The sequence below is a fragment of the Diospyros lotus genome, chromosome 1, assembly GCF_014633365.1.
Source record: "Diospyros lotus cultivar Yz01 chromosome 1, ASM1463336v1, whole genome shotgun sequence".
Taxonomy (NCBI): domain Eukaryota; kingdom Viridiplantae; phylum Streptophyta; class Magnoliopsida; order Ericales; family Ebenaceae; genus Diospyros; species Diospyros lotus.
The window spans coordinates 10,194,811-10,338,989 of record NC_068338.1 but is presented as its reverse complement, the minus strand read 5'-3'; the positions used below and the strand labels follow the sequence as shown (position 1 = coordinate 10,338,989).

The following is a 144,179-nucleotide window of genomic DNA, read 5'->3' as shown; positions in this document are numbered from 1 at the left end:
GGGATCGTTTCAATATTTTCCGGATCCTTGAGTGGAGCGAAGGAAGGACAAAACCTAGTTCCCACCTAGGTCGTTTCTCATTAAAACGTAGCCGTCTCTTCATCTTTGCCCTAGTGTGTGAATAGTAAGCTGACTATTTGTGAGTAACACCCGTAGGTGGGAGCGGGGTGTTACAAAAACTCACATTTTCTCAAAAATCAAGACACCTTTAAAAAATGTGTATTGCCTCGATATGCGTGCTTAACCTTGATTTTTGTGCCAACTCTCGAAAGTCGCACATATCACACCTCCTCGATCACCTCAATCATAAAAATGATATTTATTACTGAATATCTCAATATTCCATTTTCTTCTTATTTTCCTTCATTTTTCCTTCTAAAAATTTCAATAAATACCATCGGGACTATTTTCTCAAATCTAACTCTACAACAATTCATAATATACTGTGAACTTAAAGGGAAAAATACTGGACTTACCCGGATGGTGCGTTTTCATGCAAAATGAGGCTCTTTGATGCTAAAACCGAGACATCGGGAAGCTCAAACCCAGATATTTTTGCACGGACATCCATAAAACATTTTTCTGGATTTTTCAAGATTTTCCTCGGATTTTTAGGCCAACCCACGCGCTCGCACGTGCCTAGGGCGAGTGGTGGCGCGTGGAGACTCGCGCGTGAAGGCCACGCACCGACCTTCTTCTAGGGCGACGGCACACTGGAAAACTTGGAAACCGATGCCATCGTCTTCCTCTCCTTGAATCGATCCAGATGACATGATTTTCAGGCTGAAAGGAGTTTGGGAAGACCTCCGTTTGGCTGGTCAAACTCTTGGATCGGCCGCCTGCCTCCATCTTCGGCGAAGCCTCGAAACCTCTCCAAAACGTAACCAAAACGCCTGAAAATCTCCAGAATGGATCTTTAGCCTATGGGCAACAAAAGCCCGTTATTTTGAAGGCTTAATTCGTTCGATTTTGGCCTTAATTTGAAGCTTCTTCTTCCCCCTTTTTGGCCATCTATGAACGCCTATTTATAAGCATTTTCGAGCGACCAAATGCCCAAGATCGGCCAACCCATTGCCTTAGGAGCTAAAACCTACCTTAGATCGACCTTTCCTTACCACAAAAGCGAGTTGCAGGCTCGCGATAACCCGATCGAATTTTTGGTCGATTTTCTTGCTTTTTCTGGAAACCCATGGGCCGTTGTAGGCCAAGCTTTTACAAAAGATGCTCCCTGACCATCCCTGTGGCCGAAATCAGCCATGGTTGACCGGCCATGTGCTGGTCAGATTTACCCATGCTGTCATGTTTGAGTTTTTGCACTTTTACCCCACTGATTTTGGTTTTCTCATTTTGGCCCTTTTTCGCCAAGCCCCTTGACTTTTGATAATTGCCTATAAGTCCCTCAAGTCCTAAAACGTCCATTTGAGCCCTGAGAATTCTGAAAAACCCTTGTTTCGGCCTCCCTTTAGCAATTTTAGAAAACTGTGCTTAGGCCCGAATCTTCATTTTGACCCTCAACCTTTTCGTTTCTTCCTAAAATCACTGAAGGGTTGTTCCTTATGAAAAACTGAAGCCCCCTCAAGCTTCTGTTAACTTCCGGGAAGTCTCCTATAACGATTTGATTTTACAGCCTAATTGGCAGCTGCCATTTTGCTGTACCAAAAATTGTTCCCGATTTGACTTCTTTCGGCACCATAAATCCTATCTCGGGGTGCTTGTTAATGCCACATCATTTTCCTTTGACATCTCGGCTCCAGGACACTCCCCGTAGTTGATTCGGTTATCTATACTGTAATAAATTACTGTTATACCCTTCATTTATCCTTAAATTCCATTTTTGCCCCAAGACAATTTACCCTTGTAACATCCTGCATCGAGCGATAAGAAGGACCGAAATAACTTACCCTGATGGACCTACACAAACTTCCCAGGGGGGTCACCCATCCTTGGATTACCCAGGTCAAGCACGCTTAACTCGGGAGTTCTTTGCCAACATTCAGCCCAAAAGGTATCCAGCTGGTGTTGTTTCCTTCATTACTTATCCTCAATATATACTATTCTCCTCTGGGCTCCCGGGGTATTACATTCTCCCCCCCTTGAGCACATGACGTCCTTGTCATGCGACCTTACAACTGGTCCCAGACCTTCTCCCCTTTGGAGGCTGCCATCCTAGAAGCCTGCCAGGAGCTACTCCTTGATTAGGCCTCGTGCCCCAACGCCACTCCCCGCCCTTATTGGACCGCCTTCTCCAAGGGTCGGCTCTGATACCATCTTGTGACGCCCCGCCCCCATTACCGGGTGTCACCGTAACGTTAGGGATATGTCAGTAGGTCCCACTCCAGAGGTCGGCTATGCCCTAACAACAGGGGGATAAAATGACGTGGGCGCCTTGGGTGGGGTCTAGGCTTCACCGCCCCTGGACATCGAGAACTCGAGATCTAGGACTCATTTGCAGCGGAAGGACAATCGAGTCTCGAATCTGACTTGTGCCTTATGAGCAAATTATTAAATTGCAATTAGGGTATAACATAGTTTGCTCACATAAAGTACTCATTAAAAGTAATAAGTCCAAGTTGAAAATACAAGCAGCGTTCAGCACATCCACAAAATAATTACATGATAGACACAAGTTACTAGGTCGCATTCCCGTCATGGGTTGCCATTCCCATCATTCAACTGGTCTTCGACATACACCGCATTCCCTTTACTGGACCCCGAACTATCTGTGTGGTTAGTGGGAAGGGTAAGTCCTAGGACTCAGTAAAGGTAATATGCAATGCAGTAAATTATTCAGCATGACATCATAGATAAATATGAAGTGCAACATGCATGCAAGTCTGTCCATCGCACCTATCTCAGGCTTTAGGTGGCCCCTAGTGGTTCCAACTATGACCCCGTCCTAGGACCCTCACAGGTCAATAATCCACTGCGCCATGCCTAGTCACTTCCTCAATATCTTATGCAAGTCATGACAAAAGAAATTTATGCACAAAGCATATTAAACCCTTACCTCGAGATACGTGTCGTCTGATAATTTGTTAGACGAACCGTCAATGTAGCCAAAATCCCTTAACAAAAATATTTGGCAGAGTAAGGTCAGGAACTAATTTAGGAACTCATAATTAATTTGATTACCGAGTCTACTGAATTAGCCAATTCTTTAATCGATTAATTTCTTAAATTAGCTAATCTAAACATCAACCACCAAATTAATTAGCTTATAGCTTAACTAATTGCTAATTAACTAATTTAGGCAAATTATTTACCTTAAGCTGATAAATTCCTTACACCTCTTCTCTGCCTTGCATCTTCTTGCCTCCCCGCTCAAAGCCAAAATTCCTTCTCCTCAAGCTCCACTTCTTCCAAAATTCTCTTTATCTCAATTCCATAGCTGCCTACCTTTATTTATAGGCAAATTTTCCTTGGCCATCAAGCTTTAGCCCACAGTTTTCTCAAATTTACCACAGATTTAAGGCCCCTGGTTTCCTTCCTAATCATGACATTCATGTGCAGCCCACACTTTAAATATTCTTCCAAACACATTTGCTCACCTAGCACACATACACATATATATTATAATATTTAAATATTCTTCCACTTTTCTATTCATGTGCTTACACTATGATTAAATGTGCACCCACTGATTTCATGCCCACCACTTCACTTCACACCCACAACTTGTATACATGCACATATATATATATATATTTACACTTATAATTTATTATATAATTAGAATTATAAATTCATGAATTATATTCTTAATCTCACTTCAACCTTTTTACTTTATAATTACATCCTCAATATTAATTTATTTAGATTAAAATATCAAAATTTCAAGATTAATAATTCAAGGTTTACTCAATAAAGGCCGATTTCGTTCGTGCACCTACACAGGATCTTTATTCCACCCGAAAATACTTCAAGGTTACCTTATTGGCAAAATCGAACCACCCCTAGGGTCCCCTTAGCTTCCCGGAGGCCCATCCTACTACCATTCGGTACCAACATCCATTCGGGTTTGTACATAAATTATTTATTTTCGGTTTGACTATTTCTAGCATCATTAGCCTCATCTCGAGATGTTCACCAATCTCATGCCCTCTTCCTTGAACATCCAAGTCCCAAGGCATTTCCTGCCATCGATTCAACAATTTATAAATTTCCTCAAAATCTCACCTTAAAATCCATATACTAATTATTTCCAAAATCAGGGATGTTACAGTCTCCCCTCCTTATAAAATTTCGTCCTCGAAATTTTTGAGTAATCATGTTTATCACATATACATTCCTAAAATCAGCATGTCCCTTGAACAAATGTCATACATAAATTTATGTCAATCATTTATAAATTCTCAAAATACATGCCCTACAATCCTCGAATAAATAAGGAAATTCCTTTTGCATAGTCTTTCAAAAGAAAGACACAAATCAATTTCCTTCATCAAACTCAACATTCATTGAAATCTCACATAATCATTTAATCTCCCGAATATAAAATGGAGCAAATTATTCAGTGTTTATGGCTCTTCCAGAAGATAAGATATGCGCTGATATCATCAATTAATCCACAATCGCCCAAATAATATAAATTTTCTTTGGGATTCTGGGTAATCCCATGATAAAGTTTATTGCCACATGTACTTATTCCCATTCAGGAATCTTCGAATGTCATAATCTCCTCAATGATTATCATATCTTCCTTCAAATTCAATTTCACTTTTCCATTAATAAGTCATAAATAGATTAACACGAATACACAAGTCCTCGATACCTATATTTTTCCTTCATTCCCAACCACCATTATAGGGTTTCAGGGTGTACCATACACAGGGTTCGGTGCACCTTAATTAGAATTTCCCGTTATAGCTCACCATAGTCATATATATCCTTTCGCAGCGCACTCAAATAGTTTATGCGCCTCCACGATGTTTAAATTCAAGTTACTTGCATTGTCCATTCTTCTTCACCAATTTCTCTTGACTACCCTCTTGAGCCATAGCTCGCTTAATTTCTTCCCACAAGTTAACCTGCAAGTGATCTACACCACAACTGCAGTGTCACTACATGGCTCTACCTTGAGAGCTAATTTTACAAATCTCCAATTAAGGTCCGCAAATGAGTGATCAAATAAACTCCCGGGTGCACTATACATGGAGTCATGTGAGCCTTATCTAGAATCATTTGTCTCAATTCTCAAAGGTTAGGCACATATATTTCCCTCAAAACTTGAGAATGCCACATCGCATCTAAAAAAATCAGAATCCTTGGGCTGGTCACGTTCATCTATCCATAGACAAATACTTGTCACCCACGTACGCCTCTCGTATTTAGTTCACCAGATCCAGCTAAACAACCAGGCTAGCCCTAAAAATAGACGATCCCTTTGGCACTACACTCATAGTTAGTAGGCTAAAAGCCTCCAACAATTGCTACTCATGGCTATCCACCCAGTTACAGTAGGCACACTCCTACTCAAAGCGTCAGGCACCTCACTGCCACGCCTCGGGTGATACGAAGTAGTGTAGTCGTAATCCTCAAGGAACTCCATCTATCTTTGCTGCCTCATGTACAGCTCCTTCTGCGAGAACACATACCTTATGCTCTTCATGGTTTGCGTTGTGCCTTGGTGTAATCCACACATAATCATTCGTTTATGTTGCACTATCACGCAATCTGATCCTTTGAGCTATCACAAGCTCTCACTGTGTCTGGCAGATCATCATTCTCATTAGGCTCTTCATACGAGTCTTATTACGGACATAACTATTCCAAAATGTCCCATCACTACTCTTTGATAACAATTTGCCAAAACATCTTATTTTGAAACATTTTAGCATTCTATTTCAAAATCTAATTTCCAAAAATTTTATTTTGAACCCCATGTTACTCCATGTTTCGAAATATAGGGTCAGGATTATAAATATCTGAAAAGCCCCGAACTCAACTTTCACGAGTCTGGATAATTTTCTTCCTCTTGCCAGAATCTCTGAAATAATAAAACACGTTTTTCCCATAAAGAAGAGAAAATTATTTTTCTTCTCTTTTTTTTTTCCTTTTTCTTTTTCTTCCTTATTTTTTATTTCTTCTTCTTCTTTCTTCCTTATTTTTTATTTCTTCTTCTTCTTCTTTCTTCTCTTTCTTCTTCTTCTTATTCCTTCCTCTACCGACCCTACGCGTGAACAGCCACCGGCCGCTGCTACCTTCCAGCGTTGCCACCACCTCTGACGACCGCCACTATCCCCTCTGCAACTGCCTCCAGCGCCTGCTCCACCATCGGTCGAGAGCCACCGTGCGGCTTCTCTGAGCCCCAGTCGCCGATCATATCTTTTCCCAGCTATCATCGCTGGCCCAATCGGCTCTCGTGTTGACCAGATCTGACCCCCCGCTGCTGCCGCTTGCTCCATCACACTGCCTTCGGCCATCAGCCATCACCCAGCTTCTCTCGGCTGCTACCGCGCCATCGCCGTCCTTGCCACTACTGCCAGATCTAGGTTGATCCGACCAGACTCGGCCCGACCTGACTCGATCTGCTTCAGGTTTGACCTATTCCTGATTCGACTCATTAGATCTGACCCATATCTATTTTGACGCATCCATTTAGATCCGACCTATATTTGATTTATTTAGATTTAGCCAGATCTAGATCTATCATGTCAAGGTGCAACATGCCATGGGGTAACATACCAAGGCCCCGGTCACGATGCGGTGCCTGCGTAGTCTTAAATAGAGGATGCAATTCACAGTGCATCTTTGCTCCTTACTTCCATTGTGAGGATGGTATTGCTCATTTTGTCGCCATTCGCGATGTTTTTACTGTCAAGAATGTCGTCAACATCCTAGCTCCGCTTTCAGTCAGTGATCGATTTTGGGCTTCCGATACACTCCTATTTGAAGCTCAAGCCCGACTTTAAGATCCCGTCTATGGCTGTGTATCTCACATTCTTGCCCTTCAATAGCAGGTTAGTGAGTTGCAAGCTTATCGAGCTTATTTGCAAATTTCACTATTCGCATATTATTCTTCGTATCCCCAACCTATTCCTCAACCTGATCAAAACTCGAGCTGGAATTTCGATCTTCCTATCATCCCAGAGGATGTCCCTTATCCTAGTTTCTCAGAGGCTACTCTTCCACCTTACCCGGGCGAGACTAGCAGTAGCCAGATGCCACTCCCAGATGACATCGATGAGCAGGGACCTGTCGTGTTTGGCAACCGTCGTCCTCACTAAGCATTGGCATCATCATCAGTTTTATGGTTTGCTCTTTTTTCCTTTGAGTAATTGTACGGTTTGATTTCCTGTAATTGTTTGAACATATGGAATGAATATTATGCTTTGGATGCTTTAATGTTCCATTCTCTTATCTTACCCTTGATTGCATATGGATCATAAAATATCTCAGCCTCTTGCAGCTGTTTAATAATTCATTAAATCGAGATAAAAATATCAGCTCTTAATTATCACATGATAATTCAAGTCACACATAGCTAAGCATCCAATTACCTCAAGCTATCATTAGCAATTTTATCACTAAGAAATAATCTTGTTAAATCTTCCGAGAATATATCCTAGTACTTTCCATTTTTCTTATGGCTTTTTACTGACCGCAAGTGCCTATACCTCATATCAATAAGCTCCTTATTTTCATAACTTGCTGACATCATTTTAGTGATCGTCCAGCTACACATCTCACAGTTTGCCTACCAGGCTACCTAGATTAACCGTCTAGCCGTACGAGAGTTCCATTCTCCAAAATCAAAAAATCTCGGATCCTTATTCAATTTGGGTCTGCAGCTTCTCCTACTGCGACCCGTCATCCTGGCACACCTGCCATCACTTGATTCTCTCGATCCCATCATCCAATCCTTACTGGATTTCTTCATGAAACTCTAAAGTTCCATCACGAATCCCTAGATCCTCAATAAGTTCTTTTAAGAAATTCCTCAAGAATCTCAAATCGTTTTATCTCTGAAAAATCCAAAATCAGATTACGATATCTAGTTCTAATCATTTTTGTGAACTAAATTTCTTTGCATCTATGGCTCTCAATCTACCATTTATCATGGCGCTTTCGAGTTCTCTTCGTCAGATTGACCACCAATAACTTTACTTGATTCCGTAAGTCCAATTGGCACCCTGAACCGTAGTCACAACTCCTGTTGACTCGGTCTCATCATCATCCTTTTTTCGGTCGATACGACCTATCAATTCTTTCCATTTGGGTACCCGATCTCTTCCTTGAGTTGAGGCTTCCATCTCACAACTCATCGTTAAGGTTTTAAACTAGCCATGCTCCACTACCTGAAATCTCATTTACCGAGAATCAACTAACTCTCGTATTTCGTTCTTCAGATCCAGTTGACTATCGGCACACGACCATTAAATTAGTTCTTCCTAAGCACTACACTTACCGTCGACCAGCACACAAGCTGTCATCATCACCCCTATCACATGGTAGGCTTACACCTACATCATATGTTGGCCCTCACATGGTTACGTATTTGGTGAAAACTGCACGGTCTCATCTTAGTCCTTTGATAGAGCGCATATTTTCATATTATTTAGCCCTCATATTTAGTCTTTTTGCACGTTAGTTGTGTCATTTTATTCATCTTGATTTTGTTTTATTTTATTTTATAGTAATTGGGCTTCACATTATTTTATTTTATTTTGGACAGATTAGGGCTTCCTGGGTCATAAGGAATTTTGATGGCAAGAAGGGAAACAAGGAGATTGGAGACAAAGAAGTAAAAGTGTGCTGACAGATTTGACCTTCTGTGCTTCTTTCAAATTTTTGGCCAAGTTATAATCCCAGAACGTGAATGATCAGAGATATTGTAGATAACTTCTTAGTCTTTCTGGAATGGTATGGTTTGTCCAAATCCGAGTTCTTTTGGGCCTCCAAACATCGCTTCAAAGTCGGGACCAGATAGCTGGGTTAAATTAGGAAAGCTACACTGAACACTGATTTTTTAAAAGGCCATAACTTGGGCGTCCGATATCCAAATCAAGTGATTAAAAATCCCAAATTCATCTACTCTTCCTGATCTACAATTTTTATGAAGGGGCCCGAAGCCCATAACGCACTTTATCCTATTCGAAATCGGCTGTGAAGTTGCGGTAACCTAGGGTTTCCTCCTTAAGCTCTATTTAAGCACCTTAGGAGGCCATTAGGTGGGGAGATATATATATATATATTTTGTCTCATGAACAGTAGCCGTTTTTTCTCTATTTTTGTTTTCTTCTCCATGGAGGGCTAAACACTTGTAATTAGTTGCAAATCCAAACTTATTCCATGATTTGAATCCCGAAAGCTTCTACGAAATCTAGTTTGAATTTCAATTATATTTGTTTTAAGTTTTCTCTACTTCTTTTCCGCTTATTCTAGTGCATGTTCAAGACGGTTGTATGAACATATACGGGGTTGATTTCTCTTTTCTATATTGCGGTTCAATGTTATAGTCGGTTGATACAACACACGAAGGAAAGAAGCAGAAACAAATAACTTGGTATGGATGGTTATGGATACTAGGTTCTGGAATCTGTGTGAATGAAGATTAAAATTGGTAAACTGATTGAAGGAGGTTTTCTTTGATTTTTATATTAGCTTTGATTTGATCTCTAGATGGTTGTTGGAGATTTATTTATGCAGATTTTGGGTGTTGAAACTCGGCTAGATCTAATCTATAAGAAGGGATGATGAAAACCTGGTTTAAGGGAAAGATTTGTAACTGGTTGCGTTTGGATCCATAGACAGTTTCGTTTTTATATTTTTACTCAATCTTCATACTTTCTTTTTCATCAAAAAACCTCCCTCGTTCAGTTCTTGTCATGACAGATTTGTATTGAGGTTCCTTTGAGAGACAACTTTGGGGTCGCACCCTTACTGCAAATCCGAAATATATTTTTTTTTACAATCATCGAGGTTCGACAGTCTCAGGTCATCCTTCAAGAACTATCATTCGTTGTCGCTGCCACAAGTCCAACTCCTTCTGCAATAACATTCATTCTAGGCCCTTGAGCCTCCCACTACTCATCGTGTCACCTATTCCAAAGATGACCATGAACCCCGATACAATTCTTTTAATAGGATACACGGTCCATCTCATTTCGGGTTGACTCCCTAAGCTTCCAATCTCTTTCAACCAGCTAGTGGCACACCTCTCACTTAGACCACTAGGACTTGGACCTTCCCTACAAGGTACAGACCCTACCGGGTTATCCCAGATCTTTATCATCTGATCATCTCCGTGGCAGTTCACTAAGCAAATTAGACTTTGGGTCCCAGACCCATACCGCGAGACAACCTACAAGCTTCTCCGGTACGTTAGTCACAAGCTCATTGCAAGTCTTCTGCCTTGGTCCCTAGATCCAGATCTATCACTGCGAACACCGAACCAGTAGTGTCATCACGATACTAGGGTTCCTTATCCCGTCTCTACGAGTCTCATCAGTTGCACCACTATCGCCTCATCAATTGATGTTACTCACGCGCCACCACTTGGCCATCTTCGACCTCTCATTTGACCCAATCCATTGATTCCTGATCTATACATCTTATTTCTAAGATACTAAATGATCCTTGAAAAATACTTATCATTTGATCCTTAACTCATCAGGTAGGCCATGCCACATCAAACTAACCATTCATAATTAGATTATCCTAGATAACCACCAGTTATCCTATCATTTCTCGCAATGATTTAGACTAATGACCTCAAGTCAATAGTCTCCAAATCTCTCGGATCATGGTTACCGAGTCAACCTTACACCCGAATCACATCATCGGATTCTAACTTCAATAGCTAGATCATTCCGCTTGTATTAGCTTTCATCAGGCTTCCACTATTCACTATGAATAGTAACCATATACTGGAATAGTGTATGTATGTGAATAGTACACCAGGTAAGTTCCCAAGAAAGAGAGGTGGGTCACAAACGGACACACTTAAATACTAAGTCTTTCCTTAGCCAGAACTTTCTTAGATATGCACTTCCACTACACCACACTTAAATCCAGTAACCTTTCAGACTTCAACTAACAATCCCCAACTCTCTAAGTAGGGATTTCGTCCTATGAGCCATTAGTCTCTTTTCCCCTAAGCCTTCACTTGGGGTTCCTATTAATTGGCTCTAACAATATCAGATTCTTATAAGTCTCCAAGTTGCTTTTCCCTAAATCTCTAAATAGGATTAAGCTCTGATACCACCTATAACATTCCGCATCGAGCAATAAGAAGGACCGGAACAACTTACCCTGATAGACCTACACAAACTTCCTAAGGGGGTCACCCATCCTTGGATTACCCCAGGTCAAGTACACTTAACTTGGGAGTTCTTTGCCAACATTCAGCCCAAAAGGTATCTAGCTGGTGTTGTTTCCTTCATTACTTATCCTCGATATATACTATTCTCCTCTGGGCTCCCGGGGTATTACAACCCTTGAGTCCTTTAGAATTTCTCGGATATTACATTCACCCCTCCTTAAAGAAATTTCGGCCTCAAAATTTTCATCTAACCGTTAAGGTAACTAAGACAATACATAGCTCATTACCTGAACACTTCAGATCAAATATCCATTTGGTCCTTGACAAACACTTCAGTTTGCATTCCTCACACGTCCGATGCCTGCAAGCATGCCATGTTATTTACATAATTTCTTGTTGTGTCTCTTTACAGACGACCACATATCTTCCAACATCCTAGGCACGCACATCCTACCCCCAAACTTTTAGGAATGCCATCTTGCATCTCAAAAATCATAACCCTTGGGCTGACCGCAATCATCAATTATAGACAATAACACTCATCAATCACACATGCTTTTCGTATCTCATTTACCAGATCCAGCTAAACTGTTAGGCTGGCGATAAAGACAAATGATCCATTTGGTACTACGCTCATAGCCAACAGGCGAACAAGCCTCTAACATCTGACACTCACAGCTATCCACCCAGGTCATGCGTCGGCACCTCACAGCCACGCCCCAGGTGATACGAAGTAGTGCAGCCGTAATCCTCAAGGAACTATATCCACCATCGCTACCATTCATTTAGCTCCTTCTGCGAGAACTTGTATCTCAAGCTCCTCGTAGTTTGTAAGCACATCAAATGTCTCATCATTTTGGTAGTGTCTCCATAACCTTAAGAGCACATACCCTAGTTGTCAATTCCAAGTCATATATCGGGTAGTTTTCTTTGTGCCTTGGTGTAATCCACACGTAATCATTTGGTCATGTTGCAGTAACACGCAATCCAATCTTTTGAGCTATCATAAACTCTCATTGCACCCGACAGATTATTCTTGTTTAGACTCTTCACGAGTCATATTATGGACATAACTATTCTAGAGTGTCCCGTCACTACCTTCTGACAACAGCTTACCGAAACATCTTATTTCGAAGCATCTTAGTATTCTATTTCGAAACCTGATTCCCAAAAATTTCATTTTGAACCCTACGTTGCTCCATGTTTCGAAACATTGGGTAGGGACTATAAATACCTAAAAAGCCCCGAACTCAACTTTCGTGTGTCCGGATAATATTTTTTCTTCTTGCCAAAATCTCTAGAATAATAAAACACTTTTTTCCATAAAATTCTACATTTTCATTTCTTTTCTTTTCTTTCCCTTTTACTTTTTACTTTTTATTTTTATTTTTCTTTTTCTTTTCTTCCTTATTTCTTCTTTCTTCTTCTTCTTCTTCCTTCCTTCATCTGCTAACCCTACACGCGAACAGCCACTGGCTGCTGCTGCCCTCCAGCGTCGCCACCACCTCCGACGGTTGCTGTTGCCCCCTTTGTAACTGTCTCCAGCACCTGCTCCGCCACCAGTCGCATACCACCGTGCAGCTTCTCCACGCCCCCAGTCGTCGATCACCATCTCCGACGGCCCAAATGGCCCTCTGTCAGCCAAGTCCTACCGCCGCCACCGTTGCCAGCTACCTCGCGTAGCCACTGGGCACCGCCCAGCTTCCCTCGGCCGCCACCGCGACCGTCGCCATCTTTGCCGCTGCTGCTAAATTTGGGTCGATCTGACTCGACTCGATTCGCTTCAGGTTTGACCCATTAGATCTTACCCATTTTTGATTTGCTTAGATTTATCCAGAACTCAGATCTATCATGCCAAGGCGCAACATACCAAGACCCTGATCTTGATGTGGTGCTTGCGTAGTCTTGAATAGAGGATGCAATCCACAGTGCATCTTTACTCCTTACTTCCGTTGTGAGGATGGTATTACTCGCTTTGTGGCCATCCGTGATGTTTTTACTATTAGAAATGTAGTCAGCCTACTAGCTCCGCTTCCGGTTAGCGACCGATTTTGGGCTGCCAATACACTCTTCTTTGAAGTTCAAGCCCGGCTTCAGGATCCCGTCTATGGTTGTGTATCCCACATTCTTACCCTTCAGCAACAGGTTAGTGATTTGCAAGCTTATCAAGCTTATTTGCAAGATTCACTATTCGTATATTATTCTTCGCATCCCCAACCTGTTCCTTAACCTGATCAAAACCCAAGCTGGAATTCCGATCTTCCTATTATCCTAGAGGATGTCCCTCATCCTAGTTTCTCATAGGCTACTCTTCCACCTCTTCCATCAGCATGCTATCGGTTTTATGGTTTGCCTTTTTCTTTTGAATAATTGTATGGCTTGATCTCCTGTTATTGTTTGAGCATATGGAATGAATATTATGCTTTTGGGTACTTTAACGTTTCATTCCCTTGTCTTACCTTCGATTGTATATTAATCATGAAATACCTTAGCCTCTTGTAGTTGTTTTAATAATTCATCATATTGAGATAAAAACATCGGCTCTTAATTATCACCTAATAATTCACATCTTTAATCAAGTCACACATAGCTAAGCATCCAAGCTATCATTGGCAATTTCATCATTAAGAAATAATCCCGTTAAATCTTCTGAAAATATATCCTGGTTTTTTTTCATTTTTCTTACTGCTTTTCACTGACCGCAAGTGCCTACACCTCATAACAATAGGCCCCTTATTTTTATAACTTGCTGACATTATTTTAATGATTGTCCAACTATATATCTCTCAATTTGCCTATCAGGGTTACCTAGACTAACCGTCTAACCATATGAGAGTTTCATTCTCCAAAATTTTGAAAATATCGGATCTCTTGTAACACCCGGTGTAACCGGTGTTAAGAGAATGAGAATGGAAGTGAGAAAATTCTAAAAATTCCCTTGAGAATGTGAAAGATTTTGAGATTAAGAGAACCCTTTGAGAGGGGTATTTTGGTAATTTGGATAGAAAAGTCCAAAAAGGAGTATTTTGATAAATTAAAAATAATTCTGTTGTGCCATAGAAAAAATAAAAAGAAAATCAAAAATAAAAATAAAAATAAAAGAAAAAAGATGGCGGCAAATTGCCGCCAGCCTCGCAGCTTAGGCCAGCCGCAAGACCAGCCTTACGGCAGCCTGCTGCGAGGCCAGCCTTGAAGCTGCTCACGAGCTGCAGCCTCGCGGCTGCATGTTGCGAGGGCCGCTGCCCCCGTAGTGATTGGCCGCAAGGCTCAAAGCCTTGCGGCCCCAAAATCATTGGCCGCAAGGCTTCAGCCTTGCGGCCACTTGGTTGCTGGCCGCAAGGCTGAGCCTTGCGGCCACTCAGCCTTGCGGCCACTTGATTGGCTGGCCGCGAGGGCCAACCTCGTGGCACCCTGCCGCAAGTTGCCTCACGGCGGGTTCGTGGTGATCCCCCTTCTTCGTTGAAGTTGTCCACATTAAGTAAACGCCACGTGTCAACACCAACCACCCTTGAAAATCGTGACCTATAAATACCCAGCTATAGGACATTAATGAAGACCTCCAACTTCGGTAAATCTTATCACTTTGAATATACTTTGACTATTTTTTCGTGAATATTCATCGGGATTCGGGACTGACTTTGGCATCGGAGGGCCTTCGCGGGGAAGATTCCCGCGAGCCTTCTAACCTATTTTCTCAGCATTAAAAGGGCCGAATCCTTGTGGCGAACCTAGCGGCAAAGCTCATGGCGAAGCTTGTGGCGAACCTTGCGGCGAAACTAACGACAAAGCTTGTGGCGAAGCTAGTGGCAAAGCCTTGTGGCGAAGCCTAGTGGCAAAGCTAGTGGCAAGACCTTGTGGCGAAGCTAGTGGCAAAGCTAGTGGCAAGACCTAGTGGCAAAACTAGTGGCAAGACCTTGTGTCGAACCTCGTGGCGAAGCTAGCGGCAAAGCTTGTGGCGAAGCTAGCGGCGAAGCCTTGTGGCGAACCTTGTGGCGAAGCCTAGTGGCAAAGCTAGCGGCAAGACCTTGTGGCGAAGCTTGTGGCAAAGCTCGTGGCGAAGCTTGTGGCGAACCTCGTGGCGAAGCTAGCGGCAAAGCTTGTGGCGAAGCTAGCGGCGAAGCTTGTGGCGAAGCCTCGTGGCGAAGCTAGCGGCAAAGTTTGTGGCAAAGCCTTGTGGCGAAGCTAGTGGCGAGACCTCGTGGCGAAAGCTAGTGACGAGAGGTAGTGGCGAAAGCTAGTGGCGAGCATCCTAATGGCAACCTCCCTTGAAGCAACATCTCTTACGGCAACCTAACTTCACCCTACACCGAGCTCGAGTGGACCCTACATCACAAAATTTTAATTGTTGTATTTTGGCAACAACAATTTGGCGCTGTCTGTGGGAAACGCAACAAATAGCCAATTTCAGCACAAAATGTCGAGAGGGATAAGATCAGCCAGTTGGACGAGCCCGCCTGACCCCACCTGAAGGAGCGCTTATACTAGGACGGGAGCCACGAAAAGCTCCCACCAGGCGAACTCTACAGTACCAGAATTTTCAGTAGATCACCCTAACAATGAAGTGCATTCCGAGAACTTTCCTGTGCTCGAATGCAACCATACCGCCGGACTGGGGGGCATGGAGCGTTTGGAGCAAGAAGAAGCACACGTAGACGGATACGCGACAGGGCGAGGGGAACAAGTCCCACATACAGCGCCCGCTAACCAGGAACAACACTCATTTGGATAGTCTTCAATTCCAAATAGAAACATCGTGGGAACTTCAAGAATAGCTCCACCCACAGTCTTACTCTCAGATTATGAACTATTGCGGAAGAACTTTGAGGAGCTGAAGCAGCAGAATAATGAGCTCAGGGTGAACAATGAGGAGAATATGAGAAGTCTACAGGAGGTCACTGCTTTGTTACGTGAACTAGGGCCGGACATTCATATTCTCCGCATGGGATAAATCAATACAAGGGTAGAACATTGGAGATTCTAGGACAACCCTTCAAGAACCCCTCGGCAGGGGACAAGAATCAGAACTCCAGGGCTGAATAGTAAAGTTTCGAAAGTAACGAACTCGAGAAGGAAAAATTGCAGGAGGGTGAGAAAAGCTCCCAAGTATAGAGAGATAGCATAAAACACCTACTCGGGAGTGCCCCAAGACCCATCTATTTGCCAAAATAAAAAGAAGCAAGAAACACTTAGCGTGTTCGATATTAAATGCCTCATAGAAGAGGTGCTAGAACAGAAACAAGTAATGATGATACCAAAAGTAACTCCCTCGAAAGGGTTCCCTCTATCTGAGGAACTCCAAAGGCGACCAGTGCAACTAGGGTTTGAACTACCACAACTCTCGGTATACTCAGGAAGGGAGGACCCCGAAAAACACTTACAACATTTTGTCACAGTGGCCGTGTTACATGGATGGAATGAGGTCACTAGGTGCAGGGCTTTCCCACTCTCCCTGGCAGGACAAGCTCAGCAGTGGTTCACTGAATTACCGGCAGGACATATACGATCATTCGAACAGTTGAAGAAAGAATTTCTAGATGCATTCTTTGTCTCTTCCAAAGAAAAGAGTGCAATATATCTAATGAGTTTACAGCAGAAGTGGGGCGAATCCCTAAAGCAATACATCGAGCGGTTTAGAGTTGCAACACAAGAAGTAAGGGATCTCCCAATCGGATTGGCAGTGTCAGCCTTGCTAAACAGAACTACCTACGCCCCACTTAGAAGATCCTTAGCCTTCTCCGAGCCAAATTCAGTGACTGAGTTGTTCGACCGAGCAGAACAATTTGTCATCCAAATAAAAATTTTGGACGCAGGGGAAGGTAATAGAAGAGGAAGGGAAACCCAGCCCGAAGTGCGAAGGACCTTACGAAATCCAGAAGATGGTAGACATCAATAGGTACACACTACCGACACCACAAAGCAAGGCGATAGAAAAAGTTCGGAACACCGTGCACCTCGAGAGGTACTTCTCGGCTTTAGCCCTAGGGGAAAGGACGAAGCACGAGACATAGAGTCAAGCCTATCGTCAAAAGCGTTCCTCGACTCGGTTAGAGGCCAAAATTATCTTTGAATTTTCCATTGTAATGACATCCCCCGATAAATAAAAGAATATATCCCATGTATTCCCGTGGAGTAGGCAAAACTATAAGCCGAACCACGTAAAATCTATAGGAGCCCAGATTATTTGTATGTGTCTTGCAGGTATAGCGGCTCAAGCACAGCTCGCTTCCAATAGGTCAAGTCACCTAGCTGCAATCTGGTGCCGATGACCACGGGATGGCCCGAGATTACCAGAACATCCGACGCCTATGCCCGCAGACTCACCCAGATCCCTCGTTTAAGTTCGGTGCTATGCCTTTTTGGCTACACTCGACTCTTTGGTAGATCTGGCGCCTAGGTCTCCTGGCAAACTCGGATGTCTGATAGGAATCCCGTGCTGGACCGCTGGCCAAACCCAGATTCCCTGAGGTAGACTGGCCCTAGGAAGGCGAAAAAGAAGTGAAGTGATCACCTGATAGCTCCAGCATAAGACCGCTCCCGCAGGTCAAGTCGCTTAGTGGCAATCTGGTGCCGATGACCACGAGCTGGCCCGGGATCACTAGAGGATCCGATGCCTATGCCCGCAGACTCACCCGGATCCCTCGTTTGAGTTCGGTGCTATGCCTTTTTGGCTAGACCTGACTCCTTGGTTGATCTGGCGCCTAAGTCTCCCGATAAACTCGGATACCTAGTAGGAATCCTGTGCCTGGCCACTGGCCAAACCCAGATCCCCTGAGGTAGACTGGCCCAAGGAAGGCATGAAAAGAAAACAACTCTGTAACGACCCCGCTTATCAGGGTTGAGCCACCTAGGTGGAATCTGGTGCCTATGACCACGAGTTGGCCCGGGATCACTAGGATATCCAATGCCTATGCCCGCAGACTCACCTAGATCCCTCGCTTGAGTTAGGTGCTATGCCTTTTTGGCTATACCTAACTCGTTGGTAGATCTGGTGCCTAGGTCTCCGGCAAACTTGGATGTCTGGCCGGAATCTCGCGCCGAACAACTGGCCAAACCCGGATTCCTTGAAATAGGCTAACCATGAAAGACGGACATGGAGAGCACAATAGCCAGAGTGTTATGACCCATCATGGTATCATCGGATGCTCCGGAGACTATGCTCGTGGGCTCGTCGGGATCCATTGACTGAGTCCGGTGCTATGCTCCTGAGCTAGACTCGACTCCTTAGTTGATCCGACGCCTAGACCTCTCGGCAAGCTCGGACACCCGACTAGAATTCCATAGTGAAGTCTATCTATCAGGGGTATGATTACCCAGAAATAATTTGGTACTTCAACCCCTGATCGAGGTAAGATCTTTTTGGGCATTCTGAAACACTTGATTGAGTCAAGGTGCTAGACCCGACTCCTTGGCTAAATATTTTACACTTTAATTTTGTCTAAAGACAAAACAAAAGAGTAGGGGGCAATTGTTGTGCCATAGAAAAAATAAAGAGAAAATCAAAAAGAAAAATAAAAGAAAAAAGCTGGCGGCAAATTGCCGCTAGCCTTGCGGTAGCCTGTCGTGAGGATGGGCCTCGCGGCATGGGCTAGCCGCGAGGCCAGCCTTGCGGATGCTCACGAGCGGCAGCCTCGCGGCTGCATGCCGCGAGGGCCGCGGCTGCATGCTACGAGGGCCGAGGCCCCCGTAGTGATTGGCCGCAAGGCTCAAAGCCTTGCGGCCCCAAAATCATTGGCCGCTGGCCGCAAGGCTGAGCCTTGCGGCCACTCAGCCTTGCGGCCACTTGATTGGCTGGCCGCGAGGGCCAACCTCGCGGCACCCTTCCGCAAGTTGCCTCGCGGAGGGTTCGTGGTGATCCCCCTTCTTCGTTGAAGTTGTCCACATTGAGGAAACGCCACGTGTCAACACCAACCACCCTTGAAAATCGTGACCTATAAATACCCAGCTACAGGACATTAATGAGGACCTCCAACTTCGGTAAATCTTATCACTTTGAATATACTTTGACTATTTTTTCGTGAATATTCATCGGGATTCGGGACTGACTTTGGCATCGGAGGGCCTTCGCGGGGAAGATTCCCGCGAGCCTTCTAACCTATTTTCTCAGCATTAACAGGGCCGAATCCTTGTGGCGAACCTAGCGGCAAAGCTCGTGGTGAAGCTTGTGGCGAACCTTGCGGCGAAGCTAGCGGCAAAGCTTGTGGCGAAGCTAGCGGCGAAGCCTTGTGGCGAAGCTAGCGGCGAAGCCTTGTGGCGAACCTAGCGGCGAAGCCTTGTGGCGAACCTTGTGGCGAAGCCTAGTGGCAAAGCTAGTGGCAAGACCTTGTGGCAAAACTAGTGGCAAGACCTTGTGTCAAACCTCGTGGCGAAGCTAGCGGCAAAGCTTGTGGCGAAGCTAGCGGCGAAGCTTGCGGCAAAGCTTGTGGCGAACCTTGTGGCTAAGCCTAGTGGCAAAGCTAGCGGCAAGACCTTATGGCGAAGCTCGTGGCGAAGCTTGTGGCGAAGCTTGTGGCGAACCTCGTGGCGAAGCTAGTGGCAAAGCTAGCGGCGAAGCTTGTGGCGAAGCCTCGTGGCGAAGCTAGCGGCAAAGTTTGTGGCGAAGCTAGTGGCGAGACCTCGTGGCGAAAGCTAGTGACGAGAGGTAGTGGCGAAAGCTAGTGGCGAGCATCCTAACGGCAACCTCCCTTGAAGCAACATCTCTTACGGCAACCTAACTTCACCCGACACCAAGCTCGAGTAGACCCCACATCACAAAATTTTAATTATTGTATTTTGGCAACAACAAATTCCTATGTGGAATTAGGTGTGTAAGTGAATAAAATCCCAATTTGGTATTTATGTGGAGATATATGGGATTAATAAATTCACAAAGGGTATTTTGGGAATTTTGGAATTTAATTGCATAGAGGAAATTAATTATGGAAAATAGGGAAAATGGAGAATATGAAATTATTGGAGGAAATAATTATTTTTCCTAAATTGGTGAATAAATGTGGTAATGCCACATGGATGGAGGAGATTAGAACTTGGAAGCCAATGTTAGTGTCTTGTAATGACACTTGGCATTTTGTGGTCCAAGTTAAATGGAGAGATTAAATTAAATGCTAAAAGAAATTCTAATTAGTCTTTCAAGCATTTAATGTAGAGTATGATTATGGAGAATTAAATAAATCCAAAGAAAAATGGGAAATTAGTCTCCCATTAATGATGGAAAATTGTGGGATTTATTAAATGGGAAATAAATGTTTTATGTCTCTCAAATGTGGTGGGGTGAAAATAGTCCCATTAATTTAAGTGGGAAAGAAATGAAAAATTGGAAGGATGAGATTGATTCTTGGAATTGGAAATGATCTAAGGGCCACCCTTTAGTCTTGAAAGTTGGCAAGGATTGCCAACATATTAATGATTTAATTTAAAGACTAATTTTGGAGGGATAAGATTAATTCTTTGAAAGGCACATGGATTGTGCTTCCTTCTAAGGGTGGAGATTAAGTCTTGTAAAGGCAAAATAATTCAATGGTTAAAATTTAAAGAAAGGAAATGGCATGGATTGTGTTTTTTCCAAGAGAGATGTATTTAATCCAAAGAGATGGATGGTTGGGATTTTCTCTCAAAAAGCAATTGGAAATCAAAGGCTAAGATGAAGTCTTGAAATTGAGATTTCAAGACAAGAGTAGTATTTAAAGGGAAAGTAAACCCTTGTCTCAAATTTTTCCATTTCAAAGAGAGAAAGAAAGTGAGAGGAAGGAAAGAGTTATCTTCCAAGGAGAAGAAAAGAGAAGAAAAGAGAGAAAAAGATGAAGGAATCAAAATAAGTTTATTTCTTCCTTCTCTTTACTTTAATATGTTAGTATGTAAAGTAAGTGGTATGTTGGAATGTCATCCTAGATGGGAGAAGAGGATGGGGGAGCTCTCTTGAGAAGAGGATTTAAAGCTTCAAAGAGAAGATTGTTAAGGTAAGGGATGACCCCATGTGGTGGAGGCCTTGCATTGCATTGTAAGTAGGTTGCATAAATTTTTATGTATCTCTTTGCATGCTTTACTTGTACATGAGACCTATGGCCATGGGGGTGGGAAAGAAGTGGTAGGTTGATGCCTCAAACCATGTTGGGTTGTGAGGATGGAATAACCTAACGATGCTTGCATGCATTTGCCATTACATAGACTTGTTATGCTTGTATTTACTTTGCATATGCACCCTTACTGAGTTTTTGAGCTCATGAGGTTTTATCCTCCCCTTGTAGGTTGTTCTTATGTCAAAGGAAAAAATGGAAAGTGCAAGCTTGTGGTTGGAAGCTCTTGGTGTATATTTCTTTTGTTTGATGTAATTTATGGCTTAAAGAAGCCTAGACTTGTGGTATTTAATTTGTGGCATTATGGCTTAGGAAAGCCCATTTTTTGTATTTGATTATGTGTGGTATTTATACTTGGAGGTTGTTATGTGAGCAACAATAGGTGGTGTAAGGCTCATGTGTGAAATGGAAGGAAATTTGATGTATGTTGTGTAATATTCAAAGAGGTGGTTTAGGCCTTAATTTTGGAAAAATAAAGGCAAAAATGGAAGGAATGTGAAGCATATTTATTAGTTTTAATTTCTGGAAAATATGGGTTTAAAAGCCCAAAGAAAAAAAAAAAAAGGGAAGATGCAGCAATTGCAGCAGCAGGGGGGCAGCAGCCCCGCGCGCGGCATGCGCAGCCAGCGCCAGCGGGGCCCTATGTAGGCCCCGGGGTGCGTCGTGGGCCCCGTTGGCCACATTTTTTTAAAAATTTAGATTTTTTGGGCCATTTCTTAATTGATTTTGGGCCCCGGAGAAATTTTCAAAATAAAGGGATATTTCAGACATTTTTGAGAATAATGCCGAAATTTTGAAAAATTGAAAATTATGAGTTTTTCCTCCTAAATTGGTAATCAATCAATAGATTGATTTAAATGGTGATTTTTATGGAGCCCGGTAAAATTCTTGGTCGGAAAAAGAATTTAAAATAATTGAGAAAATGGCGGTTGGGCGTCTTCATGAGTTTTCTTTTCAACCGAATGCGGTGTGGTTGAAGCCCAATTCTGCTAGGGAATCCTGGGGTTTGAGGAAAGGGAAGGACGAGCCTAGTTCCCACCTAGGGCGTTTCGTCTTGAAACATGGTCCACCCTTCACCAAAGGCCGGGCAGGTGGACAATTCGGGTATTTGTTCACGAGTAACACCCGTAAATGGGAGCGGGGCGTTACATCTCTTAATCGATTTAGGTCTGCAGCTTCCCCTATTGTGACCCGTCATCCTGGCACATCTGCCATCACTTGATTTCCTAGATCTCGTCATCCAATCCTTACTAGATTTCTTCATGAAACTCTAAAGTTCCATCACGAATCCCTAGATCCTCAATTAGTTCTTTCAAGAAATTTCTCAAGAATCTCAAATCATTTTATCTCTGAAAATCCCGAATCAGATTACGATATCTAGGTTCTAATCACTTTTCGTGAACTCGATTTCTTTGCAACTATAGCTCTCAATCTACCGTTTATCATGGCGCTTTCGAGTTCTCTTCGTCGGATCGACCACCGACAACTTTACTTGATTTCGCAGGTCCATTTGGCACCCTGAACCATAGTCACAACTCCTGTTGACTAGGTCTCATCATCATTCTTTTTTCGGTCAATACGACCTATCAATTCTTTCCTTTTTGGTACCCAATCTCTACCTTGAGTTGAGGCTTCCATCTCACAACTCATCGTCAAGATTTTAGACTAGCCATGCTCCACTACCTAAAATCTCATTTACCGAGAATCCACTAACTCTCGTATTTTGTTCTTTAGATCCAGTTGACTATCGGCACACGACCATTAAATTAGTTCTTCCTAGGCACTACACTTACCATCAGCCAGCACACAAGTTGTCATCATCACCCCGATCACATAGTAGGCTTACTCCGACATCATACGTTAACCCTCACATGGGTTCGTCCCAAGTGAAAACTGCACGATATTGTCGTAGTTCTCCCAGAACTATCATTCCTTGTCGCTGCCATGAGTCTAACTCTTTCTGCAAGAACATTCATTCTAGGCCCTCAAGCCTCCCACTGCTCGTCATGTCACCAATCCCAAAGATGACCATGAACCTCTATGCAATTCTTTAAATAGGACACACGGTCCACATTTAATCCATCTTACTTTAGGTTGATTCCCTAGGCTTCTAGCCTCAATCAACAATAACTAGCGGCACAACTCGCATCCTAGACCATTGGAACTTGGAATTCTCTATAAGGTATAGACCCTACTGTGTTGCCCCATATTTTCAGCATCTAATCGTCTCCTCGGCAGTTCACTAAGCAACTTAGACCCTGGGTCCTAGACCCATACCGCAAGACAATTTACAAGCTTCCCCAGTACGTTGATCATAAGCTCATTACAAGCCTTCTGCCTTGGTCCCTAGATCTAGATCTGTCACTATGAACATTGACCAGTAGTGTCGTCATGCTGCTAGGGTTCCTTTATCCCGTCTTTGCGAGTCACATTGGTTCCACCACTTTCAGCTCATAAATTGACGCACTCACACGCCATCATTTGGCCATCTTTGGCCTCTCGTTCGATTGAACCCGATGGATCCCTTATCTTTACATCATATTTTCGAGATACTAAATGATTCTCGAAAATCCTTATCTTTCAATCCTTAACTTGACAGCTAGGCCATCAGACTAATCTACGGTAACTTCTATCAGGCATTCTACTATTCACTGGGAATAGTAATCGTCTACTAAAATAGTGTCTGCTCGTGAATAGTACACCAGATAAGTTCCCAGGAAAGAGAGGTGGGTCACAATGGACACACTTAAATACCAAGTTTTTCCTTAACCAGAACTTTCCTAGACATGCACTTCCACTACCCCACACTTATCCAATAACCGTCAATACCCAAATCTTACAATGATTTGCTTATCTAGCCACACGCGCCATTTTCCTTAGGTTCACTCTAATATCGACTATACTAGAGTCACCTAAGGCTCAAACATTTCCTATGTCTTTAACAATTCTGCTCTGATACCAATTGTAACACCCCGCTTTTCTCCTACTGAGCGTGTCACTATGCTGGGCCAAAATATACGTAAATTATTTCTTATTTCTTTCTCGGTACATAATTTAAATCTTAAGTACCGAATTCCAAACAAAATCCCTAGCAAATCATTCACAATTCGAAAGCGATAATCGAAACCTGATATAGTACATACCTGAATTCCCTTATATTATATCATAAAGAATATGTACCATATATTACATCATATTCTCAAATATAAAATACATGGAGATTTCATAAACATTTTAACAAGACTAATCATCAATAAAGCATAAGCTAAAACATATTCGAATCAGCTCGCTGAATCTATCGTCCATGCCATCACGTGCCGTCTCACTTCAACCTGCTCCTTGCCTAAGCTGTAAGTCTAAACTAGAACGGTTAATGTTCTAGGGGCATAACCCATTAGAAGATGAAACTTCTAGTGAGGGTCCAAAATATATATATAGGAATGCATGATGCATAACATGATCAACATGTGCCCTTAATGTAACTTTCCAGACCCACCAGCCTGGTGCGGAATCCTAGGCAAATCCTGAACCTCTACAGGATAAGCCTAATGTTATTCCATCATTGCCCTAGGGGAATTACGGCTACACTCTGGGGGCGACATCTCATTCCCATGCACAAACATCAATATGACAATAACATTATGTCATGCAATTATCACGACTTTCCATGCAATATGACAAAATGAATATTGCATTCATAACAACATGCATATATAACAAACATATCATGAATATAAGTTATTGTGAGAAAACCATAGTTAGGATAGGAAAACTCACATTTGCCCAAAGATCAAGACACCTCGAAAAGCGTGCATCGCCTCGATATGCGTGCCTGACCTTAATTTTTTTGCCAACTCTCAAAAGTCGCACCCATCACATCTCCTCGATCACCTCAATCATAAAAATGATATTTTATTACTAAATATCTCAATATTCCATTTTTTTCCTATTTTCCTTTTAAAAATTTCAGTAAATACCATCGAGACTATTTTCTCAAATCTAACTCTACAACAATTCATAATATACTCTGAACTTCAAGGAAAAAATAATGGACTTACCCGGATGATGCGTTTTCAAGCAAAATGAGGCTCTTTAATGCTAAAACCGAGACATCGGGAAGCTTAAACCTAGATATTTTTGCACAGACCTCCATAAAACATTTTTTTGGATTTTTTCTGAATTTTTAGGCCAACCCACACCCCTGTATGCGCCTAGGGCGAGTGGTGGTGCGTGGAGACCCGCGTGTGAAGGCAGTGCGTGAAGGCCATGCACCGGCATTCTTCTCAGGCGACGGCACACCGAAAAACTTGGAAACCGATGCCATCGTCCTTTTCTCCTTGAATCGATCCAAATGGCATGATTTTTAGGCTGAAAGGAGTTCGGGAAGACCTCTGTTTGGTCGGTCAAACTCTCGGATCGGCTGCCCGCCTCCATCTCTGGTGAAGCCTTGAAACCTCTCCAAAACGAACCAAAATGCCTGAAAATCTCCAGAATGGATCTTTAGGCTATGGGAAAAAAACCCCCTTATTTTGAAAGCTCAATTTGTTCGATTTTGGCCTTAATTTGAAGCTTCTTCTTCCCCCTTTTCGGCTATCTATGAACGCCTATTTATAGGCTTTTTCGAGCGACCAAATGCCCGAGATCGGCTAACCCATTGCCTTAGGAGCTAAGACCTACGTTAGATCGACCTCCAATCGACCTTTCCTGACCAAAAAAGCGAGTTGCAGGCTCGCGATAACCCGACCAAAATTTTGGTCAATTTTCTTGCTTTTTCTGGCAACCTATGGGCCGTTGTCGGCCAAGCTTTTACAAAATATGCTCCTTGACCATCCCTCGTGCCATCCCTGTGGCTGAAATTGGCCATGTGCTGGTCAGATTTGCCCACGCTGCCATTTTTGAGTTTTTGCACTTTTACCCCACTGATTTTGGTTTTCTCATTTTGACCTTCTTTCACCAAGCCCCTCGACTTTTGATAATTGCCTATAAGTCCATCAAGTCCTAAAACGTCCATTTGACCCCTGAAGATTCCAAAAAATCCTTGTTTCGGCCTCTTTCTAACAATTTTAGAAAACTACACTTAGGCCCAAATCTTTGTTTTAGCCCTCAACCTTTTCGTTTCTTCCTAAAACCACTGAAGGGTTGTTCCTTATGAAAAACCGAAGCCCCCTCAATCTTCTGTTGACCTCCAGGAAGTCTCCTATAACGATTCGATTTTGCAGCCTAATTGGCAGCTACCATTTTGCTGTACCGAAAACTGTTCTCAATCCGACTTCTTTCGGCACCATAAATCCCATCTCGGGGTGCTTGTTAATGCCACATCATTTTTCTTTGGCATCTCGGCTCCAGGACACTCCCGGCAGTTGATTTGGTCATTTATATGGTAATAAATTACCGTTATACCGTTCATTTATCCTTAAATTCCATTTTTTCCCCCAAGACAATTTACCCTTGAGTCCTTTGGAATTTCTCGGGTATTACATGCATGTCCTAATTTCTTATGCCATAACCAAGACAAGTTTGAATTTGATGCAATAAGGCAATTTTCATGTTTTAGCACAACATCATCAAGCCATATAACATATACATTACCATGTCTATTTCAAAAAAAAATAAGTTCATTTGATTTCAAATCATAGACTTTGCATTTGCTTGATTTAAAAGTGTCCCTATGTCCTTTATCACATAATTGGCTTATACTCAGCAGGTTGTGTTTTAAACCTTCAACTAGGCATACATTTTCAACTTTTATTCTACATTAACCAATTGTGCCATAGCCAAGGATTTTACCTTTAGAGTTGTCTTCATAGACAATATTACCTCCTTCTTTATAGGTGAGAGAGACGAATTGATCCTTGTCTCCTGTCATGTGCTTGGTGCATCTACTATCAAGGTACCATTTCTTCGTTCCTTCTTTGGATGCAAAGCTTACCTATAAGAAACACATCATATTAATACTTTTGGTACCCAAGTCTTTTTGGGTCCATCAATGTTAGTAAACATATCATTGTTAACTTTTGGAATCGAATTCAAATTTAATCTATGATCATTTTTTCTATAAAAACATTACTTGATATGGTGTCCTTTCTTCTTACAATAATGACAAGTTAAACTTATTTTTCTATAGAAACCTTGATTATGTTGAACAACTTGTTTTCTAAATGAGTGGAGTTTGTTCAAAACCATTTCTTTAACAAACTTAGTTGTTGAGGTAGATGGTACATCGTCTATATTGTTGGAAATGTATGCCCTAAAGACACGTTTTGTTTAATTTATGGTAATGATGTTTCTTTTAGTCAGTTTATGGCACATATATTATTTGCATTTAATTGTTGGAAAAGTGTCCATGCTATTAAGTAAGTGATTCATGTGATGGGTCGTTCTTCACAGTTAGGCATGAATCATGGGTACTTAGTAAGCAAGAAAATATTACTCTTGATCTTTTGATAGAACTGGGCATTCTATCATGATAAGATCATTGTGCAATAGATCCTAATGGAGGATGGCTTGCCTTAGCCAGTAAACAGTCCGTTTACTCTAATTGTACAAGCGCATTTGGAATGCGTAGAGTGGACCTGTGATAGAAGCTAATGACAAAGTACTAATTATCATGGAGCTAGTCTATCACTGCTACTACGTGGGCGAGTACTCTAATACTTGAGTATTAGTTGGTGGTCTAGTGAACCTAGAGCTATATTCTTAGATTCACTGTAGGTGAGGTCTATCAAAGATCAATAACCTTTTGAGTTGGGAGTATGGTTTCTAATTAGCTAAGACAGACTAATACAAGATAGTTTCTGTGATTCACCCCCTTGTGATTGTCCAAGAATAATCAAATAATCTAAGGCCCTGGGAACGTGACTTAAGAGTGTGTGCTTCTGGGTAGCTCCCAGTGATAAGCAAGTACATTCGAGTAGTCACGGATTATTGGACTAGTGATCTAAGGATGGTAGAAATCATTTAGAGAGGTATTAGTACATTATTCCTTTCTAAATGATGGGTGTTACACAAAGGGGTATTTTCGTCATTACACTAGTAGGTCAAAGACATGGCATATGCAAAATTATTCGTGGGGTCAGTGTTACCATATGGTGATAGTTGGAACACTTAGAATGACAAAATATAGCTACTAGGTAACAGGGATATTTTGGTCATTTTAGTAGCCGTGAATAATTTGTCTTTTGGTCCCCGGGGTAGCTCGATATAACTCATGTATTATTTAATACATTTGGCTTGTTGGGTGAATTACATTGAGAGAGAATTATTTTATTCAGAATGGTCCATAATTAATTGGGCTAGAATAAAATAATAGTTCATTAGTTCTTTAATTAATTAATTGGGCTAACCCAATTAGAAAATTAATTAAATGAACTTGGCCCACTAGGGTTTTAACCCTAGGGTTCTCCCTATATATATTATCTCCTTGGTTGTTTTTCATCTAAGGGTTTGTTTTTTACTCTTCTTCACCAAAGAGAGGCCACGAGTTTGAGTCATACCTTTGGAAGATCAAGAGAACGTTCAAGTTCTGATGCGAAGGAGCCGAAGGATTGCAGGACAACAGTCATCTCCACCACGAGAAGAAGCTCCCGCCCATCCTCCTCCTATCGCTTCATTCCGTCCGGTAATCCGAAGGAAAAGTAAGTTTCCTAGATTTTAATCAATACGAGGAAAGTTTTTATTTAAAAACGCTTCCGTTGCATGCTATGTATCCTCGTGATGATCCTTCATATATATCCAAGACCTCTTTTATCACCAAATGGTTTTTGATTTCCCAAAATTATTTCTAGCTTTTTCTTTCCTTCTAGCAATTTTTCAAATGAGTCTAATAAGTCATTGTTTTTCTTTTCTAATTCTAAAAGTTTAATCTTTAATTTTGCATTTTTATTTTTCTTTTGTTCAATAATTTGCTCTACATCATCATAAGAAATCTTAAGATCATTGCATTCTTTTTCTTTGATTATTAAGACATTTTTCAGAACTTTGTTTTTAGCCAACACTTTGTTATATGTTTCTAAAAGTAAGTTGTAGTAATCTTGTAAGGAGTTAAATGAAATAGGGTTGCTACTAGATGAACATGAAATTACCTCATTTTCTTCTTGTGCCATAAGACAAAAATTTGCAACCTCTTCTTGTTGACTTGAATCGGAGGAGAAGCAGTCTTCTTCATTTAATGTGGCTAATGACTTCTTCTTCTTGTTATTTTTCAGCTTTTTGTATTAAGGACAATCTGCCTTGATATGTCCTAGTTTCTTACACTCAAAACATTTTAATTCATAAGGAGTGTCCTTAGAAAATTTCTTATTTTCATATGGTTTTCTCTTGGAAAATTTTCCTTTTCTCATAAACTTGTTAAAACGTTTTGTGAGTAGAGTAAGTTCTTCATCTTCATCACTTGTTTCACTTTCATCTTCTTCTTTAGCCTTGAATGCTAAGGATTTCATTTTGAGCTAATTTGATTCTTTTCTATTTAACTTAATCTCATGAGTCAATAATGAGCCTAATAAATCATCCATTGTAAGTGTAGATATGTCTCTAGCTTCTTCTATGGTAGTGACTTTAGGTTCCCAACTAGATGGTAAGCTTCCTAAGATCTTATGAACCTTTTCTTCGGTTGTTATTGTTTTTCCTAAAGCTTGCAAGTTCGCTACAATGTCATTAAACCTTGTGAACATCTCCTTAATGGATTCACTAGCATTCATTATAAAATTTTGATATTCACTAATAAGAATTGGGATTTGGATAAATTTTCTATAACTTAAAAAACTTTGGCTTGTAGGATACTATGTTTCGAAACTTGAGGGAATATGTTTCGAAATTAACCTCTTTGTTAAGTATGTTTCGAAATATAGATGTGTATGTTTCGAAATCAAACTTACTGGAAGGTATGTTTCGAAACCTACTATGGTATGTTTCGAAACCTTACTCACTAATTTGCAAATTTTGAAACTCCTTTAGATTTTCAAAAATGATTCTTTTTAAAGGCATGAACAATGATAACAACAAGTAGGAATGAGAAATCAAATACACACAAGATTTATAGTGGTTCGGCACTTGCCTACTCCACTACCTTCAAGTTTACCCACTTGAAGGATTTGCAAACCACAATTACTTTCACTAGCGATCGACGACACTAAGGGTTTTATCACGGATCACCCTAAAACCTTACACAATGAGTTTTTACGAGCTTAACTCAAACCTTACAACAAGATAAATAACACTTATCTTTTACAAGCCAACAATTTGAATGTAATTAAAATACCTTACCAAATAGTTATTACAAACCTATTGGTATGGAGTGAGGAGAGCTTGAAAGAATGAGAGTTTTGGTTTTAGCTTCCTTCTCCTTTTTAAACCATAATGCACACCAATGAATGATTGAAATGATCTTCTTTGAGAGCTTGTTAAAAGAGCTTTGTTTGCTTGTGCTTGTGGAAAAAATCTCTTGTAAATGTGTAAACTTGTGTATGCTTGTTAGAGAGGTACTTCTTGTCTTCAAAGAACTGATATATATATATATCAAGAGATAGATTTTTGGCTAATTATAACCGTTAGAAACAAGATAATAAAGTATGTTTCGAAACACATATTTTAGGTTTCGAAACAACACATTTTTACACAGATATTTCGAAACATACATACCATTTTTCGAAACACACAACCTTTACAGCTGAATATGCACCAAGAGACAAAATGAGTGAAGGACAACTTTTTTTAAAAACAAAATTATTTGGTTTTATTCTCCACTTATAACATATCTGAAATTTGAACATCAGGGTATGGGGATTATTTTAAAAATAAGCTTTTGAAATAAAGAGCACAAGCATGACAGATTTTAAGATATTCTTCTGACAGAGTTAGATGTTTCGAAACATAAAAAAGAAAGTTTCGAAATATACTTCGAAAACATATTTTAAAACATGCTAAACAAGGATTTGAAAACATTGTTGACAAAGGTTTCAAAACATACTATATAGGTTTCGAAACATAAACTTAGTTTTCAAATAGGTTTCGAAATATAGCAAATAGATTTAACAAAATGTGAAACCTTATCAATATTCATTTTGAAACATGAAAAAGAAACATAACAGGCAGATGTTTCGAAACATGGAAACATTGTTTCGAAACATGATGCATAAAAAATTGAATTTATTCAAACATATCATGGAGCATTTTGAATATGTATAGACATAATAGAACTATGTTTCGAAACATTGAAACAAAGTTTCGAAACATGATACATACAAATTGGATTTTTTAAACACTAGTCATGCATGTTTCAAAATATGAAAAATTTATTTTGAAATATGAGATTTTCATCAAATACATTTTAACATATATCAAAAAATATGATACAACAGTTATGAGATGAGAGATTGTATGTATGAGAGTGTGAATTGTATATTATTTTTGTAGGGGGGAAGAAAAATGTATTATGATATTTTTTTGTGTATGTGAGGAAATAATACATCTGAGAGATAAGACATTAAGCAGACGCAATCAAGACAATCAGATTTGACAATCAGGTTTGGTCTTTAAAATTCTTAAAAATTATTTTATCTATTAAGTTATATCCAAAATATTTTTATACTATTAGTATTTTTAAAAGGGGGAGTTCAATTTTTTTTTATCACATTAATCATCTCATAAATCATCTTTTTGTCATCATCAAAAAGGGGGAGAATGTTGAGCAAACTTGCTCATATTAATTAAGTTTTAATAATTAACAAAAATATTTTTATGATATAAATGTATTTATTTCTCATATAAAAAAATAAATTTATTTTGAATTAAAAGTAGGTACAGAGAGTAAATTTATTTTGAAATAAAGGTGGATTGTTTTTAAATATTTTTCCTTCTTTTGATCATTTATGTCTCAAAAATTTATGTTTGAATTTTTATTTATTGATAAATATTTTTATTACTTATGTAAAAAGTATATTTATTTTGAATTAAAAGAGAATTACTTTTAGACATGTTTTCTCTTTCTCATACAAAAAGTAAATTTATTTTAAATTAAAGAGAATTAGTTTTAAACATGTTTTCTCTTACTCATACAAAAAGTAAATTTATTTTGAATTAAAGGAGATTGCTTTTAGACATTTTTTTTTTGTTTTAATCATTTATATCTCAAAAGTTTATATTTGAATTTTCAAATCTTAATTTCCCATATGAAAAGTAAATTTATTTTGAATTAAAGGTGAGACATGTTTTCTTATTGTTTGAAAAAGTTTAAACTTTTTTTGAATTTCAAACTTCATATTAATCTTTTCTTTAGTGGCTAAAATTCTTATAAATACCTCCATCGAACTCATTTTTTGAGTATCCATTGCACATATTATACATCTAAAACTCTCAAAAGCTCTCAAGCTAATTTTCAAGCATTCCAAGCCTCTCAAAGATTCATTGTTCATCCACCGAAGAGCCACAAGACAAGAGGAGAAAAAGAGATCGCAAAGCCGAATCCGATCTTCTCCATTCAAACTAAGGTCACTGTTTATTTATTTATTTATTTAAATATTATTGCCTTGTATAATTTGTTCTTAATTACTTATTTGTGTTCAAGTGTGGAAAAATTATTTGTAACATTTAAATTATTATTGAGTATTGTATAGGTTTCCTGGATCTGTTAAAATCTAGGTGAATCTAGTTTCCAAGATAAGGTAAGGAGAAAACCTTAGTGTAGTGGTTGCCTAGAACCCATTGTAATCTAGATGTGTATCTAGTTTACAAAGTGAGTTAGTGTGGAAACCTTGGTAAAATTATTTTAGTGGAACCCCAAGGGTGGTTAGACCTTGGGAGAATAGATTAGGTGTGTGTGAAAACACCGAACTACTATAAATTGTGTTGTGCCTCATATTATTTATTTTTCTTATATCTTGTGACTTACATTTATTATTAATCTTAAACATAATTTATTATATTTATCAAGTATATTTTTCAATAAAATCTTTAATCAATAATATTTATTAAAATTGAGAAAAATTATAATCACTCAATTCACCCCCCTCTTGAGTGGCCATACCATAAAGGACCAACAATTGGTATCAGAAAAGCTGAAACGACCACCCCAACCGGCAAGTCCTATACTCCTATCATTGCATTTCGAAAGCGATCAATATATTATCTTAGTGTTTCCTTAGAACCTTGTCAAACATTGAGGAGCTAAGTGGGGGCCTTTTTTCTTGAGGCATGGGTGGCGAAGGTTGCAATGAACTCTACTTGCAACTACTCGTAAAAAGTAATGTATTCAGAGGACAACTCACTAAACCAAGCATGCACATACTTTGTTAATGATTGTGGGAAGACCAAACACATGGTAGCGTCACCCCACTTGTAGAGATATGCCAAAGACTCAAATCACCGCACAAGAAGAATGGGATCTTCCCTCCTGCTATACTCAGGTAGATGCAAAAGTTTACACTTGGGAGGAAGCACATGGCTGAGTACATCCTAGGAAAAGGATACGTGTAGTGGATGCGCATCATCAGAAATTGCTCTAGCGACCTTCTTTTCAAAAAGCTCTTTAATTAGTTTCTTAACCCCCCCTGGGCACAAGGTCGGAAAGGATCTGGGATGAATATTCATTTCAAGCTTGTGGGCCTCTTTAGCAAAAGCTGTGCATACCACTGTTTCTTCTCGCATAGGACCTTTCCCGACGCTCTTTCATCGTTCTTCGTATTAGGTCCTTGAGGCGGGGTTTAGTTGCTGTGACTTTGATTGGGCCAATGGCGGTTGCTAAGGAGGCCCCAAGGCACTAATGTGAACACCACCCGAAGAAGTCTAAACTTCTGGAGACGATAGGAACATGCAACTAAACCCCGCTATAGGGCTTCAAGAGACTTAATAGTCTCCCAGCCTTGGGCCACCAAGCAATCTTTGAGAGAACATAGGTTTTTCGGCCTTTGGTTGCGGGGAGACCTTGGTCTCCCAGCTTAAGATCTATGGGATACCACAAGTTTAAGATCTTTGGAAAACCACAAATTAATCTCCCAATTTAAGATTTTCAAGAGGCTTGTGCTCTCCCAGTTTAAGATCTTATGGTCTCCCAATTTAAGATTTTTGGGAGACCGCAAGTTTAAGATCTCCAGTCTCCCGGTCTTCAATTCTTTGAGCATGGCCTTTTTCTTTTATGTTTATCGACATTTGCATCAAATCGCAATAGCGTTATTGTAGTAATTCCATGATATGCATTTCTCTAGCCTTGATATAGAGCGCAGTATTGTTATAAATATATATATATATATATATATATGATTCATAAGGAATTTTACTATAAAGTTGAAAATTTTTAAAAACGTCAAAAATGATTTCTTTTTAATATATAGCATAAAGTTGAAAAATTAATTTTTTTTATATAATTATTCAATAAACAAAATTTAGAAGTGGGCATAGACTTACGCATAGGTTCAATGAATTGATGAGCGCACACAGTAAAAAATGATACCTCAGTTGTTGGTAAAGTTATTGAATAATTGAATGCAGTAGCGGACATAACACGATGGAAACCCAACAATGCAAAGATGGGACATTGCTTGCTGTGAACAAAGTAAAGCACGTACAAGTAGCAGCAACAGTAGCAGTTGCAGACGCAAGCAAAAATCAGATGTTTTTATTACTTCCTCCACTACTAAGGGTTTCCTTTTCTTTTTCCTAAAGTGTTCTTTCCCAGCACTAACCAACCATACAAAAATCCCAAAATGCGCCTTCCAATTCCAACCCACCCTCAATTAGAGAGCCTTTCTTTCTCTCCGCGTCTCCACTGCACCGCAGCGTTAAAGCCTTCATTCCACATTTTGTGAAGAATCTTACTACTAAGTTAAAAGCTAGAGCTCCACTGACACCCCCAAACCAAAAAAAAAATGTCTATAATTGCAGCTCCCAACGCTGAGTCCCATTTCTCAAATAACCTGCAACAGTGCTGCTTCTCAACTTTCCCAAAGAAACTAACCATTCTACCCCCAAAAGGTAATGAAAAATACAAAGCATATAGTGAGAGAAATGAACTAAAGGAATCAACCTCCTGCCCCGCTGCTTCCATGTTAAATCTTATCTCGATAATTTAAAGTTCATCATGACCCTGCGGTTGCTCCTTATTCATCATGTCTAGTTTCTCTTGCAGTTCCTGTCACGAGTTCATCACCAGTACCCAGTAACATTTAAAGTTCCATAGCAGCAGGAAATAATAGGTTGGAAAGTTCAGTGTGTTTATACAAGTACCTTCAGCTTTTCTTCCACACAAAGAGCTGGGGTAGATAGCAAGGCCACATATCTGCCACGCCAAACTTCGATTTAGATTCAATTGCAATGGACCCCACACACCCACCCAACCCAACTCACACATAGTTACTTACTCGCAACGGCTAGGTTCATCCACATCAGTTACCTCATTCTTCAATCCACACCTTAACTTAACCTGTATGATTAGAAAGAAAGCAATTGAAAAGATAGGAAGGATATCCTGATATTACAAAACAAAGGAGATGAGTTGTTTAAAGAGTTCAGAGATGACAGAAACAATCATACTATCAGCAGAATAGTCACTTGTCAGTATATATTAATTGACCATTTAAAAGTAGGAAGGATATCAGTCAATTACATAGTGTTTTAAAGATAAGTAGTTTTACCAATGTCATATTAAAACAATATCTGACAGTGAAATAAGATGAAAATCCATACCCTCATACTTCTATCAGGTCCATTCCAGCATTTATCCCCACTTGCAAATTGCATAACTTTGTAGGAGTCATCAAACTTGTCCCACTTTCTACATTCAGGAAAAGAAAAGAACATACTTAAGCCAGCTAATGAAATGGAAAAAGAAAAGGCAGTTCTGTCAAGGACATTTCATATGGTAGCACCACAAGAAAAAGCAGGAACAGTTTATATCCATAAATCGCTTGTTGGGTGCTTAGAATCAATATGGTATTGGCTATCACCCAAGTAATAGTCAACTAACAAGGTAAAACAGAAGAATAGCATAAAAATTAAGATATGAAGTTAACATGCAGTCTAAATTAGATCATATTGCCCTCAGGAGCTCAACCATGTTATCAATCATCACTGTTTGATGTTTACAGCAGCAAGGACAACAATATAGAAACACTTTAAGATTTCCTGGATAGCCAAGGAATTCCTCAACTTCAATCTAGACCAGTATATCCCAAGCCAAAGACATGGAAACGATTACCATCACAAGGCAAATCAGACTGGTAGCATGCAAAATACTTGGTACACCACAAAGTTTTCACGTTCATTGACAAAGAACTTCGAAGGTTATTATTTAAGGGGCAAAAAGGATGGATATAGGTGCCTACCCCAAGCAAGTTCTACTGTAGCCCTCCTCCTGTGTAGCCTGTTTGAATGGGCAAATTTTGTAAACATACCTGAAGCAATATTTTCAATCCCCAAGAATAATAAATAAATGAGAATAATGTTTGAAAGTAGAAACCAAATAGAAGAAAAGTGGAAAAGAAGATGTCTATAACTTGTTCTCCTTGATCTCAAAGCATTTATCATAGAATGAATAGAACTCCTTGTCTGGACCTGTAACAAGAAGAAGCCAAGCTAATAAACATTAAAAAAACTCAACTAAAACTACACGAACAAGAATTAGTTCAAGCAACTGTGATACACTTCAACTTACCAAAATCATGTCTTAGCTTTTTTGTCAAACTTGATATTCTTGATTGTATATTAGATAATTTGGCACTGGATTCATCATATTCTTTGCGTATACGAGCAGCCTCTACAAAAGCCGCATGGAGAAGAAAACCCATACATGCAAGCTGTCATTTTAGTTTGTAAGGATTAAAAATAAACATAATCTCAAAGTGCTACCTGACAAATCAATAGGAGTCTGGAAGAAATTAACAGCTTTTAGGATGCTTCGCACAGTTTGCTGTATCTTCTCCAACCAGGATGGGTTGCTTGGGGTCATTATGTCTGGATATGTGACAAGATGATTTAAGGTAACAAAAATGCCATACAGGTCACTGAACTTCACCATGGCTACAGAACTAAACTTAGAAGACAGCATCACATTTTGATAGAATACTGAAGTTTGAAAAGGCTAGCTTACCCGACAAGTCTAACTCATCATCGGACATGTATTTGTATGAAGAACTTGTATCATCATTATCCTCTACAGATTCATCCATATTGTCGTCGTCTTCTTGGTCATCCATATATTTTTGGTAGTCTTCATCCATTTCTGAATCATACCCTTCATATTCCTCGTGATGTGCATTCTCCAATGTCTCCTCAGAGCTTTCAAGGTTATCTTTCACAGCATCAACATCCCTACTTTGCTGCCCTGTACTTTCTCCAGTCCAACGGGAAGCAACAAGACGACCAAGCTCCTCCTTTGATAGAGATTCAGCATTCTCTGATGCAGCATTTTCCTAAACCACCAGACAAGACAAATATCCATCTCCACAATTTCAGTTAAAAGGCACTCAGTCTTGGCATCGTCAAAATGTAATGTCAAGCTACTGTATCTTTTAATAAAGTACAATAAGTTAAAATCCCAACAAAATGTCAACTTTCAGAAAGCATTTCCTGTTAAATATCAAGTCAAGAGATCGTCACTCAAGGAGAAAATATCACAAATTTCAAATCACTTAATATTTCAAAATGTACAAGTTATCATTACAGACATCCTTCTCACTTCTTAGCATGCAGTTATACGAAATAATACATTTTCAATTTAATGTACTTGGGAAACAGTTAGGGCTGTTTAGTTGTGGAAAACAACCCAAGTTTTCTGGAAAAATTACTCCATGGAAAGCAGAAAATCAGAAACCTTGTTCAAATACAAAAATTTTCCAAATAGAAAAGGAGATTTGAAAGACAATTTTTCAAAATTGAACTAAATTTTGAAAACACCTAAAATGAGTTTTCTAGGTTTTCCTTATTAATTTGGAGATTTGGGAAACGCGGCTTTCTAAATCATCTCCATCTCCTTTAAAACAGGTTACACAAAGGAAATTAAAGCATCTCTCTCTTTTTGGAGCATATGTTCCAAAATTTCTAGATTGAAAATTAGTTTTCTATATTTCTAAAATTTGAATGCATTTTTTAAAATTTTCCATAAAAATAAAAACTAGAAATTTTATAAAAAACTTGAGATCATTTTCTATAACTAACAGCCCCTTAGTTCTTGCCCTAGCTTCCATCAAATCCCTCTTAATTTCATTTGTGCAGTTTGGCTTATAATTAAATCAATCACAGGAAAATACCAACATTTCAAGCCTTAATCCCACTAGGCATGGTTGTTTACATGAATTCTAGCTCGTTGATCATTTGTATCTATGGTCATACTTCTATAAAGCCGTTATAACTCATCATACAAAAGAGTCTTCCACCAAGTTTTTCTTGAACATCCTCTGCCTATTTTTGCTGAAGATTTGTTCCAATACATCCACCTGAACAGAGAATTATTGGAAGAGAAATTCTCTGATAATATTATTCAGCAATATCAGTCAAATATATACAGCAGAACTTCCTATATTTAGTCTACTAAATCATAGGACTAATTGATATAATTGATATATACAGTTGTACTATCTGTAGTTAGACTACTTAATTATAGGACCGATTTGGAAAATCATAAAAGAACAGTTAACAATCATAAACAAGGCAACTTTCCAAAATAGGACTATCCTATTAGGATTTCTATGAAATCAGCTGGATTTTTTGCTGAAATCCAACGCTCCTTCTCAAGTTGGTGAATAGATATCTATTATTCCCGACTTGCTTATAATTGATTCGAATCTTGGTCTTGACATAGCTTTCGTAAGAACATCTGCTTCTTGAGACTTTGTAGGAACATAGGAGAGACTGATACCTCCATTTTTGATCTCTTGCTTGATGAAATTTTGGTCGATCCTTACATGTTTCATTTGGTCATATTGAAATGGATTATTTACAATACTAATGGCTGACTTATTATCACTATATAGCTTCATTGGAGCAGATACAGATATTTCGAGGTCCTTCATTAATCTCTGAAGCCAAATTACCCCACATATTCCTTGAGCAATAGCTCAATATTCTACTTCTGCACCACTACAAGCTATCACAGATTGTTTCTTGCTTCTCCATGTAACTAGATTACCTCATAACTTTGTGCAATAACTGGAGGTAAACCTGCTATCTTCAATGGAACCAGTGCAATCTGCATCTGCAAATCCCACAATTCCTCTGGCTTCACTTTTTTTTAATAATAGACCTTGCTTGATGTCCTCTTAAAATACCTAAGAATATGATATGCAGCACTAAGATGTCTTTGAGTAGGAGAATGTATAAACTGACTTACCACACTCACAACATATGCAATATCAGGACAAGTGAGGGGTAGATAGATTAGTTTCCTAATTAAACATTGATTATCTCCCTTTGTCCACTAGGGGTTCACTCCTGCCTTTTCTTTCCACTTCCAATTTTTTTTTCTAATGGAGTGTTGGTCGGTCTACTCCCAAGTTTGTCTATCTCCTTCAGAATATCTAGTGTGTGATTCTTTGAGAAATAAAGATACCCTCTTTACTTTTAGCCACCTTCATCCCTAGGAAATATCTTAGTTTCCCTAGATCTTTAACCTCAAAGTCAACCCTAAACTGCCTCTTGAGATTCTCTATTTCTTGAATATCATCTCTTGTGATGATAACGTCATCTACATGCACAATCAAGATTGTCTTCTTCCCATCTACTACATGCTTTGTAAATAATGTGTGATCACCTTGTCTTTGTTTGTAGCCAAGCCAATTCAAAGTGGTGCTAAATCTCTTGAACCATGCCCTCGGGGGGACTGTTTAATGCCATATAGGGATTTCTTCAACTTAAACACCTTTCCCTTCTTGTCCTTTGTCTCAAACCCAAGAGATATTCTCATGTAGATTTCCTATTCTAGTTCATCGTTTGGAAACGCATCCTTAACATCTAGTTGGTAGAGTTCCTAGTCCAAATTAGTAGAGCGAGTGATAGCAAGACTCGTATAGAATTTAACTTGGCAACTGGAGTAAAAGTCTCCTCATAGACCACATAAGTCTGTGTGAAGCCTTGGACTACTACTAGGGAGATCCAAACCCTTAGGAGAAGACTGCTCTTGTGAGGGGATGGCCCCTCCCTCTACAGGAACACGGGCTACAGGAGGGGCTGGGGGCTGCTGAGGTGACGTAGACGGCCCCTCGCACCACAATGGTTCTCCTGCGTGGAGTGCCCAGCCAGCCCTCCTTAACCTGTCCTCGGATAGAAGGTCCAAGAGGTTCACTGGACCTCCATGCAAGAGTTTGGCCCATTCATCTTTGAACTGCTCCCAAAGCTCTTGGACTAGCTTGCTGATCTCTGGCTTTGCCACCCTACAAATTTCTATGCAACAGTTCCGAGGCGCAAACCACGCTTCAGGCGGAGGATTCACCCCAAAGCATCTAGAGTCGAAGTAATCCACCTTAGGTGGAGAGCCTACAAAAAGGTGGTCCTCCATATGAGTCTAATGGAAGGTGTACAAATGGTGCCGATCCCTTCCCAGTCGGAAGTGAAAAAAAAAGAAAAAGAAATCAACTGAAAGGGTTACGTCTCTCTCTACGAAGAAGCTCGCTAGCTAGGCCCCAACCATTAGGATGTAGCTGGGTTAAGGCCATCCCACTTCTACAAAGGAATCCTAAGCTGAATGAATGAAGCGGGAAATTAAACCCTAGGCGAAGGCTAGCTTCATGTACCACGAATTCCCCCTCTCGCTCAGACATAACACACTTCTCATCCTGTCTGGGGACCTTCGTGCTTATGATGCCATAGTTTCGAGATAACTGGGTAACATCATCCTCAGATAAGTTTAAGCGTTTACCCATCAAAAATCGGCAGGAGCTACCATCAGGAGCATATGCGTGGAAGTAGACTTTACCACTTGCCATGGCTAAAATGGTAAAGGCTGAACGAGAAGAAAAAGAAAAAAAAAAAAAAAAAGAGGGGAAGAGACTAGATAATTTATCAAAGAAGAAACTGGGAGTTCTTCTAGGGAGGCGAGAGGGCTTACCCGAGAAGACAGAAGTTCTTTCGGGGAGGCAAGAGGCCTACCCGAGAAGACAAAAATTATTCCAGAGAGGCAAAAAGGCTCACCTGGGAAGACAAAGGCTCTTCCGGGAAGGTGAGAAAATCCTTCCGGGAAGAAGGTTGTTTCTCCCCGAAACAAAGGGTTGTCTCCCAGAAAGACAAATGTTCTTCCAAGAAGAAATAATTTCTTCTTGGAAGATAAATGCAATGGAAAGAACAAATAAATTGGATCAGAATGCAAAAACCTGGCATTCGGGTACGAAAGTATCTACTTCCAAGAACAAGGGAGAATGAGCACAAGAATTCCAGGAACAAAGCATAGTAACTCAAAGTGAAAGCGTGAAAATGACCACCGTAAAACCTGGTATTTATAGACGGGTTCTTTCCAGAAGGCAGACAATCGTGAAGAAGCCCTTCTTGATGAGACATCCTTCCTAGGCAAGATCAATTCTTCCCGGTGAGATGCTCTTCCTAGGCAAAGACAATCCTTCCTGAAGAGATGTTCTTTCTGGGCGTGGGCCCGTCTTTCCAAAAATATTTTTTCTTGAGAAAAGGGCGAGACAATGGTTTCTTCCCAGGTGTACGACAAAATAAGAAGAAGGAAATTACTCTTCTATTTCACCTAAAGGGTAAAACAGAGGGGGGGGGGGGGGGGGGCAATTGTTGTACCACTCAGAATAGAAAGGGGAATAGAAAATTTTCTTCCCGTGCAAGGTTAATTCTTCCCGGTGAGACGTTCTTCTTGGGCAAAGTTAATTCTTCCTAATGGGACGTTCTTCCCAAGCAAGGTTAACTCTTCCCGGTGAGATGTTCTTCCTAGGCAAGGTTCACTCTTCCCGATGAGATGTTCTTCCCAAAGCAAAGTCTCCTTCCCAAGCAAGCTAATTCTTCCTATAGAAAGCTCCATCCCAAGCAAGCGGTTTCTACTTGGAGAGGGCACCTTCCTGAGCAAGGCTATTCTTCCTAGGCGAGGGCACCTCCCTGAGCATGTTCATTCTTTCTGGGCAAGGGCTCCTTCCCGGGAGAGACCCTTCTTCTCGGGAGGATCGACATTTGGCCCTCCAAGTTACAGCATATACAAGACACGTGGCCCTCCGAAGTCTAGGGGATGCGACACATGTGTCCCTCTGAGATCCTCAAGAATCACGCCCTATAAATATCCACCTACAGGACACAGAAAGGAACTTCTACATTTGCTAACATCCATACACACTAACTACATCTTTACTGCATTTCATTTGTAATTGTCTATGTTCGGCACTAACTTAAGCATTGGAGGGTCCCAGGTGAGGAATCCTCCCGAACCTTCTAACTATTGGTTGTGATCACAATTATTAGGAGAGAACCAGCTCTCTTCCCCGGAACACAAAGAATCATCCTTCCCAGAAGCCAAGCATCTAGTGCAAATCATACTTGGAGAGACATCCTTCCTGAAGTCAAGTCCTTCCCAAGCAAGTCTTCTTCTCGGGCCTTCATCGTTCCCGGGGTCGTCCTCTTCTCGAGAAAGCCTTTCTCCCCGGGCTCTTCTCATTCCCGGGCAATCTTTTTTCTCTTTGGAGACACGTCCTCCCACCGGAAGCCCTCTTCCCCAAGCCAGTTTTCCTCCTGGAGCCGATTATCCTACCCTCCTGACAAGCGTCATTATCCGAAGCTGACCACAAGCATCCAGCAACCGTTCCCACGTTACGAAATCTCAATTGTTGTATTTTGGCAACAACACCCTGGGAACCTTGATCTCATCAATGCTAGCAAGTGAATACCCTAAATTGTGAAGACAATTTCGAATATATCAAGTGATTAGAAATAGGATACTAAGCACATAATCTCACCCCTTTTCAAACAGCTATTGGTATGTCCAAATCATCAATCTCCATGGGTACCTCTTCCACAATGTCATTCAATAGAATTGGTTTCAAATCCGATAATTGACCTTGATGAGAATCACTAGGCCTTCTAGAGTAACACAAGATTGGTTTTCCAAGAACCTGTTATCCCCCTTAATTGGTCACAGGGGTTTGGGTAGGGATGGTGGTTGTTTCAGTTTCGGGCTCAACTTGCCAACGAGATAAGATGTAACGAATCATTAGAGGGTTTAGATTTTATTTAGAAATTATTGAATTTCTTAATTATTTTTTTTGTTTGAAGGATTTTAGCCAATTAACTATTTAATGTGACTATTTAGATTTTTAAATGAGATAATAGCATTTAAAGAGCATTTAATTCTATTTATCCATTTAGTGTGGAAATTAAATGCAAGGACTTGAGGGTCATTTAAGGATTTGTTATTAAGATTTAATTATTAAATAGAGTTATTATTATTAAGATATTGATGATTCCATCTGTGAGAGGATTGAGATTAAAGTCTCCTAGATATAGTAGGAGAAGGAGAGGGCATTAGGGCTTCCTATAGGCATATGTATATATGTATAGCCACATTAGCCTTTTCTTCACGTCGTGTGAAGAACAAAAGAAAGAAGAGGTTGCAACAGTGTCTTGGCATAAGGAGATATTCGTTGAAAGCGTCAATTCGATCAATATCATGGCAAGTTCTTCTCCCTATAAACCTTTCTTATAGGATCATATTTAGCATTCGATCATCAGTTTCAGCAACTCTTTAATTAAGTTTCAGATTTATGTTACAGTCAGTGTATATATATATATGCACGAGCAGTGAGTATGTATATCAGATCATGCATGATTTCGTCCAGCGATTCTTATCAATATTATTGTCGAATCATTCGTAAGTTTGTTCAAATAAATTGGGATTCGATTTCCCAAGTTTCCTTTCGGAATGGTGTAGTTTATTTAAGTTTGAGTCAAGAACAGAGTCTTTGTGAGCGTTCGTCTTTGAGTTTAAAAGTTGCAGACATCCAAATAGGTTCCCTTATATCCGGATAGATTTTTTAGAGCATGTGAGTAGCATCCGGATAGGTTAGAGGCTATCCGGATGGGTCAAAAAGTTTTATGTGAGTGACATCCGGATAGCTCTTGTTTATATTCGGATGGTCCAGTGATATCCGGATGCTTCGTTTTCATATCCAGATGTGTCCAGCGGTGATTGTGACTAGTATCCGGATGCTTTGTGTCGTATCCGGATGAGTCTAAGGCTTTTTGAGAGTGATATCCAGATACCTTGTGTTGTATCCGGATGTGTCCAAATATGTTTGTGTCTCGTATCCGGATGAGACTTTGCTCATCCTGAATGTCTCTCACAACTTATCCAAAGCTCATGTGTCTTGTATCCAGATGAGACCTTACTCATCCGGATGTCTCTCACAATTCAATTCAAACTCATGTGTCTTGTATCTGAATGTGTGAAATTCATATCCCAATGGGCCTAGGGTGTATAACACTCGCACCGAAATTCCATCTTTTGTCATATTGGTTCCAATATCTTTAAAAACCCCAAAGTTAAGCGTGCTCGGGTGGGGGTAATTCTATGATGGGTGACCCTCCTGGGAAGTCTTCATGTTGCAATAAATAAATCATTAAATAATTAAATAAATGTCAAAAAATATTGCAATTCAAGGGAAAATACGAGTAAATCTTTATATTCCAATATATTATATCAAATTACATGTTTAGCATTTATTTTGACATGATCAGCATTATTTTGTGAGATTATGTACATATATCTTGGTATAAGCATTGAGCATGACTTTCTATGGAGCACTACATATCGTGTGCTAGCATGTATGTGAGCATTACATTATGCGTGCCAGGCGGCTAGTCCACGAGGATCCCACCAATTTCAGTTTCAGTTTCAATTTGTGTGTTGCTCGCCTGATGTCGACCAGGGAGCTAGGGGCATGCCCACAGTATGTGCTTACAGCTTTTATGTTTGCAGGATTCAGATCAGTCCAGTATATATTACAGTTATGTGAGCCTACGTGCCAAAGTTGCATACTTGCATTTAGTTTACAGTTTATGTGCATTACATCTTGTAAATGTCATCCAGTGATTATTATATCTCTCAGTACAAGTTCAGTAAGTATTTTATCAGTATCGATATTCTTCGATTCAGCTTCAGTTATTCTTTCTAACTTATTCCTTGCTGAGCTTTGTAGCTCATCTTGTACTCTTACCATTCTAGGTCCTAATGAGGGAGTACCAGATGTGGGGCCTAGTAGCAGTGTCCAATAGTGTGTACGTGAAGCCGTTCAAGACAAAAGATGTCTGGGAGTTGTTAGTTTTATAGTGATTGTCAATGTAGTATTAGTTTATTTTTCAGTCGAGGGATTTTCCCTTAGACGGAGTCTATGATTTTTAGTTTTGTTGACTCGGAGTTTTATTTCAATTGATTGAGATATTCATTATGGTATCAGATTTCAGTTTATCAGTTAGTTTTATTTTATTTTCCGTAGCACCTCTTCTCAAGCAGTTCTAGGAGAGGGGGTGTTACATAAGAAGTAGGAAGTGATATGGGAAGAGAGATAGCGGAATTCCAATTCTTCTCTTCACTAGATGTCTCCCCTGGAAAAGAAATATTGGAATAGAAAGGTTGATGTTAAAAGGAATGAGACATCACATGAAATAAGGAATTTCCAAGAGAAAGGACAATAACACTTGAATCCTAGTTGGGTAGGTGAATAGCAAACAAACATACATTTGAAGGCTTTAGGCTCAAGTTTGGTGTGGGTAGGATGACGATGTCATGATCCTAGGAGCAATAGAGGGGTAATATTGTAATAGGGTTACAATAGTTTGTTAAGAGATATTTTGTAATCTATTAGGAGCACATGGGTGCTGTTATGAATTCAGTTAGCAACCAGCTATGCCTATAAAGGGGATACTTGTAAGAGGATGGGATGTTATGTGAAATGAGATTGAAATTCTTTCCTTCTAATTCTCTCTATCCCTCTCGCGATTCTCTCTTATTTCTCCCTCATTTTCTCCCTCCTTTCAATTCTCTCGTTCTAATTTACCCCTAATTCCAGTCTCAATCCTAGGTAACCCTAGGAATGTGACAATTGGTATCAGAGCCAATTGTTCCTCGATTGTAAATTCGATCATTCTCAGGAAGTTGTAATTGAGTTGGTTGATTTTTCAACTGTTAATTTCTAAACAAAATAGGATAATCCTAAGTATAAAACCTTAGGTATGAACTGAGTTTAGAGAAACAATCAAACTCATAGTTTACATTGATTGTAGAACCTGTATTTATACAAGTATGATGCTACATTGTAGATTCTAATCTGCAGGGGATATAATCCAAATTTGAATAGGTTTACAAAGATAGATAGGATATGGTACAAACTTTAAAAACTAAGATAACATGTCTCCTATTATTTTTCCTAAATTTTTGGAACCTCTTCTTCCTTATCTTCTCAAGATTTTAGCACTGCTTATCTTCATCTTTATTCAAACAGAACCATATCTATCACCGTGTCTATCATTAGCTAACTGAATACTCGGATTCTCCAACACCCCTCCCCCTCAAGCTGGTGAATGGATGTCTCTCAGTCCCAATTTGCTAATGAGTGATTCAAACCTAGTCTTGACATGACCTTTATAAACACATCTGCCTCTTGACTACCTGTAGGAAGATAGGTTAGTTTTATTCCTCCTCCTTTAATTTCCCTTTGCATAAAACTTCTATCAGTCTTGACATGTTTCATCCTATCATGCTGTATGAGATTATTAACAATGCTTATAGCTGACTTAATATCATTATAAAGCTTTGTTGGTAAGGTCAAAGGCATTTATAGGTCTTCCATCAGCCTAGCTAAAAAAATTAACTCACAAATGCATTGAGCAATTGCCCTAAATTCTGCTTCTGCACTACTTCATACCACAGCTGATTGTTTCTTACTACTCCAAGTGACTAGGTTCCCCCATAGTTTGGTACAAAAACCTGATGTTGATCGATTATCCATCACAGATCCTTGCCCAATCAGCATTAGCAAGTCCTTCAGCCCCTCTAGCATCACTCTTTTGGAATAATAATCCTTTCTCTGGTGTTCCCTTTAGGTATCTCAAAATGTGATAGACTGCACCTAAATGTTGTTGAGTAGGTGAGTGCATGAATTGGCTCACGATACTCACAGCATAGGCAATATTTGGGTGAGTGCAAAAAAGATAAATCAACTTCCCAACTAACCTTTGATACCTCCCTTATCAATAGGAGGATCACTATCTGGTATTTCCAGTTCCTCTCTAGAATGTATACATTGGCTTACAACCCAGCATTCCTATATCTTTTAGAAGATCAAGAGTATTTTCTTTTAGAAATTAGAATACCTTGTTTGCTCCTAGCAACTTCCATTCCCAGAAAGTACTTCATGGTCCCAAAGTCTTTAACCTCAAATTCATCTTTTAATCTCCATTTTAGTGCTGCAATTTCCTGAATATCATCACTGGTGATAATTATATCATTTACATATACAATCAGAAGAGATCTCTTGCCATTAGTTGCATGCTTAGTAAACAGTGTATGGTCAACTACACCTTCTTTGTACCCAAACTTTACAAGTGTAAAGTTGAATTTCTTAATCCATACTCTTGGAGATTGTTTTAACCCATAAAGAGATAGATACAGTTGGCATACCTTGACAACTCTTTCTCCTTTATCAAATCCGGGTGAAATCTTCATATACACTTCTTCTTCCAATTCCCCATTTAGAAAGGCGTTTTTGATATCAAACTGAAATAATTCCCAATCCAAATTCACAACAAGAGACAGCAACACCTTATGGAATTCAATTTTGCGACAGGAGCCAAAAGACTCCTCATAGTCTATCCCATAGGTTTGAGAATATTCTTGGGCCACCAATCTTGCTTTTTACCTATCTATTCTCCCATCTGACTTGTATTTGACAATAAAAATCCATTTGCAGCCTAGAATTTTCTTGTCCTTCGGAGGTTCTACAATATCCCATGTATGGTTGCCAATAAGAGCTTTCATTTCTTCCATAATAGCTTCCTTCCACTTAAGATCATTCAAAGCCTCCTAAATATTTTTAGGGGCAGCCACTCCATCAACTGTTATGGTAAAGGCCTTGAATTGTGAAGACAATCTACAATATGTTAAGTAATTAGAGATGGGATACTTAACACAAGAACTTACCCCTTTTTGAATAGCAATAGGAATGTCCAGATCATTGTTGGCTTCAATGTGTTCCTCACTTGTTGGACCATTCTCTGGTTCTAACAATTGGTTGAGTTGAGAAGCAGGACATTTGGGTCTCCTCGAGTAAACCTTTGTGGGTTTTTCTGAATATAATCCTCCTCCAGGACTAGTCATCACTGGCTCAGCTGGTTGGATGGGTTGGTGTACTGGTAAAGGGTTCGAAAAGGTAGTGGAGTCAATGTTAGTTGATTCAAAGGTTGTTGGTTGGGAATGATCAGCTGCAGCTGTTTGGATCAAATCAGTATTTGAAGGGGATGAGACAATAGGAAGAGAAATAGGTATTGATACTGTGGGATCCCAGTGGCTTTCTTCCCTTTGTAAAGAGGTACTTGGATAATAGAATTCATCTTCAACAAATGTTACATCACAAGAAACAAAAACCTTTTGTGATAGAGAACAATAACATTTATATCATTTTTGGGTAGGGGAATAGCCAATAAAGATGCACTTGAGGGCTTTTGGTTCAAGTTTGTGTCGGTTAGGACTGGTTTGATGAATATATGCAATGCAGCCAAAACCTCTAGGGGAGAGAGAGCTTAGGATTCAGACATGAGGGAAAATGGTAATGAGATTGGGCAAGGGAATCTGATAGTTGAGGACTTTGGAAGGCAACCGATTTATCAAGTAAGAGGCCGTTAGAACAACTTCTCCCCAATACCTATTAGGAGTGGAACTGGTGAACATTAAGCTCTTCTTCCTTATTTTTCCTAAATTTTGGAAACCTTTTCTTCCTTATCTTCTCAAGATTTAAGCACCGCTTATCTTCATCTTTATTCATTAGCTAGTTGAATACTCAAATTCTCCAACAATTTCCATCGTTGTTACAACAAAGCAGAGTTCGGCGACATCTGTTAACTGCAACAGAGCCAATCAAAGAAGAATCGGGACTTGACAATTGGTCTCGGTGGCAAAGCAAGTGATTTGGAGCAGTTACGTCGATCAGATTTTGAAGACATAAAAAACCGACTGTAAAGACGAAGCGAAGCAACGTAGTTCTCGGCTTGAATTTTGAAGGCAAACTCAGAGGTGGAACTACGATGATCATTGATCATTGGTGATTGATGTTTCTAGGCAAATTCAATCAGTAGGTTGCCGAAGTGGAAGCATGGTGGGCCCATAACCCACAAGACCTAGGATCAGAGTTGATCTCAGAAGCAGAGGAGCGAAGCAAAGCCATTGGTTCTCAAAAGCTCTTCGCTTGCCAATTTCTAGAAGCTGATTATAGACTAGTGATTTTCAGAATTGTAATAAGCCAACAATTATTAGAAGCTAGTTTCAAAGTTGCAAAGCAGAGCGAGGCAATTCTGGGCATGTCGACGGCAGTTGCGACGTTGGGGTGAAGCAATTCCGAGCGATCAGATTTATCATGATTGCTATTGGACTATGGGTGATCAACAATTGGATTCAGTAGCAATAGGTCAGAATCTTGAAGGAGAATCCCAATTGTGATCTAGAGTGACAGTCCTTGATTACGAAATTGAGGTCGGGTGAGGAAGGAGCTGTCGGACGCAGATCTAGACTCGATTGTGATTGAAACAAAATCAAGACCACTAACTTCTGATCTAGGCCATGACACAACATCTAGGCCATTATCAAGAAGCGTCAGAGTTGATGTAGGCTCAGAAATGAAGACGAAGTAGGCCAAACACCCCTAGGGTTGAATTGCGAAGACGAAGTAGGAGGAATTCTTGGCCATTTAACTCGGGCGACTACTGTGAGGTGATCGATTCTCTTAGGTAACTATTGTGAAGTGATCAACCATCCAACGAATCTAGGTTGCTGGACATGAGGCGAGTTCAGACAGAATTCTAGTAACTTTGGAAGCTGAGAGTAGGCGATCCTCAGGAGACCATAACAGGGTTGATCGAGTATAGACAGTGAACTAAAACGCGGCCTAGGCAGCTGCCTAGGCAGAGTTGAGGCACTAGGCGGACACTGGCTGCTGCAACTGTGGCAAAATCGTCCCCCTTGGGCGCCGGCCCGGCTAATCAATACCGGGCAGCACCTAGGCGGCCAAGGCAGACGCCTAGCCGCGTGAACTGCCTAGCCAATTAGGGCCTAATCGGCTGCCTGGGCAGTGTGAATCGCCTGGGCCACGTGAATCGATTTAGTATAAATTTATTAGGGTTTTTGTTTCCCTTTAACAATTTCCATCGCTGATACAACAATTTATTGTTCAGCTACGATAATCCAACTCTAGCCCTTCAAATCAAAGCTGAGAAATCGTTTATCAACACCCAAATCCCTTTGCTGAAATTAATTTCAGCAGCCTAAAAATCGAATTGGAATCGTATTTCTGCTTCATTCTCAATTGCATATGCCTCTTTGCCTTCTGAACTTTATCGTTCCTGCCACTGGATCACCACCGTAAGCCACCGCTAGAGATTAATTCTGCCAGAAACGTTCCAGCCTCAATTGCCTATTTTCGCAGTCGACCCAGCCTCAATTGCCTTCCAATTTCTCGTCCTACAGTGCCTTCTTTGAGCGATTGTGATGCACCCAATAAAATCCTCTGCTCTCAACCTATTATGTGTTCAGTTTTGGTTCCAAAATCAGACGAATTAACTACCAGTCCACTCGCCACAACCTAGATTGATCGTGTAACTGATTTGCATGCACACCCTCCAAAATGAACTCGCTACCCACCGAAATCGCTGCCTAATCACCCACAATTTACCACTGAAACATTGATCGTGAAGTGATTTACAAGCAGTAACATACCTCTACTTCTCGTCTAATTCCAGCCGCTCCATTGCACCTCCAAAATCCGAGCCTGACCATTACGAAATTGTCGGAATCGCAATCAGAATCACCAGACCACCTTCGCCTTCAAAATTTGTACAAGAGCTTGCTGCTGAGATCGCTTGGCTCGTCTTGTTCGAAAATAGTCGGAATTTGATGGTCCACTGTGACCTATCGCGAGATCACAATCGCTATCTGATTTCCGACCCAATCGATCTGTCCTGCTGAAATTGCCACAACGCCTCTGACAGCGATTCTATACCTCGCCTTCGACAACCTAATTTGGCCTCCGAGATTCACTCGTCTCGCCTTCTAGATCGACTACAGCAACTCGGAAAACAGCAGCAAATCACCCTGTTGTTCCATCCTCATTGTCGCTCCGTTTCAAATCCCATACCTGCTGCGCTACTCTGATTTGGACTTCAAATTCAACTCGGTATCACCGTCAGCCTCTCCTTCGCACGCCAATTCCGAGCAAGACTTATTAAAATTCGCTGTCGTTCGTCAACATCTTGCCTCGCCCATTCCGAATTTGTTGCTAGATCACCTTCGACGGACTCCGACACCAATCACGAAGGCTCCTCAGTTCGCGTTGCCATCTTCAGCGGATCTCCCGTACCAGTCGTTCGCTCTAATCACAAATCCTCCTGGCTTGCTTGTCTTTGATTCCGATCAAGATTACTGGAGTCTTAGCCGCGACACCAATCACCCAATCGCTTCCTGTAACTCGACCGGCTCCGCGAACTGTCCTCCAAAGTAGCCTCAATCAGTTCCGAGGGACGCCTCGCTTGGTGATGATTTGTCCTTGTTCCTTAGGAATCGAATCGAAATTGTTGGCTGATCGATTCTGTTGAAGCTCTTTGATAGTTCGCCTATATCACTATATTTGTCTCAATTTCATCTAGAATAGATTGGAATCACAGCCGAGGAACATGCTCTGATACCAATTTGTCATGATCCTAGAGCTTAACCTAGGATCAGTTTGGGAATCAGAAGAATCCGATTCAGCTAAAGCCAAGAATAAAAGGAAATTAAGGAGGAAATTGGAAGAATGAGGGAGAGATTAGAAGAAGTGTTAGGGGGATTGGAAGAACAGAAAAGAGGGAGATGAAAATCAAGAAAGGGGAGAGAATTTGAAAGAGGAGAAAAACAGATTCAATTCATTAATTTCTTAGATAACAAAACAAACCATTATAGCAATCTTTTATAGGCATATTTGCCTTCTAACAGCCTAGCACATGCTCTCATGTGTTTCTAACCACTTGCTAAAATATCCCTACCAAACTATTCTATCTTATTACAATAATACCCTTTTATTTCTCATAGGGTCATGACAATTCCCCCCTCCTTAAGAGAGTTCTTGTCCCCAAGAACTTGCCGCGAGTAACCGTTGCTCTTCATCCAATTTCACGGAACACCCGTGAAGACCACTGCTCCTAGCTCGGATTGAATTAGGAGGGGGGTTCAACTAACACAAAACGGAATAGAGCAAGGGAGGGAGAGAACGAGAATGTAGAAATGGGAGAGAGAGTTAAGAATGAGAGAGGAGAAACAATTCTAATATTTTCATTCATACCTCTTACTCCAACCAGCTGGGAATATATAGCACTCGACGGTGGGGAGCTGCTACAGCAGATTCCTTCCTCCATACGGTTATAACCGCTTCTTGTCCTATTCTAATTCCCTCCACGTGAGGAATCTTCCAGCTAATATAACTAAGGCAATTACAGCAAGGAAATTAACAGAATTACAGCAATTTGAAATAACGAAAGTAAGCAAAAAATAAACCAAGATTCGCAGCTACAAATTGTATCCGTCCTGGGTCCTCTTCTGTGACAATTCCCTCCTCCTTAGGACTTTCTTGTCCTCAAGAAATGTTGAGGAGATTGGCAGTTCTGGGAAATCGTGTGAGCAAGCTAGGCAGGTATTCCCAAGTCTTGCTTCTTGCTGCACCCCCCTGCCATTTCACCAATACTTGAATGAGCGAAACCCCTTGATTGTGAATTACTCGCCTGTCTAAAATAGCTTCCGGTTCTTCCAGGCTATCCTCTTCCTCAGAGAGAGCGGGCATCACGGGATTCACTTGCTCAGTCCTGACTGCTGCCTTTAACAAGGAGACATGGAAAACTGGGTGGATTCGAGTTCCCTCTGGAAGTTGCAGTCGATAGGCCACCTTTCCTATCCTTTCCAATATGGGAAAAGGCCCAAAATATCTAGGGGTAAGCTTTGAGACCCGCCTTTTAGTGATAGCTTTTAAGTGGTGCTTCCTTAACCTCGAGTAGACTTTTTCCCCGACCTCAAATTCCATATCACTTCTCTTCTTATCTGCAACTTGCTTCATTCTGTTCTGAGCCGCAGCTAGTTCTTGTTTGAGCTGCCGCAATACCTCCCTTCTCTCCTACAAATACTCTTCCATTGAGGCCGCGGTGGAATGTTCTCCTAAAGTCGGTAGTAAGGGGGGCTTATAACCGAAGAGAGCCTCGAAGGGAGACACCTTTAGGGACGAGTGTTGGCTGGAATTGTACCACCATTGGGCTAAAGACAGCCACATGTGCCAACTCTTGGGTTGCAAAATGCAGATGCACCTCAAATAATTCTCTAAACCTTGGTTGACCCGTTCAGTGTTGCCATCCATCTGAGGATGATAGGCTGAACACATGTTTAGCTTAACACCCAATGCCTTCATAAGTTCTTTCCATAGGGCGCTTGTAAAAACCTTGTCTCGATCGGAGATAATAGTAGTAGGAACCCCATGCAAGGCTGCCACCTGATCCATGAAAATTCTGGCTACTTCTTGGGCTGTGTACGGGTGGGCCAACCCTATAAAATGAGCAAATTTTGTGAATCGATAAACCACCACCATGATACTATCTTTCCCTTTAAACCTGGGCAGGCCTTCAACGAAATCCATGGAAATGCTAGACCAAGCTTGCTCGGGCACTGGCAGTGGCTGTAACAGCCTCGGATAGGCCACATTCTCAGCCTTACACCTCCTACAAATGTCACAACCCAACACAAACCTCCTTACCTCAGCTCTCAGCCCGAGCCAATGGAAGAGTTGTTTCACCCAGAGGTAAGTATTTTGGATGCCCGAGTGCCCTCCCAAAGGAGATTCATGTAATGATTGTAGGATTTTCTTCTTGAGATCTTCTTTGTTTCCAATGACAATCCTGCCCTTATGCCTTAACATTCCATCCACCAGCATATATCCCTCAACTCCCTCTGATTCTATGGCCATCTTTTCCAGCAACTCCTTCACTGCCGTATCCCCTTCGTAGCTCTCGATCACCTGTTGACACCATTCTGGGACCACAGTAGTTATAGCTGCCATACTCCCCTCCCCATGACGCCTTGATAATGCATCAGCAACCACATTTTCTTTCCCTTTCCGATATTGTATCAAGTAGTCCAATCCCATCAACTTGGCCATGCCCTTCCTTTGCAACTGTGTTTGTAGTTTTTGTTGTAGTAAAAACTTCAAACTCTCATGATCCGTTTTAATCGTGAACCTCCCGGCTTCCAAGTAGTGCCTCCACTTGTCCACAACCATTAGCACCGCAATGAACTCTTTCTCATATATACTCAGCCCCACATGTTGCGGACCCAAATCTTGGCTCAAGAACGCCAAGGGCCTCCCTTCTTGCACTAGGACTGCCCCCACACCCGTTCCACACGCGTCAGTCTCCAAGACAAAGGACTTGCTAAAATCAGGTAACCCCAACACCTGCACTCTACTCATGGCTTTCTTAAGCTCCTCAAAAGCCCTCTCCGCCTCTACCCCCCAGCTGAAATTTCCCTTTTTAAGCAGTTCGGTTAGTGGTTTGCTAATAATCCCATAATTTTTAACAAACTGCCGGTAATACCCAGTTAGGCCGAGGAATCCCCTCAAAGCTCTCATGAACTGAGGCCTCGGCCAGGACACCATTGCCTCCACCTTCTTTGGATCTGTACTAACCCCCCCCCCCCGGATATAATGTGCCCTAAGTACTCTACTTGCCCTTGACCAAATGCACACTTAGATTTTTTAATGACAAGCTGGTTAGACTTGAGGATTTCCAAGGTAATTTTGAAGTGAATTAGGTGCTGGCTAAGGGAATGACTGTAAACTAATATGTCGTCAAAGAACACAAGAATAAATTTCCAAAGATAAGGTTCAAATATCCGGTTCATTAGGGACTGAAAGGTGGCTGGGGCGTTGGTAAGCCCAAATGGCATTACCAAGAACTCAAAGTGTCCGTGATGGGTCCTAAAGGTTGTCTTATGTACATCGTTCGGTTTCATCCTAATTTGGTGATACCTCGAACGCAAATCAAGCTTTAAAAAGATTTTGGTGTGGTGAAGTTCATCTAAGAGGTCTTCCACCAAGGGTATAGGAAACTTATCTTTAATGGTTATGACATTAAGTTGGCGATAGTCCACACAAAATCACCATGACCCATCTTTCTTTTTGACTAATAAGACGGGTGAAGCAAAGGAGCTTTGGTTGGGCCTGATAAGGGACTGTTGAAGCATTTCCCGAACCATTTTCTCTATTTCAGTCTTTTGGAGAGCTGGGTACCGATAGGATCTTACATTAATGGGTTCAATATTCGGCTTTAGGTGAATGGTATGGTCATAAGGTCTGGCGGGAGGTAGGGAATTAGGTTCCTTGCACAGGTCCTCATAATCTGCCAACAATTCATTAATGCAATCTAAGTGATTTACCTGGTCAAAGGGCTCCCCAATCGAGCTGATCGTTAGGTAGGCCTTCCCATGCCCTCCTGGAACTTCCTCCGAAGCTATGATGGAGAAGAGATTGGCAGGCTGACTCCATTTTCCCTTGAGCACCTTCTGTAACCTCCTTCCTATCATCATTTTGCATGCTCCAGTTTCCTTGCCTCCTGCCAGTATCATTTTCCTTCCCTCCTTTTCAAATGACACCTCCATTCGATTGAAGTCAAAACTGATCGGGCATACTCCCTTCACCCAATCCACCCCCAGCACCACGTCACATCCCCCCAGTTGTAACAATCCGAGGTCTGCTTCGAAGGGTTCGCCCTACATCTCCCAGCGAAATCCATTGCACGCTGATGTACTTATCACTTGCTGGCCATTGGCCACAGTCACACTCAAAGGAGGCGTCCCAGTGAGCTGACACCCCAGCTTATTGGCCGTGCCCTCATCTAAAAAACTGTGGGTACTCCCACTGTCAATTAAGACCATCAGACCTTTTCTCTCAACTCGACCTTCTACCTTCATTATTTTACTGTTAGGTACCCCCTTCAAGGCATGGATGGATATCTCCCCGTTATCTTCTTGGGCCTCCTCCTCTTCTTCCTCCGTTACTGCTTGTTCAGACTCCTCATTACCTGCCAACAAAAGTATCTGCCTCTTGCACTGATGGCCCACATGATATTTATCTCCACACCAGAAGCACAATCCCGCCAACCTTCTCTACTCCCTTAGTTGTTCTCCAAAAGAAGTTGGGTTGGAGCCTACCACCCCTCTCACCCCACTACTTCCTCTCATCTGATCCCGGTTGGAGTGTCTTCCTGCAGCATTAGATGGCACTCCAACTACGCCCCTCGTTTGCTGTCTCTGCTTTCTCATTAAGGCTTCCACCACCATCTCCTGCAGCCTGGCGTTTTCGGAGGCTTGCTCGACTGATCGGGGTCTCAACACCTTCACCATTGGTCTGAGCTCGTCAATAAGGCCACTTAAATAGATTGACACAAAGTAAGCTTCCGAGAACTGAGGATTGTGTTGGATCATGAAAGATCTCAATTCCTCAAAGCGCTTTTGATAGCTCTCCACACTTTCGATTTGCCTCAGTTTATTAAACTCCTCCACAACATTCTCCATACTTCTTTTCCCGAATCTCTCGCATACCTTCTCCGAGAATTTCCCCCCAAGTGTAGATCCTACCCTGCCGAAGGCTTCCTTGATACCAGGCATCTACCATTTCACTGAAATGAGCCGTAGCTAGGGGTACTCTCTGCCCCTCAGGGATGTCATACCACTCAAACATCCTTTTGCACTTCCTTAGCCACCACCGAGGATTAATTCCCTCGAAGGTGGGAATATCCATCGAGGCATCGGAAATCCTGTGTGAGGATTAACAGGCCTGTCCCGGGCCCTGTCCATCAATCCAACCAGCTCCTCTTTTGGGTCCGCTCCAATCTCCGAGGTGCCACGTTCCCCGTTAGTTTCATTCCTCTGTAGGATTGGTTCTGTGTGCTCTCAAAGTGGAAAATCAGGAGATAGCCTAACTGGGTTCTGGCAGGCGAACATAACCATGAATTGTTGCATTTGAGCACTCAATTCATATCGCACCTGGGTGATGGACCCTTCCAGCCTCCGCTCCATTCCATCCATGGAATTCTCCATTCATCTGTCCAACGCCATGATAGCCTCATGGCTACGGGTAGCTCCTAACTCCAGCTGGTCGATCCGATTTTGACAGTCGGTCGTGGCCAAGCTAGTCTGCTGTAGTTGTGATTTCAGATTCTTCATGCGAGTACCTTTTGCCGTTACCGACCTCCTTCTCGGTTGTCCAAGGAAAGGTGGCTCTGATACCAAATTGTCACGGCACGCCCGTGAAGACTGCTGCTCCTAGCTCGGATTGAATTAGGAGTGAGGTTCGACTAACACAAAACGGAACAGAGCAAGGGAGGGAGAGAACGAGAATGTAGAAATAGGAGAGAGAGTTAAGAATGAGAGAGGAGAAACAATTCTGATATTTTCATTCATACCTCTTACTCCAACCAGCTGGGAATGTATAGCACTCGACGATGGGGAGCTGCTACAACAGATTCCCTCCTCCATGCGGTTATAACCACTTCTTGTCCTATTCTAATTCCCTCCACGTGGGGAATCTTCCAGCTAATATAACTAATGCAATTACAACAAGGAAATTAACAGAATTACAACAATTGGAAATAACGAAAGTAAGCAAAAAATAAACCAAGATTCGCAGCTACAAATTGTATCCGTCCTAGGTCCTCTTCCGTGACATTTATTAGGGTTTTTGTTTCTCCTTACCCGTTACCCCTTCTCTCTCGCGCACACCCCCACCAACTGTCTATTGCAGAGTCGCCGTTGCCTCTCTCATGCTTGCACGCCGCCACTGTCTCTTGTAGTTGCAAAGTCGTCGTCACCGCTTTCCATTCTTGTTAGCCTTCTCGTCGCACGCCGCCGCCACTGACCTTCATTCCACTCTGGTTTGCTCTTGCAGTTTCATCTTCCTCACTCACCCTCCGCCTCCTCCGGTAAGCAGTGCCTCTTTTCTTTTTGTTTCTTTGTTATTTAATTTATTATTTATGTTAATATTTGATTATTTCTTATTCACTTATTTGAATATTTATTAATATTTTAAAAATTTTAATATTTGTAACTTGCAAGCAAGCAACAAACAAAGCCAACAAGTAGCATGCAGCAAGCTACCTTTGTTGCTATTGCTTGTTGCAGACTTGCAGTGGTGCTGCTTGTTGCTATTGTTAGCTCATTGGCTTTGTTTGTTAGTTAGTTGTCTATTTTAATTCAATCATTCAATGTCAATTTACTCAGGAAGAAAAAGAAGAAAAAAGAAAGTCATGTCAGATGGAATTGAGAGTATGGAAGCATCGTCCGATGTCGCCTCAGATCTTAAAAGGAAATCAAATGATGTCGGATGGGAGTATGGAATGTTAATTAATCTGAAGAATATGGATAAAGTTAAACGCAAGTTGTGTGGTAAAGTTATGTCTGGAGAAGTTTACAGAGTCAAAGAACACATCGGCCACATTTTTGGAAATGCTTTTGCATGTCCAAAATCCTCTCTGGATGATAAAGCTAAATGCAAGAGTGCTATTGCCGAGGCAAAGAGTAAGAAGAAGAATAAGAAGTAGGAAGAAGACTTGATGAGATCCTCTGTTAATATTTCTGAAAAAGGGAAAGGAGTGGATGATGAAGATGAATTAGAAGAGTTAGGGAGGAAAAAAATGCCTCGTACTCTTGGCCCTATAGATAAGTTTGCAAGCTCCATTAGTCCTGAAATTTGTTTGAGTTCGAGAATGACGCAAAGGTAGCAAAATATTAATGAAGCACTGTTTAAAGAGAGAACACAGACATAGGGATATTGTGCTAAATGGGTGTACGAAGCTGGTATACCTTTCAATGCTATTAGTCATGATAGTTTCAAATTGTTTGTTGAGGCAGTTGGTCAATTTGGGTCGATCTTCAAACCTCCTAGTCAATACCAGTTGAGCGAACCGTTATTATAGGAGAGGTTGACAGAATGAAAGAGTTATTGAAGAAGCATGAAGAAGAATGGGCACAAAATAGGTGCTCTATTATGACAGATGCTTGGATAGACAGAAAAAGAAGGAGCATCATGAACCTATGTGTTAATTCTAGCATGGGCACTGCTTTTCTTTCTTCAAAAGAATCATCAGACGAAACACATACAAGTGAACTCATATTTGAGTATGTGGACAAGTGCATTGAGCAAGTTGGGCCACAAAATGTCGTCCAAGTAATAACTGACAATGCTGCCAACAATATGGGAGCGGCAAAATTATTGAAGCTGAAGAGGCCAAATATCTTTTGAGCATCATGTGCTACTCACACCATCAATTTGATGCTTGAAAGTATTAGAAAAATGCCGAGATATAAGAAAGTCATTGATCAGGTAAAGAGTTTGACAATCTTCATTTATGCACACCATAAGACCTTGTCCTTAATGAGGTCATTTACGAAGAAGAGGGATATAGTGAGACCGGGAGTCATTAGATTTGCTTCTTCTTTCCTTACTTTGCAGAGTTGGATGGAGAAAAAGGCCCAATTGAGGACAATGTTTACCAGCTCTGAATGGGAGGAGTGTAAATGGTCAAAAACTGTTAAAAGGAAAGCAACATATGCTATTGTGATGAGCATTGCTTTCTGGAATGGTGTAACTTTATGCCTTAAGGTTTTTGCACCTTTGGTGAAGGTGCTTCGAATTGTTGATGTAGATAAAAAGCCTTCTATGGGCTTTTTATATCGAGAGATTAAGCAGGCAAAGGAAGATATTAAGAAGGCCCTAAATAATCTTGAGAAAAACTATCAGGCTGTTATAGAGATTATTGAAACAAGGGTGAAAGATAGGCTAGATAGTCAATTGCATTTGACGGCTTACCTTTTGAATCCCTACTACCTTTTCAAGAATAAGAATATATATCTTGATAATGAAGTGATGGATGGGCTTTTTAATTGTGTGAAGATGTTTCATCATAGTGATGATCATTTTGAATTACAAGGTCATGTCATAAATGTTGAGTTGCCAAAGTATACTCGTAAATAGGGAGCTTTTGGAAAAGTGTGGACAGCTCAAGGGTATGCAAAAAATGATGACAATTATAATCCAGGTATAAAATTCTTTTAATCATTTTCTTAGTTCCTAATGTGTATTAGGGAATAAATTTATTTACTTTATACTTGTTAACTTATGTAGTTACATGGTGGATGACTTATGGAAATCAAACTCCAAACTTGCAACGAATGGCAACAAGGATCCTCTCGTTAACCATTAGTTCATCCGATTGTGAAAGAAATTGGAGCACTTTTGAAGGGGTTAGTGCATATTTTAAAACATTTTTAATATTTTAATTTCATTATCCCTACGAAAATATGAACTATATTTCTTTAATATCAATTACTTATCTATCATTTAAATTGATATTACTTTTATTTTATTTATGTAGATACATACGAAGAAAAGAAATAGACTGGAAGTGCATCGATTGAACAATCTTGTCTATGTCCAATTTAATGCAAAACTGATGAATAAGCAAAAGAGGGAGAAGGAAATGAATGTTGATGTATTACTTGCTAGTGATGCCAGCAATGCACAAGGATGGATTGTTGAAGGAGGAGATGATGAAGAAATTGAACTTGGTACGAGGCTTACAAGGGAAGTGATTGGGGAAGCATCCAGAGCAAATGAGATACTTCAACCTCGAAGAAGTTCTAGGATGACAGAGCTTCATGAAGATGATTTCCAATCAGAAGAAGAAGAAGATGAGCAAGAGCTCAATGAATTTGATTTTGAGTCTGATGAAGATCATGTGTTGGAAGAATATGGAGAGGAAGAAGTCTAATTAGATAGTTAGATATTTAGATTCTTCAAGTATGGTTTATGTTGCATTATTGTTGCTTTTGTCTTATTGAATCTAGAACTAATCTACAACAATTTGTTTTCTCATGCTTCATTCTATATTTCATTTGTCATTCCATTATTGTTGTATTATTGGTTTATGTTGCATTATTGATGCTTTTCAACTTTAATTTAATTGAAAATAACATCAAATTACATCACAAAATTAAAAAATAAAAAAAAAAAACAGCAATTTTCCTAGGCCCCGCCTAGGCGCCCTAAGCGCTAGGCCTTTGCCTGGCGCCCGACTAGCACCTAGCGCCTTTTAGAATACTGAATATAGATCCAGGCAATTTCTGATCAATTCTTGGCAGCAACAAAAACCGATCATACTCTCATAAAGATTGTATCGGAATAGGTTGATTTACGGAAGTTAATTTTCAAGGATTGAATCTATCGAGATGGCCAAAGGACTTCCTGAAAGTGCCCTGCCATTTGGGAAAACATTCAAGAAAGAATGTGATGCAACGAGGAAAGTAATCAAGGATGTCGGTAGAAAGTTAGGCGACCTTTTGATTCTATTTTCACATAAATTTCATGTTAAGTATTCCAACTGAATGTTTTTCTAAGGAATATTCTGCTTCCTTAAATCAAATGGGAGATGAGAGTGGCAACGAAGAATTCAATAACCTAAAACAAGAAGGATCTATAATGAATTACAAGGTCAGATTTGAGAGGAATTGAAAAAGTTGATGCTCAAGTCACACCCGACCTTGAAGGAATCTTCTTTGTGTTGAAATTCATTGATGGTCTTAAAGATGCATTGAGACCTATTGTGGAAATAATGTATCTTGCCATGGTAGAACAAGCAGCTGAGAGGGTGAGATTGCACAAAACGGCATTGGAAGCCATTTCTAGAAAGCACAAACGACAACCTAACAATTATACTAAGAGCAGCCAACAGATTGGAAGTATTCATAAGACTGTTAAAGCGCTAAGATTAGGATTGGTTGTTGCAAGAAGTGAGGTGTTGAATCTAGGACCGATTATCACACAAGAAACCCCACTCTCTCACAGCCAAATCTCACCTAATAGGAACAGAAATAGACTAATAGATATTAGAGTAAATCAAAAACAATAACAAAAAGTAAAAGAGATAAGAACTTATCCTAGTTCAGGCATAAAATGCCCTACATCCAGAGAGACGATGCTTGACAAAATCCACTAGAAAGCAATAGGATACAGCACTCCTCGCACACTCTTGGCTATGAACAATAGCCCTCCCTCTTGGAGAATACAAGGACCTAGTGAAACTCTCTCTCAATTCTCTCTAGAGCCCGTGCAAGATAAAAACAGAAAGAATGAATGCTAAATGCCCTGTCCGAGGACCTATCTGCCTCTATTTATAAGAGATAAAGGCGGTTACAAACAAGGACTAAAATGTAATTAACGAAATAATAGGGACTACCGGTACTAACTTTTAAAAGTTAGTTTCTGTTATGTTTTAAATACATAAAATATAAACATACAAAATTATTCCCAACTACATTCTAAGGCCCTCTCCCAAGATTAGAATGTTTAACTAATGCAAATCCTAACATGAGGAAAGACCTAAAATGGAACAGGCCATTCAAGATGACAATGGAGGAAGGGCAGCTACTAGAGGAATTATTGAGGCTCCACTGGAGGAGAAATCCGTTGAAATGAATCCTATTACAATTGCCAAGAAATCTAAAGGACAGCCAATAAGTCATGATGAAGTCGCATGGGAACAAAACATTGATTCATTGGTGATGTCGACTAATAGTCAGGCCGAAGATGAGGTGAACCAAGATCCAGATCCTACAGAAATGGGAGGAGTTTCCTTAGATCATATTGACCAAGTTAGTACCTATTTTTTCTCTACACCAGAAATTGACGAAAAGTGGCCAAAGATTGATGAAAAGGCTGACAGGTACAACTTAAGGGTTGTCCTCCTTGAGCTATGGCCCCTAATTTTATCTACTATGGAAAGGCATATTGTTCTTTTTGATCTTAAACAGAAGGGGGAACTTCCTCCAACATAGGTTGCTGAATTTCCAGATCCGGTATCCTTGTTACAATACTTGATGTCCCCAAGTCCTACAGATCTTCCACCTGCCGTTGAATTACTCCAACATGCTTTGCCTCTGCGAATGGAATATGAATTGTTAGACAATAAGCCGCAAACAATGCATAATTCAGAAGATCCCAGTGATTATGACAAAGTTGTGAATGATATATTCAATGAGGAGATTCTAAGCACCAAACACCGCCATGACAGTGTCAGAAGATTAGTTTTGGCTAGAAAGGATACTTTCCCTATCCAGTATGCAAATTTTGACACTGAAGTCCAGGCCTAGGTTGTCGCAGTAGCAGTGGAAGTAGTCAAACAACATTCCACTAAGCATTTGGTGATAATACCTATGAGGTTGATGGGAGATTCTCCACAACTAAATAGGAGTGTGTCACATTCCTAGAGTTTCCTAGAGTTGTGATTGGAATTAGGGAAGAAATCAGAATAATAGCATTGGAGGAGAAAGAGAAATTAGCAGAAAGGGAGAGAAAATTAGAGAGAACCGAGAGAGAGATAGAGAGAATTAAGAAGGAAGGATTTCAATCTCATTTCACTTGATTTGCCATCCACTTACAAGTAGCCTTTTTATAGGCATAGCTAGCTGCTAAGTGAATTCCTAACAGAAACCATGTGCTCCTAACAAATTGCAAAATATCTCCTAATAAAAAATTATAACTCTATTATAATAATGCCCCTCTATTGCTTCTAAGGTCATGACAGAGTGTAGTCAAACTTTTGATTCATGGGGGAGACAAGATTGAGCTTGGCCATGGGCTGCAATTAACCTTTGTGAATTGGGTTGTTGCAGTTGGGAAGATGTTGAAAGAAAAGGTGGTTGTTGAACTACTAATTGCTTCCATGCACCGGCATAGTTCATGTATGAAGATCCAAGACATTGTTGGGACTTACAAATCAATGGGAAAAGAGAGCCTTCGCATGGAGATCTACAAAGACAACCTTTTACTAGTGCAGGAAAAGCAAAAGAAAAGGAACATAAAAGCAAAGAGGAATGGGCCTAGAAGGCGAAAGAGAAAAAGAGAGATTAAACAGACAGTGAAAATGGAAATTGGATGAAGAAATAGCAACTCAACGATAATAAGTTTCTTAGGGACAAGAAACCTCTTAAGGAAGGGGGAATTGTCATGACCTTAGAAGCAATAGAGGGGCAATATTGTAATAGGGTTGCAATAGTTTGTTAGGAGATATTTTGTAATTTGTTAGAAGTACATGGGTGCTGTTCTGAATTCAGTTAGAAGCCAACTATGCCTATAAAAGGGCTACTTGGAAGAGGATGCAATGTATTGTGAAAAAAGATTGAAATCATTTCCTTCTAATTCTCTCTATCCCTCTCTCGGTTCTCTCTGATTTCTCTCTCCTTTTCTCTTAATTTCTTTCCCTCCTTTCAATTCTCTCATTCCAATTTTCCCTAAATTCTAGTCTCAACCCTAGGAATGTGACATATGACTACGGACAAAAATAGTACAAACAAAGATTTTTGGTGGAAGAGAATTAAGGATCCTAGTGCGAGGGAAAAAATCAAGGTACTCAAAGGAGTTCAAAATGCAAGAACCTTTGAAGGAAGGCGATAATGAGATAGGAGTCTGTAAGTATTGCTTCCCCCCAATACAAGCTCGGAACAGAACTCGCGAATATCATGGAGCGAGCAATTTCAAGAAGATGGCAATTTTTCCGTTTTACCACCCTATTTTGTGGAGGGGTGTAAGGATAAGAACTTTGGTGAAGTATTCCTTGTTCGGCTAGATCATGGTTGACTGCATTTGAGAAATACTCTTGGCCATTGTCTAAACAAAGAACATGGATTGAGGATTGAAACACATTGAGAACCATTTTATGGAATTTTTTGAAAACAACACTAGCTTGAGATTTTTCTTTCATGAGGAATACCCGACAAGCCCTTGTACGATCATCTATGAAGGTGATAAACCAACGAGTGCTTGTTAGGCTATGTGTTCTGTCACGACCCAAGGGAAAACAAGGGGTATAATTATAATAAGTAGGCTGGGGGTAAGGCTGTAATTAGATGAATACATGTAATAAGCTACAATAGTACTTTGCGGTTATAGCAATGGGCCGCTTGTACATGGACGGTTATAATTGAAGGCAGCCTATAAAAGGAATCAGGCGCCAAGGATGGGAATTATGAATGAATTGGACATAATTCTTTCCCTCTCAAATTCTTTTCCCTCTAATCTCTCTCTCAATTCTCCCTCCCATTTCTAATTCTCTCTTCGTCCCTCAATTCAAATTCCTACAACTACTATATTTATCGCATTGTTAAAGCCTCTCATCCAAGGCTTAACATTTTGGTATCAAAGTCGGTCGTCCTCGAAGATCGAAGGCGGAACCAATTTGAGTGGGATCAATGGCAAAAGGCACGCGCATGAAGCAGTTGGAGATGCACATGGAGGCGTTGGAGTTCGAAATGAACTAGACTCACGAAGCAATTGCTCAAGGTGGAGAAGATCAAGCCAATGCCAGAGAAGTTATGCAACGGGAATTAGAGAAACATTGGGAGATTATCGACCAATACGGGCAGAGAATTCACAGCATATTCAATATGCTCTCTGCCCTTCCACAATTCAAGCTACCGCCTGAATTTCTACCACGGTCGACGACGAATCCCAATCAATTCAGCCATGGGATACTTCCATGACCAAACAGATTAGCAGAACCAAGTGAACCATCAGAGGCGGACACAAGACCGTCAGTAAGAGGCCTGAATTCTCATGTTACTGTCCACACACCTATGCCTCGTTTAGAGATTCCCCTGTTTGACAGATCCAAGCCTAGGCGGTGGATTCGTCGATGCGAGAGATTTTTTCAATTGTATAATGTCCCAAAGGTGCAGAGGATCACCATGGCATCGGCGTATCTCAATGATACTACCAACGCCTAGTACCAGGGTTGGACCAAGGCAAGAGAAGTGAAGGCTGGATGGAATGATTTTGCAGAAGAGTTGTGTGTGAGGTTTGAGGAGAAGAACATGTCTGATGTGGTTGAAGAATTCAAGATGTTGAAGCAGACAAGGTTGGTGGTTGAATACTTGGATAAGTTTGAAGAATTGAGGGCCTTAATGTGGAATGCACAACCACATCTCACGGAACAATACTTCATATCTAATTTCGTGAGTGGCTTGAGAGGAGAACTACAATCAATGGCCATGATGATGATGCCTACCACCATTAGGTAAGAGGCGAAGAAGGCCAGGTTACAGGAATTGACGCTAGAAGCCATTTTTGGTAAAGGCAAGGCATGGTTTAGTAGTGGCATGAACCCTCCACAGCCTATGGGGATGAATTCAAGGGGGATGAATGTTGGATTAGCATTGGGACCCCCTAGGACCAATTATAATGGGGTGAAAGGGGCTACAATGGAACAAAGAAGGTAGTTGGGACTCTGCTACAAATGTGGTGATAAGTATGGTCCCAATCACCAGTGCAAACGACAGCTACTGAAGATGGAAGGTAAAGAAGAAGGGGAGGATAATGATGAAGGGGAAGACAATGAAGGGGTTGTAGAAATAGTGGAGGAAGTAGAAGTAGAAGATAAGGAAGGGGAGATATCTTTCCATGCTCTAAAGGGGAACCCACGGGGAAGATCATTAAAGTTAGGGGACAAGCAAGAAAAAGGAGGCTAATGGTCCTTATAGACAATGATAGCACACACAGCTTCATAAATAAGGCCACTACCACTGCCCTGAAGTGTGAATTGAGGGTCACTACCCCATTGTCGGTCACTGTAGCCAATGGTAACCGAATGTACAGCCACTACAGGTGTGTTGACTTCAGGTGGTTCATGCAAGGGAAAGAGTTCTCAATGGATCTAAGGGTCCTAGAATTGGGAGGATGTGATATTGTCTTGGGGTTTGATTGGATGAGGACGATTAGTCCTCTGACATTTGATTTCAACAACTTGGAAGTTACAGTAGATGTGGATGGTGAAAAACTAACCCTGGCGAGGAGTCTAGAAACTAGGGAATGCAAGCTTATTTCGGGGAAACGGCTACAAAAGTTGTGGAAGACGAGGAAGGTTCAAATCTCCCAGCTATTCTCTATTCAAGCCATGGAGATAGAAGAAGAAGAGTGCCCCAAGATGAGGTAACTACACTAGACTCCCTCCATGTACTCTCGACTCGATTTAAGGATCTATTTGCTAAGCCTACCTCACTCACTCCTAAGCGAACCTTAGACCACTCCATTACCCTTAAACCCAATTCTGAACCAGTTAATGTCAAGCCATACCGTTATTCACCTGTGCAAAAATCTGAGATCGAAAAACAAGTGCAACAAATGCTCTCAACTTCCATGATTCAACCTAGCCAGAGTCCATTCGCCTCCCCAGTCCTATTAGTAAAGAAAAAGGATGGGACCTAGCGGTTTTGTGTGGATTACCGCCAGTTAAATGACATCACCATCAAGAATAAATTCTCTATACCTATCATAGAAGACTTGATGGATGAGTTACATGGAGCAACCATTTTTTCTAAACTAGACCTGAGATCGGGATACCATCAAATCTGCATGCACCTTACTGATATCCAAAAAACAGCCTTCTGTACCCATCAAGGCCTCTATGAATTCTTGGTAATGCCCTTCGGACTTATCAATGCCCCTACCACTTTCCAAACTCTGATGAACCAACTGTTTGCACCCTACCTAAGGAAATTCATATTGGTATTTTTTTATGACATACTCATATTGTAATACCCCAAGAGCCCAGAGAAGTTAGTATATATCGAGGATAGTATAAGAACGGAAACAACACCAGTTGGATACATTTTGGGTTGAATGTAGACAAAGAACTTCGGAGTTAAGCGTACTTGAGCTGGGGAAGCTCAAGGATAGGTGACCTCCTGGAAAGTTCACGTAGACCCATCAGGGTAAGTTGTTCCAATCCTTCCTATCGCTCGATGCGGGATGTTACAGGTGGTATCAGAGCCAACCCTCGAGCCTCTGAGCACGGTGGTGGGGCAAATCTCAGCGAGGACGCTGAGTCCCTAAGGGGGGTGCGTGTAGGCATCTTAGGTGAATCCCACATCGGCCATGCAAAGGGGGGAGATCTGGGACCGATTGTAAGGTCGCATGACGAGAACGTCATGTGCTCAAGGGGAGGAGAATGTAATACCCCAAGAGCCCAGAGAAGTTAGTATATATCGAGGATAGTGTAAGAAAGGAAACAACACCAGCTGGATACCTTTTGAGTTGAATGTAAGTAAAGAACTCCGGGGTTAAGCGTGTTTGAGCTGGGAAAACTCAAGGATGGGTGACACCCTGAGAAGTTCGCGTAAGCCCATCAGGGTAAGTTGTTCCGGTCCTTCCTATCGCTCGATGCGGGATGTTACACATATATAGTCCTTAACCTAGAGCTACACTTAAACCACCTAAGGATAGCTTTTGAGATCCTTAAAATCAATCAATTTTATGTTAAAATGTCTAATTGTTTATTTTCCAAGAAGGAGGCGGAATACTTGGGGCCTTGATCTCGGGTGAAGGTGTTAGTACAAACCCGAAAAAGATATCTGCCATGATAGTGGCCTAGGCCTTCCACGGTGAGGGAATTGAGGGGCTTCTTGGGATTGACAAGGTATTATTGGAGGTTTGTCTCTCATTATGGGGTAATCAGTAAACCCTTTACGAAATTGCTCAAGAAGGATAAATTCCAGTGGAGTCCCAAGGCAGAAGCAGCATTCACAACACTAAAAGAGCCCATGATTTAAGCACGGGTCTTAGCCCTGCCAGATTTCTCAAAAAACTTTCGTGGTGGAAACAAATGCTAGTAATCTGGGGGTAGCTCATGCAGGAGGGAAGACTGTTAGCATACATCAGCCAGGCCTTAGCCCCAAAGTATATGGGACTAAGTGTTTATGATAAGGAGTTATTAGCGGTTTTGGTGGTAGTAGATAAGTGGAGGCACCACTTGGAGGGTAACCATTTCATAATAAAGACCGATCATGAGAGCCTTAAATACTTTTTACAACAAAGGCTACATAACCAGCTGCAGAAGAAAAGGGTATCCAAGCTGCTTGGGTTGGATTACACAATCCACTACCAGTAAGGGAAGGAGAATAGAGTAGTTGATGCACTATCGAGAAGGGAATGAGGGGTCTGTTGTAATGTCATCACTGCCATGATTCCGGATTGGGTGAAGGGGATCACTGACAGTTATCAGCACACTGAGTGGCTTAAGGAGTTGCAGGAGCAATTGGCCGTGGAACCAACGGGGAGTAGGGGATACATACTGTCAAATAGATTGATCAAATACAAGGGAAGAATAGTAGTGGGAAATGATTGAGTAAGAAGCAAAATTCTACAATCCCTCCATGATTCACCCCTAGGGGGCCACTTGGGAATTGGAGCTACTTATTACAAAGTAAGACAACTCTTCTTTTGGCCAAGACTAAAGAAGAAGTAGTGGAGTTTGTATTAGCTTACCCTACCTGCCAGAGATGCAAGCATGAACATGTGGCCTTACTAGGCTTATTACAACCACTGATCATTCTAGAATAGGCTTAGGAGGAGATATCTATGGATTTTATTGAAGGGCTACCTAAGTCAGAAGGCAAGGATGTAATAATGGTGATTGTGGATAGATTGACCAAGTTTGCTCACTTTTTGAGTCTCACTCACCCATTCACGGCCCAAGATGTGGCGAGACAATTCTTAGATGCTGTGGCAAAGATACACAAGGTTCCCAAATCAATAGTGTTTAACCGAGATAAGATTTTTACCATCCATTTCTGGCAAGAGTTGTTTAAAGGATTGGGAGTAGGATTACATATGTCCACGGCTTACCACCCGAAGACCAAGGGACAAACAGAGAGAGTAAATCAGTGCTTGGAGTCTTATCTAAGGTGTATGTGCTTTACCAAGCCTAGGAGTTGGAACCAATGGTTGTCTATGGCACAGTGGTGGTACAATTCTAGCCACTACAGTGCCCTAAAAAGGTCTCCATTCGAAGCACTATTTGGTTACAAGGCTCCCACCCAACCAGCCCTGATGAATGCTCCTAGTAATGCATCTGGAGTAGAGGATTATCTACGACAATGCCAGAATATGATACAGCTATTGAAGGAGGTTGCAACAGCTCAAAACAGAATGAAGCAAGTGGCGGGTAGGGGAAGAAGTGTCCGAGAGTTCAATGTGGGGGACAAGGTCTACCTAAAGGTTAAGAGGTTTCTCCAATATTCCTTTTCAACGACCCCGGTATCTAAACTGAGCCTTAAGTATTTTGGACCCTATACAGTACTAGCCAAGGTGACCAAGGTAGCTTACCGGCTACAATTGCCAGAAGGGAACACTAATCACCCGGTGTTCCACGTATCATTGCTCAAGAAGGCAGTGGAACCTGCAGCCACTACCAGCCAAAACCTTCCCACAGTAGATGAGGACCAAAAAGTGACTATGGAGCCCCAAGCTATAGTGGACCAGAGGATTACATACAAGAACACACTGTCCTTAATAGAGGTACTTATCCAATGGAGCCACCTACATCCGAACAACACTACTTGGGAGTACCTTACAGATTTACTGAAACTAGTTTTTTAAAACGCGTTAGGCGCTAGTCAGGCACCAGTCTAGGGCCTAGCGCATAGGCAGGGCCTAGGCAAACTGTTGTTCTTTTTTTTTTAATTTTTGATATATATAAATAGATTATATATATAATATAAGTTTATATATATATATAACTTAAAAAAAAGTTTATATATATATAAACTTATATTATATATAAACTGATACATATATATAAATTATAAACTAATATTATATATATAAACTAATTATATATATAAACGGGTGATGGCTATTACTGGAGGGCGAAGGAAGAACAGCTGCGAGAGAGACGTCTACTGGCAGTGACCAAGGGGCCAAGAGAGACAACTAGCTATGTCAGAGAGAGCTTTCGAAGAAGAGATTGGCGGCAGCGGTGTGCAACAAGAGAGGCTGAGACAGAAAGGGCAAGTGATGACAGCAACTCCGCAAGAGATAGTTGACGGCAGTATGCGAGAGAGAAAATGGGTAAAGGGAAACAAAAAACCTAACATACAAAATGGATTAGCAGCCGATTAGGCCATAATCGGCCCAGGCGTTTCATGCGACTAGGCAATCCCCTTGGCCGACTAGGCGCCACCCGGTACCGATTAGCTAGGCCAACGCCTAAGAAGGCCGATTAGGCCATAATTGCGGCAACCAACGGCCGCTTCGCTCCTAGTCGGGCCTAGGCCGATTTTTAGATCACTGACTGAAACAATACCCCCGAGCAACTCATCTCCTAATCCTTTTTTTGGGACAAGAAAGGCTTCAAAGGGGGGAAAATTTGTCACGACCCAAGGGCAGACAAGGGGTATAATTGCAATAAGTAGGCTGGGGGTAAGGCTGTAATTAGATGAATGCATGTAATAAGCTATTGTAGTACTTTGCGGTTATAGTTGTGGGCCGCTTGTACATGGAGGGTTATAATCGAAGGCAACCTATAAAAGGAATTAGGCGCCGAGGATGGGAATTATGAATGAATTGGGCATAATTCTTTTCCCTCCAATCTCTCCCTCAATTCTCCCTCCCATTTTTAATTCTCTCTCCCTCACTCAATTCAAATTCCTACGGCTACTATATTTACCGCATTGTTCAAGCCTCCGATCCAAGGCTTAACAGCTATGTGTTCTTGCCAGTCCCCAGATGTCACTATAAATCAAATGGGATGGTTTGCAAGGTTTGTAAGGATGAATAGGATGAGTCATTCAAGACTTTTTAGCAAGGATGCAATGCTTACAATGAAAAGAATATCTTTCTTTATTGATAAAAATATGAGGATAAAATGCTTTAAGATAGCTAAAATTATGATGTCCTAAACGCTTATGCCATAACATAATCTCAGAATTTGAAATAGCATAAAAAGACGATTTATTGAGTAACCTAGATATAGAGGAATTGCAAGGTCCTTAAAAGTAACAAAAGACATCCTTCTCCTTAGCACTGCCAATCGCCCTCCCCGAAGACATGTCCTAAAATTTACAGTGAGATGAAAAAAATGTCTCCATACAATTCATGTCCCAGGTCAGCTTGTTAATAGATAATAAATTGCATTTTAATTTTGGCACATGTAAAACAAATTTCAAGGTTATCTTTGCCAAATGAATTGATCCTTGTCCTATAGCCGGAGATACTGCACCATTACCCACTGAGACAATTTGTTTCAAGCCTCGGGTAGAACTCATCCTCAAAAGCTAACTGTTAAGGAAAGGGTGCCCAAGAGATTATAAACCCATACCAGGATCCTGAACTTCCAATGTGGGACAAGTCTCATACCCTACAATGGACCATAACATACCGCCACACTCTGTAGCCCGACGCCCACAACGGCAGGCTGTGCACTAACCACTGCTAGTCCCAAGCGAACACTGTAATGTCGGCATCACCTCTGTCACCGCTCGCTTGCACTAGGAGCCATGGGGCCGGCTCTAATATCACTGTTACAACCCTTGGGTAGAACTCACCCTCAAAAGGTAGCCATTAAGGGGAAGGTGCCCAAGAGGTTATAAACCCCACACTAGAAGCTTGAATTTCCAATGTGGGACAAGTCTCATACCCTACAATGGACCATAACACAATTATATCTCGATAACATGCCTTATAGGTTAATAAGGCATTCAATGATCTTGTCATATGATCTGAGGCACCTATATCTACAATCAAGCAATTTGTAGCAAGTTTCTGAGAGTGCAAGGACTATTTTGTATTACCTTGTTTGGTAAGGGATGCTGTTGGTTTATGAACCTCTATAAAATTAGACATTTTTGACATCTTCGTCTGATTTAGTAGTTGATGCAAGAGTTCTAACTGAACTGTGGACAAATTCAAATTAGTGGACTTCTCAATTTTTTAATCTGCCATGTAGGAGGATTGTTTTTGACTTCCTTTAACTTTGAGGTTTCCAATTAGCTGGTTTACCATGGATCTTCCAGCATGTATCTCTTGTATGATATGGCCTGTTGCACACCATTGTTAGTCTTTTTGTAACTCACTACGTCGTGATATAGTATTCTTTCTTTTTGTGGTAACAAGAGCTGAATTCTGAGAGCTCACATCATTGTTAGAATACAATGATGGATTTAGCATTACCTTCTTTCAACTTTCCTCTTGCCTAACTTCTGCAAAGGCTTCTTGAATGGATGGAAGAGGTTTAACACCAAGTAGTCTACCTCGAAATTCATCCAATTCAGTGTTGAGTCTATGGAGGAAGTCAAAGACTCATTCTTTTTCCAACATCTGACTATACTTCACTCCACCATTAAGACATTCCCAACTAATTTGGTAGAACAGATCCATTTCTTGCCACAACTTAGTCAAAACATTGTAATACTTAGTGACTGTGAGATTACCTTGTCTTATTGTTTGAATTGTAGATCTAATCTCAAAACATTGTGCAGTGTTTTCCATATCTGAGTAAATCTCTCGGACAGCTTCCCAATTGCTTTAGTCGTTTTGTAGAAGAGATATGTCCTCCCGATCTTGGGATCCATTGAGTTGATTAAACAAGCCATGACAATAGAGTTTTCAACCTCCCAAGTACCATAGGTGGCTGCTTTAACATTAGGCATAGATGTTGCTCCTGTAAGATACCCAACCTTTCATTTGCCCTTGATGACTAGCAAAATCGATTCAAACCATTATCTAAAATTGGTTCCATTTAGTTTGTACTGAGTAATCTGCAGAGAATGGCTATCAAAGGTTGATGGAATAGTAGACATCTGTGCCACCCAAATTGGAACATAATCAATTGTAGATGATTCACCAGTTGTTACCATTGGTGGATTTCCGGCCATGACATGCAGCTTAGAGTTCTATGATTTGAAGGGTGAAAATTGAAAGATTTCAGCCATAGGGATCAGTTGCTCTGATACCATGAATAGAGAATTATTGGAAGAGAAATTCTCTAATAATATTATTCATCAAATATCAGTCAAACATATACAGCAGAACTTCCTATATTTAGTCTACTAAACCATAGGACTAATTGATATATACAGTTGTAGTATCTATAATTAGTCTACTTAATTATAGGACTGATTTTGAGAATCATAAAAGAACAGTTAACAATCATAAACATGGCAACTTCCTAAAGTAGGACTATCCTAATAGGATTTTTATGAAATCGGCAGGATTCTTCACTGAAATCCAACAAAGCCTCTATTGATCTTCTTCTCACATGACCAAATTATTTTAATTGTATCTCGCACATCTTATCTTCAATAAGAGACAATTTGACATAATTACAAATAACCTCATTTTTAATTTTGTCTTTCTTGTATGGCCATCCATCATAACATCCTCATCTCCCTTACACTCACTTTTTGCACATGATAGTGCTTTATTGCCCAAAATTAAATCAATCACAAGAACATATGCATATTGATGGTTTAATGTAAGACAGTTACCAATTTTCAATTTAAACTATTTAGTCCAGACTTATAAAGATTGATAATCTCAACAAGGACGTAAAGAAAGCAAACTAGTTGATGTAAGTCTAATTATATTAATCACCTAAGTAGTATATTTGATCGCGTTCATTCCTACAGGCTAAAAGAAAATAATGAATGCTGAATATACACAATTTTCAAGAACTAAGCTCCAATTTGACACTTTGGGCCTCAACTCAATCAATTCTCTCTAATTGATTTGGCTATATTTTCTTTGCAGCACCACCTTCAAAAACGAAAATAAAATAAAAGGATACCCAAGATTTTTTTTTTAATCTAATTGATATATATACAAAAAATTTAATAAGTAGTCCAATGTTGTTATATGTAGACAAGCAATTCTGCAACAAGTTTTATACTTGCAGGATCACCAAAATGCTCAGGCATTAAGATCCAAGTTTTATCATCACCTATCCATAATTCAGATACAGAATGAGATTCAATCCAAGCAGTTTTTAAGTGTCTTCAAGGCAATAGAAAATTATGCCCAATGTACTTTGTTAAATAGACTTGGAACAAAAAAACGTCCAAGATTTCTTTCTGATTTAACAATTGATTTTAAGAAAGATCATTAGCAACGTCCAAGATTTCTTCTTTCGAGATACATAACAAGTTTTACTAAATAAATTCTGTATTTAATTAACTTAGAATACTGAGATGAGCAGAGAGTAAAGTTATGGGATGTAAAACTATAATTTTTCAGATGGTGCTTAATAGAGAATTTAAATTCAATTTCATGCTATGTTCAGTAGATACCGTGCTTATAATGGCAGGATCAGATTCATGAGAAATTGGAGACTCTTCATCTTTCTTCACAGAACCCTATAATGTGCATACAGATCCAACACGTCAGCATCTTATATGCAATATAACATCAATAAAATTATGTTCACAGAAGAACTTCTTCATTCATGAATTACTTATTCACCTCTTGTACTTCATTCTTTGCAAGTTCTTCATTTCCAGAGTTATCTGTACGTTCTACTTCATGTAGGAATTCATTGGAGTGTTCTTTGATATCCTATAAGAGCTGTGAAAAGTGAGAACCAAGAGAAGAGGGAAAAACATATGTGCAACAAAAGAATGTCTTTTGTTACCTCTTGTACTTCACTCTTTGGAAGTCCTTTTCCAGAATTATCAGTATGTTCAACTCCATTTACAAAGTCATTGGGGTGTTCTACATCCTGTTAGAAGTTATGCAATGTAAAAGCCAAGGGAGAGAAAAAAAAAGCAGTAAAAGAGATTATGGAGACTGCAGCTTAAGCTGTTTGGGCAGTTAGATGTCACCTGAATTTAAGGTATGACAATGAGATGCAGATTTCTAAGAAAATCATGGACAATATTAAATTCCAAACTAGCCCCAAATACTATTCATTTAATGGGACAATATTTAATCCCACTAGATGGAGTCAGTTACATAGATTCTACCACACCAATCATACAATTACTAATACCACTCCCCAAAAAAATTTATTTCCTTTTCTACCAAGGTAAATAATAGATATACCACAAAAGAAACTCCTAGAAAATATTTGGTGAAAGCATCCCATCAATTGCTAGAAAAAACAATGGTGATTGCTCATCAGGTAGATACAATTTAGCACCTTTAATCTCTTATATTTTTGGGGGGTGAGGAAAAGTTAGTAAACAATTAATAACAATGGAATTTTTGGACATGGGGCATAGTCAAAGTCTCGGCCAGCATCTTTTTTCTTGATAAGTGATTCCAGTCATTTGTTCCCAAAACCACTCTGTTGGACATGAGAACAATCAGGCACCCTAGGTTGGCGTACTTGAAAGGGGTTGATCTGTAGCATATCTCTTACATTTTGATCTGGGCAAGGAATTAAGTTTGCTTTTAATATGATTTAGTCAGCAGAAACGTTTCAGTTTTATATGAAGCAGAACAAAAGAAGATAAGAGTGATTTATAACTGTACACCAAAGAGATCATCAAAGAGGAAAAAACAGACAGAAGGGGAATTAAGAAGGGACAAACAGAAGAAAAGGGCAGACAGAAAAAAAGCAGAGAACAAAAGAAAACAGAGAGAAAAGAGACCATCAAAACTGAAGAAACCATCCCCTCTCATGTCTACCTGCATAACCATAACCAACAAGTAAATGAAATCAAAATCACGTCAGGAAAGGAATTGAATGGATCCACTTTTAATCCCACTCGAGAAATTAATTTATGGCTGGGGGGGAGACGGGGACAAAGAATTTTTTGCCCAAGGCTAAGTTAATCCTACTTCAAATACCAAAGGAGGTGATATTGTGTCACAAGGTAATACCATCTCTTAAAACTCCTACCAAACTTCTTGTAAGTTCTTACTTCTGGTATCCCTAAATTAATTAAAATATCAAAGAATGTTGGGCAGTCAAATACCAACATGAGCAAAAGACGAGTGTAGCGGAGATGAGGATGTTAAGATGGATGTGCGGCCATACAAGAAAAGAGAAAATTAGAAATGAAATTATTCGTAATAAGATAGGAGTAGTGCCAATAGAGGAGAAGATGAGAGAGACTAGACTAAGATGGTTTGGTCATGTGAGAAGGAGACTAAGAGACGCTCATGTGAGAAGAGTTGATGAAATGAAACAATTAATCAAAAAAAGAGGTAGAGACAGACCTAAGAAGACTTTGAGTGAGACATTAAAGTTTGATATGAAGTGTATGGATCTCAATAAAGATATGATAAAAGATAGAAATACATGGAAGTCTAGAATTCATGTAGCCAACCCCACATAGTGGAATAAAGGCTGAATATGTTGTTGTTGTTGTTGTTGTTTTATCAAAGAACTATTCTCTAATGAGAAGCTCAGACAAACAAAGAAGACTAGGGAGAAAAAGAAGAATTTGAGAGGAAAAAGATTATAGAGAGGTAGCAAAATAATCTATATGGCCAAAAGCATATTTTTCCCTTGAACTTTTATGCTTTCTTCTTGTGGAACCCTGAACTTGGTTCCAAATGCACTCTTGAACCATACAAAATCATTCATTTAAACACTTGGCCAGTAAGTAATATGCACGCGCGTTGACATGGAAATTTTCTAGCGTCTCCTCAGCTCCCCCCCCCCCCCCGGCTCTCTCTCTCTCTCTCTCCAACGTCTCCTCAGCTCCCTCTCTCTCTCTCTCTCTCTCTACGGCGTCTCCTCAACTCCCTATCTCTCTTCGGCTGCATCTCCCCTCTCTTCGACGTCTCCTGCTTCTCCTCTGGCTGCATCTCCTATCTCTCTCTAGCGTCTCCCCAACTCCCTCTCTCTCTCTTCAACTGCGTCACCTCAAATCTGACGACATCTCTAGTCTCCCTCTCTCTATCCAGCTGTGTCTCCTAAACTCCCTCTCTCTCTCTCTGACGTCTCCTCAGCTTCTCTCTCTTTGTCATTGCTTGATTATGAGGATGATGAAGAATTTCACAATCAGCCATGTGTAGAGTCCGAGCAACTCTGGCTTTAGCCTTCTCCTCCTTCCTCTTCCTTTTCAGATCCTCCTCCTCTGCTCTTAGCTACTCTAGTTGCTTGAGTAAGAGCTCTATAGCTTCGCTAGATAGAGAGAGAGAGAGCTAAGAAGACATCGTCGGAGAGAGGGACTAGGAGCTAAGGAGACGCCGCCAAAGAGAGAAAGGGGGCGGAGGAGACACAGCTAGAAAGAGGGAGTTGAGGAGGCACTTGAGAGAGAAAGAGGGAGATGAGAAGATGCCGCTGGAGAGAGAGAGAGAGAGAGAGGGGGGGGGAGCTAAGGAGACGCTGAAAAACTACCAAGTTAGCACACGTGCGTATCACTCGCTAGCTAAGTGTTTAAATAAGTTATTTTACACGGTTTAGGTACATTTGGAATCACGAAAAGTTTAGAGTTTCATAAGAAAAAAAGTAAAAGTTTAGGGGCAAAAATATGCTTTTGGCCTAATCTATTGAATCCAATCAACAACAATTCCTCACATGTGAAATATATAGAATCACACACATGAAACTGAGAAGGATATAAAAAAAAAAATCCAATTACGAAAAACAATAAATATTCAATCTTGAAAAATTAATAAATTCCTAATCCTAATAAATTTTTAAATAAATTAGCATTTCATAAAAAAAAAAAAAAAAATCATTCTAAATCATATATTTAAAAGACATGGATGCAATTCATGCAGATTTAAGTGTAGCTCCACTTCAGGCATGAAAAATTAACTAAGAACTTGGCTAACCTGATCTAGAGGAGAGTCCTCCAACGGCCCAATTTTATCATGATCTGTACTTTCCACAGGCAATCCTTGGTTGGCAGCTTCATCCACATCTTCATTTTTTGCCCTTTCAGCTTCCATGGCTTCTTTCTTTTCTTTCTCTTCTTTTTCTTTCTGTAATCGTTCTTTCTCCTCTGCTTTTTCTATACGTTCCTTGTGCTCTACATGATAGATAAAGAGAGGTGAACAATATTAAAAATGATAATAAAACTTTCACATTAAAATAGCTACCTACTATTCGAAATATGGAAAAATGGTTCCAAGAGAGTCAAGGACGAAATCTTAAACCAATGAGAGTCTTCATGGTGGAATGTAGATATACAAGAAAAAATCAAAACTAAGATAGTTTGCTTCAAGACTTTACATGCATGCCATAATGAAGAAAACCTGCAGAGGAGTTTGGCCAGAATAGAAGAAAAGAAGGCAGTTTGTAAAGCAAGGTCAAAAACTTATGAAAATTTACACCAACAATTCAACACAAAAGATGGGGAAAGAAATATATATAAAAAAAAAACTAAGGCAAGAGAAGGAAAACAAGAAATTTGAACCAAGTGAATTCTATAAAAGACAATCCATAAAGTATTGGTATATGCAGCGGGATCAAGGAGGGATGAAATGAGTACTCAAAAGTTGTTCAGTAAAGGTAGAGAAACAAGTGCTATTGAGCATCTCAGTGACACTAAAGAAAATAGGGATTCCATGTGCTATAGACATACATGCTCAAACAAGATAATGTGATCATTAAATCAAAAAGAATCTCATATGAGAACATCAGTTTAGTACCTATTTATAAGAATAAAAAGCACATCAATGTTGTGAAAATAATAGAGAAATGAAGCTAATGAGCAACACTAAGAAATTTTGAAAGAGAGATTGTGCAAAGGTTAAGAAGAGAAAGAAAAGTGACTGAAAACCAATTTTGTTTCATGATCTGTAGGTTACCTTTGGAAGCTATATACTTGCCAGGAAGCCTAATGGAAAGATATATAGATAAACAAAAGGATTTAAATGTAGTTTTTACAGAATTAAAAACTTCTTGACAAAGTCCCTAGAGAATCATATGGAGAATCTTAGGGGGGGGGGGGGGGGGGGGGGGGGGGGGAAAGGTCCAAATTGCTAATATATAAGTTATTGAAGGCATTTACCATGTTAAAACATGTGGGGGAGTTATTGAACATTTCCAATTGCAATTGAATTCCATGAATCTACCTTAAAATCTTCTCTCTTAGCCCCCAACAATGGATAAACTCACTAAACATATCCAAGAAGACATCCCTCGGTGTATGTTATTTGAATATGTCATTGTGTTGCTCGATGAGACAAAAGAAAGCATAAATTTTGAACACAAGATATGGAGAAACACTTTAGAATCTAGAGGTTTTAAGTTAAGCAAATTGAAAACCAAATTTATGAAATATAAGTGAAGTAAAAATGTGTGGATCATGTTATCAGGAAACTTAATCATAATGTCAATTGACTTGGCAAAATTTTACGCTGGATGCTCTTCCTAAGACAACCTTCTAGAAATATTTTCTATGTAAATAGAAAACCCCCCACTTTCATGAAGAAAGTAGTGAAAGGCATTCTAAAAATGTTTTCTAACAGATTGTATAAATTTGAAAAATTATAAAACAGAGTTTTTGTGTTTTATTTAAAACTCTCTCATTTAAACATGTTTTCTAGTCTTCTGTTTTCTATGAAATAATTTTCAAAAAATAGGATACAATTTCTACAATTGAACAGACCCTCAAGAGTCCACCCCACAAGAATTGGATAAATCTGAAGTCTACAAAAATGACATCAGTTCAAGGATTATTAAAGCAAGTCAAGGTCAAACCCACTATCTGTGCAACTAAGAGAATTTCGCAGTTACCAAGTTCGGTCCTCCTATGAGAACCACGATTTGGATTACATGTTCTGAAGTGCAATTCTTTTGTGGGTATAGGGATCCAAAGCCATGTAGGAGCAAAATTAAAACAATTTAAAACTCAGGAAAAAAATTAAACTCTGAATAATTTTCAAAATAAAAAATTAGAGAAAAGAAAGCTTGCCTTAAAAGTCTTATGCTATTTAGTTTTAATTATTTTATGTGTAATTTTTGTTTTGTAATCTTTGTTTAAACTAGCGAATATGAATTTCATAAAGTTTGACTCTATACAATGCCAACTAAATGTTCAATGCATAAATTGTACAATAAAAGAAATCAAAACAAAAAAAAAAAAACCTTCTACGATAATAAGTATCAATGCAACTAATGTTAACCCAAGTACAACTATAAAATGTAACAAGCCAATTAAGCCTACCCCCTCCCTGCCACAAAATTAGTTAGCATGCTAATTTACCCAGTTCGAATCCACATACCATAACCAAAAATGAACCAGGTTCCCAGTAAATATGATTTTGCCACACCTGAAAAACTCTCAGTTACCACATTCCATGGTTTTTGCTGTCACTCTTTAGTCTTCATTTTTATGGGTTATTTAAAATCTTTGTAAATATCACTGGATTTCAAGTAATTAATGCATACTGAGAAAAAAAATAGGGAATTCCAGTTACTAGGTTCACGTAGATGGTGAGGAGCACTGTTAAGTTGAATGTAGCAAAAACATATGAACAGGTAAGGATGAGGGAACGGACTCTACAAAAACATACCCTTAAGCTGTTCAACAAGCCCTTTAAGTACTTTCTCCTCATTTTTCAGTTTTGATAACTCTGCCTCATCCTTGGCTAGTGCTAGCTTTGCTTCTTCAACTTCCTGCTTTCGCAGAGCTGTTCCTTCCTGATAAGTTGCAATCTTTTTCTTCAACTTATCTCTGGCAACTTTTCCAGCCTCCCAACATGTGTTTGGGCACTTCACTTTACCATCATACTCATCGCTACCATCACAACAATCTGCTCAAAATGAGCAGAACAAACACAAAATAATAGTAATGCAAACGATTGTGGTAATGGCAGAATTTAAAATACAGCAATAAAGACTTGCATTTCCAAAATTCGAAAAATTTAAAATACAACAGTTCTTGGCATTAAAAATCCAATTAGAAGAAGGAAAATCTTTCAAATAAGTATTGTAAGTGTCAGGAACAGGAAAAACAATAGATCAACTCTTTATTTCTTGTAAATGGCTGGTGAGATGTGGAACTTTATAATGAGCATGTTTGGGGTATCATGGGAGTTCCCTATATTGTCAGAAAAAATAGCTGCTGTCAGAAAGAAAATAAAATGTTTTCTCCAACTAATTTGTATTTGTGAATAAAATAATGTGTATATCTCAAAATGTATAATACAAGAGAATATATATATACAAGCATTTTAAGTTAATTACACTAATACCCCTTGTCTTATTTAACACTCCCCCTTAAGCTGGAGCATATATATTGACCATGCCCAATTTGGTACAAATGTAATGTGGCAGCTAGACTAAGATTGATTAAAAACAAAATGATCAACTCAACTACAAGTTAACTCAAACTCAAGAACAATTGAACTAAATCGACCAAACCAAACTCGAGGAAACTATTTTAGGCCATTTAAGGATTTTCGAAGGCAACACACCGGCCCAAACTCTCCCTGAGCAACAAAGCCAAGAGGTTACTCCATGTACACCTCTTCCTATAAATTGCCATGAAGGAAGACATTCTTGATATCCAGTTGATGAAGAGGCCAGTGAAACATAGCAGCAAGGGACAAGAAATGGCGAAGAGGAGATCTTAGTAACAGGAGAAAAAGTTTCGCCATAATCAAGGCCAAAAACCTAAGTGTATTCTTTGGCAACAAGGCAAGCCTTAAGGTGATCAATCCGGCCGTCGGGCCCAACTTTAACAGTGTAAACCTAGCGACAACCAACAAGAGACTTACCCTTGGGAAGAGGTACCAAATCCCAAGTCCCAGTGAACTGTAAGGCAAACATTTCTTCAGCCATAGCATCTCGCCACACTGGATGGGAAAGAGCTTCTAGAACAGATTGAGGAAGAGAAACAGAAGATAATGGTAAAGTAGGAAGGGGTGATGTTGTGCCAATACTCACGACTGAGGCGTGAGAGCCATTAGCTAATGTAACAGGAGATAAAGACTTCAAAGTTTGAATATGGGATAGAAGAAGAGAACGATTATTGGTGGCACAAGAGTTGAAGATCCATGGGCCGAGAAAAGATAAAGACTTGGTAAAGCAAGCAGTAAGGTTACCAGTGTGAGCAAGGGATGTGATAGGTGTAGAGATACTTATGGTAAAGGGATACAGTCACATTTGTGTTCTCACTGTACTAAGCTTGTAGCCTCTCACTTTCATTTCTGATTTAATAAATTTACTTGATGCAAAACCCGAAAGAAAGAACGCGAGAATAAACTCGAAAACTCAAATCACTATCAATAATTGTTAATTCCCAAAAGAAGGATAAGGAAGTTCAACTAGAATCTCAAAGAGATCTGTTAATCAAACTATCCTTAGCTTAGAAGTTAATCACATCTTTAGTTTTTTAGAAATTGCTAAATCAGTTTTAGGATACTTTCCTATTTGTGTACAGTCAATCTTTCCTATGTTGTAAAGTCTTCAACCCTATAAAGCTGTTGTATTGTTTGTGTAAATATATGAGAAATACATTCAATTCTCACATGGTATCAGAGCCATAGTGACCTACCTTTGTTATCTCCTCGATCTGGTCGAACTATTGTGTTCCTTCATTGCCACAGTATTGTTTGGGCACTGTACTACTTTATCAGCCATTAATCTCTTCTATTATGTAAGAAATTTCTAAAACCACCCCTCCTATGGCAACGAGAGATGTTGTCCCGTTTGATCCACATATCAAGAATACTCCAACCAATGAGCTACCAGGAATGCATCACTCATATTGCCTAGATGGCAGAAACTACCTTCAATGGTCCCAACTTGTAAGGACTTTCTTAAAAGGTCGAGGGAAGATAGCCGATCTAATCAAGCCAACCCCCAAGACCTCGGATCCAATATTATCTGCATGGGATATAGAGGATTCGATGATAATGTCCAGACTCTGGAGTTTTATGCAACCTAAGGTAAGCGAGAATTACATGTTTTTTCTTCTGCCAAGAATATTTGGGAAACTGTGAAACGTACTTATTCTAAAGTGAAAGATACTTCTATAATCATTGAAATTAAAAGAAAAATAAGTGGCAATACTAAGCAATGGTCTTTGAGAGTAACTGACTATTATAATAAGATGAATGGGTATTGGCTTGAGTTGGATCACTATCAAGATATTAAAATGGTGTGCAGTGAGTATGCAGCAACCCTTACTTCCATATTTGAACAAGACAGAATTGTGGAGTTCTTGGCTGATCTCAATGTTGAATGTGGTCATGTGAGAGTGCAGGTTCTTGGGAGAGAGAAACTTCCATCTCTCAATACGATTTTTCCTATGATCCACAATAAGGAGTACAAAAGGATAGCCATGTTCAATGAGGCCAATCCTGAGGGATCAACCATGGTAACCAACAAGATGGATGGATCCCGGTTCAAGTCTCAAAAGGGGCGAAATGATTCACACTCTAGACCACAAAATCGAAAAGGTTTGTGGTGTTCATATTGCAAAAAATCAAAGCATAGCAAGGAAACATGCTTTAAGTTGCATGGACAGGAAACAGTACTGTCAGCAATTACGGGTTCTAATCTTGTTCCCAATCTCGGACAAGACTCAATCGATATTGATTGATTGATTAATTGATGGTTGATTGATTGGCCGTATATATTTTCTAAAATTAGAATTGTATCTTCTAGATCTAGATTAGTATATCTCCAGTGATTTGTTGTATCCTAAAGTTGTATAGTTTCCTAATCTAGGTTTAAAATTCTTTCCTAAACTAGTTTTTAGCAACTTCCTAATCTTGTAAGGAAGTCTATATAAATTGGATTCTTCTCGTGAGAGATGAATAAGATTGAAGAGAAGCATTTTTCATATTCTTCTTAACATGGTATTAAAGCCCTAGGATTCCTCAACAGATTCCTTGGGACGATAGTTGCCTATCTCTTTCAATCATTTCTTCATTAGTTTATTTTTCCCTTCTTCCACCCAACCTTCGTTGAGCATGTCTACCGTTCAAGACCCTTCACTCGATTCAGCATCTAGCCATACCTCAAAGATTCCAGTTGCTAGAACTCAAAATGGGGGCTCCGAGGCTAATTGTAGAGCTTTCAGATAGCTTATTGCTTGAATGGTAAGAACTATATGAAGTGGTCACAACTGATCCGAGCCTTCCTTAAAGGAAAGAGGAAGCTCGGCCACCTATTGGGAACTGGCCCAAAGGAGAGTGATCCGGCGTTTGAAGCATGAGATGAAGAAGACTCCTTGGTGATGTCCTAGCTCTGAAATTCCATGATTGCAGAAATCAGTGACACTATCATGTTCTTGACAACAACCAAGGATATATGTAAGGCCATAAAGCTGACCTATTCAAAGGTCAAGGATGCGGCTCAAATCTATGAAATACGGGCAAGGGTGACAGCAACCAAGCAAGGTACGAAGACCATTACAGAGTATGCAAATTTGTTGCAAACTCTATGGCAAGAGCTTGACCACTGCTAGTGTCTAAAGATGAAGTGCAGTAAGAATGCTACACTACATAAGAGATTTGTTGAAAATGAGCGGACGTACAATTTTTTAGCCAGCCTCAGCATAGAATTTGATACAGTCAGAGTGCAAATTCTTGGCAAGGAAGACATTCCTTCCTTGAATGAGGTAATCTCCAATGCAAGCAGAAGAAGCGAGAAGGGGTGTAATGCTGGAACCTATTTTGAATGAGTGCTCGGCTCTAGTGTCCTTGAAAGCTCACCATTAGAGCAAAGGACCTAGAGATGAGAAGAAATCTACAGATAGGGATTCTCTATGGTATACCTATTGTAAAAAGCCTAGGCACACCATAGAGAAGTGTTGGAAGCTTCATGAAAAGCCACCCAATGGAGGATTGACAAGAAGCCAAGTGTGGGGATAGGCTTATATGGCAAGCAATAGTCAACAATCCAAACCAATGGATTCAGAACAAGGAGGGGAGATTTTTGAACTCAGCAGGACAGAAATCGAAAGGTTGAAGAGTTTGTTGGGGTCCTTAAGGTACATGCTCTCTTGACCTCACAGGTACTTCTTCCTTATAATTTCCATACATACTTCAGAAACTTTGCACCAAAATTGTTGGATCCTAGACTCGGTGCTTCAAACCACATGACTTCCTACCCACACTTGTTCATCTCCTATAACCCATGTTCTAGCTCAAGAAAAATCATAATGGCAGATGACTCCCTTACCACTGTTGTCGACTAAGAAGATGTTCTCCTCAATGAGCATCTAACCCGAAAAAATGTTCTTCATGTCTCTAAGTTGTTTGCTAATCTCATATCTATCCAAAAACTCATTGAAGACACTATTGCAGTGTATTTTTCCATTCTAATGTCTGTGAGATATAGGAACAGGGCAAGAAGAGGATTATTGGGCTTGCTAAGGCTAGAGAAGGACTTTGGACTTTACTATGTTGAGAAACCAGGTGGACGGGATAAGAAGCAGTCTCTTCCTCTTATGTCATGCCTAGCTCAATCCAATGAAGATAAGATGTGGTTAGAACACTATAGGCTTGGTCAACCCTCTTTTCTCACTCTCAAATTAATGTTTCTTGATTTAGCTAAAGGTCTTGACTTTAAACATTTTAGTTGTGTTGTGTGTGAACTTCCAAAACATAAACGAGTGTCTTTTCCTCTATCCAATAGAAGGACTGATTCTCCATTTTCCCTAATTCATAGTGACATTTGGGGTCCATCAAATGTTCCCAATATTTTTGGGGCAAGATGGTTTGTTATATTTGTGGATGATTGTACTAGGGTGGTTTGGTGGTATTTGCTGAAAACAAAATCAGAAGTAAGCCACGTATTTCCTACATTCTATACCATGATCAAAACTCAGTTTGGAGTAGGAATAAAACGATTTAAATCTGACAATGCTAGAGATTTTTTCAACCTATCTCTATATGTTTTCTTTCAACAAAAAGGGATCATTCATGAGTCTTCTTGTCCCTACACTCCTCAACAGAATGGAGTGGCAAGAGGAAAAATGGCCAACTCTTAGTTGTTATTCGAGCCCTTCTCTTTCACCATAATGTACCAACACATTATTTGGGGGAAGCAACTCTAACAGCCACTACCCTCATCAATAGATTTCCATCAAAAACCTTAGAATCTAATAGCCCAATTCAATCGTTGACTAACCATTTTCCTAATTTTCATGTGGCTAATAGTTGGCAGCCCAAGATATTCGAGTGCACAGCCCACATTCATCTTTCTACGGTCAATAAAGGGAAGCTAGATCTTCGTGCCTTAAAATGTGTGTTCACTGGATATTTCTCTACACAAAAAGGTTATAGGTGTTATCACCCTCCTTCAAAGAAATTTTTTGTATCTGCTAATCTGACCTTTGCTGAATCTTACTTCAAAACAAAATCTAACCCCATGCAAGCCCCCAGCATTCCCTACAAGTCCTGTCAATCCTAAAATCCCCATAGGCAAAAGTGACACTGACAATGCGACCACTATTTCAGAGCCATCTGTAGGTATCTCCTTAACTAATACTCTTGATAATAGCCCAGTAACATGTATTGAATCCACACCCAAAATAGATACATATGATTTGAATTGGCCTATTGCACTTAGAAAATGAACTAGAGCCTATACTAAACATCCTTTGCATCTATTTCTTTCCTTTTCTAAGATATCATCTGCCCACAGAGCCTTTCTTACTGGCCTACACACTATTCTTATCCCAAGAAATTTTCTGAAACTATAGGAAATAAGAATTGGAAGGATGACATCGAGGCAAAGATGCAACCCTAGAAAAAAATCAGACCTGGGATTTGGTAAAATTACCTAAAGGAAAACATCTTGTAGGTTGTAAATGGGTCTATATTGTGAAATATAAATATGATGAGTCTATAGATCGGGACAAGGCTAGATTAGTTGTCAAAGGGTACACACAAGTGTATGGGGTGGGTTATTTGGACACATTTGCACCCGTGCCAAAGCTGAATACAGTTAGGGTTCTTCTTTCCTTGGTTGCTAACCTAAACTGGCCACTGCATCAATTTGATGTTAAAAATACATTTTTGCATGGGAATCTAGAAGAAAATGTATATATGGAATTACTACCAGGTTATGGGACAAAAGAACCAGTTGTATGCAAATAAAAAAGGCCCTGTATGAACTAAAATAGTCCCCACAGGCTTGGTTTGGTAGATTTACAGGTGTAATGCCTAACATCGGGTATAGACAAAGCTAATGAGACCGTACACTTTTTATACACCACTCAGCCACAGGGAGAGTAACAGTGTTTACTATGTATGTGGATGATATTATTGCCACTAGAAATAATGAGTAAGGTATGATAAAATTAAAGGAGTGTCTAGTGAAGAAATTCAAGATTAAAGATTTGGGGAGATTAAAATATTTTCCAAGAATAGAGGTGGCTCATTCAAAGGAAGGCATATTCATTTCCCAGCAAAAATATATAGTGGATCTATTGAATGAAACCAGATTGCTAGGCTACAAGGCAGTTGAAACCCCTATTGACCCAAATCATAAGCTAGGAGAAGCTTTAGGAGACAATATGGTTGACAAAGAAGCTTATTAGAGGTTAGTTGGGAAGTTGGTATATCTGGCTCATACTCGGCCTGATATAGCCTATTTTGTAGGGGGTGGTAAGTCAATTTATGCACAATTCAAAAGAAAATCATCTTAAAGCTGTGAACAGGATACTTCATTATTTGAAGAGAGCACCTGGGAAAAGGCATTATATTCAAGAAATGAGAAGCCATGACACTAGAGACCTACATAGATGTTAATTACGCAGAATCTGTTGAAGATGGAAGATCAACTTTTGACTATTGTACCATGTTGGGAGGTAATTTGGTGACATGGAGAAGCAAGAAACAAAACGTGGTTGCTAGGTCCAGTGTTGAAGTAGAATTCCGATCCATGGCTCTAGGTATGTGTGAATTATTGTGGCTAAAAATTTTTACTAAATGATCTCAAGATTGAATGGACTACACCTATGAAGCTCTATTGTGATAACAAGTCGGCAATCAGTATCGCTCATAACCCACTTCAACATGATCGGACAAAACATGTTGAAGTGGACAAACATTTCATAAAAGAAAAATTGGATAGTGGTTTGATATGCACACCCTACATTTCATCACATAATTAGTTAGCAGATGTGCTAACCAAGGGCCTGCCTGTAGCCGTGTTTAGAAGGATGACAAGCAAGATTGGGATGCATGATATCCATAACCAATCTTGAGGAGGAGTGTCAGCAATTAAGGGTTCTGGTCTTGTTCATAATCTCGAACAAGACTCAATCGATATTGATTGATTAATTGATGGTCGATTGATTGGTTGTATATATTTTCTAAAATTAGAATTGTATCTTCTAGATCTAGATTAGTATATCTCCCGTGATTTGTTGTATCCTAAAGTTGTATAGTTTCCTAATCTAGGTTTAGGAATCTTTCCTAAACTAGTTTTTAACAACTTCCTAATCTTGTAAGGAAGTCTGTATAAATTGGATTCCTCTTGCGAGAGATGAATAAGATTGAAGAGAAGCATTTTCCTATTCTTCTTAACAAGTATTAAGTAAGATGGGAGGTTACAGGAGCTTGCAATCCAGAAACCATGCATAAGCTTATCATATAAGCAAGGAGTAGGAGGAAACCACCACAGAGAAGGCAGATCCAACTGCAACTCCTAACCTAAGTCAATTGAATGCTGACAAAATCAGTAACCTAAAGATCTTCTTGAAAACCATTCAGGATGGAACTTGTTCTCTGGCACAAGCAAATACTTGTTTTCACTCTGATTCCTTTATTACCTCACAAACTAATAGGAATGACTTGTGGATCCTAGACTCAGGGGGTACTGACGATATGTCCTATAACCCAAATGTATTTGAAACCTATAAACCACTAAGTATTTCCAAAAGACTAACAGTAGCCAATGATAATACAATTCCTATACAGGTCAAAGAAATGTTATCCTTAGTTCCTCACTTCCTATTCAACATGTTCTTCATGTTCCTAATCTCTCTACCAATTTAATCTCTATTCATTAGCTCACTAAACACCTTAATTGCCATGTTATTTTTTCCCCTCATGCATGTGAGCTTTAGGCACTAGACTCGAGGAAGATGATTGGTGCGACTGAACAATGGAATGGGTTGTACTACTTGAGGAGAAGCAATGCATTTACTAAAGGGGACTAGTCTATCCTTGCCTGTTCATCATAGCCTACTCCTACCATGACTGAAATATGGTTTTAACACTATCGTCTAAGCCATCCTCCTTTTAGTTTTTACAAACCATGTTTTCGTCTTTATTTAAAGAATTAAATGTGACTGATCTTCATTGTGACGTGTGTGAATTTTCTAAGCATCACTGGGTATCTTATCCAATCAATAATAAATTGTCCTCTTTTCCATTTTCTTTGATACACTCTCATGTTTGGGGGCTATCTAGGATTCCTAAATGTTTTGGAGCCAGATGGTTCATATCTTTCATTGATGATTGTACTAGAATGACTTGAGTATGTCTCTTAAAGGATAAAGCTGCTATTAGCACTATTTTGCCTATATTTCATAAGATGATTTTCACCTGTTAGAAGATAAGGAGCTTATTTTCCCTATTTTGCCAGGTTTATCTGATGGGTTTATGTCTCATTGTTTTAGCCTTAATTTGTTGGTTATTTTTTGTTTATTCTTATCAGGTTGTTATGGTCAAAGTGGACTGAGTCTTGGTCCTTATCTTTTTTTTTGTTTTCAAATTAAGTGGGTAGATAGTGTGTCCTATTTTTCAAGGAGTGGGTTGTTAACTCTCAAAACTGTATATATTGAGTCCTATTTTGCTGGAAATATATATGATTTTTCTTGCCTAAGTTTTAACATGGTATCAAAGCTGTAGGCAGCTTTTTTGGGGGGATCAATTCTACCATCCTTTGTGTCCTCAAGCCTTGCAAACTTGCACTACTACAAGATCAAATTCTACCCCAATTTTTGACCCGAGAGATTAAGTGAGTTCCGTCTAAAGACCATGTCTACCGCAACAAAATCTAGTGGTGCATCGGAGACACCTATTACAACAACTATCAACAGAGATAACAAAGATACAACTACAATCGGAGAATTACAAAATATCCAAGTAGCCTATAGGCTAAATGATAAGAATTATCTAAAATGGTCCTAGCTTGTTCACACATTATTGAAAGGAAGAGGCAAGTTGAGCCATTTGCTCGGCACTGGACCTAAAAAAGGGGATCGTACATTTGAGGCTTCGAATGAAGAAGACTCTATGGTAATGTCTTGGCTATGGAATTCAATACTTCCGGAGATAAGTGACACCATCATGTTTCTAAGCACAGTTCAAGAAATTTGGGATGTTGTTAAATGTCGTGTACCTAGGGTTTAGCCTAAGATTGGATAGTAAATCAGAATAATCCTTTCTTGCCAATGTAGAGTGTATTCTTCAAGAGTCCTTATCTAGAGATTATGTCAATGAGTTGTAATAACAAGCAATCAAGCAACAACCTCCTCTTCCATCTTCTCCCAAACCTTGTGGTAGTCCTTTTGTTTCGTCCACTTAAGTTGTTCCTTCCCTGCCAAAACCAACACTGGAGACTGTTTAAGACCTACTTTAACCCAAGTCAAGGACAGCTCAGCTTGCTTCGGCACCAAAGTCAAAGGAGCAATGTGCTTAGGACCTTCTTTAACTGCATGTGGTCCATCACAATCTAGACCCAGCCTAGGATAGATGTTGTAGGTATTGCCACTCTCAGCTCCAACCTGTTTTATAACCAACTTATCCAATGGACCAATGTTTCATTCCAAAATCGAAGGAAGGATTCCAGCACCAATATCCATATAGATTGATGGTCCTTTAGTCAGAATGTTATTCCATTTCCCACGAACTTCTGATCCGGAACACCACCAAATCCTTCAGCCCATCCACTAGCCATCGGGGGTAACGAGTTGATCTTGGCTTCCTCTTGTCACTTCATCAAATGCTTCCCCATTATTCCCTTGCAATCTTTTAGTAGGTGTATCTTAAGGTGTTATTTCTTCTTCTAACTTCTCCATCTCAACAAGAGAATTACTCTCCAATTCCAAAAACTCCTTGTTGCCTCCTGTTATCCCTATCATCCGACTAACTGCATCATTCAGCTCTAGTTTTGGACTTTCATGATTATCATTTGGAACATCCTCGTCAAGAACTTCTTTTCCAAAGGAATCGATGATACAACCCTAGGGTTTAGCTAGGGTTTAGGAAGTAAATTGGTAAGAATTAGAGGAAGAAATAGCAAAAAGGGAGGGAAAGAGAGAACAGAACAAAAAGAATTGTGGGAGAAGAGAGAAAACTGAGGGAAAGCTAGGAGAATTGAGAGAGGGAAATGGAATTCAATTGTTATTCAAATCATGCCTTCCTCTAACTATGTCAACCTCTTTATAGGCTTACAATTGAAGGGAATAACAGAAAATACAACCAACTAACTACTCTAACAGCCCTGCTAACTGTTTATACAAGAATTAGTTATTCCTGCCTAACCTCTTAACTTCTACAGCTAGCCCTAACAGCTTATAGACAGTGGATTTCCCTCCAATTACAATCATATCCCTAGGGTCGTGACAATCTCCACCCCTTCAAACAATTCTTGTCCCCAAGAATTGACAGCTATTGACCCTGTTTTTCATCCAATTCCAGCCTTAACAATCTGATTTATTCTTCTCTTTTTTTCCCTTGCACTCCTTCTACTTCTAAGCTTTGTCCCATCTTCCCTTACAATCTATTGCTTTTGTTTTTCCTACACGCAGACTCCAAGGATCACCATGTCAAGGTACCCTTCTCCGATGTCAAATCTACCGAACCAGATGACAGCAACCCCCTCTTCCCCAAAATTTCCGAACCAAATGGCAGCACCCTTCTCTTCCTTCACCTTCCGAATCTTGTCTACACCAAGTAACATGACAGTAATACTGTCATAGTGCCCAACATCAAAATTATTCACAACAATAGAGGAATTTTCTTCGGCTGGAATTATCTTAACCTGTGACTCCTCCATCTTTCCCAAAACCAAAGGCAAGGAAGCCATTCTCTTAGAATCTACTTCCTCAAAACCATTCTTGCCTTCAGCCTCCAATTTTTGCCTACGGTCTAAGTCCTCATTGATTGCATGTTCCCCCTCAACAACTTCAATATCAACTTCCTTAGAACTGTTGTAAAGTTGTTCCAGTCCGGATTGTTCCATTAAAACTCCTTTAGCTACATATGGTCTTCTACAAACTTGCGAGCTGCTCTTACGATAACAATTTGGTGGCAGTCCATGCTTTCTGCAAATGGCTTCTAGTGTCAATTCTTGCAGCCTCGCTTTCTCCGCCACTTGTTCCATTGTAATAAGACAAAACATTTTTACACTAAGCCTTAACGCATCGTCAAGACCATTAATAAATCTTGATACAAAATTATGCTCAGTCAGGGCTAGTTGAAAGCTCCACATTAGGGACCTTAGCTTCTCAAATGTAACCCAATAATCTGCCACCAATCCCTCCTACCTTAAATTGTTGAACTCCTCAGTCACCTTAGTCATGTTCTTTCTCTTCTCAAATTAGTCATGTGAATTTCCAGCAAGATTAGTCCCCCCGGCCTTCCCTTCTCTAGGCATTAGGGCGTGATGGGGAGTGAGGGAAGATGAACCTCTTACTTGAATTTTCGGTTTCAAGGCCAATAGTTCCTCTGTCTCTTGCAAGCCATAGGTTATAGGGAGGGTGCCATGTTTGGGCAAAATTGGATCAGCGACTGCCCGGGGAGGAAAATGCGGAGATAGTCAGAATTATGGTAGCGAAGACAGCATGTTGAACATGTTGTTGATCCGCTGGCCAGGTTGCTCCATCGTCTTCCGATGCCTCTCCAAGTCTCTCTGCACTCTTTTTTGAGAGACAGCTAGATCCCATTGCATATTTTCTTTGTTTGTCGCACTATCCTCCCGACTGTGGGCCATTGATGTACGCCTTTGCGTCGTCCTAAATTCCCACAGCCCCATCCTTAATTTGATTTGTTTCACCCTAATTCGTGTGTAATGAATAGTCGAAGTTGCACCTTGGCTTGATCGCCAATTCTGATCAGGATTACTATCAATTGGCAATCGCCCGCCCCTGTAACAACTTCCGAAGACCACAAGCTGCTTCTAAAAATTATCGATTCCCTTCTCACCGCTTCCGACCGCAGGTTCCTTCTCTCCTTAACTTCAATTCCGCAACCGAAGATCGAATTTGTTCTACCTTCCAGTTCGCCTACTCACGGCTTCCAACTTCACTAGAATTCCATCACTATAACCTCACAAAGCAGCCTTAATCAGCCCTATCCTAATTCGCTTAGCTTCCAAAGCAGCCACCTAGATGCAACCGATTGATTGCACCTTTAACAATTCTAAGTCTTGTAGTGAACATGTGTTGGAATCAAAGTGATTCCAGGATCACGCCAACCTCACCCAATCACTGACTTTTGCTTGGAATTCCCCTAAATTCTTGAATCGCCCAAGGCTCTACCTCAGTCGTGCCTTCCTTCTCACCTTGGTCACATACAGTGACCTAGATCCAATTGCTTTGGAACAACAATTGAAGATGCCTGGGTCAACGGCACCTTCACACGTCTTCAATTCCGAGCCTAAGTTTGCCTTGCTCGACTTTGCCTTCCAAATTCTATTCAATTCCGATTAACTAAATCAGTGATGGACCTTGATTAATTGGATCGGCTCTGCTTCAATTCGCTCTCAGCTTGACCTTTCAAATCCGATTCAATTCCGACCGATGTTTGCTTTGCTCAGCTTCACCATTCAAATTCAAGTTCAATTCTGCCTTGCAACTGGTCACTTTCTACCCCGATCAATGCAAATCAAATTCCCCAGCAAAGTCGCCACCCAATCACTGTCCACTGTCTCACTTCCGAAGCAACTTCCGCTGTGTTACTCCTCTTCCTACTTGATCTAAGTTCGTAACTGGAAGCAATTACAGACGGCCACTGGTTTGTCGGAATTCACCTGAATTTCGTGCCTCTAATCTATAGCCGAATTGCTTATCAGAGCTGACAATCACAATGGATAAACAACCCTCGTCTTGCACATGAGCTGCTCGTGATTGCTACAGATTCAAGATCGCTCAGACCTACGTTCACCTCAAGCCTGGATTGTCGAATTTCACAGCTTTAAATCCCAAACCTCTCTATAATTGATCAACTTAGTTGTTCGATCAGTTTTACGGACGCTTTCGGCCACACCTGCGGCTGTTACCTGATTCCGTAGTAGCCTTCAAATTCCGCGAATCCACCTCTGTCGAAATTTGTTGCATGGAATCACACAAGTCACTGCTCAATCAATTATGTGGCCTTATGTTGCTAAATTCAGCTATTAAAGTCGCCTTCTAATTCCGAGAATCAACAAGAAAGTTGCCGAGGAACAGGGGCTCTAATACCAAATGATATGACCCTAGGATTTGGCAAGGGTTTAAGAAGTAAATTGGTAAGAATTAGAGAAAGAAAGAGCAGAAAGGGAGGGAAAGAGAGAACATAACAGAAAGAATTGTGGGAGAAGATAGAAAACCAAGGGAAACCTAGGAGAATTGAGAGAGGGAAATGGAATTCAATTGTTATTCAAATCATGCCCTCCTCTAACTATGCCAGCCTCTTTATAGGCTTACAATTGAAGGGAATAACAGAAAATACAACCAACTAACTACTCTAATAGCCCTGCTAATTGTTTATACAAGAATTAGTTATTCCCGCCTAACCTCTAAACTTCTACAGTTAGCCCTAACAGCTTATAGATAGTGGATTTTTCCCCAATTACAATCATATCCCTAGAGTTGTGACAATCGGTGTGTTCCTTTAATTCTCCTTTTGCCCACACACCCTAGCTAGCATTGTCGTTATAGTCACGTTCCTTGTCAATTCTGCCTAAACTAGTATACTTCTTCCACTCCACCATAGTTCTGAAAGGCGATAGGCGCATCAAGGCGCAAAGGATCTTGAAGCCTGAGGTGCACGAGGCGAGGCGCACCTTTTAAAAAAAAAAAAAAATCAAAATCTTGTAAATTCATAAACAACTATCAAATTATCAAACACATAAACACTATCAGTTCACAATCAATAAACACTACAAGTCCACAATCAAGAAAATGTTTTCATTTTGAAAAATGTTATTTTTCTAGGTCTGAAAGATTAGTGCATTATAAGGAGACATATAAGAAAATGTTTTCATTTTGAAAAACTATCTTCAGGTATTTTGATAACTAATATTCATTGTTGTTAAAATGATTTTTAATAAATTTTTCAAGAAATAGTAGGTATGTACTTTGGGGGTAGTAAAATTGCTAAATCCCGAGTTTGTACTAAAACCAAAATTATATTTTCTTATTGTTATGGATTTTTATTTTTTAGATATTTTTATTAAATCCAAATGGGGGATCCTTTCTTATTTACATTTATGTATTAAAATAAATGTCCACACATTTACTTAAACTAAAAAAATATAAATATGTTATAATGTATACAATGTAAATATGTTGTAATGTATACATGCTGGAACCGAGAAGCGGGGAGGCTGGAGAAGAGAGGAAGAGAGGATGCAAGCGTGGCTGGAGTCAAGAGGAAAATGAAGTGAGGAGCAAATTGGGCTGCCAAGGTTTTAATTAAAACCTAGGTTTCATGAGGCGCGCCTAGGTGTGCTTCTCGCCCCAGCGCCTCACCATGCAAGGCAAGGGCCTCACTGAAATCACCTTGCCTCAGTCCAGGCGAGGCGCCGAACTGGCGCCTTACGCCTAGGCACACCTTTAACAACTATAAACTCCACATTGAAGGTAAGCAGTGAATCAATTTCCTGCCACCTTGATTTCTCCTTCGGTTGCTCCATTTTAAGGAATTCCTCTAAATTAAAATTTCTGCGATAATCATTGAAAAATTCAACAGGAAAGTTGTGGTGATACTTCTTAGTCAGTATCATCGCAAACTCCTATAGTTGCTCGTATAACATACGGTCGAATTCCTCTCACGTTTCATGTACCACACTACTTGTTTCCTTACGCCTTTAACTAAACTGATTATTAGCATTCTTTTGCTACAATTGAGGTTCCAATTGTATCGAGCGTGCACTACTTACCATGGCCTCATGAGCAGGAGATCCCACTAAAAATGCAGCATTCTTCTGCTACAATTGAGGCTCCCATGGCCTCATGGGCACACTGCTTGTCTTGACAAAACTTTCACAGGCGGAACAAGCCACAAGCCAAGAAACTGAAGCTCTTTCCACCCTGCTTCGCCTCCTAAATTCAAATTTCCAAACCGATGGCTACTCTCTCGCTTGGAAGTTAACCACATCAGCTAGCAATAGCCTAAATGGATCGGAATTTACCTGGCTAGCTTGCCGATGAAGTCCACCTTCTGAACTCCAAACCTCAGTGCTACGACAGTCGTCTATCACCCCAGGCATCACAATCAATTTCTGAAAATCCACCGTCTCTTGTACTACTTCAAGTTGCTTCGGAATTTAAGCGACTCAACCTAGATTCATCTAGATCCAATTCAATGGTCGAAGATTTAATCGGCTCAATTCAGCCTCCTACAAGTCGCCTCGCTCTAATTTGTACTGAGTTGTCGTCCGAACTGCAACTCCTAAAACTCTTACTACAACTCAATCAGCCTCCTCTGATTAATCACCGATCACGACTAATCTGCAACTCAATCAACCTCCCCTAAACGACAATTGATCGCCGATTAGACTGAAAGCAGCTGCAACTCAACAATTTCCTAACCCAAGCCGATCTCTAGAAAGCACTACAGCTAGTCACTACAGATCAGCTATCGCTCAAGATCCGTTTCATTATGGATCAACAATCTTCAATTCCCCAACAAAATGAATTGCTAGGCAATGGGTCCGACTCCACCTCCTGGCTTGCATGATGTAAAAGTCTCATATACTCGCCTCAAATGCCTTTCGATTCGAACCGTGAGGTGATCGGAAATTAGCAGCCTAGGGTGTTGAATCTCACAAGCGAAATCCGTCTCTCCGAACGGAATCCACCTACCGCTTCGAGCCAAAACTATTGTGCTCTGTTTCGCCTCTCACTTTTGAACAAGCATAGAAACTTAGCAACAATAGAATGGAGAAATAAATAACCTAAGAATCGTTGCACTCGCTACCAATCAAGACTTACAACGATCGCAACCCACCCCAATCACCGTCCACTGGCTCAGCTTCGAAATTCACCAGAATTGCTTCACTTAATCATCCACGTAAATCACCGTTGGAGATCAATAACAAAGTCGTATCCTCACTCGCCTCCAAAAGTCGAACAACATTCCTAATCACCTTCTTCAACTGACTCTGTTACCCAGTTGGCGCAACTCTGACACATTAAACAACTCTAATGCAACTGACACCTCCTGAATTTCGCAACTAAGAGTCAACGGCCAACTTTGCCTTCAATACTCGAACTCGGATCTATTTCGCAACTAACCGCTGAAGTTTACTGAAATTAGCTGGCTCACCATTGATTTCGTAGCTTCCAATTTACCAAAATCTCGACACTGAGACCACTTCTACAAACCGTCAACCTCCATCACGATCTACCAGCTCTGTTTTGAATCTGGGTTGATTATTTTCAAATCGGATCAGACGCTATTGAATTTCCGAACTCTCAGCCGAGGAATGACTGCTTTGATACCAATTGTCGTGTACTTAGGGTTTAGCCAAGGATTGGATTGTAAATCGAAAGAATCCGATGGGTTTAGGACCAAGAACAAAATGATTAGAGGGGGAAATTGGACAGAAATGGGAAAGATAACAAATAGAAATGAGGGGATGAGTTGAAGATCAGAACAGAGTGAGAGAAATTATCAGAACAGAAGGAAGAAATCAGAGAGAATTTGAGAGAGAAAAATAGGATTCAATTATCATTCAACATAATGATCTCATCCGTTTACAGTAACCTTTTATAGGCATATCTGGCTCCTAACTGAATGCATAACAACCCCTATGTGCTTCTAACCAATTGCTAAAATACCTCTTAACAACTATTATAAGCCTATTACCATATTACCCCTTTATTGCCCCTAGGGTCATGACATTAAGCAGACTTACACTAAAGTTTGAGATGTAGCCCAGATTTATGAGATTAAAACAAAAATCTCAGCTACAATGCAAGGAAATCGATCAAACACTGAATACTCCAATCTCCCGCAAATTTTATGGCAGGAGATGGATCATTATCAATGTATCAAGATGATTTACAGTGAAGATGCAGCCCTTCTAAAAAGGTTTGTTGAAAATGACAGGATTTATGAATTTCTTGCAGGTTTAAATATCGAGTTTGATGCAATAAGGGTATAGATATTTGGGAAGGATGACTTGTCGTCCCTAAATGAGACTCTAGCCATTGTTCGAGCTAAGGAAGGAAGGAGAGGAGTTATCCTTGAGCCTCCTACGATAGATAATTCAGCTCTAATAACAAGAAGTGTGACCCTTAATCATTCTAGTTCTGAGCAACAAGGTGAGGCTAAAAGAACACCAGATGGGTCTCAATCAAGTAAAGATCTATTGTGGTGTACTTATTGTAAGAAACTTAAACATACCATAGATAAATGTTGGAAGTTACATGGCAAACCTCAAGCTGAGAACAAAGGGACATTAGGCAAATAGAAAAGATTGAAGCAGGCATATGTGGCAAACACTCAGCAAGTTGGGGAAGGGGATTCTTAGAATAACTGACTGAATTTATTAAGGAAGAAATTACAAAGATGAAACAGTTAATTGGGTCACTAGAGAAACCAACTGGATCATTAGGTCCTTGTACCTTAACTTTTTCAGGTATTTCTTCCTTTTCTCATGCTCTAAATGCCTCAAATACTACCTTCTCAAGTGTCTAGATCATTGATTCAAGGGCCACAAATCACACGACTTGTTCCTCCCAAAAGTTTATCTCATATACCCCTTGTCCTAGCAATAGAAGGATAACTATAGCTGATGGTACAACAACTACAATAGCTTGTCAAGGAGATGTTTACATCAATGACTCTCTTATATTAAGCAATGCCCTGCATGTACCTAAGTTGTTTACTAACCTTATTTCAATCCAAAAACTCACCACAGATTCTAATTGTAGGGTGATTTTCCATCCCTCTTATTGTGAAATTAAGGAACAGGACACAAGGAGGATGATTAGGCATGCTAAAGAGAAAGAGGGTCTCTACTATCTTGAAGAACAAAGTGGACAAGAGAATAGGACAACTACGTTCTCCCCATTATCTTTTCTGACTAAGTCCTCAAAGTCACATTAAGAAAGAATTTGGATACAGCACCTACATTTTGGTCCTCCATCTTTTAATGTTCTTAGATTGATGTATCCTTTATTGTTCAAAGGATTAGTTGGAGAGGACTTTTAGTGTGATATATGTCAACTTACAAAACATAAGAGAACTTCATTTCCAGTTAGTATGAAAAGGAGCTCTTCTCCATTTGCTTTTATCCATAGTGACATATGGGGTCCCTCTCCCATTTCTAACATCACTGGGGCTCGGTGTTTTGTGTCTTTTATTGATGATTGTACTCGTGTTACTTGGGTTTATTTTTTAAAGAACAAATCTGAAGTGAACTCCATATTTCCAATTATCTATAATGTGGTGAGAACCCAATTCAATGTTGGGATTAAAAGAATCCAGTTTGATAATGCTAAGGACTATTTCAACCAGTTCCTTACTTCCTATTTTCAAGCAAGAGGCATTATCGATGAATTCTCTTGTGTTAATACCCCACAACAAAATGGGGTGGCCAAGAGAAAGAATGGACACCTTCTTACTATTACAAGGGCTCTCCTATTTCAAATAAATGTTCCAAAATAGTACTAGGGAGAAGCCATTTTAACTGCTCCTCACCTTATAAACAAATTGCCTTCAAGAAATCTAAATTCCCAAAGTCCACTCCAACTGTTTTCTCAATTCTTTCCACAAGTTTCAATTTCCAATGGTCTTGTGCCTAGAGTGTTTGGGTGTGTAGCATTTGTTCATCTACACTCTCAACACAGGGGAAAACTTGATCCTAGAGCTCTTAAATGCATCTTTGTAGGGTATTCACCTACTCAAAAAGGTTATAAGTGTTTCCATCCACCAACAAAAAAATTCTTTGTATCAATGGATGTTACATTTGCTGAACAAAATCGGTATTTTACTCAGTATTCTCTTCAGGGGGAGACCACAATAACTAAGGATAAGGACATAGACTTATTTCTACTTGAATTTCCATCGTCATTAGCCCCCTCTATTCCACACTTACAACCTATTGTTTCACCCTTACAACCTGCATATAATACTTAGTCCAAAACCCAAGAACAGGTACAATATGGTCCAACCTAGGAGCCTATACACTATCCACTTCAAGTATACTCAAGAAGAAAGGAACCAGCTACTCATCCGACACCTACTTGTCAAGCCTCGAGATTGAGGTTGGACAATTCTAGTATATTGGGTGTAATTCGTTCAAGATTGATTCTTGAATAGGAATAGAAAGTGCGAGAAGAAAGAGAAGGGTGAGAGACAAGCGAGAAATAGGATTAGTGGGAAAGAGATTCTATTATTTCTCAAAACATATCCCCCATCCTCATACCTGCAGGCCTTATGTAGTACCTACCTTCTAACTGTCATAGACCAAGGGTATAGCTGTAATTAGTTGAGTACTGGCTAAATTGTAATAAGCCAATAAGGGCTAATTCAAATGGCGCGCGCATGAGCTGTCTCCTAACGACCGCGCCAAGCTGTGTAATTCTCCTATAAATGAAGATAAGCTGAGGATGGGGAGGCATGTGAGGATTATTCCATAGTTTCCTTTCCCTCTCATTTCTCAATTCACGTTTCTCTCACCCTCTCTTAATCTCTCTCTCTCAATCTCTCCTCAATTCTACCCTCCTAAATCATTCCTTCCAAAATTACAGAAGGAAAACCTTCTTTAGATTCCGAGCTTGACCATTTGGTATCAAAGCCCACGACCTGGCGATAAGGATGGCCGACAGAACGCGAGCGAAGCAAATAGAGGTCAAACTGGACGCAATCGAGTTGGGATTGCAACAACACCAGGAGCAGGTAGACGATAGATTAGAGACACTGGAGTTAGGAATTCGGAATGCGCAGGAAGAGATCCTCCGGAGTAGATCGGATTACACAGCTACTCTAGATCAGGCCGTGACTGGAATCCGAGAAGAATTCTCGGGACTCAGCCAGCAACTATCGGCAGTTCTGAGCATGTTCGCTCGGCAGCCAAATGTCAGCTTACCAACAGATTTTCCCCCAAGGTCAACGACGACACCAATACTGACTGCACCGGTGAATAGATTGCGACCTCAAGAACCAACGGAAGTGGGAGAGGGAGCACATCAAAGGGGATATGGGGGTATCAATTCCGCTCAACCGGGGTTGAGGATGGAGATTTCGACCTTCGATCGGGACAGACCGAGGTGGTGGATACGCAAATGTGAACGCATGTTTTATCAACATCGAATCGCAGAAGGTGATAAGGTATGTATGGTGCTTCCCACTTAGATGATGTGGTGGATGCGTTGTTCCAAAATTGGAGTCATGGCCAGTTGGATTTGAGTTGGCCAGAGTTTGTTAACCAATTGTGCAAAAGGTTTGGAGAGAAGACCAGATCGGATGTAATTGAGGAGTTTAACAAATTGAAACAGAATGGAACAGTAGAGGAGTACCAAACTAGATTTGAAGAATTGAGTTCCATGCTCTCATTGTCACAACCTTACCTAGATGAGGAGTACTTTGTTTCGAGTTTTATCAGCGGGCTGGAGGAGTTAATTAGGCTGACGGTTAAGATTTCATACCCCACCACGGTAGCACAAGCAGCTAAACAAGCTCGGTTGCACGAGCTTTCGATGGAAACTTTTGCTAGGAGACATAAGTTGTCGTCCAAAAACAGCAGGGAGGATCACACCTACGGGGGATATCATAGGGGAAGTAATTTCCAAGGGCCGAGAGGAGGACCTACCAGTAAAGCTCTCCCACCTGTGACCCAACCAAGACACCTAACGGTGGACCAAAAGAGACAGCTAGGCCTATGTTTCCGTTGTGGTGAAAAGTATGGACAAGGTCACCAGTGTAAGAAACTCCTACTTATTATGGAAGGTCAGGAGGAAGTAGAGGAGGAGGAAGCGGGAACGGGCGAAAATGAAGAATTGCCTGAGGAAAACGAAGGGGATGAGATCTCAATGCACGCCTTACAGGGCCAAGCAGCGGGGAGAGTCATAAAGGTGACAGGGGTGGCTTGGAAAAGGAAGATAGTTGTGTTGATAGACAATGGCAGCACACATAGTTTTCTAGATGATACCACAGCCCACAACCTACAGTGCAACCTCCAGGAGACTCCCCCACTGTCAGTCCTAATAGCTGATGGGACCCGAATGGTAAGCCAACTAAGATGTATGGGTTTCAAGTGGCTAATGAGTGGACGAGAATTCTCGACAGACCTGAAAATACTCAAGCTGGGAGGGTGCCATATCATGTTGGGGGTAGACTGGATGAAGACGGTGAGCCCCTTAGTATTCGATTTTAACACTCTGGAAGTGACCTTTAACTTGGAGGGCCAACAGGTTACTTTACATGGGAGTCAAGAAACAGGGGAGTGTAGGGTTGTTTCAAGGAAACGGATTCAAAAGTTACTGGAACAGGGAAGTACCATCGTGGGACAGCTGCACTCCATTTATGCTGTGGACGTGGGGTTAATGACAGCTGAAGAACAGAAGTTTGTTGCACCAAGGAACACTGCCTTGGCAACAGAGGATAGTAAGGTACACTTCCCTTTACCCATTTATAACTTGCTAATGGAATTTGAGAATCTGTTTGCCACTCCCCAAACCTTACCACCCCATCGAATCCTTGACCATTCCATTCACCTTAAACTCAACAATGAACCAGTCAATTTAAAGGCTTATCAATATTCTCCCATACAAAAGGCCAAAATAGAAAAACTCATAAAAGAAATGTTGTCCAAAAACTTGATACAACCCAGCCAAAGCCCATATGCCTCACCAGTCCTCCTAGTGAAAAAGAAAGATGGCACTTGGAGGTTTTGTGTGGATTATAGGCAACTCAACTCACTAACCATCAAGAACCAATTCCCTATACCTATTATTGAAGACCTCTTAGACGAATTAACAGGCGCATCCATTTTTTCTAAGCTTGACTTGACCTCCGGATACCACCAAATCCGAATGAACTTAGCCGATTGTCCTAAGACAGCTTTTAGAACCCATCAAGGACATTATGAATTCTTGGTAATGCCTTTCGGCCTCACCAATGCGCCTGCAACCTTCCAAGCATTGATGAACCACATTTTTGCTCCCTATTTGCGCAAATTCGTTTTGGTCTTTTTCGATGACATCCTCATTTACAGCACTACCTTAGACCAGCATCTATCCCACCTCAAGTTGGCATTTCAGATCCTTAGATTCCATAAGCTGTATGTGAAAAGGTCTAAATGCTCATTCGCAGAAGGGAAGGTTGAATACTTGGGTCATATCATATCTGGCCAAGGAGTTAGTACTAATCCTCACAAAATTGAAGCTATGAAGGCCTGGCCCCAGCCACAAACCCTAAAGGAACTAAGAGGCTTCCTAGGCCTGACTGGTTATTATAGGCGCTTCATAAAAGGGTATGGAATGATTAGCAAGCCACTGACCACACTGCGTAAGAAGAATAACTTCAGTTGGGGTCCAAAAGTAGAGGACGCCTTTGAATCCCTTAAAGCAGCCATGTCGCAAGCTCCAACACTGGCTCTACCTGATTTTTCCAAGGAGTTTATTTTGGAAACGAATGCGTGTGACACCGGTATAGGGGCGGTGCTTAGCCAGGGAGGGCGACCAGTGGCCTATCTAAGTCAAACATTGGCCCCACAACATCAGGGCTTAAGTATATATGACAAGGAGTTGTTGGCAATTCTAATGGCTGTAGAGAAATGGAGATACTACTTAGAGGGCAAGAAGTTCACCATTAAGACGGACCACGAGAGCCTCAAATTCTTAGCCCAGCAAAGGGTACACAACCAGTTACAGAGGAAGGGAATTACCAAACTCATGGGCTTTAACTTCATCATTTTATACCGCAAAGGAAAGGAAAACAAGGCAGCCGATGCTCTGTCCCAGAGAGATGTGCCAGCCGCTTGTCAAGCCATTTCGGCCGTGGTTCCAGATTGGGTGCAAGACATTACCCATAGCTATGATCAGACCCCCTGGATCAAAGAGCTACTGATCAGGCTTTCCGCGCAGGCCACTAATGATTCTAACTACCAATTAAAAGGGGGATTATTGAGATTCCAGAACAGAGTGGTGATTGGGGAAGACGAATTGTTGAAGCAGAAGATACTTTAGAGCTTGCATGACTCCCCCATAGGTGGACATTCCGGGCTCAATGTAACCTACCGGCGGGTAAGACAACTTTTTTACTATAAGGGCCTTAAAAAAGATGTCACCAGGTTTGTCACGGAATGCACTACTTGTCAACGGTGCAAACATGAGCAAATTCCTTATCCAGGCCTTCTTCAACCCCTGGACATACCCTCACAAGCCTAGGAACTAATCTCAATGGACTTCATTGAAGGCCTCCCAAAATTTGAAGGTGCTGACACTCTTTTGGTGGTAGTAGACAAGTTGACTAAATTCAGCTACTTCCTCACGTTGGCTCATCCGTTCATAGCCACTGAAGTCGCAAGGAAACTAATGGATTCAGTATTCAAAATCCATGGGTTACCTAAGGCGATAGTCTCTGATCGTGATAAAGTATTTACAAGCCAGTTTTGGAAGTCATTATTTCAAGGGCTTGGCATTAAGCTTCATCTTTCTTCTGCCTACCATCCGGAGACAAACGAATAGACTGAAAGAGTCAACAAATGTCTCGAGACTTACCTTAGATGCTTGTGTGTTTCCAAACCAAGAAGCTGGAGTCGTTGGGTAGCTCTTGCCCAATGGTGGTATAACACCAACTACCATACCGCACACAAGAGAACTCCTTTCGAAGCTCTATTCGGGTATCTGCCACCCATCATACTGGCTGTAATGCACTACTCTCCTCAGGAAACATCCGCAAATCAGTACCTAAAGGACAGACAAGAAGCCCTACTAACTATTAAACAGGAATTGGCCCTAGCCAGTCAGCGGATGAAGCAGTTGGCCGATAAGCATCGCACAGAGCGTCAGTTTGAGGAAGGAACGAAGGTTTACTTAAAGGTAAAAAGGTTCCAACAATACCTTTTTCACAAGGGACCAATCTCTAAACTCAGTCCTAAATTCTATGGGCCCTTCAAGATCGTGGCAAAGGTAGGACCTGTCGCCTATTGTCTCCAGTTGCCTGAGGGCGTGGGCCTCCATCGAGTGTTCCACGTCTCCCTGCTAAAAAGATCCATTGGACCAGCTGACAGTTCCAGCAATACACTGCCCACTCCACTTGAAGACATCGAGACCAACGCTGAACCAGTGGCCATGTTGGACAGACGAGTGGTTTACCAAGACCAGGCTCCACTGACGCAAGTATTAGTGCAATGGTCTAACCACCATCCGGATAACGCCTAATGGGAACATCTCCTTGACCTACTGTAACGTTTTCCTAGAATTACAAGTCTACTGTAATTTCTTAGAGACAAGAAATATTTTAAGAATCATGCTAGGTGTACACCCATTTTGTACATCTTTGGCTACATAAGGGGGTATTATGACCAAAATACCATGCGCCTCATGAGGGGTTTTTTTGTCATAATACCCTCTTATGTAGCCCAAGATGTACAAAATGGGTGTACCAATAGCATTTTCCATATTTTAAGGGGAGGGAATTGTCATAGACCAAGGGTATAGCTGTAATTAGTTGAGTAATGGCTAAATTGTAATAATCCAATAAGGGCTAATTCAAATGGCGCGCACATGGGCTGTCTCCTAACGGTCGCGCCAAGCTATGTAAGTCTCCTATAAATGAAGATAAGCTGAGGATGGGGAGGCATGTAAGGATTATTCCACAGCTTCCTTTCCCTCTCATTTCTCAATTCATGTTTCTCTCGCCCTCTCTTAATCTCTCTCTCTCTCAATCTCTCCTTCTCAATTCTTCCCACCTAAATCATTCCTTCTAGAATTATGGAAGGAAAACCTTCTTCAAATTCCGAGCTTGACACTGTGTAATTCTCCTATAAATGAAGATAAGCTGAGGATGGGGAGGCATGTGAGGATTATTCCACAGTTTCCTTTCCCTCTCATTTCTCAATTCACGTTTCTCTCGCCCTCTCTTAATCTCTCTCTCTCAATCTCTCCTTCTCAATTCTTCCCGCCTAAATCATTCCTTCCAAAATTACGGAAGGAAAACCTTCTTCAGATTCCGAGCTTGACACTAACTTAATCATAACCAAAAGGAAGTAATCTGTTATACAATTAACTACCCAATCTTCTAACCGATTAACCACCTAGCTAACTATTAAGACAAGTGGCTATATCTTTCTAACAAAACACATGTTTTCCCTTAGGGTCGTGACAATCCCCTCCCCTTCAAACAATTCTTGTCCTTAAGAATTAGAGTAGTCTAGCAACCCTTGGGAATTGCTTCAACAAATCAAGAAGGTATTCCTAGGTGGTGTGATCGGGATGTAGATGGGACCATTGCACCAAAACTTGGGTTAAGGGTGAAGACCCTGGTACACAAGTCGTTTCTCCACAATGGCACAAGGCTCTACCACTTCCTCCAATTCGTCCACTATGGGTGGCAAAGTTTGGCTAGCAGAAGAACTTAGCTCTATAGATCTCTTAAGTAATGAGACATGAAATACAAGGTGGGTGTTCACTCCCTCTAGAAGTTGCAACTTATAAGCAACTTTGCCCACTTTAGCAACAATGGGATAAGGCCTGAAGTATTTGGAACTAAGTTTAGAAGCTGAAATTGATATATAGGGGTGTAGTAATAACTGTTCAACCATAAGGTAGACCTTGTCCCCCAAGTTGAATGATCTATCACTCCTCTTTTTATCAGTTGCCTACTTCATACGGTTTTGGGTTGTGGCCAATTCCCGCTTTAGAACCGTAAACATTTGCTACCTTTGTTGTAAGTAGTGCCCCAAGGCAGCCATAGTAGGAGGGGATTCAGAAATGGTAGGAAGTAGTGAACGTTTATACCCAAACATTACCTCAAAAGGACTCCTCTCAATAGCACTATGGTAGATGGAATTGTACCACCACTGTGCCAGGGATAGCTATTTGTTCCAGCTAGTGTTCTAAAACGCGGCCTAAGCGACCGCCGAGGCATTAGGAGGCCCCTAACCGCTGTGGTTAAGTGCAAATCAACACCCCTAGGCGTTGGGCCAAATTAATCGAGCCCAATCAACACCTAAGCAACCCAAGTGGTGCCTAGCCGCATGGGTCGTGCGCCACTTGGGCCACCTAGCAGAGTGGATCGGTATTTTCCCTTTCTCTTTCTCTTTCCCTTTCGGTATTTTCCCTTTCCTTTTCTCTCTCTCTCTCTTGTTGTTTCTCTCTCTCGTCACGCACCACTTAGGTCGTCTCTCTTGGACTTGTCACCGCCACCAATCTCGTCGTTTCTCTCTCTCTCTCTCTTGCCGCCGATCTCATCATTTCTCTCTCTCTCTCTCGCCACTGCCGCCAATCGTCTCTTCGTCGTTCTCTCCCTGTTAGTTCTTGCTCTTCTTCCTCCAGTACGTATGGCCATTATTTGGGTTTGTAGTTCTTCATTCGGTACAAAAAATTGCTACTTGGCTACTGTAGCAGCTACTTGTTGTTGCTACAGGAGCAACAGCAGCGTTGCTGTAACAGCTACTTGTTGTTGTTGCTGCTTGTTGCAGGAGCAACAGCAAAAAGCAACCGTGCACACGCTTGCTATTGTTGATGCTGGATTTCCTTGGTTAAGGTCTAAATTTTGCACTTGTTCATCTTTCTTATTTGTCTGGATTTCTTGTTTGATTCTATTGTTTGTAAAGCCTATAAGCTAGAGATGGGAAATGGGCGGGCTGGCCCGACCCGGCCAGCATCCCGCCTGGCCCACCCATTTGGTGGGCCAGGCCGAATTTGGCTCGCGAGGGAGACGGGTTGGGCCTAGGAAATGGAAATTGGGGTCAGGCACGACCCTGTGGTCCTTAATAAATGGGCCAAAACGGGTCGGGCCGTGGGCCTGCTAGGCTGGCCCGTGAGCCATTTATTTTTAATTTTTTAAATATTTTTTATTTTTTTCTTAAATGTAACTAATATTTTTTAAAATATGTTCATAAGTAAACAATGTTTACTTATAATTTTTATGTTTGTAAAATTATGTTTACAAATATTACAGTAAACATTACAGTAAAATTATGTTTACAAACATAATTATGTTTACAAATATTACAGTAAACATTATAGTAAAATTATGTTTACAAACATTACAATAAAATTATGTTTACAGTAAACATAATTTTTAATTATTATGTTTCAAATATGTTTATAATTACTAATTATAAACATAATTTTTAAAATATTTTTTTTATTTTTGGGTGGGTCAGGCCGAGCCATTTTAGTAGGCCAGTTGGTGGGCCAGCCCACGGGCCATTTTGGTGGGTCGGGCAGGGGCCACGGGCCACATATCACTGGCCCGACATGGCCCTCATTTTGCTGGGTGGGCCGGGCCGGCCCATTTGCAATCTCTACTATAAGCTGTGTTTCACAAAGTCTAAACCCTAAACTTAATAATCTATGTTAATGTTTCATAAAGTCGTTAGCTAGCTGTCTATTTTAATTCAATGTTAATTACTCAGGAAAAAAAAGAAAAAAAAAAGAGTCAAATGATGTCGTATGAGACTAGGACTACGGGAGAATCATCCGAGGCCTCCTTAGTTCTTAAAAGAAAGTCAAATGATGTCGAATGGGAGTATGAAATGTTAATTGATCCGAAGAATATGGATAAAGTTAAATGCAAGTTGTGTGATAAAGTAATGTCTAGAGGTGTTTACAAAGTAAAAGAACATATCGGCCCATTTTTGAAAATGTTTTTGCATGTCCAAAATCTTCTCCGGATGATCATGCCAAATGCAAGAATGCTATTACCGAGGCAAAGAGTAAGAAGGAGAATAAGGAGGAAGATTTGATGAGATCCTCTGTTAATATCTCTGAAAGGGGGGAAAGGGATGATGAAGATGAATTGTAAGAGTTAGGGAGCAAAAAAACGCCCCGTACTCTTGGCCTTATGGATAAGTTTGCAAGCTCCATTAGCCCTAAAACTTGTTTTAGTGCAGAAATGACACAAAGGCAACAAAATATCAACGAAGCACTCTTTAAAAAGAAAACACAATCTGTTCATGAATATTGTGCTAGATGGGTGTACGAAACTGGTATACCTTTCAATGCTATTGATTATGATAGTTTCAAATTGTTTGTTGAGGCGGTTAGTCAATTTGGGCCGGGCTTCAAACCTCCCAATCAATACCAGTTGAGGGAACCATTATTAAAAAGAGACGTTAACAAAACGAAAGAGTTACTGAAGAAGCATAAAGAAGAGTGGGCACGAAATGGGTGCTCCATTATGACAAACAGAAAAAGGAGGAGCATCATGAACCTGTGTGTTAATTCTAACGCAGGTACTACTTTTCTTTCTTCCAGAGAGTCTTCGAATAAAGCACATACAAGTGAACTCATCTTTGAGTATGTGGACAAGTGCATTGAGCAAGTTGGGCCACACAATGTCATCCAAGTAGTAACCGACAATGCTGCCAACAAAATGGGAGCAACAAAATTGTTGAAGGTGAAGAGGCCAAATATCTTTTGAACGTCATGTGCTACTCACACCATCAATTTGATACTTGAAACTATTGAAAAACTGTCTAAGTATAAGAAAGTCATTGATCAGGCCAAGAGTTTGACAATCTTCATTTATGCACATCATAAGACCTTGTCCTTAATGAAGTCATTTACGAAGAAGAGGGATATAGTGAGATCGGGAGTCACTAGATTCGCTTCTTCTTTCCTTACTCTGTAGAGTTTGATGGAGAAAAAGGCCAAAATGAGAATAATGTTTACCAGCTCTGAATGGGAGGAGTGCAAATGGTCAAAAACTGTTAAAGAGAAAGTAGCCTATGATATTGTGATAAGCATTTCTTTTTAGAATGGTGTGACTATATGCCTTAGGTTTTTTACACATTTGGTAAAGGTGCTTCGAATTGTTGATGCAGATAGAAAACCTTCTATGGGCTTTTTATATGGAGAGATTAAGCAAACAAAGGAACATATTAAGAAGGCCCTAAATAATCTTGAGAAGAACTATTAGCCTGTTATAAAGATTATTGAAGCAAGGGTAAAAGATAGGCTAGATAGTCCACTATATTTTACAACTTATGTTTTGAATCCCTACTACTTTTTCAAGGATATGGATATACAACTTGATCATGAAGTGATGGATGAGTGTTTTAACTGTGTAGAGATGTTTTATGATAGTGAATTGCAAGGCCATGTTATAAATGTTGAGTTGCCAAAGTATACTTGTAAAAAGTGAGCTTTTGGAAAACCGTGGGCAGCTCAAAGGTGTGCAAAAATGATGAAAATTATAATCCAAGTATAAAATTCCTTTAATCCTTTCTATTGTGTATTAGTGTATAAATTTGTTTACTTTATACTTGTTTGACCTATGTAGTTACATGGTGGATGACTTATGGAAATCAAACTCCAAACTTGCAACGAATGGCAAAAAGGATCCTCTCATTAACCACTAGTTCATTTAATTGTGAAAGAAATTGGAGCATTTTTGAAGGGGTTAAGTGTATATTTTAAAACGTTTTTAATATTTTAATTTCATTATCTCTATAAATTATATTTATTTAATATCAATTAGTTATCCTTATCCACTTATAAATATTGATATTGCTTTTAATTTATTTATGTAGATACATACGAAGAAAAGAAATAAACTAGACATGAATCGATTGAACAACCTAGTTTATGTCCAATTTAATGTGAAATTGATGAACAAGCAAAAAAGGAAGAAGGAAATGAATGTTGATGTGCTACTTGCTAGTGATGCTAGTAATGTACAAAGATAGATCGTTGATGGAGGAGATGATAAAGAAGTTGAGCTTGGTACAGGGCTCACTTGGGAAGTGATTGGTGAAGCATCCAGAGCAAACGAAATGCTTCAACCTCAAAGAAATTCTAGGGTGAGAGAGCTTCATGAAGATGATTTTCAATCAGAAGAATTATAAGCAAGAAATCAATGAATTTGATTTTGAGTCCTGTGTGGGAAGAATATGGAGAGTAAGAAGTCTAATTAAATAGTTAGATTCTTTGAATATGATTTATGTTGCATTATTGCTACTTCTGTCTTCTTGAACTTAGAACTAATCTAACAGTTTGTTTTATCATACTTAATTTCATTATTTCACTTGTCTTTCCAACTTTAATTTATCTGAAAATAACATCAAATTATATCAAAAAGTTAAAAAAAAAAAACATTTTTCCTAGGCCCCGCCTAGGTGTTAGGCCCCAGTCTGGCGCCCGACTAGTGCCTAGCGCGTTTTAGAACGCTGGTTTCAGCTCTTAGGAGTGGTGAAACACATACACCTTAGGTATGCCTCAAGACACTAGTTGACCCTCTCGGTTTGGCCATCGGTCTGTAGGTGACATGTGGTTGACATATACAATCCCACTCCCAACACCTCTCAATTTATCAATTGTGAAGTGTTTTCCAATTGGGTTAACATCCTCGTCTTGCTACCATAGCAAAAGAACATATTTCCAGGACAGCCAGCAATAGGAAAACTACTGGTAACAAACCAGGGAACTTTTGGAGTTTGTAGAACAAAATTAAAATCTCTAATTGAAATAACAACCCATAAAAAAACTAATTGCAACAACAAATTGAATCACAATAAAACCAGAGACAGGAGGAACAAAGAAAACAGAAACAAAAGGGGAACACAATGGCAGCAGTGGAGATATGTGTTGGTGTGAGATGGAGTGATGCAATGGCAGCTGTGGAGAGACAGTGTCTGGCAGCACAATGGAATGTAGCAGAAAGATGCAACATGACAGTGTGCGGTGGTTCAGCAACAATGAAATGAAGCAAATGCAGAAAAAAAAAAAGACAGTGTGACCTGGAGCAGCAGCACAACAGAATGTGGCAGAGAGTGCAATGCTATGGTGTGTGGCGGTTCAGTACCAGTGAAATGAAGCAAACACAGACCTTTCACAACGGCAATGGTGCTCTCTCAGCAGTGGCTCTCCTCGCAGCAGTCTTCAATATGAGTTTGGTGTTTGAGACCCCAAGGGCATAATTGTTTGTCTTTTTGTCAAGGCTAGTATGTATTTTTTTATTAATGTTGAGGGTAAAAAGGGAATTGCAAAAAATTATGAAGGAATGAAATGGGGATTCCATCAGCTATTGGAGGGAATGCCCATTCCCACATGTGACGGAATGGGCATTCCCTAGGGAATTGTCGATTCCATTTTAGAGGAGCAACCTAATGCACATTTTCCTGATTCCAATTCCCTCCACCCCCATTCCATCCAACCAAACATAACCTTAGATTGCTCTCTCACCAAATGTACCATATAATGCAAAAGTAAAATATCTTCTAAGTTTGAGACTACCTCCAATCGAGAAAGCTAATTCTATGAAAGAGGACACTTGAATCAAAGCAGTTTTATTTCTCCACAACATCTTCCAAAGGAAAGCTTCTCTACCTTTATTACACTAAGGACCACGTGAGATGACTTAACAAAAAAGCCTCTATCACTCGACAATTTACACCCAATTGTCTTCTCCACGCCTCTTGAATGATTGTGCAAAATGTTAAGAAACTTTCTCAAAGGAGTAAGTCAAAAAAATTCTGTGTGAAAATAAGGGCCAAGCTAGATTACAAAGATAGAAGAGAAGAATTTATTCAACTATATCCAAGATAAGTATTACAAGGTATAATAAATAAGACCATGAAATAATTTGAACAAGCAAAAGATTGTACAGCCCCTAAAAAAAACCATTGAACCAGGGGAAGCAGAGCTATAAATGTCCCCTTTTCATGCCTTCTTGAACTTGAGGGACCAAGAGTGATGCCTCCAGCCAATTTGGACCTAAATAGAAATAAAGGAACTGCTAGATTAGCATATTCTCCATCCAAATTTAATCCATTTCCATCCCTTTATTGGTGTTCCACCTATAGACCTAAGATGCATATAGGGATCTTATTGATTGTTGAGGTGCATGCAAATACTGCCAAAACATATCCATGGGAATAATATAGCAGAAGTCATCTGCAGGTGCTGCACACACTCAGAGGAAGACTCATAGGAGAGTTGAATGAAGACAGTGGAGGCGAAAAGGATTTCTTACCACAAATACCATCATTGACCCGGGATGAAAATATGGAAAGTGGAACATGGCCTGCATTGCGACAATAGAATTTGCCATGGGGGCACGCTGATGTTCCTGCAATTCAAAACAATAAAATATACATATATATATAACAGAAAGAGAGAGAGGGGGAGGGGGTGTTAGGACACAGCTCATTTTGTAGCGTAATAACAAATTAAGAGCCCAAAATCTAAGGTGGTATTGAAAATAATAAAATAGGAGATCCCGTGGGAGCAAGTAGAAACAGAAAATGGGATGATAAGAAGGGGAGGAGAAAAAAGGGCAGACCAGGCTCGTCTGAGCCATCAGGGCAGTCGCAGAAGTTGTCGTTAAGCTGAGACTTGCTGAATTTCTTCGATCCGTTTCTGCACTTGATAGTAGCCGACGACGATAACAGTGGCTTGTAATAAAACTCATCTGTTGTCATTTTTATTTTCGGGATTAGTGTTGTTTGTCGCCCAAATCCATGAATGATGATGATGATGAAAACAATAAGCACATACACACACTTATGGAGAGAGAGAGAGAGAGAGAGAGAGAGAGGACCTTGGGGATCAATTCCGAGTAGGTCTTTGGAGGGAAGAGAAGCGGATCTACCAAGTAAAATTGCCAAGCATAGCAGCAGCAGCAGAAAGAAGAATGGGGATTGGGTTGTCCTTGCTTTCATTCTTCTGCAGGCAGCCAAAAACCCTAGCAATTATTTACTGCTACACTCTCTCTTATCACTTTTGCTGCCCCCAAATGTAAATGTTGATTGATTGGTTGGCAAAATAAATACACAAATATGCAACGCAATCTCCGACGGAACAAGAACAAACCTCCTCCCCGCCTCCCAAAGATCTTCTTCAAAGATCAGAGATCAAAGTGAGCCAAAAGGCGTCTCTCTCTCTCTCTCTCTATCTATCTCTCTCTCTCTCTCTCACAGAGGGATGAATCAGCAGGACCAATCGGTGGCGCCGTGCCTGTGCCTGCGCCTCTCTCTTCTTCAATTCGAACTGGCGCGCGACGACGTCGTTGTTCCCTCCTGCCTTCATTCATTGGCCCTCTTTGTTGTAGCTTAAAATCTACAATTTCTAGTTTTTACCTTCAAAAAAATTAAGATGTAGTGTTTGTTTTAACTTATAAAATTCTAACTTATAGCTTCTACTAGCTTTTAGAAGGGGTAGAAGCTGGCTTTTTCAAAGTTAGGGTACCCCAGCTTTTACAACTTTTGCTTAAATAATTATATTTTTATGATAATTTTGTCCTTATTTTTAGTAAAAAATTACCCTCTTATCTACGCAATCATGGGGTTTTTTTTTCCACCGCCATCTCCATTTTCAAATCTCTTCCTCTCTCTCGTCATCTTCCTCTCTCTATAATTTAATTAATTTTTTTATAACACTTGAAACTTATAAATATACACTAATTAATTTTTAAATTATCATCCTATAACTACTAAGGGTATTATGGACAATTATACAAAAATAAGTTATTTTACAGCTTATGGTATCAAACACCACAACTATTTAACTATAACTTCTAAGAAACTGCAGCAAACAGGTTCACAACTTATTCTAAGTTTTAAAAATTATAATCTAAGAAGCTATCAGTTATAATTTCTTTAATTAAGCTGCAACAAACGGGGCCATTCTTCTCTTTCAATAGGTATCTTGGGATGACGGGAAATTTGCAAAAATAGGACTTTCAGTGCTAAACTTTGTAAAAATATGACACTTTAAAAATCTTTGCAAAATTAGTACTTTTAAAATTTATTTGGACAAAAATACCCTTACTTTAAATTAGTGATAGGACCTTATCTTATCTTCTCCCAATCACATTCTCACTCAACCACTATCAATCTCTATCGCTCGTCTTTCTCTATCTCCATCTCAGTATTGTTATTTCTTCAAAGTCATTGTTGTTATTCACTCGCCAAAGTGTTATTATTTCTTCATCAATCGTCTTTTTCAAACTCATTGTTGTTATTCATTAAGTGTTGTTGCTTTCACACATTAATCGTCTTCTCTCCATCTAGATATTAATTATTTTCCTATCTTCGAAGAGATTTGGTCAACGAGGCTGAATAGTTTGGGTGAGTTCAGGATAGGTTATCCTTTTTTCTGTTATTTTTTGAATGAAAAAGTAATGAGTGAAAAATATACATTTCGCTAGTTTGGACATGTATCGGTTGATATATTGACAATTTACATCATGATATATTTCAACCGATATAGGTTCAAACACAGAAGTATCATGAAAAATGATATATCGATTTTTATATCGGTCATGTAAGGATATTTATCAATCGATATATAGGTTTCGAAATGATGTGTATGTACCAACATTCTTTTTCTACTGATATATTGGTATCATGTTATCGGTTGAGGTTTTATGTAAACTGATATATATTAACCGATATGACCTTACACAACCGACATTTAAAAACCAATATACCTTAGGAAAACCAACATATTTTTATACTTACAAAATCAATATGTTTTTATTTAATTTAGAAATCATTTCAATTTATATTATAGGAATGATAGCTTCGAGACCTATCTTTATGGTTGTGATGTATGAAGGTCAGTGGCAATATGATGTTAATGCGAAAGAATATAAATACGTGATCGAAGAATGTGGGTTGGTAATACATGTGGAATCAGATTGCACATTCAACCAACTAGTAAGTTCCCTAAATAACAAGTTTAACGTTAATTTAGCTGAGAAATCAGTTGTGCTGAAGTACAAGTTTAAGCACTTGGATCTATCCATACTTCCATTGGAGATTCGTGATAATACAGATATTGAGTGTTTTCTATTCGAATGCTCTTGGACAGAGTCCAGAAGTCCATTGTGTGTTGATTTTGTTGACAAATTACTATCGCAAACACAACATAAGGAAGTGGTTATAGAGAATAAAGTTTGCAAGAATTCTCCAGTGACAAGCTTGGGCAGCAATAGTCAAATATCGTTGAAAGACGAGGTTAATTGCGATGATGTTGTGGATGGAAATGGTTATGAAAACTTTAATTGAGATGATGCTGGAAATGGTACATTATTTGTCATTTTTAACCCAATTGAGGCTCAAATTAAAGATTATGGTCTTTATCTTTTGAATCAAATGCTTCATGAATCAAACAAAAGTTTAATTGACTTCCCACCCATGCCACAACCTACTGCAAATTAGAGTGCAGTAGTTGGTAATCGATTGATATTTGAACATTAACAACTGCAGAGCGAGGTACAACAGACAGATCCACAAATTACTACTAATTGTTTCAACAATGGACAACGAAATGCTTATAACACAATCGCTTCTTCAGTTTTTCCAAATAAATGAATTGTTTTCTTTCTGAATGGGGGTGCTAGAACAGGAAAAACATTTCTGGACAATATGATTGCATTAAAATGTCACAACCTTGGGCATATCGTTGTTACAGTGGCTTCATCTAGAATTGCATCATTGTTACCGGTAAGAGGTCGTACTGCACATTCAACATTTTCCATTCCATTAGATGTCTTGGACAATTCGAATTGTGGGCTTAGCAAACAATCATTACAAGCTGAGTTATTTAGAGAAATAAAACTCATAATTTGAGATTAAGTTCCGATGCAACATAGACATTGTGTTGAGGCAGTTGATCGTACATTGAGGAATATTTGTGATAGTGAAAAGCCATTTGGGGGTATTACTGTTGTTCTTGGTGGAGACTTCCGACAAATCTTACCAGTTATACCCAAAGGAGTTCGTGAGCAAATTGTGAATGCATCATTAAGACACTCTGTTCTATGGAAGTATATACATATCCTAACTTTGGATTTCAATATGCGCTTGAATCATGAAGGCCGTTAAAATGCTAATTTTGCAAATTTCTTAATGGAGGTAACACTACTATAACCTTTGTGCCATATTAAATAGATTATTTTAAATTAATAAATTGTGTTTTCATTCTTGTTGTTGCCAAAATACAACAATCTATTTTTTTTTTTTTTACATGGGAGAATGTAAGGTACGTGGTTGACTACGGGAGTTACTAGAGATTTGCGAGTCTTGAGGGTTCTGAGAGTCAAGTGTCTCGAGAGTCTTGTCGCCAAGGTGCGATGAGAGTAGAATCTCGTCTCCAATGTGCATGTGCGCTGAGGGTTTCGTGACTAAGGCAGGCTGAAGGTCTCGTGACCAAGGTGAGCTGGGGGTCTCGTAACCAAAGTGAGCTGAGGGTCTCGTGACCAAGGTGAGCTAAGGGTCTCATCACCAAAGCACGCTGAGGGTCTCGTCACCAAGGTGAGCTGAGGGTCCCATGACCAAGGTGAGCTGAGGGTCTCGTGACCAAGGCGCGCTGAGGGTCTTGTCACCAAGGCGCGCTAAGGGTCTGATGATCAGGTGACCTGAGATAACCGGGTGACTTGAGATAATCGAGTGGCCTCCAATAACCGAGTGGCACCATAATTGAGTGGCCCTCATAACCGAGTGGCCTCATAACCGAGTGGCCCTTCATAACCGAAAGGCCTTATAACCGAGTGGCCTCATATCCGAGTGACCCTCCATAATCGAGTGACCTGCAAAACGAGAGCAATGTTAGGGAGCGGGTGGGGGTCCCCGTGCAAACCCTCCGATGCCTAAGTTAGTTCTCGAGAGACAAAAATATGGAATTGTGTTGAGGAACCCAAAAGTACGTACCTAGTGATGAAGGCATGGTTTCCTATTTATAGCGGAGGAGAGAGATGAGACGTGCGACAATCAGGGCGAGAATCTCGCGGCCCGTTTCGATGATTTCACGGCCCATCTGAGAGGGAAAAGATGAGAGATTGGCCTAAGCCCACTCGACCATGATCGAATGGGAGTTCACTCAATCATGACCGAGTGGGGGGCCACTCGGTCATGCCTTCTTTTGCCCTTTTCCTTGGTTCGGTTTTGAATAGTTCTTGTACCTCAACTTCATTCCTAATTTATACCTTGATTAAGTTCGAATATCTCAAAACTCAAAACACAAAAGTTGTAGATAATTCTCTTAGGTTTCCATAGGACTTTGAATCACCTCAATTGGAGCTCAGATGAGAAAGTTATGGCCAAAAATCAAAATAGTATCGTACCCACTCAGCATAACCGAGTGGGTCATGAAAAGTGAGGGGAAATTTGTCACCCGCCCACTTGGTCATGACTGAGTGACCCCCCACTCGGTCATGGCCAAGTGGGTCTTCATTCCCTTGGATTTGAGGGCCTCTTTTTCCTTTTGTCTTGGTTCAGATCCATCTTCTCTCTAATACTTGACTCTGAGCCTTAATAGTGCAGGTGCATCAACTTAGAGCCTAATTTAAGCCTTGATGAAGCCTGAATCTCTCAAAAATCAAAACAAAAAAGTTGTAGATAATTCTCTTATCTATCCATATGATTTTGAATCACCTTAATCAGAGCTTGTGTGAGAAAGTTATGCCTAATAAACCAAAGTAGTGTCGTACCCACTCGGCATAACCTAGTGGGTCCTCCCCACTTGGTCTCGGCTCCACCTCTTGCTCCTTCGGCTTGTTTCCTTGATCTCCTATAGCCCGTGGGGGCTTTGGGCTTCATTTTCATGTCTCGTGACTCTTTTAGGTCTTGTAACTCTCCAAGTTTGCAGGGTATATCAATTACTCCCTACTCTTTTAGCCGGGAGCTCCAGGTGAAAGAGTATCTTGTCCTGTAAACTTTTGAACATTCCTTCTCTTTTAACTACTTCATCTTCTACACATCCTCTCGAGGTTGTTCACACATCGTGCCTTTAAATTTCTGGGCTCTAGTGATTTTCAATTCTTCTACAGAAGTATGATGTAGATTTACTAGTAAGTTCGCTTTCCATAAATGTCAAACTATGCATCGAACAATGAGTTTGATTATGCTCCCAGTTATTGCATTATGCACAGGACAATAGGCTTGCATTTACTTTTCCCTTGTTGTTGGGCTTTAAGCAGGACAACAAGCTTGCGTTTGTTTTTTCTCTCGTTGTTGGGCCATAAATGGGACAACAGGCTTGAATGTACTTTTACCTCTTTGCCAGGCTATGAGCAGGGCAACGGGTTTGAATGTACTTTTACCTCATTGTCAGGCCATGAGCGGGGCAATGGACTTGATTGTATTTTTTTTTCGTTGCCAGGCCGTGAGCCGGGCAACAGGCTTGAATGTACTTTTACCTCATTGTCGGGTCATGAGCGGGGCAATGGGTTTGAATGTACTTTTACCTCGTTGTCGGGCTATAAGTGGGGCAACGGGCTTGAATGTACTTTGATCTCATTGCTGGACTGTGAGCGAGGCAATGGACTTGAATGTACTTTTACCTCGTTGCCGGGCTATAAGCGGGACAACAGGCTAGAATGTACTTTTACCTCGTTGCCTAGCTATAAGCAGGACAACGGGCTTGAGTTTGTTTTTATTTCCTGTAAGTAGAGCATAGCAAACAAACTTTCATAAAGCAATGTGTAATGAAAACACTGACATTTTTTGAAATAAGTTAGTACATCCACTGTTTCATTCTGGGTTTTATTGTTGCCTTTGAGCACGAAATACACAAGTCATGCACAATTTCAAAAAGTTTAGTTTCTCAATCTTTAACATATGCTTTCTTCAATGTGTCTAAATTTTGCTCCCAGTTTTTTCTTTGAGGGCATTAATAGTGGCTGACTGCCTTCTTTTAAGGGCATGTCCTTTCGTGGCTTGTCTTAGTGGAATAGGAGAAGTCCCTTACCATAGTTTCATCGCCCGAGATGACATGTATGGGCTCATGAACTAGTACATTGTCTAGAGGTGGATTCTCTCCGTAATCCCTTCCTCTCTCTTGACATCTCTGATTTGATCTCCCCTGCTCTTCCTATCTATCTCCTTATCTTCGAGGCTCACTATTTTTGACTTATACATACCTTTGAAGATGTCCTTCACGAACTAGCATCTCGATCTGATCTCTTAACTCCCGGCACTGGTCAGTGCAATGACCACGAGTTCTGTGATATCTACAATATTCTTCTCTATTCTTCCCCAATGGATGCTCAACCTTTTTCGGGAGTTTAATGAGACCTGACCCATCGATGGCTGCAAGTATGGTCGATCGAGGTTGAAGAAGTCTTGTGTAATGGTGGAACTGGGGTCGAGGTATATATGATCCTCTAACCCATCTGGAGTCTTCTTCATCATCGCGCTCCTTTCTTTTTTTGCTCTATGTCCTCATTCCCACATACAGCTCTCATAACTTTCAGATGGAGCACGTATTTATTTGCTCTAGCAAACAAATCTGTTAGGGATGTTGGTGGGTCCAAAGATAATGATTCTTGTAGGGGAGTTAGCCGTGTTCCGCGTAACATAGCAGACACTGCCATTGCAATTGGTGAATCATGAACTTCAAGGGTGGCATTCCGAAATCTATCCACATACTGACGCAAAGTTTCTTTGTTCCCCTGTCGAATGTTGAGCGAGTATGTGGCGTCATTTTTCCTTTGACTGTTAATTACAAAAGCCTTGATAAATTCTGTTTTGAGTTGCCCAAATGATGAAATGGAGGTTTTCGGAAGGCTGTTGAACCATGTTTCAGCATGTCCTAATAGTGTTAAGGAAAAGGCCTGGCACATTATGTCATCGTCCCATCCATGCAATATCATCAGTGACTCATAATTTTGAACATGATTGTAAGGATCGTCTTTTCCTGAGTAGAGGGTGATTTGTAGCATTTTGAATTTTTAGGGCAAAGGCCTCTCCAATATATCTGCAGTAAAAGGACATTTTCTACCCTGATGCTTCTCCGTTGCAGGGATTAACTTTTTCCGCTCAAGCACGTCTTCCACTACTCTTTTCATGTCATGTTGCATGCTAGCTACTATTGGGTTATCATGTCTTGTTGGCGTGCTAGCCACTATTTCATGATACCACTGCCTTTGGGGGCTTCTGGCTCTGTTTTCCATTCTTGGTTTTTCATTTCTTCGGGGTGCAGTATGAGGGTTCTTTCTTGGTGGTGGTGATCTGGGCCTATCCTCCCGTCGAGGAGTAAATCGAGAATGAGAATCAGGAGTGGCCTCTTGGTAAGAATCAGCTCCTGCCTCGGGTTGAGGCTCAGGCAAGGGCATAAACGTTTTCAATGTACCGGGCAATGTTCTTCTAGGCATCATTCCTTAGAGTATGCCAGCCATGTCCCTAAGTGCCTGCATACCCTCAACATGTTGCTGTCTCAATGCTTCGTACTCTTCCCAAGGGACCGTGCGCGGTGGCTGTTGTGATGTCCCTGCTTGATCAGCGGGAAGTGACCCTAAGCCGATGTTAAGTGGATGTGGGACTGATTGGTTCCCCACCTGTTCACTCAGGGCAACGGATCGATCACCTCCCTAGGGTTAAGCATTATGTGGGGGCAGAGGTGCTCCTTGTGGATGAGAGTCGGGAATAATGGGAGGCGCTCCTTGTTGTTGAGAGTTCCGTGGTGGTAAGCGTGTTTCTACGCCTTGAGAGAGAGTTTGTCGGTGTCCACGAGCGTTTGCCATTCTTAAATTGACTTTTTGTCTCGTGTTTCCCACAGACGGCGCCAATTGTTGTTGTCAAAATACAACAATCTATTTTTTTTTATGTGGGAGAATGTAAGGTGCGTGGTTGACCACGGGAGTTTCTAGAGACTTACGAGTCTTGAGGGTTCTGAGAGTCAAGTGTTTCGAGAGTCTTGTCGCCAAGGTGAGATGAGAGTAGAATCTCGTCTCCAACGTGTACGTGCGCTGAGGGTCTCGTGACCAAGGCGTACTGAGGGTCTTGTGACCAAGGTGAACTGGGGGTCTCGTGACCAAGGTGAGCTGAGGGTCTCGTGACCAAGGTGAGGGAACTACTCAAGACCAAACCAAGGAAAAGGGGAAAAGAAGGCATGACCAAGTGACCCCTACTCAGTCATGGTCGAGTGGGCTTGGGCTAATCTCTCCTCTTTTCACTTTCGGATGGGCCGCGAAATCATCGAAATGGGCCGCAAAATCATCGAAATGGGCCGCGAGATTCTCGCATTGATTGTCGCACGTCTCCTCTCTCTCCACCGCTATAAATAGGAGATCATGCCTTCATCACAAGGTACACACTTTTGGGCCCCTCAACACAATTCCATATTGTTGGCTCTCGAGACCTAACTTAGGCATTGAAGGGTTTGCGTGGGGACCCCCACCTGCGCCCTGACGTTGCTTTCATTTTGCAGGTCACTCGGTTATGGAGGGCCACTCAGTTATGAGGGCACTCGGTTATGAGGCCACTCGGTTATTGGAGGCCACTCAGTTATCTCAGGTCACCCGATTATCTTAGGTCACCTGATCATCAGACCCTCAGCGCGCCTTGGTTACGAGACCTTCAGCTCACCTTGGTTACGAGACCCTCAGCTCATCTTGGTCACGAGACCCTCAACGCGTCTTGGTGACGAGACCCTCAGCTCACCTTGGTCACGAGACCCTCAACTTACCTTGATCACGAGACCCTAAGCGCACGTGCACGTTGGAGATGAGATTCTGCTCTCATCGCACCTTGACGACAAGACTCTTGAGACACTTGACTCTCAGAACCCTTAAGACTCGCAAGTCTCTAGAAACTCCCGTGGTCAACCATGCACCTTATATTTTTTATGTGGGAGAATGTAAGGTGTGTGGTTGACCATGGGAGTTTCTAGAGACTTGCGAGTCTTGAGGGTTCTGAGAGTCAAGTGTCTCAAGAGTCTTGTCGCCAAGGTGCGATGAGAGTAGAATCTCGTCTCCAACGTGCATGTGCACTGAGGGTCTTGTGACCAAGTCGCGTTGAGGGTCTAGTGACCAAGGTGAGCTGCGGGTCTCATGACCAATGTGAGTTGAGGGTCTCGTGACCAAGGTGAGCTGAAGGTCTCATCACCAAGGTGCGCTGAGGGTCTCATGACCAAGGTAAGTTGAGGGTCTCGTCACCAAGGCACGCTGAGGGTCTCGTCACCAAGGCGCGCTGAGGGTCTGATGATCAGGTGACCTGAGATAACCGAGTGGCCTCCAATAACTGAATGGCCCCATAACCGAGTAGCCCTCATAACTGAGTGGCCTCATAACCGAGTGGCCCTCCATAACCGAGTGGCCTCATAACCAAGTGGCCTCATAATTGAGTGTCCCTCATAACCGGGTGGCCCTCCATAACCGAGTGACCTGCAAAACGAGAGCAACGTTAGGGCGTGGGCGGGGGTCCTTGTGATGCCCCGTTCTCACTTACGAGTGCCACTCGTGAACAATTACCCAAATTGTCCACCTACCCGGCCATGAATAATTACACGAGCCACTCCTAGGGTCCCAATCCTAGCTTTTCATTGATACAACTATGTACTCGCCCTGGTAATTCACTTCTGGGTACTATACTTCCCTCAACTTCATCATTTATTACCAAAATATCTCCTACTCACATGCTTCACAAGTATTTACACTTCTAACTGATTACAGTTATACTGTCCATATGTTGCGTCCATTAACCCATGATAATAATTCCATGACTTCCAATTCCTTAAGCCCCATTTCTCATGAGAGCGATCCTTTCCCTTTTTAAGGCCTCGAGAATTAACATGACACCCTTAGGTTGATTACTCTAATACACACCAGTTAACCAAAATATAATCTATCCAATCCAACATCATGACATACCATTCATTCACCCTGCCATACATGTATGGTAATTTCTACACAGCTAATATTCATAAATGGTCTTAGTTGCGACAAAACAAAGTTTTGGGTACATTTCGCTTCCTCATTCAATACATTCCATTCATATTTCCATTACTACATAGATTTAAGCTAACGATTACAACTTTTCCGGTACAGCACTGCTATTAAACGATGCTCTCCGCGTCCCCCTCAACACGGGACGTGGCCTCATCTGCCCAGTAATCTAAGTACCCATCGCTGCCTACACTTGATTCAGGTCCAGCAGTTTCCTTCCTCTGATAAGTCGGTCCCCATTCCACAGCCTCTGAAGGAATGTCCCCACAAATGGTCTTGCCTTCGGCTGAGTCACAAGGTAGGGTCTGACAAGGTTCCCATAGCTCAGTTTGCTGCCTCACCGCCCTAGCAAAATCATCAAAATGGAATCGAAGATGCATATCCAGCATCATGACTCTAGTAAGCTGTCCCCATGCTTCATTCATGAACTTCTTTGTGAACAAGACCTGCTTCTCCGGAAGGCCCCACAGGGGTTCACGTGTACCCAACTAAAATACTGTTTCCACTTAGTCTAGATAACTCACCACGGGCTCATCCTCTCGTTGCCTTCCTCCACGTACCAAGAGTAGCTCTTCTTCCTATCGATGCCAAAGCAAATCTAGTTCCCCAAGACTTGGTTCTAGCATCCACCATCTCGGTTCTCCAGAATCCATGCTAAGGTGTTCCCAAAATCTGCACGCAAGGTCGAATGTCAATTTCCTTACCAAAGTAGACCACTCTTCACCCAAGCACCATAATTGGAACACATATGCCTCATTACTAATACCGTTCTAGCCATTCCTATGGGATGACAATGATACTTACATATATATATATATATGTATATAAGAGGGGTGTTCTAACCTTGCCCTTGAGTCAGTGGCTTCCTGCCATGAGCACCTATTTTTCTCATTCCTAGCCATTTTTGGACATTATTCTAATACACTTCTAAATTTTGGACTACTAATCGTAGTCCTAACTCTACCCGTCACTCCTAGGTGTACAGGGACTCCATTTACTCCTAACTTAGGCTCTGATACCAAAATTGTAAGGCCCGCTTCCAAATACTCGAAAGAAGGTCCTTACATAGATGATATAGGACAAAACTAAACTCAACTCATTACATTTCTAGCAGCTAAAATTTAATAAGATTTAATTACATTCCCAAAATCTCATAACTCTAGGCTCGATGGCTATACAAAATAATATGAGGCTCAAATGCCATAACATAATAAATTCTCACTATTACAAACCTCACCAAATCACTAACTAGGATCTTTAAAACTAGGACGCGTCTCCGTACACCACTATCCCTTGGCAGCAGTTTTATTGGACTCACCCCCAATAACCGTCTTTCCTTTACCTAGAATGGCAAAGAAGATCAAGTGAGCCACAAGGCTTAGCAAGTTCGAGAAACAAGGAACAATATATAGGATCCAAGAACATGATGACACCAAGAAGAATAATCAAGGACTCCACAGTTATATACAAGATTCAAAATTCATGAATTCATCAATTCAACTCAATATATCATGTCACCATGTATCACTATGCAAATGTGCATAAAATTTCAATGCCATTATTAATTCTCGCAGGCTCGCAAGCCATCAATCAATACATACAGGAGTGCATCATTTCAATACCAGTATCAATTTCCCCGGCTCTCAAGCCATAAATCAATGCATGCAAAAGTGCATAAGTTTCATAAAACCTCACAAATAAATATGGAGCCAACCTGCCGGGCTATGGCCACCTCGTCCCGTGCCAAGTGCTCTAGGGTACCCTTTCTCCCTTCGCGCAAAATAATAGGTGTGCAAAACATATATATATATATGTAACATGTACATGTATGCATTTGCCAACCACATGTATTTAAATTCTTGTTTCCGCTATATTCATACTTTCAACATTACTTACCCATACCGGGTATTTTTCCATCATCAGATAAATTCAACATATCTTACTTCATAACGTTGACCACATTCAATATGTAATTTATGACACAGAAATGCTTGATGTAATTTAGAACACAAGAATATTTCTTTGAGAGATGCTATTTAATATTAAATATCGATTCACCAGCTGAGGAGTATTATAAATTTAATAACTATTTTTCCCACCATATGATTGTTATGATTTCATTTAACTAGTGATAGTATGCATTTACTTGCATTCGTGCTCATAGCTCAAATTCATGATTAGTCCCCATGCAATCAAATGACCACACCACGCGAAATTACTGATCAAACATAAACCTGAAGTTTTTTTAAGGCAATGGACCAAATAGAACATATTTTGAAAATGTCTTCATTTTGAAAAACTAATTCCCGGTAATTTGATAACTAGCATTCATTGTTGTAAAAATGATTTTTATTGAATTTTTCAAGAAACGGAAACTATGTATCTCGATGGTGGTAAAATTGCAAATTCGTGAATTTGTACTAAAATCAAAATTCTAACTTTTTATTTTTATGGATTTTGATTTTTTTGATATTTTTATTGAATCCAAATGGGGGGTACTTTCTTATTTACATTTATGTATTAAAGTAAATGAAAGTAAAATATAAATTAAAGAAAATGCAAACATTTACTTATGGAGAGTTGATAACTCCCACTCAAAGGCATATGGGACGAGCTCGGGACCAGCTCGAGGTTATGAGCTCGCGGCTTATGGAGAGAGCTCGAGAGAGCTCATAGGAAAGACAAGCGAACGAGCTCGAGGTCATGAGGTGAGCATCAGTTCGCTGAACGAGCTCGCGGTCAAGGGGTTGGGCAAAAGCTCGCTGGACGAGCTTGAGGTCAGGCGCGCGACAAGAGCTCGCGGCCAAGAGCTTGAGGAATGAGCTCACGATTTAGCTTACGGTCAGAGAGCATATAGGTGTGACCTCACGCCAAAGAGCTAGAACGAGCTCGCGAAAAGAACTGGAACGAGCTCGCTAGAACATCAATGAAGCTGAACGTGTATATATAGATAACTGGGTTTGCCGAACATAACAGAACATGGGCATTCAAATGACTGTTTAAGCATAATATTTGGTGGATTAGCTAGGCAGGGCATGCTTTAATAAGCTTTACAAATCTCTCGGAGGGTATCAGCTCGTTATGCATATTGTATATATGTATTTACAAGTGGGTCTCATATATGGGTGAACAGTATATATTTATTTCCAGTTCAACTTTTGCTGTTTGATGCGAGACCTCCAAATACCTCAAAAAATCATTCGAATGGACTGGATATTTTACATTCAAACACAACACATATACATATAAGAAGCATTTGGATCAGCGAGCTCATTCAGAGGTGATATACACACACATATATATATATATACATTGAACACTGCTTCTTTGGATGCAGAAAGAACAGAGGTTCTCATCCTCACCTAGCTATATAAAATGCCATTCACGAAAAAAGATTGGGGTGAAATCAAACCCCATTTTGAGACCACAAGAAGACTCCAACAGATACCCAGATATGAAGACTCAATGAACTCTAGCAGAAAGTGAACCATACGCAACAACAAGCGTATAAATATATATTTTACATGTCTATATATATAACCTCTCACAGTGACTAAAATGAAGAGACTAACAGGGGAACTTGCACGAGAGAATAAATAACAAGGGAGCTCGCACTGAAAATTAAGAGAGAGTGCAAGAAGAACTTGCCTGATAACTTCACTATGCAGAAAAATCCTCCATTCTTGAAGTTACTATCAGCCCAAACGAAATACCAGCAACTAGGAGGGAAAAAGAGATAAGAAGAAGAAGAATGATGAAAGAGTTGCAAAAAAAGGAAAGGCAGGCACACAGCAATTAAAGGTCATTGATGCAGCTGAAGCATGAAGAAGGAAATGCACAGTCTGCACCTGCAACTTGGTCGAAATGACCTGATTACCCTTCACCTTTACAATGGTCAAATGGAAGACCAAGGGCACTATTGACATTTACTGGCCAATTTAATTTATTATGATTTCCTTTTAAAATTTCAAATTTCATTTCTCAATTGGGCTCAGCCCATGCCGTGGGCCATTCCATGGCCCAACTTACTAACCCAAATAAATTATCATAATCCAAGCCCATTCATAATATAATTAAAATTCAAAACACATCTCAATGGCCCAATCTACTTGGACTTTCCCCACATTTTTGGATTCCATTTAGATGGGCTATCAAATTCTCATTTCCACTTACTCTTCATTCCAATAAACAAAGAGAATATTTTCAACCCTCAATTAATTAAAGCAAAAATTTTTGAACCCAAAATAAAATACCCAAAAATGTCTAGACCCTCTAACGGGTCGTTACAAAAGCAGTCTCAACCAAAGGTCCTTGGGGGTATTTTGGAGTGCGTAAAAATTAAGTCATGCTTGTTTATGTTTTAGGTTGTACCCTGAGGGGATATGATGGATTTATGAGCCCTGATGTGGTGTGTAATATTGAATTACTTTTGTTTTGTGAGTATGTTAAGGCCCGCTCCTGGATTACTCGCTAGCATAGGAAATCTGTGAGAAGGTGTAATGCCCCGCTCCCACTTACGGGTGTTACTCGTGAACAATTACCCGAATTGTCCACATGCCCGGCCTTTGGTGAAGGGTGGACCATGTTTCAAGACGAAACGCCCTAGCTGTGAACTAGGCCCGTCCTTCCCTTCCCTCAAACCCCAGGATTCCCTAGCAGAATTGGGCTTCAATCACACCGCATTTGGTTGAAAAGAAAACTCATGAAGATGCCCAACCGCCATTTTTTCAATTATTTTAAATTCTTTTTCTGACCAAGAATCTTACCGGGCTCCATAAAAATCACCATTTCAATCCATGTATTGATTGATTACCAATTTTGGAGGAAAAACTCATCATTTTCAATTTTCCAAAATTTCGGCATTTCTCCCCAAAATGCCCGAAAAACCCCTTTATTTTGAAAATTCCTCCGGGGACCAAAATTAATTTAGAATTGCCCCTTAATTCCCCAAAATTCCAAGTTTAAAAAAAAAAAATTGGCCGACGAGGCCCATTGGCACGCCCGGGGCCCTGCTGGGCGCTGGCTGTGCAGGCTGGTCATGCCTGCCACGCGCCCGATCGCGCGTGGCCACTGCCTCCCGGGCGCATGGCCCTGCCCACACACGGCCATTGCCGCCCGCGGGCGCCCGGCCGCCCATACGGCCCTGCCTGCGCGAGCGGGGCTGCTGCCTACTGCTTCTAACTTTTTTTTTTTTTTTTTTCCTTGGGACTTCTAACCCAAAATTTCCAAAAATAACACTCCAAAAAAATGCATTGAAAATCTCCACATTTTCAATTCCCAAGCCTATTTTCACAACAAAAATTCATTTTCTCCAACCTCATGATTTATTCCAAATAAATTACCTCCATGGTTCTAGGCCTTCACAAGCCATTGCAAACCATTAAATTACATCATAAGAAGCACTTACAATAAATAGGCTTCCCCAAGACATAAAGCCACAAGATAAATACCACAAGCCTAGACTTCTTTAAGCCATAAATTTACAACAAACAAGAAATATACATCAAGAGCTTCCAACCACAAGCTTGCAACTTTCCCTTTTCTCTTTTGACATAAGAACAACCTACAAGGGGAGGGTAAAACCTCATGAGCCACAAAGCTCAGTAAGGGTGCATATGCAAAGTAAATACAAGCATAACAAGTCTATGTAATAGCAAATGCATGCAAGCATGGTTAGGTTATTCCATCCTCACAACCCAACATGGTTTGAGGCATTAACCTATCACTTATTCCCCACCCCCATGGCCATAGGTCTCATGTACAAGTAAAACATGCAAAGAGATACATAAAAATTTATGCAACCTACTTACAATGCAATGTAAGGCCTCCTCCACATGGGGCCATCCCTTACCTCATTTTTTAACTTTTGAATCTTCATTTCAAGAGAGCTTCCATATTCATTCTCCCATCTAAGATGGTATCCCAAAAGAAACTTACTACCATTCAAGAGAAATAAAAAGATTATTAGACTAAGGAAGAACCCTTACCTTTATCTTCTTCCCTTTCTTTTCTTCTCATTGGAAGACAACTCTTTCCTTCCTCTCACTTTCTTTCTCTCTTTGAAATGGCAAAACTTGAGACAAAGGCTTACTTTCCCTTTAAATACTACTCTTGTCTTGAAATCTTCATTTTAAGACTTCATCTTAGCCTTTGATTTCCATTTGCTTTTTGAGAGAAAATCCCAACCATCCATCTCTTTAGATTAAATACATCTCTCTTGGAAGAAACACAATCCATGCCATTTCCTTCCTTTAAATCTCACCCATTGGATTAATTCTCTTTCTCAAGAATACATCTCATCCATTGGATTCTTGAAATTTCTATTTATTTCTCATTTACTTAAATGAGACCATTTTCATAATCATCACACTTGAGAGACATAATTAATTTCTTTCTCATTTAATTTAATGGAACCATTTTCCACCATTAATGCATGACTAATTCTTTTTCTTTTGGAATTTTCTTTTAATCCAACACCATCATGCCTCTCATTAAATGTTTGAAAGACTAAAATAATTTCTTTTTGCATTTAATTAAATCCTTTTCCAACTCATAAATCCACATATATATATATGCTCCCACATTTCTAATATATAATTTTTCTCTCAAATTTCCAAGATTATGCCAAGTGTCATTCTAAGACACAAACTTGGCTTCCAATTCTTTATCTTGGTCATCCATGTGGCATTACCACATTAATTCACCAATTTAGGTAAAAATAATTATTTTCACATATAATTGAATATTCACCATTTCCCAATATTTTCCATAATTAAATTCATTTATAGAATCACTCCAAATTACCAAAATACCCATTTCATGAATTATTAATCCCATATCTCCACATAATACAAAATCGGGATTAAATTCACTTACTCACCTACTTCCACATAGGAATTATTTCCAATTTACCAAATTACCCTTTGTTGGATTTCACTATCCAAATTACCAAAATGTCCCTCTCATAGGGCACCCTCAATCTCAAGGATCTAGCACATTCTCAAGGGCATTTTTGGAAGTTTTCTTACTCTCTTTCTCATCCTCTTAACACCGGTTACACTGGGTGTTACAGAAGGTCCATACAAGATGGATACATATACAAACATCACTTAACATTTTGCCAAAAATTCTTTTCCTTTCCGTATTTGCTCACTAACAGGAGGAGCCAAAAATAACATTATACATCATTCTCTACATCATAAACTTGGGTTTACAACCCATACAATTTTAAAATGAAAGGGCATCAATGCTTTAAATACAAATTGAACCCTCTAATCATGCCGTCAACTACACCCATGGATCTTTGAGGCCGGGACATCTCTATACACATCTAACCAGAAACTCGCCCCACTTTCTTATCTTCCATTTACTTGGAATGAAAAGAAGAACAAGGGTGAGCCACAAGGCTTAGCAAGCATATAATAACAGGGAAGTATCAACAGGATAATATCTGAAGGCATGAACCATTTAGAGCTAAGGAAAGATCACAATCCCCACAAGTAAACCTCACTTGAATCCATGTCTTCTACACTTGACAACATCATATCCCAAGAATTTATAATTCATTACATTTCACCAAAATCCATTTTTCAAAGGGAGCCCTAAGGCTCGGCAAGTGAATAACCCAACGAAAACTGGATATGACCAGACTTCCCTGAACATCATTCATATCATACCACACATGGACACACACCAGTCCCCAAGGCATAGGTGACACACAATCAATGCCATATGATTATATCACACAGTACCCAGTCATAACATCAATGCATGGATGCACGCATAATGCACACATATGGTCTTTGGGCCCATAAAAAAAATGCACATAATGGCGCCCAAAACCCTGTATACAAACCTGTTGTAGCCAAGGGCAGGCTACCAAAATAAGAACATGAGCCCAAGGCTCTCTTCTCACATCTATCACCATCGCCATCATGCGCCACATCACTCATAATCTTCTCAAGGTCACAAGCTGCTGTGGGCCTCCACCCACAGTCTTACGCATCACAAGATCCAGCTGCTGTGGGCCTCCACCCACAGTCTTACGCATCACAGGATCTAGCTGTTGTAGGCCTCCACCCACAGTCTTACGCACCACAACCACAAGCCCATTTCCACCACCATCACCACCACACGCAAAGGAACCATGCAATGTAGCATATAAGGGATGCAATGGCTCTTGCAGCATTAACGTGATGACCAGGCCTCCATAAGCCAAGCATCAGGCCATGCTACGCCCACGTAAGAATCCATACACACACGAATGCCCTAATTCATATGCTCGCTTAACATACACAAGTCAGCACTCATAGGCCAATCGTGTCATGCCAATGCTCACGCTCCCATCACATACAAGGCATGAGCCCCCAATGAATGCAACCCACGATCCAACATCACAAAGTGAGGCAATATAGAAACACAATATCATGCAACACAACCACAAACAATGCTATGATAAATGGAATTCACATATGCTCACTTTGATTTCCCATTAGAGCTCTTGGCTCTTCCACACACTTCACATTGATTAAGGGCATTTATTTATACAATGCTAGTCATGCATCAAGTATGATTTACCATGGACATGCCAACTAAGATCACTTCTTATTAACCTCCCAAAGGATTATCATCATGCTTCTTCATGCAACTCAATTACATTTTATCTCACGAACCCCACGAATATACATATAGGTGTATTCCACCACATTTTATCATTTTAGAGGATTGAGGGATATCAAAGGAAGCATTTAAAAACACTTTACATTAGCTATCTTACTTGAGTTGGATTAAGAAGAGCCTTAACCCATTCAAATCATAACCAAAATATATGATATTACATGTCAAATCGAATCCCTCTAAGTCTATTTTATGAGGCTTCAACGAATCACAAATCCGAGTTCTACATCAAAAGTTATGGCCGAAACAGTGAGACATGCGCAGAGTAGTCAAGTTGCGGCCGAGTTGACTCGGCGAAAATCTGAGTCGACTTGGCACGAGTCGACTCGCTCGAAACCGAGTCGACTTGACCACCTGGGCGAGTCAACATGGCCGAGAACGCACAAAAAAGGCCAAAAACCCACAAAAAACACTCAAAATGGACACCAAACACTCCAAAACTTCCTTTCTAGCTTCCTAACCCATCAAAGTCATTCCTTGAAGGAAGAATGGGGTGATCAAACCCCATCGAAACCATCAACAAGACTCAACAAAGGCTTGACACAACTTGAGATTTGAATGAAAATGAAGATAATATCTTTCCTCAATATGAAAAATCATTTTAACATCAAAGGATGCAATACCAAGATATATCTTTGACAATACAACCAAAAGCAATAAAAAACTTGCACAACATGGGGAAAAATAGTGCAAGAGGAACTTGCCTTAAAAGAGGACCGAAGAAGCTCGCTTGGATGCCAACAATCCATCATCTTGAAGCTCCAAATTTAGCCAAAAAATGGAGGAAGAAGGAGAAGAAGAATGAAGAATGAAGAATGAAGAATGAAGGATGAAGGAGGCAAGGAGAAGCAAGGGAAATGGCTTACCCGGCCACCCCACCTGCCCCCATCAACCCTAACTCTCTTATTTTCTCTTCCCATTTCACCCTCACTTACACACACACAACTCACAAATGTTCAAACCCATTTTTAACTTTTGCCATTTCTATTTTTCTTTCCTATTTTCTTTATTCAACCCTATTATGAAATTCCCTAATTGCCCTTACCTTTTTCAATAAAGTAAGGACCATTTGGTCACTTTGTAGTTTTACATTTTCTTTCTTCTTTCCTTTTAATCCACATAATACACAAAATATATATATATATATAACTCCATTTATTTGAAAACAAGCATTATGCACATGGGCCCAAGCCCAACACATTCTTAGGCCCAATGGGCACGCTTTCACTTGGGACACAACCCATTTCATTTCAATTCAATTAAACATATCACAATACATGGGCTTAAGCTCAAATAAATAAAATGACCCATTTCCACTTTAGGGCCATGGGTTTTCTCTAACCCATTACTTCCATTGGCCTTAAACACTTAGCCCAAGCCCACTTCCATTTAATTTAAACACATACATTTATTTACATATATTTGCCACATAAAATATTACTCATATTTAATTTAATAGGGAAAATTTCTCAATTCTCATAAATAAAATATTAATAACTCCTAGACTCATTAACGGGTCGTTACAGAATATGTGGGCACCATTATGTTGTATATGAGTAAGAATGTATGAGTGTGATTTCCGTTGTTAATGAGGGTGTGTAATGTTCTAATGGGTTCTGACTTTTATGTCATCTTGTTGTGGGTCCCTAGCTAGGGGCGCCTACAGTTGTTGTAGTGTTCAGAAAGTAACCATGTAGATTTATATTTCTATTGATTATATAATTTTTTTTAAAACTTTAATTTAATAATAATTTGAAATATGGATTTCTGTAGGATTGGATTGAAAAATATATGGAATTTAAAAGGAGAAATATAACTACCCTTCTTCGATGGGGATGTAATAAGGTAATTTCAATCTCAAAGTATATTTTGATATGTATATTTCCAATAAATGTACTAATCTATATTTTTTTTATTTCACAAATTACCAGATTGTTGTGCATGTTCCTCATTGGGGATACATACAAATTGATACGAAGACTTTTTGGAAAATAATGAGGAGGAAGTTTGGGCAAACACATGTTTGAAGACATGTTATTGACACATTTTTTGTAAAGGTTTAACCCACTTTTTATAAAATTTTAATCTACTCTTTTGGTGAATGACAATATAATGTTTATTTTTCTTATGTAATTATAATTTGATTGGCAGTAGTAGTACTAATTGGTGAGCATTTTAATTTTAATTTCTATTTGCAACAGTAGTAGTATTTGATATTTAATTTTTTTTATATTTGATTGGTAGCAATAGCACTAACTGGTATGTATTATTTGATATTTAAATTTTAATTCAATTTGTTCAGATTGTAGAACACTTTTTTTAATTTAATTTTTTTATTTTTTATTATAAAATGTTAAGAGAAAGAAAACAAATACACAATAACTTTAATTTTTATTTTTTATTCAGTGTTTAATCTTAATATTATTTTATCTTATATTATTTATACCGTGCCTTTAGGCACGGGCATTCCCTAGTATATTTATATAGCACGGCTCATATATGTATTGAATATATATACATGTACTATAATAGATTATATATTATAAATAGATGTTATATATATTTATATACATTGCAAATTTAATTTCTTTCATCAAAAATTAAAGGGGAGTATTCTTTTTTTTTTCTATTTTAATTTTTTAATTAATTAATTTTTTTCTAAAATTTATAATTAATATCTAATTTCTCTTTAAAGTTTATTTTTCTCTAAACCTAAATATAATTACAAAATATCCAATTAAATCCAATTTTAAGATTAAATTAGGGGTATAATTATAACAAAATTTTACAAAATTGACCACTAATCACACCCTCAACTTGAACACTACTAGTTCGATGGCAATTAAATTTCACATTGGCCAATTTTTATTCATAATATCAACATTAATGTGTAGATTTTAAATTTGAAACTAAAATATATAAAACAGGAACAAGTTACTCTTACACGCAATCGACCATTTCTTGTCAGATTTTCATCAAAAGACACTCAATCACAGAAAATAACAATCAAATTAATTAACACACCCACATTACGACCTCTAAACTTGGACTTCAATCCTTCTGGACTTACTCTCAGATGAAGAACGATCCCTCATGGTTACTCTCGGGGATGCACCGTAATAAGATTAAATGTAAGCAACTTTTAAATTGGTGTCATCTGAAAATGGAAAACGAAATTATACGAAAGAAAATAGACTTTGACATAGATTTATGATCAGAATAAGGCACAAATGCATAACTTTAGAATTTAAACAAAATTCCAACTCTAAAATTTAAATCCCGAGCTTCCATGTATCATAGGATCTAGAGGAATTGCATATAGGTTGTAACGGGGCTTAAGGGTGAATGGGTTAACAAAGAACGGATAAAAAGACACAACAAGAAATGTGTGCCAAAAAATTGACTATCTAAGCAAGTAAATCTATTTTGACCAGAAGGATTTAATCTCTTTATTTCTAAGCAAATAAACCTATTCTTTTTTTTTTCTATTTTAACTTTTTAATTAATTAATTTCTTTTTCTAAAATTTCTAATTCATCCTTAATTTCTTTTTAAATTTCATTTTTCTCTAAACCTGCATATAATTACAAAATATTCAATTAAATCTAATTTTAAGATTAAAATAGGAATATTATTATAACAAAATTTTACAAAATTGACCACTAATCAATCACCCTGGCTAAGGGTTTACCAACCACAACCAATTGAAACCACATAGGATGTTCACCCCCATCTGATGGAGGACAGTAGACTAGATACACAATCGAGAATTAACAACAGATCATTAATCCCTGAGCCATGTGATCTATCGCAGGTGTTACATTTAGTAAATGTTCAACTAACACCTACCCACATGTCTATTATCCGCATCTCATGCAAGATGGCATATGACACACCACCCATACTCATTAGCATCACATGCTAAATAATGGTAGTAGCATACGTGCTGGTCCATAATGGATAAACTATATTCCCCTTCTGATAAATCTCAAGACCAAGAATTCCTTTAACATAACCTAAACTAGAAATCTATGTCATATGATTCTTAACACTTAAGAATTAGATTTCTACTAGAAAATCTAGGGACTTATTCATAAATAAAATGGAGAGTATGAATGAAGATATGACTTCATATATATATATATATATAAACATATATGTGACAAGTTTACATCAATAGTGCCAAACACATACATCACATGTAGTGTAAATCTAGCATCTAGAGCACTATCACTAACACTAGTGCGGTGTGATCGAGATGACACATCGAAATTCCTTTTAACACTGGAAACACCTTTCCAGTCATCTGCACCCTGGCTAGGGGTTCAAACAATTACAACCATCATTGATCAAATAGGATGTTCATGTTAGTGTAGGTGCTCTAGACATAATAAAATTGGGCATGTTGTACATTGACAATTGCAATCATATTTATTATTGAATAAGGAGTTATTCAATTTCAGAAGAAGTCGTTCTATTAGTTTTTTATTATTATTGTAATGGCAGGATGAAACTAGATAGAAGTCTATATGATGTATACTGTGATTAATATATAAAGATGTGAGATAATGCATCACAGTTTGTAGACATCATTAAATGTCCCAAGTCGTAGCAATGTTAAGAATGGACATTAACAATTGCGATAAAACTTGTATGTGCTATGTTTTTGCTATCGGATAGCATTGGGGGTCTCACACCCATAGGCATGGGGATGCCTAGATAAGTACATAGGTGACTAATATTAGAAAATGTGTTACTAGACATGACTCACCATGAGAATCCATTTTGGTTATATGTTGATTTAATTCTCATACAAAATGGGTGTAACAAATCCTTGGACCTGAGGTTGTCACGGTCATCTCATAAGACCGATATGCTTTGACATCGTTTCGATGGGCCTAGACAAAGGTTGCACGTGGGCGATCGTTGGGCATATCATGAGGTTTATGTAGATGGATGCATAACCAAGATGAGACTTATCTATCCCTTGATAGATGTTGATGTATCTAAAACGTCTTCGATGGATATTCACTTTAAATCCATGGCCATGGTGAAAGAGATCAATAAGGAGTTATTGATTCGCTTTCTATTAAAAGAAAATATCTAGAAAATCGAAGAAAACTCATGTGATCGTGATCAAGCAACACATCGTCAAACTTGAGATCATAGAAGATACATTGATGAGAGGATCTAATTACACGGTAACCGGGCTTGTGAAAGATTGTTTGCGGATTATGAATTCATCTAAATAATTAGGTGGGCATGACGCCTTGCTAGAGGACAATCTTGTCTTTTGTGTTCATACTGACACATTGCCAACATATTTGAAAGCCTAATGAGTCATATGCAATAGGTATGGTCCCTAGCTTAAACTATGAGAGTGAACGTACGGTTAAGTGGGACACTTAGGCAAAAAGTTGTGCTGTCCTAGGTTCTCACGAAAAAAATAACAAAATAGACATAATGACATCAATATGAGGATGAGTCATCATAAAAGAAAGAGTTTCATAAAATGACAATTAATTAGAAATGAGTTTTTAATTTAGTAATTTCATATATTTGCTGGAGTGACAAATATGAAATAAAATAAATATATATATATTTGATCTAAATAAAGTATTTGGGCCAAATATTAAATTAAATATTATATTTGGGTTAAATTAGATTTGAATAAAATATTTTATTTAAATTTATTATTGGATTTGGGTCATGTAATTAAGTTCCTAGTTAGACTAGGGTAAATAGGCCAGCCTGTAACGCCCAGTGTTACTAGTGTTAGGAGAATGGGAAAGGAAGTGAGAAACTTTCAAAAATGCCCTTGAGAGTGTGATGGATTTTGAGAAAAATGATGCCCTATGAGAGGGGTATTTTGGTAATTTGGATAGTAAAGTCCAATAAAAGGTAATTTGGTAAATTAGAAATAATCCCTAGGTGAAATTAAGTATGGAAGTGAATTAATTTCTCTTTTTTGTATTTATGTGGAGATAAATGGGATTAATAATTCACAAAGGGCATTTTAGTAATTTGGAGTGAAATTCCATAAAGGAATTAAATTATGGAGAATGGGGAAAATAGAGAATATTCAATTATGAGAGAAAATAATTGATTTTTCCTAAATTGGTGAATTAATGTGGTGATGCCACATGGATGGTTGTGATGGAAGCTTGGAGGCAAAGGCTTATGTCTAAATGTGACACTTGGCAAGTTCTCCTCCAAAAGAAACGTAGAATTAAATAATTCCAAAAGAAAAGATAAATTAGTCCTGTAAGCATTTGATGAGAGGCATGATTATGGTGAATTAAAGAAAATCTAAAAAAAAATGTTAATTAGTCACCATTAATGCCTTGGAAAATATGGGGATCTAATTAAATGTGAATGGAAATAGAAATTCAAAATGATCCAAGGGTGGAGGATTATTCTTGAAAATGGGAAGTGATCTAAGGGATGAGATAAAATCCTTCAAGTTGGCATGGATTGCCAACTCATTTAAGAAATCTTTTTTAAATTGATTTTGAATGGTGGAGATCATGGGTTAAAAAGATGGAAGGCTAGGATTAAATCCTAGCAAAACACTTAGATTTTGCTTGTTCCAATGGTTGAGATCTTCTCTTGGAAAGCAAATGAAATCTAATGGATGAGATTAAAGAAGGCTAGAGCACATGGATTGTGCTTTCTTTGGATGGTTGAGATCTAACCTTGTAAAGTGAGATAAAATCCAATGGTGGATATTTCACAAGATTAAGTGGCATGGATTAAGCTATTTTTGTGGTTGAGATTTATTCTCACCAAATAAATCCAATGGGTAGGATTTATTCTTGAAGGATTGGGTGCTAGTATAAATGGCCTATTATATGGAAACCTTAATACTTTTGGCAAAGTTTAGTGAGAGGAGAAATTGTAGAAGTCTCCCATCTTGTAGAGAGAAAAGAATGGAAGATGAAAGGAAGAAAAGAAAAGGGAAGAAGAGAAAGGTAAGGGAAAGTCTTCATTGCCTTGTTTTGTGAATCCCATTTTCTTTCTTTTAAATGGTAGCTTAGCTTTTTTAAATTTTATGTCAAGGATTTCTTAAGGAAAAGAGTTGGAAATGAAGCTAGGTAGTTTTTGAAGATTCAAAGAATGGAAAGAGGTAAGGGATAGCCCCATGGGATGGTGGCTAGTAAGGTTGTAAGTATGGTTCATGAATTTTTATGTGTGCATTAACATGTTGTTTGTGTTCAAGGACATATGGCCATGAGGTTGTGTGGGGTAGGGTAGATATAAGCCTCAAACCAAGGTGGTTGTGAGGATGTGAGAGCCCTAACCATGTTTCATTGCATGCATTGGCATCACATTTTATGTTCATGTTCATGCCTATGGTCATTACACCCTTACTGAGCTTAATAACTCATGAGGTTTTTACCCTCACATATAGGTTGTCAAGGCATGGGAAAAGTCAAGGCAAAGATGGGATAGCATGTGGATGCATGAGAATGAAGATTCAAGATCATTGTATGGCTTAATGAAGCCTATTTTTGTTATTTTTGGTTTATGTTGTAATAAGCACCATGAGTGGGTGTAAAGAGTACTATTTTTTTTGTATAAGCTTTTTGTGGAAAAAGTGGATATTTTTTATGTATGTATGATGGGTATGAAAATTGAAAAAATTAAGGTTAGGAATCCTAAGTGAAAAAAAGAAACAAAGAAAAATGAGTGAATGTAGCAACAACAGCAACTGGGGCCACTAGGGGCCCGTTGGGGGCCAAGGTGAGCAGCAGGCGCGCGGGTGGCAAGTAGTGCACGCAGGGGCGCGAAGGCAGCAAGCGTGCACAGGTAGGTGCGCGAGCGCTGGGGCGCTGGTGCGGGTGCGTGGCCAGCACACGGCAAGCGCACGAGGCTCACGGCCAACTCGGGTGAACCAGTAAGCCTCGCCAGCTAATTTTTTTAAAAAATTTCAAAAAATTGTTGATTTTTAGGGCATTTCTTGATTAATTTTGGTCCCCGGAGAAATTTTCAAAATAAAAGGTATTTTTGGATTTTTTTCGAGAAAATGCCAAATCTGTGAAAAATTTAATTATGTGAGTTTTTCCTCGAAATTGGTAAATCCAATGGGTTGTTTGGAATATTGGAATATATATGGAGCCTGGTGGAATTCTTGGAAAGAAGAAGAATTAAAATAATGAAATGATGATTGGGCAAATTTAATGGAAATTAATTAGCCATGTGTGGTATTGTTAAAGCCCAAATCTGCTAGTCGATCTTGGGATTGAGGGAAGTGAAGGACGAAGCTTAGTTCCCACCTAGCGCGTTTCGTATCGAAACATAGTTTGTCTTTCACAAATGGCCGAGTGTGTGAGCAGTTCAGATGATTGTTCACGAGTGGCACTCGAAAATGGGTGCGGGGCGTCAAAGTTGGTATCAGAGTGATGGTTAGAATGGCAAGTGGAGGATGCTTGGCGTAAAATGGAAGAAGGTTGATCTGAAGACGTTGAAAGTAGGACCACATGGCCGAAGACCCTAGGAGTTAGGGGTCGAGGCATTGAGGTCTATGGTGATGTGAATGGAGTGCTCGGATATTCCTGCTATAGGAATAGGAAAATATCATGGGTTGAGATGATATTCCGTAAGAGGTATACGGGTCGAGCAAAGAAGAATCAAAAGCTCAAGTATGGGTGTTGGTGTCGAGAACCCAAATGTGGGAATTCAGGGAGCATGAAGCATTCTAAGGATGAGAGTTCCTTGTGATTAAAGTGTTGAAGCTTTGTGTGGGGACACGAAGCTGAGTCATGATAAGAGTCCTGAAGGGATAAGGAGAGCCCGAGGTATAACTAATTTGGGAAGGGATTAGTGGAGCATCCCTATGTTGGGGAGATGGGCAAGCATATATGAGGAAATGGAGTTGTTCCGTTAAAGGTGGTGCGATAAGGGTTGTGTGCTTGAGATATAGTGAGCTAAGGTGGAAATTAGCTTGAAGCACATGGAAATGAGTCGTCAACGGGATAAAGGAGTTGGGCATGCGTTAATATGCGTGTGAGAGCCATTGGATTAGAAGTCTCGGTTGTGATGAGCCAACTGACTGTTCATGTGATTGATGGATGAGGGGCTAATTAAACTCTCATGGTGACGCTTGGGGTCAGGCGGGACGCCTAAGGTCGGGAGATAAGAGGTGAATAGACCCTCATTGTAATGCTTGGGGTCAAGGATGACGCCTAAGGTTATGAGATCCTTGTTGGGGAGACGAGGAGGTCACCCAATAAGGGGTATGAACGGGTGTGTGGGCCGAGGGCAATGAGTTGTGGCATTAGGACATCCATGGCCTATGCGCGCACAGGAAATGCCAACTTCGAATGCCGAGTAGGCAAGGGCGTGATGAGTGAAGTAGAGGCCCTGGGATGTAATGCCAAGTCATGGGAGCTTGAGTGAGGCGTGCTGCAAGTCCGAGCTGGGCATAGTGACTGAATGCATACGTGGGTGTGCAAGCAGAGACGGGAGGTCTCGATTCACTTGGAGGGTAATGGTAAGTGCCCTGGGTTATGGGTGCCGGAACTTGCGGTAGGCTTAGCATATCGGATGTGGATTCAGAGATTGTTGATAGTCAAGCTTTGGGATGTGCTGGGTGGCGAAGTGAATCATGATGGACTTGGATCCATTGTTATGGAAAGTTGGAACTTTCAAATGTTGGTTGGAAGCGGTGAGGTATGATCTTGTGGGGTAAGATCATGAGGCCTCAAGAGGGGAGTGGTTTGAGATTCTCTTAGGTTGTAAGAGATGTAAAGTCTTAAGGAGCGAGGCTTATGGTGTGAGCTTGCGGTTGTTTTTGGTTGAGGGTGGTGGAACCATCGTAGCTCGCAGAGGCTTTATAGTAGCATAATGCTACAGGTGCAAGGCTCGCAATGACAGATCTGATGCTATGGACCAGGTGGCAGAGGACTAATGAGTTGGCTCGTGATGAGGGCAGGTGGCCCATGGGACGGAGCAACTTAGTGAACTACAGGTGATGATCAGATGCCCAAGATCTGGAGTAGCACATTAGGAAATTTGATCAAGTGATACCGATAGTCTCCTGCAAAGGATAGGACATCTAGAGTAGTCCTATGGAGGAATCGCGGAACACGATAATGTTATGATGAATTAGTAGCCAAGTAGGAAGCTTGGTGGGGATAATGGTTGCGAGCGTGGTGGGGTAACCACGCCGGGTTCGATATCAGAGGTGTAGCCGAAAGGCCTGGAGTCACACTACGGGTGCGAAGCAAATCAG

At 40.1% G+C, this 144,179-nt stretch overlaps 1 protein-coding gene across 2 annotated transcripts; it reads right to left on the bottom strand.

Moving 5' to 3' along the window:
• Positions 1-34,821: 34,821 nt before the first annotated feature.
• LOC127800262 (glucosidase 2 subunit beta) lies at positions 34,822-115,565 on the bottom strand. Of its 2 annotated transcripts, XM_052334786.1 has the most exons (18): positions 115,415-115,563; positions 115,143-115,267; positions 114,885-115,013; positions 114,576-114,671; positions 81,813-82,052; positions 79,125-79,321; positions 76,024-76,110; positions 75,855-75,947; positions 75,683-75,748; positions 37,409-37,730; positions 37,168-37,272; positions 36,974-37,075; positions 36,816-36,873; positions 36,645-36,713; positions 36,007-36,094; positions 35,682-35,743; positions 35,548-35,599; positions 34,822-35,452 (listed from the first exon to the last, which is right to left on the bottom strand). In XM_052334786.1, exons 2-18 carry the CDS (start codon positions 115,261-115,263, stop codon positions 35,390-35,392), a joined length of 1,950 nt encoding a protein of 649 aa, XP_052190746.1. In that variant the 5' UTR covers positions 115,264-115,267; positions 115,415-115,563; the 3' UTR covers positions 34,822-35,389. The 2 variants fall into 2 exon arrangements, with proteins under 2 accessions (XP_052190746.1, XP_052190739.1); XM_052334779.1 differs by having other exon boundaries at positions 115,143-115,565.
• Positions 115,566-144,179: the final 28,614 nt, after the last annotated feature.

Excerpts from the sequence above, each read along its gene's own strand:
- LOC127800262 (XM_052334779.1), bottom strand. The coding sequence starts at position 115,263 with ATGAAAGCAAGGACAACCCAATCCCCATTCTTCTTTCTGCTGCTGCTG. Across the intron at positions 75,749-75,854 it reads CAAAGAATGAAGTACAAGAG|GGTTCTGTGAAGAAAGATGA; the intron begins GTGAATAAGTAA and ends TGCACATTATAG. Across the intron at positions 36,714-36,815 it reads TTTGAGATCAAGGAGAACAA|GTATGTTTACAAAATTTGCC; the intron begins GTTATAGACATC and ends ATATTGCTTCAG.